At 38.8% G+C, this 144,179-nt stretch overlaps 2 protein-coding genes and 1 non-coding gene across 11 annotated transcripts; 2 read left to right on the forward strand and 1 right to left on the reverse strand.

Moving 5' to 3' along the window:
• Positions 1 to 15,273: 15,273 nt before the first annotated feature.
• Positions 15,274 to 15,376, forward strand: LOC132487330 (U6 spliceosomal RNA). The gene has a single exon (XR_009531612.1). It is a non-coding gene; the product is annotated as a U6 spliceosomal RNA (small nuclear RNA).
• Positions 15,377 to 36,774: 21,398 nt separating this feature from the next.
• Positions 36,775 to 96,796, forward strand: TCERG1 (transcription elongation regulator 1). Of its 9 annotated transcripts, XR_009531484.1 has the most exons (25): positions 36,775 to 36,854; positions 42,716 to 42,941; positions 45,341 to 45,493; positions 46,542 to 47,013; positions 47,324 to 47,443; positions 51,560 to 51,802; positions 56,029 to 56,091; positions 57,619 to 57,819; positions 58,549 to 58,661; positions 60,020 to 60,108; positions 69,685 to 69,845; positions 70,903 to 70,959; positions 71,347 to 71,413; positions 72,489 to 72,539; positions 73,918 to 74,053; positions 74,871 to 74,960; positions 81,240 to 81,358; positions 85,348 to 85,498; positions 89,611 to 89,775; positions 90,039 to 90,221; positions 92,176 to 92,355; positions 93,047 to 93,130; positions 94,447 to 94,547; positions 95,369 to 95,462; positions 95,736 to 95,813. XR_009531484.1 is itself a non-coding variant. In XM_060093584.1 (24 exons), exons 1-24 carry the CDS (start codon positions 36,796 to 36,798, stop codon positions 95,935 to 95,937), a joined length of 3,486 nt encoding a protein of 1,161 aa, XP_059949567.1. In that variant the 5' UTR covers positions 36,775 to 36,795; the 3' UTR covers positions 95,938 to 96,796. The 9 variants fall into 9 exon arrangements, 8 of the variants coding, with proteins under 8 accessions (XP_059949567.1, XP_059949568.1, XP_059949569.1 ...); XM_060093584.1 differs by lacking the exon at positions 95,369 to 95,462 and having other exon boundaries at positions 95,736 to 96,796; XM_060093585.1 differs by lacking the exons at positions 72,489 to 72,539; positions 95,369 to 95,462 and having other exon boundaries at positions 95,736 to 96,796.
• A 3,324-nt stretch (positions 96,797 to 100,120) lies between these two features.
• On the reverse strand, positions 100,121 to 101,395 carry GPR151 (G protein-coupled receptor 151). The gene has a single exon (XM_060094432.1). It carries the CDS (start codon positions 101,393 to 101,395, stop codon positions 100,121 to 100,123), a length of 1,275 nt encoding a protein of 424 aa, XP_059950415.1.
• Positions 101,396 to 144,179: the final 42,784 nt, after the last annotated feature.

Below are 144,179 nucleotides of genomic sequence, written 5' to 3' on the forward strand. Positions count from 1 at the left end.
CCTCTAAAGCCTCAGTTTCCCTAGCTGTAAAATGGAACGAGAGTATTTGCCTTGTAGAGGTGTTGTGAGCCTACTGTATAAAAAGTACCTAGCTCGGTGCCCAGTACATGATAAGCACTTAATGGTAGTTCTTGTCAGCATTACTTATAAAATGAACATGTGCTGAATTAGACCCACCCCTGAATTTGTGGACCTGGGCAAAAATATAAATGGAGAACCATATGTCTAAATATTTAAAGTTATAAACAAGCTAACAACTGTTAAATATAGTAAAATATGTCCTATCCTCCTACTGTTAAAACAAAATTGAAAATAGGTCCTTTTTGTCCTTAAACATTAAAAAAAATTTTTTTTGTGGTAAGAACATATAACATGAGACCTAGAGGACAAGTTTGCTTATTTATTTATTTGGCTGCATCGGGTCTTAGCTGAGGCATGTGGGATCTTTGTTGTGGCGCACAGGCTTCTCTCTAGTTGTGGCGTGTGGGCTCAGTAGTTGCGGCACACGGGCTTAGTTGCCCCACGGCATGTGGGATCGTAGTTCCCCAAACAGGGATCGAACCTGCATCCCCTGCATTGGAAGGTGGATTCTTAACCACTGGACCACCAGGGAAGTCCCTACAGAACAAGCTTTATATGACTGAATATCAGCAGGCTTTAAAGTTGACTTCTCTTCTTTTTCTTTTAATTTAATTTAATTTATTTATTTTTGTATACAGCAGGTTCCTATTAGTTCTCTATTTTATACATATTAGTGTATACATGTCAATCCCAATCTCCCAATTCATCCCACGCCCCCACCCCCACCCCCCGGCTTTCCCTCCTTGGTGTCCATACGTTTGTTCTCTACATCTGTGTCTCTATTTCTGCTTTGCAAAGCACTTCATCTGTACCATTTTTCTAGGTTCCACATATATGTGTTAATATACGATATTTGTTTTTCTCTTTTTGACTTCACTCTGTATGACAGTCTCCAGGTTCATCCACATCTCTACAAATGACCCAATTTCATTCCTTTTCACGGCTGAGTAATATTTAATTATATATAGGTACCACATCTTCTTTATCCATTCATCTGTCGATGGGCATTTAAGTGCTTCTGTGACCTGGCTATTGTAAATAGTGCTGAAATGAACATTGGGGTGCATGTGTCTTTTTGAATTATGGTTTTCTCAGGGTATATGCCCAGTAATGGGATTGCTGGGTCATATGGTAATTCTATTTTTACTTTTTTAAGGAACCTCCATACTCTTCTCCATAGTAGCTGTATCAATTTACATTCCCACGAATAGTGCAAGAGGGTTCCTTTTTCTCCAAACCCTCTCCATCATTTGTTGTTTGTAGATTTTCTGATGATGCCCATCCTAACCAGTGGGAGGTGATACCTCATTGGAGTTTTGATTTGCATTTCTCTAATAATTAGTGACGTTGAGCATCTTTTCATGTGCCTCTTGGCCATCTGTATATCTTCTTTGGAGAAATGTCTATTTAGGTCTTCTGCCCTTTTTTTTTTAATAAATGTATTTTATTTATTTGTTTGTTTGTTTGTTTGTTTTGGCTGCTTGGATCTTTGTTGCTGCATGCAGGCTTTCTCTAGTTGTGGCGAGCAGGGGCTACTCTTCATTGTGGTGCATGGGCTTCTCATTGTGATGGCTTCTCCTGTTGCAGAGCATGGGCTCTAGGTGCACAGGCTTCAGTAGTTGTGGCACACGGGCTCAGTAGTTGTGGCACACAGGCTTAGTTGCTACACGGCATGTGGGAGCTTCCCGCACCAGGGCTTGAACCCATGTCCCCTGCATTGGCAGGAGGATTCTTAACCACTGCGCCACCAGGGAAGTCCTTCTGCCCATTTTTTGATTGGGTTATGTTTTTAATATTGAGCTGCAAGGGCTGTTTATATATTTTGGAGATTAATCCCTTGTCCATCGATTCATTTGCAAATATTTTCTCCCATTCTGAGGGTTGTCTTTTTGTCTTATTTATAGTTTCCTTTGTTGTGCAAGCAAAAGCTTCATTAGGTCCCATTTGTTTATCTTTGTTTTTATTTACATTACTCGAGGAGGTGGGTCAAAAAAGATCTTGCTGTGATTTATGTAAAAATGAGTGTTCTGCCTGTGTTTTCCTCTAAGACTTTTATAGTATCCGGTCTTACATTTAGGTCTTTAATCCATTTTGAGTTTATTTTTGTGTATGGTGTTAGGGAGTGTTCTAATTTCATTCTTTTACATGTAGCTGTCCAGTTTTCCCAACACCACTTATTGAAGAGACTGTCTTTTCTCCATTGTATATCCTTGCCTCCTTTGTCATAGATTAGTTGATCATGGGTGCATGGGTTTATCTCTGGGCTTTCTATCCTGTTCCATTGATTTATGTTTCTGTTTTTGTGCCAGTACCATATTGTCTTGATTACTGTAGCTTTGTAGTATAGTCTGAAGTCAGGGAGTCTGATTCCTCCAGCTCAGTGTTTTCCCTTCAATAGCCAATAGCTTTGGCTATTTGGGGTCTTTTGTGTCTCCATACAGACTTTAAGATTTTTTTGTTCTAGTTACGTAAAAAATGCCATTGGTAATTTGATAGGGATTGCACTGGATCTGTAGATTGCTTTGGGTAGTATAGTCATTTTCACAATATTGGTTCTTCCAATCCAAGAACATGGTATATCTCTCCATCTGTTTGTGTCATCTTTGATTTCTTTCCTCAGTGTCTTATAGTTTTCTGAGTACAGGTCTTTTGTCTCCTTAGGTAGATTTATTCCTAGGTATTTTATTCTTTTTGTTGTGATGGTGAATGGGATTGTTTCCTTAATTTCTCTTTCTGATCTTTCATTGTTAGTGTATAGGAATGCAAGAGATTTCTATGCATTAATTTTGTATCCTGAAACTTTACCAAATTCATTGATTAGCTCTAGTAGTTTTCTGGTGGCATCTTTAGGATTTTCTATGTATAATATCATGTCATCTGCCAACAATGACAGTTTTACTTCTTCTTTTCCAATTTGTATTCCTTTTATTTCTTTTTCTTCTCTGATTGCTGTGGCTAGGACTTCCAAAACTATATTGAATAACAGTGGCAAGAGTGGACATCCTTGTCTTGTTCCTGATCTTAGAGGAAATGCTTTCAGTTTTTCACCATTGAGAATGATGTTTGCTGTGGGTTTGTCATATATGGCCTTTATTATGTTGAGGTAGGTTCCCTCTTTGCCCACTTTCTGGAGAGTTTTTATCATAAGTGGGTGTTGAATTTTGTCAAAAGCTTTTTCTGCATCTATTGAGATGATCATATGGTTTTTATTCTTCAATTTGTTAACATGGTGTATCACATTGATTGATTTGCATATATTGAAGAATCCTTGCATCCCTGGGATAAATCCCCTTGGTCATGGTGTATGATCCTTTTAATGTGTTATTGGATTCTGTTTGCTGGTATTTTGTTGAGGATTTTTGCATCTATATTCATCAGTGATATTGGTCTTTAATTCTCTTTTTCTGTAGTATCTTTGTCTGGTTTTGGTATCAGGGCGAAGGTAGCCTTGTAGAATGAGTGTGGGAATGTTCCTTCCTCTGCAATTTTTGGGAAGAGTTTGAGAAGGATGGGTGTTAACTCTTCTCTAAGTGTTGGATAGAATTCACCTGTGAAGCCATCTGGTCCTGGACTTTTGTTTGTTGGAAGATTTTTAGTCACAGTTTCAATTTCATTACTGTGATTGGTCTGTTCATGTTTTCTATTCCTTTCTAGTTAAGTCTTGGAAGGTTATACCTTTCCAAGAATTTGTCCATTTCTTCCAGGTTGTCCATTTTATTGGCACAGGGTTGCTCGTAGTAGTCTCTTATGATGCTTTGTATTTCTGCAGTGTCCATTGTAACTTCTTTTTCATTTGTAATTTTATTGATTTGAGTCCTCTCCCTCTTTTTCTTGATGAGTCTGGCTAAAGGTTTATCTTCTCAAAGAACCAGCTTTTAGTTTTCTTGATCTTTGCTGTTGTTTTCTTTGTTTCTATTTCATTTATTTTTGCTCTGATCTTTATAATTTCTTTCCTCCTACTAACTTTGGGTTTTGTTTGTTCTTATTTCTCTAGTTCCTTTAGGTGTAAGGTTAGATTATTTATTTGAGATTTTTCTCATTTCTTGAGATAGGATTGTATTGCTATAAACTTCCCTCTTAGAACTGATTTTGCTGCATCCCATAGGTTTTGGATCTTTTGTTTTTGTTGTCATTTGTCTGTAGGGATTTTTTAATTTCCTCTTTGATTTCTTCAGTGATCTCTTGGTTATTTAGTAAGGTATTGTTTACCCTCCATGTGTTTGTGTTTTTTACATTTTTTCCCCTGTAATTCATTTCTAATCTCATAGCATTGTGGTCAGAAAAGATACTTGACATGATTTCAATTTTCTTAAAATTAACAAAGCATGATTTGTGACCCAAGATGTGATCTATCGTGGAGAATGTTCTGTGTGCACTTGAGAAGAAAGTGTAATCTGCTGTTTTCGGATGGAATGTCCTATAAATATCAATTAAATCTATCTGGTCTATTGTGTCAAAAGCTTGTGTTTCCTTATTAATTTTCTGTCTGGATGATCTGTCCCTTGGTGTAAGTGAGGTGTTAAAGTCCCCCACTATTACTGTGTCACTGTCGATTTCCTCTTTTATAGCTGTTAGCATTTGCCTTATGTATTGAGGTGCTCCTATGTTGGGTGCATATATATTTATAATTGTTATATCTTCTTCTTGGATTTTGATCCCTTAATCATTATGTAGTGTCCTTCCTCATCTCTTGTAATATTCTTTATTTTAAAGTCTATTTTATCTGATATGAGTATTGCTACTCCAGCTTTCTTTTGATTTCCATTTGCAAGGAATACATTTTTCCATCCCCTCACTTTGTCTGTATGTGTCCCTAGGTCTAAAGTGTGTCTGTTGTAGACAGCATATATATGGGTCTTGTTTTTGTATCCATTTAGCCAGTCTTTGTCTTTTGGTTGGAGCATTTAATCCATTCACATTTAAGGTAATTATTGATATGTATGTTCCTATTACCATTTTGTTAATTGTTTTGGGTTTGTTTTTATAGGTCCTTTTCTTCTCTTGTGTTTCCTGCTTAGAGAATTTCCTTTAGCATTAGTAGTAGAGCTGGTTTGGTGGTGCTGAATTCTCTTAGCTGTTGCTTGTCTGTAAAGCTTTTGATTTCTGTCGAATCTGATGAGATCCTTGCCAGGTAGAATAATGTTGGTTGTAGGTTCTTCCCTTTCATCACTTTAAATATATTGTGCCACTCCCCTCTGGCTTGTAGACTTTCTGCTGAGAATCAGCTGTTAACTTTATGGGAGTTCCCTTATATGTAATTTGTCTTTTTTCCCTTGTTGCTTTTAATAATTTTTCTTTGTCTTTAATTTTTGTCAATTTGATTACTATGTGTCTCAGCGTGTTTCTCCTTGGGTTTATCCTGCCTGGGACTCTCTGCCCTTCCTGGACTTGGATGGCTATTTCCTTTCCCATGTTAGGGAAGTTTTTGACTATAATATCTTCAAATATTTTCTCAGGTACTTTCTCTCTCTCTTCTCCTTCTGGGACCCCTGTAATGTGAATGTTGGTGCATTTAATGTTGTCCCAGAGGTCTCTTAGGCTGTCTCCTTTTCTTTTCATTCTTTTTTCTTTATTCTGTTCCACAGCAGTGAATTCCACCATTCTGTCTTCCAGGTCACTTATCCATTCTTCTGCCTCAGTTATTCTGCTATTGATTCCTTCTAGTGTATTTTTCCTTTCAGTTATTGTATTGTTCATCCCCATTTGTTTGTTCTGTAATTCTTCTAGGTGTTTGTTCTTTAATTCTTCTAGGTCTTTGTTCAACATTTCTTGTCCTTTCAAACAGTTCTCGATCTTTGCCTCCATTCTTTTTCCAAGGTCCTGGATCATCTTTACTATCATTGTTCTGAATTCTTTTTCTGGAAGGTTGCCTATCTCCACTTCGTTTAGTTGTTTTTCTGGGGTTTTATCTTGTTCCTTCATCTGGCACCTAGTCTTCTGCCTTTTCATCTTGACTATCTTTCTGTGAATGTGGTTTTCGTTCCACAGGCTGCAGGACTGTAGTTCTTCTTGTTTCTGCTTCTGCCCTCTCGTGGATGAGGCTATCTAAGAGGTTTATGCAAGCTTTCTGATAGGAGGGACTGGTGGTGGGTAGAGCTGGGTGTTGCTCTTGTGGGCAGAGCTTAGTAAAACTTTAATCCTCTTGTCTGCTGATGAGTGGGGCTGAGTTCCCTCCCTGTTGGTTGTTTGGCCTGTAAGCTCCAGCACTAGAGTCTACAGGCCCTTTGGTGGGGCTAATGGTGGACTCCAGGAGGGCTTACGCCAAGGAATACTTCAGAGAACATCTGCTGCCAGTGTCCTTGTCCCTGTGGTGAGCCACAGCTGCCCCCTGCCTCTGCAGGAGACCCTCCAACACTAGCAGGTAGGTCTGGTTCAGTCTCCTATGGGGTCACTGCTTCTTCTCCCGGGTCCTGATGAGCACACTACTTTGTGTGTGCCCTCCAAGAGTGGAGTCTCTGTTTCCCCCAGACCTGTAGTCCTGCAATCAAATCCCACTCGCCTTCAAAGTCTGATTCTCTGGGAGTTCCTTCTCCCATTGCCAGACCCCCAGGTTGGGAAGCCTGACATGAGGCTCAGAACCTTTGCTCCAGTGGGTGGACTTCTGTGGTATAATTGTTCTCTAGTTTGTCTTGACTGATGTTTAATTTTTTGCACATATGTGAGAGTTTTGTTGTTTGGCTAACAAAGGCATATGTAGTTCATACATTATGATATATGTGTACTCAGCCATAAAAAGAAATGAAATTGAGTTATTTGCAGTGAGATGGATGGACCTAGAGACTGTCATACAGAGTGAAGTAAGTCAGAAAGAGAAAAGCAAATACTGTATGATAACACATATATATGGAATCTTAAAGAAAAAAAAGGTTCTGAAGAACCTAGGGGCAGGGCAGGAATAAAGACTCACATGTAGAGAATGGACTTGAGGACATGGGGAGGGGGAAGGTTAAGCTGGGATGAAGTGAGAGTGTGGCATGGACATATATCCACTACCAAATGTAAAATAGATAGCTAGTGGGAAGCAGCCACATGGCACAGGGAGATCAGCTTGGTGCTTTGTGTCCAGCTAGAGGGGTGGGTTAGGGAGGGTGGGAGGGAGACACAAGAGGGAGGAGAAATGGGAATATATGTATCTGTATAGCTGATTCACTTTGTTATACAGCAGAAACTAACACACCATTGTAAAGCAATTACACTCTAATAAAGATGTTAAAATTTTTTTTTCTTATTTTCACTTTAGCAGTATTGCTACTTATGTTGCTATAATTAGGATTTTTACATAATTTGTGTTCCAATGATAGTAATGCCAAATTATTCAACCTTGCTTAAGTCATTGTATTTTTATTTTTAAATTAATTTTCCTATGGAGAAAATTTGCTGTTTAGCCAATGGCAACTGAAATAGTCAATAAAATTATTGTAGTAACATTTGCATTCAGAAATCAACAGTGAATTTTACAGATAAAGTTCAAGTAGTGTGATGGAGTCTTATGTTAATTATTATCATAAAAATATTATAAAATATTCTAAGTTCATCATATAAATCATCACTTGTATTGCAATTTTCACCTTCTCTAAAAGCAATATCTAGATCCATATAATATTAAAGTCCTTTTTTAAAAATTTCAAGTCTGAAATATTGTAAGGAAGACCAAAAATTGGTAATATGTTCTACGATTTATTCAAATCTCTATTTAATTGACACTGTACCTTGATCCATAGTAACGCAAAAATAGTCTCATTAGAAGTTAGTTTGGAGATTATTTATATGTGAATACTCTTTTAGAGTGATGCAAATATTTTTATTTACTTGTTTTGATTTTCTTATATTTTATAAGAATGTCACATTTGTTACATACTTCACATACCGTTTATTTCAATTTAGGGAAAATAGTTTCTCTAAATTAAAAAGAATTCATCTTAAAAAGGCAAAATAGCCAAACTTGTATCAGTTTGAGTTTTTGGAGTTTCTGCAAGCTTTGGCTAATATTATTATAGCAAGCAGCAGTTCACAGATAAATGTGGGTAGTGCAAATTCAAAAATAATTTTTTGTCAAAGATCACCATTCTCTTTACTTAAGGATCATCTTTTCTCTCTTGTACAATTCTAGTGCATCTTGTCATCTTGTGTAAATTAACTTTTATTGGTTTAATGGTGTTTAGCCAGCATTCCCTTTCTGTGTCTGAAAGTGGTTGTAGTGGTAAATATGACATGTTTTTCTTATCAAGATATTTCATATTTGGGCAAATATAGAAAATATCTTATGTAATCATCAAATTGCTCCGAAGATGCCACACTTAGTACAGTTGAGAACATGTCTCTGAATAAGGAATTCAAATGATACATTGTCCATAGATCACGCAAAATGCTTGTTCCTTCCCAATGGCTATTATTGTTAGCTTGCCCTCACTAGTCTTTCAATCAATGCCTGAAATTCAAAGTTATTTTTGCAGTTCAACATTTTACAGTCAGCATGAAACCAATAAAATGTTCATTAATTTTGACTTCCTCGATTTTTATCTTTTGATAGTTTGACAGTACATGTGATGAATGTTATTTGTTCAGTATGATTTGTCCCAGTGTACACTAGTTAAATTAGTTATCATTAATGTTAAAAATTGTATGTGTAATTTCTTTTCTCACTTTTAATACTATTTTGAATTCTCTATTTTTATATGATTTTTTAAAAATTAGTTTTTAATCTATCTTATATTCTTGGCCATTCTGGCATCAAATTTGAAAGTAATTTTTTCTACCAAACTAGAAAATGTCCATTGTTTTCTATCAATGTTGTGCTGTTGCCACACAAAGCTTAGCTAAATATGGAACACCTATGATTATTCTTTTTTTTTTACTTGAAGTATAGTTGATTTACAACGTTATGTTAGTTTTAGGTGTACAGCACAGTGATTCAGTTACATATATATACGTATATACATATATACATACATATACATACACACACACATATATATTCTTTTTCAGATTCTCTTCCCTTATAGGTTATTACAAAATATTGAGTCCTATGACTATTCTTTTTTTTTTTTTTTTTTGCGGTATGCGGGCCTCTCACTGTTGTGGCCTCCCCCGTTGCGGAGCACAGGCTCCGGACGCGCAGGCTCCGGACGCGCAGGCCCGGCGGCCATGGCTCACGGGCCCAGCCGCTCCGCGACATATGGGATCCTCCCAGACCGGGGCACGAACCCGTATCCCCTGCATCGGCAGGCGGACTCTCAACCACTTGCGCCACCAGGGAGGCCCCCTATGACTATTCTTTAAGAATATCATAGCAATATTTTATATCAGTATTTACATGTTTACTGGTTTCTTGGTTGATTACTATTTGCTATTCTTTTAGGTTTTTTTTTTTCAGTTCTAGTATTTGCATATGCTGGGGTTTTTGTTTGTTTGTTTGTTTTTGGTACAGGTAACATCTTGTATTCTTTTAATTGAGAACCTCAGCATTTCCAGTCACAAATAGTTTCACTGGCCAAAGCTAATTGTGAAATATGTAACAATAGTAACAAAATACTTCGGTCTTTTTCAACTTAAAATATTAAAAAGTTTCTGTGGTTTCTTTCTCTATTTGAAAAACATTTTATTTTGATGTGAAATAATTAAAATAATTAAATTTTCTGCCATGTTTATTCAATGGAAAATTCATAGCCAATAATTTGAGTCATCTTACATTTTTCCTGAAGTAGTCTCATGATTTCAGAAGAGTATGACAGACTTTTTCCAGGATACTTTCCAACAAACAGTAAAGAGCCAAAGTTTTCATATTTCTCATCCAATTTGCCAATTTTCTTGCAAGTTCTTTATCTGTGTTTCTTCTGAGTTGTGAATTTTATAGGAAAAGTATGTTTTTCATTGTTTTCTTTTGATCAGGAAAAAAAATTTCATTAGTAAAGAACATAAAGTAACAGGTGTTTCATTCAATCTTTTCCAGTCGTGGATGCTAAGAATACTTTGGTTGCGTATTTTCCTTGTTTTGCTCAGTAACTAAAATACATTAAATAAAGAACTTGTCATGCCTGTTTGTGAATTGTGTGTGGGTCATGCTCAGCAAAAGTCTGTTTACTTTCAATGTCTGCAATTTAAAAAATTGAAGCAGACCACCTCTTTGAATGTATTTTACTTATATCTTTTTTTTTTTTTTTTTTTTTTTTTGCGGTATGCGGGCCTCTCACTGTTGTGGCCTCCCCCGTTGCGGAGCACAGGCTCCGGACGCGCAGGCTCAGCGGCCATGGCTCACGGGCCCAGCCGCTCCGCGGCATATGGGATCCTCCCAGACCGGGGCACGAACCCGTATCCCCTGCATCGGCAGGCGGACTCTCAACCACTTGCGCCACCAGGGAGGCCCTACTTATATCTTTTTAGTCCTTAGTATCCTTAGCCCCACTTTCATATTTTGTGGACCTACCCCAATCTCAACTTGTTCTCATTCTCAGTGATCTATAGAATTAAAAGATAAAATGTAATCATATTCAAAAGATTCCAAAATTGAATATGTGTCAGCAAAAATATAATTAAAGTAAATGTTAAAATATTGAAAAATTAGGGCCTCCCTGGTGGCGCAAGTGGTTGAGAGTCCGCCTGCCGATGCAGGGGATACGGGTTCGTGCCCCGGTCTGGGAGGATCCCATATGCCGCGGAGCGGCTGGGCCCGTGAGCCATGGCCGCTGAGCCTGCGCGTCCGGAGCCTGCGCGTCCGGAGCCTGTGCTCCGCAACGGGGGAGGCCACAACAGTGAGAGGCCCGCATACCGCAAAAAAAAAAAAAAAAAAAAAAAAAAAAATTGAAAAATTAAAATTATTTTTCTTATTTGTTGTGTCTCACAGAGTAGGGATCCCTGAGGAGGGGGACCTCCTCTCCTCAAAAAGTCACTTTTTTTCTAAAATATCCAAAATAATCTACTAAAATTAAAAAACAAAATAAAAATAATAATTAACGATCATTAAAATTTAAACAAAAATTATTCAAATAAAGCTTAGTTTTTACTTTAGTTTTAAAATGTAATTATATCTTATAAAATATTCTCATAAACAAAATTATTTTCAATTCTTGCATTCAATATCCATCAGTTGCTAATGCCAAAAACTGGTATTATGCTTCATGCCTCAAACATGTTATATCTAGAGCATGCATAAGAATGATTTAAGGATAATATTGTTTAATATTGCAAAATGTTCTCTGGCTGCCTCATGTAACTATTGCAAATACTGCAGTAATTCGCAAGTGCTTACAGGTCTAGAAACTGGAACTCGAAGTAAGGAAGAAAGTAGATGCTCAGCGCTCCTGGGAAATGACACTTTATTATGCAAGAATCTATAGCATTCATGATATCTGAAAGGAAGGATTTGACAAGTGAATTAATTTGTCTTTTCTCTTACCTAAATGCTTCCACAGCTCAAATTCTCCTTACACTCCTAAGCAGTGTCCTTCCACAATGCTGGCAGCAAGACAACCCATGATTCTTCTTGACATTTGAATCAAGTCACCTTTTGCTTTCAGGACAGAGGGCAAGAGATGTGGAGAAGCATTTCCTGTGACCTGAATGGTGTTGGTCATCAGTGTGGATGTTTAGGGTGATGGCTGCTCTGTGTCAGCAGTGGGTACCCAATCTCATAGGTTCTTTAATAAGCTTACCTTTTTGTTGTGTGTTTGCAATTTTCAGACATGAGGTCCAAGGTAGGAGCCCCTCTTGACCAGATCTGAGGGTCATCCTGAGCTCAGTAAAAGAATTCAGGGCTTCCCTGGTGGCGCAGTGGTTGAGAGTCCGCCTGCCGATGCAGGGGACACGAGTTCATGCCTCGGTCTGGGAAGATCCCACATGCCGCGAGCGGCTAGGCCCGTGAGCCATGGCTGCTAAGCCTGTGCGTCCGGAGCCTGTACTCCACAATGGGAGAGGCCACAACAGTGAGAGGCCCGCATACAGACAAAAAAAAAAAAATTCAACAGTACTTATCTGTGCAACCCATATGTATAAACTGGAAATAGCTAACCCCCACTAGTACCTGAATAAATTACCATATAAACAGTTGGATGTTTCTTTTTCTAGGCAACTTTTACACTAACGTACACACAAATATATTTTTAACGTTTTAAAAAATATATAAATGTTATCATACTATAAAAACTTTGTAAGCTTCTTCTCTGACTTAACATATTATATACTGCTTTCCATATTGTTATATAAAATTCAACATTGACTTCACCTTATTAAAAAACTACAATGATATGACTAAATTTTTAAGCCAGTTCCTTCTTGATTGACATTTGTTTTTTCAAATTTTTATTCTAGATGAACAAGATATTCTCATGAACCTCAAAATATGAGCAGGTGGAGGAAAACTACCAATAGCTCAAGAACCACATCGTATTAGTGTCTGCACGGGAGGGAGCCATGAGGTATCTGACAGACCTGAGAACAGAACTCTAAAACTGGCAATAGTACTCACTGAAAAGTGGGGTAGACCAATTTGAGAACAACTACTAAAACTGGGAGGGGGTTTTCTACACTTCAGTAAAGATGTGGGTGTGTGGGGTCCAAGATAAGGCCTAAAGGAGCTGGTGTGGTTTTTGGCTCTGTGAACTTCAAATTACAAAGCTCCTTTTCAGAAGAAAGTCTCACACCAAAAGAATACTTCTGAGAGTAGAATCCAAATGAAGAAGGATGGGGTAATAGAAGCAAAGGAAAAAGAAAGTCTAGATAAAAGAGCAGAGGAACTACATCTCAGAAAGTACAGGACATTAAAAAATTATTGGTAAGGATACCAGAAGAAGGAAATCTAAAGTAATGAAGCCAGAAAAGTTACCCTGATTCACCCTTCCTTCATAAAAGAAAAAGTAAATTCATATAAAAATGAACAATAGAATAAGATTGTGTTCAAATCCAACACTAAGTTAGATGTGTTAACTAACCATATTGTGGTGATCATTTTGCAATGTATAAGTGTATCATATTATTACGTTGTACACCTTAAACTTACACAATGTTATATATTAATTATATCTCAATAAAGCTGGAAAAAAATCCAACACTAAGTCATTATAAGTAAAAAAGAGGACTTCCCTGGTGGTGCAGTGGTTGAGAATCCATCTGCCAATGCAGGGGACATGGGTTCAAGCCCTGGTCCAGGAAGATCCCACATGCCGCAGAGCAACTAAGCCCGTTCACCACAACTACTGAGCCTGCGCTCTAGAGCCCGTGAGCCACAATTACTGAGCCTGCGTGCCACAACTACTGAAGCCCGTGTGCCTTGAGCCCATGTTCTGCAACAAGAGAAGCCACTGCAATGAGAAGTCCATGCACTGCAACTAAGAGTAGCCCCTGCTCGCCGCATCTACAGAAAGCCTGCGCGCAGCAATGAAGACCCAACACAGCCAAATATAAATAAATTAATTTAAAAAAATAAAAGAAAAAGTAAAAAGAAAGGGCAGAATAACATTCTAATAGTGAAAACATATCAGAAAGACATGCTTATAAAACAGATGAAAAATTTATTATTTCAAAATGAGATAAAAAACTAATAAAATAATATCAGAGAGGAAAGGACTATATAAATCAGAATTAGAGAAGCTCAGAAATGATGTAGGAGAACTCAGAATTAATATTAATCATTTGAGAGATGGAGACTAAAATAGAAAAAAAAACAGAAGAGTGAATAAATATATCAGATAACAGTAGGTGAAAAGGAGGGAATTCCAACAAATCAAAGAGATCTGTGAGAAAGTGGTAGATGTAGAAAGGTAAACAAATGAACAAACTATGTATAACAAAAGAACCACAAAAAAAAGCAGAGGAAATTTTAAAATAATTTAAATTTAAAAAGCAAACATTTAAGAAAAGTTTTCCTGAAGTAAAAAAAAAGATTTGACACTAGTACCTAGGAAAATCAATCCAGAATGACCAATGTCAAGGTATATTCTCAGAAAACTTCTGGACTTTACAAGAAAAGAAAAAAATCTTTTGGGCATCTAGTCAAAATATCAAGTCACCTAAATGGGAAAGAAATGATTGTCTTTGAACTTTATTCCAGAAGAAGTAGAGAAACGGACTTCCCTGGTGGTCCAGTGGTTAAGAATCCGCCTTCCAATGCAGGGGATGTGGGTTCAATCCCTGGTCGGGGAACTAAGATCCCACATTCCACGGGGCAACTAAGCCCGCGTGCTGCAACTACTGAGCCCACGTGCTCTAGAGCCCATGCATCACAACTAGAGAGCCTGAGTGCTCTGGAGCCTGCATGCCGCAACAAAAGATCCCACATGCTGCAACAAAAGATCCCGCACGCTGCAACAAAGATCCTACATGCCACAACTAAGACCCGAAGCAGCCAAATAAAGAAATAAATAGAGTAACATATTGAAGATATTCAAGGAAAGAAAACATGAGCCAACGATTTTATATCTAGTCAACATGCCACAAATGATGAACATGAAAGAACCAGAGACTACTGCTCCCGTGAATTTACTGAAGAAAGATTTTTTAGACAACCAAAATGGAAAGGCATTGGCATAAGGACTGATGGTAAGCATAAAATATGTATTTATCTATAAAACTATGATGGTTATAAGAAGAGTACATGACCAGGCAAAGTAGATATTATATAATAATTAAAAGGGAAGAATGGTAAGAGGGATGAAATATAGAATATACTTGTTGCTGATGAGGATAAAAGGATATTTACTCAAATGAGATACTGCTGGATAGGGATAAGAGAGGAAAGAAGAAATTATTAATTAATTTCAATATTGTTGAGGAACCAATAGAAAATAACAAAAATAAGATGGGGGGGATGGAGTTTATTTTAGTTTTAGTATAAAAGTAACCATTAAAATAAAAATAAAACCTTCCTAAATACCAAATACATTTGAGAGAGCAAATAAGGGAAACACCAGTGCTATAAAACACTTGCATTTGTATAACATAAAACAATATGAAGTGAAAACAATAATGTGCAAAAGAGTATATGTTGTATACTACTATTTGAATAAAAAAGGCAAAAATGAGGATATATGTCTATGCATGTACATATACATATATATTATTTGCTTATTTTTGCAATTAAGAAAGGATAAACCAGAAACTTATGCGCAGGGGTTGAAGAAAACTACTCTGAGTTACATTTTATATAGTTTTGACTTTTTAACTATGCTACTGTTTTACATATTCAAAAAATTAAATTAGCTCTTGCTTTGGCAGCATGTATACTAAAATTGAAATGATACAGAGAAGATTAGCATGGCCCCTGCACAAGGATGACATGCAAATTTGTGAAGCATTCCATATTTTTCTTATGGATGTTAACTAAACTTTGGTAATTGTATCAATATATACATATGCCAAATCATTATGTTGTATACCTTAAACTTACAAATCTTATATAGCAGTTATATCTCAATAAAACTGGAAAAAAATTAAGAAGCCCACTATCACAAAGAAAAAAATTAAGTCAACAAGGAAAGGAAAACTCTAACACTGAATATAAAGAGAAACAAATGAACCTATTTCGAGGTTAAAAGTTTTTTTAACAGATCTTTTTACCTTTAGTGGGCTATATTCTAGGGATTAAAAAAAAAGCACTGCAAACAATCTGGAACTTTTTTTTTTTTTTTTTTTTTTTTTAACGGTACGCGGGCCTCTCACTGTTGTGGCCTCTCCCGTTGCGGAGCACAGGCTCCGGACGTGCAGACTCAGCGGCCATGGCTCACGGGCCCAGCCGCTCCGCGGCATGTGGGATCTTCCCAGACCGGGGCACGAACCCGTGTCCCCTGCATCGGCAGGCGGACTCTCAACCACTGCGCCACCAGGGAAGCCCAATCTGGAACTTTATTAGTAGATTTGTTGTTGGTAGTGGTATTGATACAGTAATTCTGATACTATTGGGTGTATTGTAGGGAGGAGCAAATGAGTAAATATATTGATGTTGGATTGAAAACCAGGTTTTCACTGTGGGAGAAAAGAGATAAAAATATGGACTGAGAAGAAAAGAGGAAGAATCCTGAGGTGTTGGATTGGAGTTGGGGGATCAAGATAAATTTATGATTTAAAATCAAATAGGGGCTTCCCTGGTGGCACAGTGGTTGAGAGTCCGCCTGCTGATGCAGGGGACGTGGGTTCGTGCCCCGGTCCGGGAGGATCCCACGTGCTGCAGAGAGGCTGGGCCTGTGAGCCATGGCCGCTGGGCCTGTGCGTCCAGAGCCTGTGCTCTGCAGCGAGAGAGGCCACAGCAGTGAGAGGCCCGCATACTGTAAAAAAAAAAAAAAAAAAAAAAAAGACTAAAATCAAGCATACTTCCTGGCTCTGTCCACTGAAAGGACCTAGACACAATGACACCCCAACAGCAATGAGCACTCTTACCACCCAGTTTTTGCTTTCTATGAACTACTTCTCACTAAAAGTAATCAAGTTATCTTGGGGAAATGGCTGATTTTAGGTCTGAATCAAAGGAAAGTACAAAATGAGCTTGGGGTTTCCTCTGCTAGAGAGCAAAGAAGTGCTCAAACAATGATGGGGTTATGTCTGAAGGACAGAGACCAGATGGAAGGGGCTCCCACCTTGAAGGGGCCAAATTTGGGACAAATTGAAAATCGAAAAGAAAATGAGTGGTAATGAAAAACTGAGTTCATAATAATACTCAAGAAAATTTAAAAGTGAGTGTGAGGGAAGAGAAAGCTCTTTTCCTTAAGCAGTAGAATGCCAGCTAATAAATGTAGAGAGGAAATGATAAAATTCAAAAAAATGTGATCTTTGTAATCACATAGTTGATTCAGGCAAGGTTTACTAATGGCTGCTAAAACACTGGGTGAAAGTTGTTGGGGAACAAGATATTAGCAAAGTACTATCCCACAGATTACTTATTAATTGTAAAGACATCTTTTCAAACTCTTTATAATGGAGAATTCTAGCAGATAGCACCTTAATCAACTGATTAAACTTAGCCCGACCAATAATAGGACACAGTGGCTTCCTGTGCCTCTTGTGATGTGCTAAGAAGGACCCAACATCACCTCTGTAGAGTTTTTGCTAAAAATCTTTAACGAAATCTAATTCTGAAGAAACAACCAGATAAAAACAACTGGCCTGAAAGTGACAGGAAAGACCAAAAAAAAACAAAAAACAAAAAAACAGAAGAGGTGTTTTAGAATAAAGGAGACTGGACCAAACAAACCAAAAAAAAAAAAAGCTCCGAAGGACATTACTGAGAAAACTGAAGAATTTAGCAAGATTTTTATATTAGAGAATAATCAATATTAAATCTACTATAATGACTGGTTATATAGGAAAATGTTCTTGTTTATTAGGAGATAAATGCTGAAGTACTTTGGGGTGAAGCTTCATAAACTCTCTAACTTACTTTCAAATGGTTCAGTGAAAAAAATAACCTCATATATATGGAAATATTATACAATGAACATATACAGCATTTAGCTGCATATGTTAACAATCTAGGTGAGGGATATTTCAGTGTTCACTGTATTATTTCCTCAACTTTTCTGTAGGTGTAAAAATTTTCATAATAAAAGTTTGGGGCAGGGGAATAAACACATGGATTGGAGGTAGGTGTGTGACAGGATAGCCAGCTAGTGACCTGGAACCTGAGTGACCTGGCCTGAAAAGATGAGCTATACTGTATCGGTCAGGATCCTTTTGGCTTCATGTAACAGGATACTGGAGTCAAAGTAGCTTAAACTGTAAGGATACCTAATTATCTCATGTAACAGGAAGTTTAAAGGTACATGGCTCCGGGGTTGGTTAATTTGTCAGCTCAAGGCTTTGTAGCCCGATTCTGCCAGTTCCTCTCTAAGTCTCTTGGCTTTACTTCATGGTTGCAAAATGGCTGCCATGGCTTCATATATCATGTCCTCACATGACATATCCAAAGTAGGCAGGAAGGGGATGGACTAGCTCCTCCTTGGGCTTTGCCTTCTTGTATCAAGGATAAAATTCTTTCCATAAGCCTCCCAAGAAGATTCCTTTTACATCTCACTGCCCTTAACAAACCAATTCTGGTTCATCACCTTGGGTTGTTCACCTGAACAAAACTGATTTGGAGGGATGATTGTGGGATGGGCAGCCAATAGTGTTTTGCCACATGAGCCAATCAGACTCTCTTGCTCAGAAATCTGAGCCAAGAAACCCAGCCTGGGTTTGCTGTTAGTGAATGGACAGCAAACCAGAAGTTGAGTTGAGGCCGTGACACACCAAGCCATGTACAAGCTAAGGTTATGACAAGAAAAATTCTATAGAGAGGGTGAGGAAGCCATTTGGTAGAGAAAGGAGAATGGCGCACATCTGCAGAGGTGGGTGGAGCTGCCCTGAGGGTTAGAAACAGTTCCCTAAACTGCCTAGATCCCTGATGTTTTCTGGTTATGATTTCACTTCCAGGCTAGAGAGAATGTACCAGTTAGGACTCAGAAAAAAGCAAACAAGCAAAAACTGCCCTAGCACAAAAGAGGAATTAGTTATCAATGTCTTTCCTACCCAAGGCAGGAAGTTTACCCTGTCCTTAGGAAGTACTGGAACCAGAAAGAGCCAGAATGAGGTGACTTCTGTCTGCCTCTTCCTCTGTGTTTCTCCGTAGTTTATTGCATTTTTTTTGAAGTATAGTTGATTTACAATGTTGTGTTAGTTTCAGGTGTACAGCACAATGATTTAGTTATATATATATTCTTTTCCAGGTTCTTTTCCATTATAGGTTATTACAAAATATTGAGTATAGTTCCCTGTATACAGTAGGTCCTTGTTGGTTATCTATTTTATATATAGTAGTGTGTATATGTTAATCCCTACCTCCTAATTTATTCCCCATCCCCGTAGTTTATTTCATTCTTATCTCTGCAGTAGGATATCTCTGCTTCATGCTCCCCACATTATCATACATCTGCCCACATCTTCTAAATTTGCATTTAAGTTTTGTCCCCTTGAAGAACCCAGCTGGTACTCAGTCCCTGGGTCCTAGTTTCAAATTCCCAAAGGAAAGAAGCTGAGAGACCTAAGTTGGGTCAGATGTCCAATCTGCCCAGTCCATAGGCTTCAGGTCACAACACACAAGCATGGAATAGTGAGGAGCAGAACTAGGAGAAAAAGGGGTCATTGACTCAGGCTGGAAAGACACCCCCAAAAGATTTCCACCATGATCCTTAAAAGAATGGCTTTCAAGATTGGGGGGTAGGGACTTCCCTGGTGGTGCAGTGGTTAAGAATCCGCCTGCCAATGCAAGGGACATGGGTTCGAGCCTTGGTCCGGGAAGATCCCACATGCTGCAGAGCAACTAAGCCTATGCCCCACAACTACTGAACCTGAACTCTAGAGCCCGTGCGTCACAACTACTGAGCCTGCTGAGCCTGCATGCCACAACTACTGAAGCCCGTGCGCCACAATTACTGAGCCTGCGAGCCACAACTACTGAGCCCATGCGCCACAACTACTGAGCCCGTGCGCCACAACTACTGAAGCCCGCGAGCCTAGGGCCCGTGCTCCGCAACAAGAGAAGCCACCACAATGAGAAGCCCGCACACCTCAACGAAGAGTAGCCCCCGCTCACTGCAACGAGAGAAAAGCCCACATGCAGCAATGAAGACCCAATGCAGCCAAAATTAAATAAATAAATACAATTAAAGAAAACAAAAAAAGATTGGGGAGTGGGAATTTGCCCCTCAGGGACATTTTGCAATGTCTGAAAACATTTTTGGTCATCACAACTTAGGGGATGAGTACTACCTGTATCTAATGGGGAGAGGCCAGGGATGTTGCTAAAATCCTAGAGTGTTCTCACAACAAAGAATTATCTCATCCAAAGTGTCATTAGCACCAAGGTTGAGAAACTCTGCCTCCCTTTTGATTCTAGTAACTGTTCTTTCAATCAAATGGATCATCTGTACCCACAGAGCACACACCCAGGCCTGGTAAGTCACAGGGCTCAGTAAATATTTGTAGGGCAGAGATCAAATGAAAACACCATCCTGAGATTCTGTGGATGCTGATTCTACTGCTGATTACCTGGATTCAGGGTGCATTCTTGGTGAAGGAGCCCACAAAGGCAGGAGATGCCGAGGTTCCTGCCCTGGGTGGGGGATTGTTAAAAAAAAAAAAAAAAAAAAAGGGAAGATGGAATAAGCAGAAACAGATCCAAGCAGAAGACAGAACTAGAAACACACACACAACTTGCTCTTACAAATGCTCAAAACATAAACAGCAGCTGCCTAGCTGGTACCTGCTCCTCCCCAAACACCATAAGGGAGAGCCGTAAATCCTTATGTCCCAAACAGCTGTTGGTGATGACAGGAGCATCTTTTTTTCCACACTGACTTGTCTGGCAGGGAGGTACAGGCTCCAGGCCATTGGGTTTCTTTTTGGCTTAGTCAATACAACATCTGCTATCATCTCCTAAGGAGCGTTGTCCCTGGAATCTTAAAACAAACAAACAAAACAAAAAACCTGTAAATGACTCAGAGAGGAGAAGGCTTCAGGAATAAGGAGAAGAAAGAAATTTTAAGGCAAGACATTTCCCTGAAATTCCTGATAAACTCGACGCTGCCATTTGGCAAAGGGGAATAAGTTTTCAAAAGTTTCTGGAGGAAACCTCAGAAATTAGATAACTTAGGGTCTTTGCTGCCCTCTACTGATTATGATGAAGACTAGCAGGGGGTTCGAGATGGAGAGCGGTGTTTCAGTGGATTGCTTCATTCCTTCATTTAATTTTCAAACACATATTTACTGTGTATAAGTATACTTTGCCTATACCCCGTGCAGGTGCTGTGCTAAGCATTGGTGCAATGGTAAAAAATACATGTCCCTGTTCTCCTGGGATGTACATTCTAGCAAATGAGACGGACTATGTGTAAGTCAACAAATAAGAAACATTTAAAGTTTGTTCAGATGGCTCTGAAAGCACTTAACAGGCAATTTAAGACTGGGGGCTGGGAGGTGACACGTGAGCTGAGACTGGGAGGTTGAGACAAACTCAGCTGAGCTGAGAGCAGAGCCCAGGGCTCTGCGGGCAGATTGAGAAGTGGGTCCCTGAACCTGGTGTGGGAGCAGGGACCAGTGTGGAGGGAAGGCCAGAGGGGCGGGTAGGGGCCGGGTCATGCAGGGACCCTGCCGTCTGCGAAGGAACTTGGATTTTCTTCTGAATAAATCTTACCCAATAGAGGAAGCTGTTGAAAGGTCGCTATTTTTGTTTTTAAAAGATTATTCTGGGACTTCCCTGGTGGTCCAGCAGTTAAGACTCTGCACTCCCAGTGCAGGGGGCCCAGGTTCGATCCCTGGTCGGGGAACTAAGATCCCACATGCTGCGACTAAGCCCCTGCAACTACTGAGCCCGCATACAGCATCGAAGACCCAGCACGGCCAAAAAAATAAATAAAAATTTAAAGAGATTATTCTTTCAGTAGGACATTTTCGCTCTAGGATTTCCATAAAGATTTTTCCAGAAGTATCAGAAAGTTTACAGGTGTGTACATGAAAGAACTAAGTAAATATCTAGAGGATCACTCTGTCTCCTGTGTGGATCATGGAAGGTAGGGCAGGGGACAAGCCTAGGAGGCAGAACCAGGCAGGGGCTGTGTGGGAGGTAGGCTGGACCAGTGTGGTGCCGTGGACATGGGCAGAAATGGATGGACAGAAGATGCCTTTGGGAGCTGCACCTTCAGGACCCACTGATGAGTCAGACGTGGCAGAGGATGACTGACAGCTGCCAAGGCTACAAGGGCAAGCCGACCAGCCATGACACGCGATTGAAGAAATGTGGCACCTGCAAGGCTCCGAACTGGGCTCTTTGCGGGCCCGGGGGCGAGGACCATTACTCGCAAGCCCTTGCTCTCTCCTTCTGCTTGGCCTGGGTGACGATACCTGACAGGTCTCAGGGAGGCAGCCCTCATAAAAATGGCTGTAAAGCCTTTTGCTAATACGCAGCCTCCCATAAATGTCAGGGGATGAGAATTACAGCCCCGCAGGCTCATCAAAGAGAGAGGGGGCCGCAGCTCGAGGAAGCCACAGTGACTGTAAGGGCACTGAGCTGTCTTTCCAAGCTGTATTTTAGTGTCAGGGAAGATGTGACCAGAGGAAGTGGAGTGCTAGCTGAGGCCAAAGTGGCCCAGAGCCTTTCTTGTAAGTTTAGTTATCAAATCTGTCTGCAAAGCTCCTCTTCACTCAGCCCAGGGCTTCTTCAAGGTGAAGAGGAGCATAGTCTTCACTTGTACCAGTTGAGCCAGGAGGAGTGGCGACGTTAGGGAACCTGGCCTCGGGGCAGCCTCTCATTCTGGGAAGTAAACAACATACTGTTTCCCGCCTTTTCCAACCCTTGACCCACCTGTCAGCTAATTAGTACCTAGCACCTAGGAGTGTTCCCCTGCTCACCAGCTGTCTGGCAGTCCTTTGATGCACCGCATATGTCTAACAGCCCTGACCCCCAACTCCCTTTCTTTCTCCCCTTTCATTTCACTCTTTCTTTAATATGCACTCAACATACAGCTAAAAATCACTGGGATCATATGATAAGCATGGCATTGTGTTGGGGTCCTGGAAACTGGGCTGAGGAGGGTGGGTAAAGAAATAGGATATGAAGACCCTATTCAGAAGAAGTTATTCATCTAGCTGGCTGCCAGCTGTATGAGTAACTTCCGGGAGCACAGACACACTGAAAAAGTAGAACAATAACAAGTAATGGTGGCTAACATCTCTTCCAAGGGCAGACTGAAAGCCAGGTACCGGCCAGGGGCATTGTCTCAGGGGGTCCTCATGATAACCTTATGAGGTGAGTACTATTGCCATGCTTGCTTTCAGATGAGGAGGCGGAGGCTCGGGGAGGTGGTGACTTTTGCAGGGTGACAGCTAGTGAGTGATGGAACCCTTTTTTAACCCAAGTCTGACCAATCCTGAAGCCTTTGCACTACTCTGTCTCTGGCCCATCAATTAGATTAACAGATTACTAATAGCATGGGGGGTAATCTACATGCTGCTCCATTTCTGAGGCCATGCTGCCTTTTGTTTTTCCCTAACTTCTACACACTTGTGCACACAAACACACACACATACACCCCTCGATCCATACCGCCATCCTGACCCTAATTTTTTGGACCCTAATGGCATTTTTGACATTGAATCAAAATTATACCAACACTGTTACATGTTCATTGAGAAAGCATTTTCAGGATCAAAATCCAATAAATCATAAACCCCAATAAATAATCCTCCCCCAAAACACCAGTACTTTTCTGGATCTGTATTAGACAGTATTTTTTCATTTTTTGCTATTAGTTTTTTATTTACTAAAGTTTCTTTTTTAAACAAATTATTTATTGATTTTTGGCTGCATCGGGTCTTCATTGCTGCGCACGGGTTTTCTCTAGTTGCTGCGAGTGGGGGCTACTCTTCGTTGCAGTGTGCGGGCTTCTCACTGCGGTGGCTTCTCTTGTTGCGGACCACGGGCTCTAGGCGCGTGGGCTTCAGTAGTTATGGCTCGCAGGCTCTAGAGTGCAGGCTCAGTAGTTGTGGCACGCAGGCTCAGTAGTTGTGGTGTACGGGCTTAGTTGCTCCGCGGCATGTGGGATCTTCCTGGACAAGGGATTGAACCCGTGTCCCCTGCGTTGGCAGGCGGATTTTTAACCACTGTTCTACCAGGGAAGTCCCTAAAGTTATTTCTGGCAGAATTAGTTCTTCATTTAAATTTCAGAGTGAAAATTTGAGTCATCCAGCAGTTCTGTCTGCATCAAATTTTACCAATTGTTATATAGTTGTGTGAGGTTTCTTCAATGACTGTTATTTCTACCAGGCTCAACTTTGCTGGCTCAAATTTTGCATATTTGCACTTTAAGATTTGATCTTCAGTCAATTTTTAGTCAATATCACATTTTACTACATGCAATGATAGCTATTTTCAGTTTCAATTTGTATTGGTTATTTTTACCAGAAATATCCATTATGAATTGGACATCAGACTAACATTTTGTATTTATTACTTAGCTAACCTATGAGAAAATTGAGAGCAGTTTATGCAACAGAGAGAGCCAGGTAAAACAGAGAGAAAGATTCAGACATGAGAGATAAAGACAGCAAGAGGAGGTCAAATAATAAGAAAAAATATTATATTTATAGAAATGATAATAACTAATGTTTATTGAGCACTTACTATGAGCCCTGTTCTAAACACTTTAAATGGGCTTACATTCATTTAACCCCCACAGAAACTCTGCAGAGATACAATTATTATTCCCATTTTAAGATGGGGAAACTTTGGCACAAAGAGTGGAAATAAATTGTCCCAAATTATGCAGCAGGTTAAAGGCAGACCCAGGATTCAAACCCGGGCAACCTGTGACAGAGAAGCTGCAGCAGTCCTTGGATATTGCTTGCTTACTTCTTCGTATGGCAGCATTGAAACATCCCCTGGAACAAAATGGTGGGGTGAGTCAAAATGTCCTTCTTCCATCCCATGCTTTGCTGCTACCTGAAATGCCCACCACATTGTCTGTGCCTAATACAATCACATGCTTCCTACAGGGTAGGCGGCCTGACCTCAGGGAGGAGGGGCCACTGCCCACAGGGCTGGGTCTCCTTACCCTCTGCTGGGCTTCCCAGCATCTGAGCTAATCCCTGTTGGAAATTTTACCATCTGTGCTGCAGGTTTTGCTTCTTAGTCTTCCTAAACTAGACCATACGCTCTTTGAGGGCAGGAGCTGGGTCTCATTATACTGTTTCCATTTACAAGTGTAGAACTGTACAAGTTAGAAAGGCTATGAATGAATGTGTCATTTCACTAATAGTGAATTCCACTAAAAGTGATTTGCTTTATTATTTACTTTTTAGTATGATTACTTCGGCCTAACAAGCTCTTCTGCATAAAGGGACCTGTGACCTTTCATGTTAGTTCTGGAAACTTCCTAATTCAAGTCTCATGAAGTTTTGATGTTCTGATGCAAGTGACTGGGCTGTGGGTAAACCATTTAATTTCCACATTCCTCCGTTTCTGTTTTGTTCTAAAAATCCTACAGTATCTGATTAACAAGGAAATTTGAATATGATACAGAGAGTCCAAACGCAGCAAGTCTATTTAGAATTTACATCTGTGACTATAACTATATACTTGATCTTTAAGGTTGGAGAAGTTATCCCTGTGTAACCCAGGCTGCCCCAGTTAGAAATCTTAATGTGTCCTAAAATTCCCCACCTGTCCCACACTCAAATCCAATCACTCACCTAGTTTTGTTGATTCTACCTTTTAAGTAGCTCCTGCTCTGGGGCAGTGCGGGAACCAGCAATCTGTCAGGTGAGGTGCCCCGGAGGAGGTAGAGCACGTGTGCGTCTCGCGAGGTCACGCATGAAAGAGGGCTGGCGGAAAACAGCGCCGGCGAAGGGAGACTGCCGGCATGGCCTTTGACAGGGGTGAAGTAACAGATTAGGTATGAAAGCTAGTCATTTCCCTTCAACACGTGTCACTTTGCTGCCTTCCCTTCTCTTAAATTGTCTTCACTTAGCCATTAGCTTCAGCAACGCGGATCTTCGGGGGCTGAGGCTTGTATAACTGACCATTTTGCGTTTCAACAGTCATCATAATCTCATTGAGATTTAAGAACCCTCGGGAGTTCCCTGGTGGTCTAGTGGTTAGGATTTGGCACTTTCACTGCGGTGGCCAGGGTTCAATCTCTGGTCCGGGAACTGAGATCCCTCAAGATGCATGGGTGCAGCAAAAAAAAGAAAAGAAAAAGGAAAAAACAAAACAAAAAAACCCCTCACTTTGTTTCCACCTGAGTGGAAGAAAGAGAATAGACGTATGTTCCAAATGGAATATGCCAATATTTCAGGCAAGAGCTACCCACAAAAAAGTTTGCAGAAAAGTGGACAAATAGCTAAAAGATTCTAAAGTCTTCTTTTTTGATATTACACCTGCAGCCTCCTTGTTTAATTACAGGTGATTCCATCCTGCTTTACAAAATATATTTCTGAAAAGTTATATACATATATATACACACACTCTTACATGTAATAAAGACGAATCTATAAAAGATTACAAATTCACAGTTACACTTAACCGTTTGTTTAGAGCTTATCTTTGATGATGTATTTGCAACATTTCATATCTCTGGTCTTTGACCAACTCAAATCAAATAACTTCTAATCAGAAAAAAAAAACCAAAAAACTCCTGAACCTGTCCCCTCTTCTCCAGTCTTGCTGTCATTGTCTTAGCTCAAAGTCTCATTATGGTCAATCACAACAATTTCTACTGTCTCCCTGACTGCAAACTTACCCTTTTCTAACTCATCATACTGACGGTAGTCAGCAAATCTGATCCTGTCACTTCCCTACTTGAAACCCCTGAATAAAAACTTATTACCGGGCTTCCCTGGTGGCGCAGTGGTTGAGGGTCCGCCTGCCGATGCAGGGGACACGGGTTCGTGCTCCGGTCCGGGAGGATCCCACATGCCGCGGAGCGGCTGGGCCCGTGAGCCACGGCCGCTGAGCCTGCGCGTCTGGAGCCTGTGCTCCGCAACGGGAGAGGCCACAACAGTGAGAGGCCCACGTACCGCAAAAAAAAAACACAAAACTTATTACCTATGCAATAAATATAACCTCACCCACCTTTCTAGTTCATCTCCTGCCACTCCCCTGTACATCAGTGCTTTAGTTCCTAAAATTGCTTCCAAAATGCTATCCCTTAATGCATCCTTTCCTGGTCCTTGTTTGCTTCCTCAGTTTCCATCTTCACAGTGGACTTTCCCTCCAATCAGAGCCCCTGCTTCTGTGTTTCTGCCTGAATTACCAGCAGTATGGCATAAAGATTCAGGGCAAATGCAATAGTGTGGAATTGCCTGACTACACCACTTAAACTGTATGAGTTTGGGCATTTCGATGAACCTTTCTAATTCTCAGTTACCTCATCCATGAAGTGGGGATAAATTGTTGCCACATATGATTGTCATGAGGACTTAACTGGGAAGTTCCATGTAAAATGCTTGCATGTGGTAATCATTTAGTCAACACTAGTCATTTGCCATGGCTATGATTTGGTTTATCTACTTCCTCTTCTAGGCTGTGTACTCCATGGACAGCGACTCTTGTTTCTTTAGCAACTGTGATAGATAGTTCCTGGCTCACAGTAAGTGTTCATCAAATGTTTGCCAAATGGACAAATGAATGGATTTGCCAAATGGACAAATGAATTATCTTCTGAATTCAAAGTTAGAACACTTGGTCTGATATGTATTTGTAATGGAGAGGAGTTCATGTAACTTCTAAGATGGAGTTATTGCTACAGCAATAACAAATTATTACTTTACTTTGTCCTGAGACTGGTGTGGTGCTTAATGATACACTACAGATGTTGAGTTTTGTAAATTTTAAGAGACAGAGCTTTCAAATTGAACTGAGGAAGCACAATGTTGTCAAGACTTGGGTTCTAGGCCTGTTTTTGCCACTAACTGGATATGTGATGGTGAGAAAGTTAATAATCAAACTCTCAGGGTCTCTGCTTCCTCATCAAATTTGTGCAAAGAATGTTGGATTAGATGATCTCAAAGATTCTTTTTAGCTTTCCAATTAACTGCTTTTGTAACTTCTCAAGTTGGCAATTTGGGGAAATTGTGTATGACAGTATTTAAAACAATTGCATTATAATAGAGTCTTAAATATTACTTTTATGAAAAAAAAAGACTAAGAATGCTCTTTAGCCAACTTGAACCCTTTCCCTTGGGTACGAGGATTGCTTTAGGGAAACACCTCTTCCTTAGACAGTACACCCATTCATTTTACTATGTGTAGGGAAAGGATTTGTTGTTTTAGCTAGCTAATTCAAGTCTTTTAAAAATAATGTTATCTTTTAGAGCTGTCCTTTCACAGCTTTCAATCATAACGTCTCTTAAACAAAATCCTTAACTTCCTAATTAAAAAAATAACCGTTATGTGAGGATTCCTGAGATGATGTTGTTTTAATTTTGAAAAGCAGAAAAATTTTAATAGTATGATTTTAGAGCTGGAATGAACCCCAAAAGACATAATTGTTGTTGCTAAAAGAAGGAAAGAGAAATGCCTCACCAATTTAGTAAGATAAATAGCAGTTACTTTAAACAATGCATTTGATTAACAGTTTATATTAATGAACCAAGAGATTATATATGTGTCATTGAGTATTTTGGAACAAATCCAGAGTTTCTTGGAGTTAAACTAGTAAAATGCATATATAATACAATGGACTTATTAATAAACCAAGAGATTGCAAATGAGTGGTTGATTATTCTAGGACAAATCCAAATGAGGGTAATCCTAGGGAATGTGATTATCATTTAATAAGTGGAAGCCTAAATAATTATATGGTATTCTATTGGGAAAAAATTGTGGAAACGAAACATAGATGGTCATCCCAGAGTACTGTACTCTACCCTGTGGCGTGCAGATCCCAGGAGGTCCCTGAAATTATCTTAAAGGACTGCAAATTCATGAGCTCACTAATTATTTATTGTTTGTTGACTGAATCAGCCAATGATGTTAATAATAAAAATGACTTCCTTTCTGTTTGCTTCCTATAGAGTGGAACAGAAAAGAACACACCTCTTTTTAAATCTCCTATTAGCTAGAGAAGTAGGCTTAGCTATAGATGCAAGGAAGAGGTTCTTGGGTGGGACAGAGAGTTCCCCAATGCAAGAGTAGGCAAAGATGCTCTAAGTGGAAAGTATATCTCTATTTGGAATAGTGAACTTTCAGACTATCACGGCCCAATCCCATTAAAGATTCAAATCAAATAACTTACTGCCCTTGTTCTGCTTCCAATCACATTGAGCTGCTTTCTGATAATTTTGCTTGCTCTGTGAATCTGCCCACAGAGAGGATAGGAATGTTTCGCTCACCTGACAGGTGTAATTCTCTGTAAATAAATTGGCATTGTGGTTTATCGAAATGGATCTTTGGTTCTAGTCTAGTTGTGGTGAGCACGGGCTACTCTTTGTTGCGGAGTGCAGGCTTCTCATTGTGGTGGCTTCTCTTGTTGCGGAACACGGGCTCTAGGTGCGCAGGCTGCAGTAGTTGTGGCACTTGGGCTCAGTAGTTGTGGCTTGCGGCCTGTAGAGCGCAGGCTCAGTAGTTGTGGTGCACGGGCTTAGTTGCTCTGCAGCATGTGGGATCTTCCTGGATGAGGGATTGAACCCGTGTCCCCTGCATTGGCAGGTGGATTCTTAACCACTGTGCCACCAGGGAAGTCCCTGGTTCTAGTCTTATTTTGCCAAGAAAATATATTTGGAGAACTGTAAAGCTAGGAGTACAATCCTTAACCACACGTATTTCCCAAGGTCAAGGGTACCTTGGGTGCTCTCTTGGCACTCAGGTAACTGAGCCTTTTCCAGGGACATTTCTATGCACTGCTTGCCCTGATCATTGGATGAGCATCTTGTCCAACCTCTCATTTTATAGATGGATAATAAGGCATACATCACAAGATGGCTGTGGTTTCCACCCTCTGCATTTGGCATCATTGAGAGTTAGCTATCTGGAAGCTGAAAACATATTTTAAAAACTTTTTATTTTGAAATAATTTTGGATTTACAGAAGAGTTGCAAAGTTAATACCGAAATCCTCTGCACCCAGCTTTCCTTAGTGTCAACATAACCATGGTACATTTATCAAAACTAAGAGGTACAAGGGACTTCCCTGGTGGCACAGTGGTTAAGAATCTGGCTGCCAATGCAGGGGACACAGGTTTGAGCCCTGGTCTGCAAAGATCCCACAAGCTATGGAGCAGCTAAGCCCATGCGCCACAACTACTGAGCCTGTGCTCTAGAGCCCGCGAGCCACAACTACTGAGCCCACGTGCCACAACTACTGAGCCCGCATGCCACAACTACTGAAGCCCGTGTGCCTAGAGCCTGTGCTCTGCAACAAGAGAAGCCACCGCAATGAGAAGCCTGTGCACCGCAATGAAGAGTAGCCCCTGCTCGCAGCAACTAGAGAAAGCCCACACGCAGCAATGAAGACCCAAGGCAGCCAAAAATAAAACAAACAAACAAACAAACCTAAGAGGTACAATACTAACTAAACTACACACTGTATTAAGATTTCCATGGCTTTTCCCGCTAGTGTCCTTTTTTGGTTCCAGGATGCAAGCCAAGATCCCACATTGCAGTTAGCTGTCATGTTTCCTTTGTTGCCTTAAGCAGTTTCTCTGTCTTTACCTGTCTTTCATGACTTAGACACTTTTGAAGAGTAGTGATCAGGTGTTTTGTAAAATGTTCTTCAATTTGAGTTTGTTTAATGTTTCCTCGAGTTTAAATGAAGGTTACAGATTTTGCGGAAGAATAGCACAGAGGTGAAGAGCCCTTCTCATCATGTCATATTAGGGGTGCATGCTGTCACTGAAGATGTTAATCTCCATCACTTGGTTAAGATGATGTCTGTTGGGTTTCTCCACTGCAAATGTAAGCTGTATCTAGTGGTCACTAAGTCTAACTTACACTCAAGGAGAGGGGACTTAACTCCACCTTCTGAAGGGAGGACTATCAAAGAACTTGTGGACATATGTTAAAACCGCCACAGTGATTTATAAATTTGGGGTGGAGATACTTTGAGTAATGCAATATCCTGTTTCTCCTTAAAGTTTCACCCACTAATTTTAGCACTCATCAGTAGATCTTGCCTGCAGCAATGATTACTGTGGTGTTCTAATGGTAATTTTCTGTTTTCCTCATTCCTTTCATGTTTATTTAAAAACAAGGTTTTAAATGGATATCTCTTTGTACCCCAGTGTGTTTTGTGACCTGGTCTTTTTTTTTTTTTTTTTTTTGCGGTACGAGGGCCTCTCACTGCTGTGGCCTCTCCCGTTGCAGAGCACAGGCTCCGGACGCGCAGGCTCAGCGGCCATGGCTCACGGGCCCAGCTGCTCCACGGCATGTGGGATCTTCCCGGACCGGGGCACGAACCCGTGTCCCCTGCATCGGCAGGCGGACCCTCAACCACTGCGCCACCAGGGAAGCCCGACCTGGTGTCTTTTTATCTGGCTCCTCAGTTTGGTCAACTTGGATAAGTCATTCTCTTGAGGATATCTTTTCTCCTAGAAGACAGATTCACAAGTTTCTTTTCCCCTTCCTTTTGTAGTCATCAGATTTTCTACAAGTTTTGGCATTAAGAAAAAAAGCATACAGCATTGTTGGCTTTCCAACAAAAGGTCAAACGAGTTAATTATATCTCAATTTTTGAGAAGTCAAACATGAGATTTTTGTTACCTTAATCTCCCTTATGAAGATGTTTTTACTCTTTACGTGTGTTGGGGTACCTCATATCATCTCCTTTACTTTCTCATTGACTGTCCAACTAAAAACTAACAATGTAAGCAGACACATTTTGCTGTGTATCAGTTTAAATACTTTTAGGCAGCTTCCTATAGTTGAATGTTTCAAGGGCTTAGAATATTTTCTCTATGAATAGACGATTTCAATATTAAAAAAGTAGAGAGGATAGTATCATAAACCCTCATCTCCCCATCATCCAGCTTCAACAGTTATCAAGGTATAGTCAACCTTGTTTCATCTATAACCTGCTGCCCTCCCCTCACATTCTCTCCCTGACCTTGCTGCTCCCCATTCTTGTTTATTTTGAAGCTAATCCCAGATATTATTTTATCCAAAAGTCTTTAGTAGGTATTAGAATTTTTTTTTTGGTGTCAACTAGAAATGATAATCATTAACTAATTTGCGCATTGACTTATTTATTAACTGGCACTGAGCTATATTCAGGAGAACCTGATTAAAAAACATGAATGCATTCCTACTCTCTTGGAGTCTGTATTCAACTGCACATTGAAATTACTCTCTGAGCCACCTTAGTAAATTTCTTAGTTACCTAGCTTCTCTTTGTCTCAGTTTCTTGATATGTAAAAGAGACAGTGATGTTACCTTACTTAGATGATTGTTATGAAAAGAAAATGGATAATGTATGAAAATTCTAGCATCAAAAATGATTATTGATTGTAGCTAATTGAAATGGGTTGAATAACTGAAAACCCGTGTGTCCGTAATAATACTTAAAGAAGTCAGAAGAAAGAATCTGTTCCCAGTTGAGATGACTATCAAACCATCATTTTATTTGGAAAGTTGATAAATAAAGGGAAAGAACTAAGCATTTATCCACTTTTAGCATAGAAACTGTATTTGGGGGCAATAGCCCCTGTTGTTGAAGGAAATCTCTAATTTACAGAAGAATTGTTAGCTAGTAAATGTAGAAAGTAACATGTAATTATAAAATCATTATTTTGCTAGCCCTAAGGAAAGTATTGATTCAGGAAAAGATAAAATCATTAAACCATTAGGTCATGGTGGATAGGTAGGGTGACCATTTGTTCAGTTTTGCTGGAGATGGTCTTGGTTTATGACTGATCAGACAGATCCAAAAGGTGGAACTGGCCTGGGATCTTCAGCAAGTCAGTGTCATGAAAAAACGGACTGTTCTAGGTTAAAAGGGTCTTAAGTGACATAGCAACCAGATGCATTGCATGGTTCTGAATTGGATCCTGATTTGATCAGAACAAACCAGTTGAAAAGGACACTTTAGGGACAGTTGGGGAAATTTGAATATGGATTTGGTATTACTGCTAATTTTGTTAGAAGTGAAAATGTTATTTTATTTTTTATTTTTTATTTTTTTTGCGGTACGCGGGCCTCTCACCATTGCGGCCTCTCCCCTTGCGGAGCACAGGCTCCGGACGCACAGGCTCAGCAGCCATGGCTCACGGGCCCAGCCGCTCCGCGGCATGTGGGATCTTCCCAGACCGGGGCACGAACCCGTGTCCCCTGCATCGGCAGGCGGACTCTCAACCACTGCGCCACCAGGGAAGCCCGAAAATGTTATTTTTGATATGTAGAAAACTGTGGGATTTTTTAAAAAGAGATAAATACTGATGTATTGAGGGATGGAATGTCATGATGTTTATAATTTACTTTAAAATACTTCGGAATTAAAAACAATAAAGTGAGTTGACAGGAAAAGAAATAAGGTAAAATATGTAAAACACATTATACACATAATGCTCAACGTTACAATAGGTAGTAACAAGTGCTTGGAATGTTACAAAGGCATCTTGTGTGCTATAGGAGAATATGATAGTGGAAATTACCTAGATGGGGGTGGCTAGCGGTCAGAGTTTCTCTCTGAAGAATGCTTCCTGGAGGAAGTAATTGTGTAAGTTGAGACCTGAAAGGAAGTGTGGTAGGTGAGATGGCCCCCAGTGATCCCACCTCCTGGTATTCAGCTCTTGTGCAATCCGCTCCCCTTGAGTGTGGGCTGGATGTATTGACTTGCTTTAATGAATAGAGCATGGGCAGAGGTGACGGACTTTCACTGCTAATATTAGGTTACAAAATGTCTGTGGCTCCCATCTTGGGTATCCTCTCTCTGTCTCTCTCTCTTCCTCTCTTTCTTAGATTGCTCATGCTGGGAGGAGCAAGCTGCCATGTTGTCATCGGCCCCATGAAGAGACCCATGTGCTATGTCCTCAGTCTAACAACCCACAAGGAAGTGACACATGCCAACAATCATGTGAGTGAACTCAGAAGCAGATTCTATCAATACAACTTGGGTGAGTCTTACCCCTGAGCCTCAGTGTCCCCATATGTAAAATGGGGACAGTATGCCTGCCCTGCAGGGGATTAAAAATAGTGTATGCAAAGTACCTACCATGGGCTTAAGATAAGTGTTCAAAAATGGTAGTTATTAAGAAAAAAAAAAAACTGACTCAGCATTGGAAACACTTCTCAAGAGTCACTTCTGAAGAGTGACTTCATAACAAAGACTTAGAGCCCTGATGATATTAATCAGTTTTGAGCCAACACTGCCTCTTCAGTTCACTTTGATATACTAAATGTTCGGATCTATAACTCAGTTGCTGCCAGTTGGGCAAAGATGGTATTTGTTTTTCTGTTGTGTACAGCTATGCCCATCTGTAGTATCTTAAGAGTTATCAAGCTTTGACTACAGGAAGTCTATCTGGTTTCTTAAAAGATTCACTGAATTTCTTTAATTCTTTTCTTACATTGATTTAATAAAATGGTTCACTGAAGACACAGCTCATATTTGCATTGTTTTTAATAACTATTGAGTGCAAAATACCTGAATTTCAAGGACATGTTTATGTGAGTAAACTATAGTAGTGAAGCAATGAAATGATTTTATATCTATCTATATCTATTGAATTATATCTATCGAATTATATCTATCTATCTCTGTATCTATATCTAATATGTGTGATACGTCTACATATGTATATATGTCTGCCCCACAAGGCATTCTTCCATCTATTCAAACTGACAGTTTGTTGTCATCTTTTATAATATGCCAGTGACTATCTTTCTGTAAGGTATCCATTTTGAGGTGGGGTTTTTTTTGTTTTTTGTTTTGTTTTGTTTTCCAGCACTGGGGATTAGTCTGTCTTGAGCCATCTATATAAGTATTATTTTTGTAATAGTTTGCCAGGACTTGGAGATGCATGCTGATGTTGAAAAAGGGATCTAACCATTCACTCTCATTCAAGCTCCAGTTTGTTCAAATGTTACGTATTTAGTGAAATTTTAACCATACTTTCCTTTTTCCAAATGGTCATGGTCAGAACTGTGTTCAGCCTTTATCACATTTTATCATACTTAGTTGATTTTGAATATTTAACTGGCATTCAGTATAGCATGGTACTTATTGAAATACTGTAATTCACATACAATAAAATTCACTCTTTAAAGTGTACAATTCAACAGGTTTTAGTATATTCACCAAATTGTGCAATCATCACCACTATCTAATTTTAGAATATTTTTATCATCCAAAAAGAAATCCCATACCCATTAGCAGTCACTCCCCACCCCCATCCTGGAAATCTACTTTCCATCTCTATGGATTTGCCTATTCTGGGTACTTCATTAAATGGAATCATATTGAGGCAGGAGGTAGATGGGGCTCCCCAAGGTTAGCAATTGGAGTTCATTCCCTGTGAACAGAAACTCCAAAATATCAACAGCAGGACAATTGAGAGAGGAGGCTGGGCCCTGCCCAGCCTTAAAAGATAAGAGACCACATATTTCTCATTCTTGAAGTCAAGGAGACCTTCTCGACTAGAAAGCTCCTTGGAGGTCAAAAGGGGAATGATGTCAAGTATACCCATAGGCCTCTTCGCTGGGATCCATCTTGACTGAGAGATGCACGCACACACATGGGAAGATCCTGAGATATACCAAATACGGACTCTGAACCAGGCAAATCAAAATGATTGGCCAAAGAAAACCCGGAAGAAATACCCCACATAAGTGATTGTAAACTACCACGAGGGCACGACTCTATCAGCCAAGATTGAGGCAGGACATAGTTGGCCACCCACCCTGCCCAGGGTAAGCAACTGGAACTCATTCCCTGTGGACAGAAACTCCAATTGCTTACCCTGCGGGGCGGGGGGGGGGGGCACCTATCTCCTGCCTCAATATGATATGTAGCCTTTGGTGTCTGGCTTCTTTCACCTAGCATAACGTTTTCAAGGTTCATCATGTTGTAGCATGTATCAGTACTTAATTATTTTTTATGGCTGAATAATATCCCTTTGTATAAATATACCATGTTTTTAAATTGATTCACCAATTGCTTGGACATTTTGGCTATTATGAATAATGCTGCTATGAATATTTTTGTACAAGTTTTTGTGCACATGTATGTTTTCAGTTTTTCTTGGATCACGGTGTTTAGCAATGGGGTTTGCTGACATACTGTCTCAGGTTTAAGGCCAGGCTCTGCCATTTATTAGCTGTGTAAACTTGGCCAAGTTACTTAACTTCTCTCTGCCTCAGTCTCATCTATAAACTGTGGCTATTCATAGTACTCACCTCTTATAAGGCCTTTTTATGAGGCCTAAAACAGATAATACATGGAAAGTAATTAGGACAGTGCTTGGTATATATGCTTAGGTCTGAGTAAAATATATCTATTATTATTTTTTTTAATAAAAAGATAAATGAATATTCAGAATTCCCTCTGGGTATCAGGGTATGCTAATTTCAGACAAGTGTATTTTGAAATTGAAGAACAGATGGTTTAAACGGTAAATTGCCTGAGGCTTGCCTCCTGCAACTTACTTAATACAGCAACTTACAACACTTCTTAGCCTGCGACTAATTATTTAATACAATTTGAGGTATCCTTGTAGTTAGTAATATATTATTTAATAACACGGGAATAATCCAGTGGTGCCTTAAGACTCCTGATTTTGAAAAGCTGGAAAATGGCTCATTTCCACAGCAACTCTGTGATTGGCTTGCCGGCGACCCAGGTCGATTTTTGATTGGCTCACGTAATGGACATGGTCTCGACCCGAGCCAATATGTCCAGTATGAGGCCAATATGGCTCCACAACTGACTTTTCTGGAAGCCGGCAGACACGTGGCTACCGCAGGCCGAGCAGTACGTGGGAGGACCCAGTTTCACTTACCGCGAGAGGGCGCCGGCAGTTCCCCGTTGCTGAAGTCTCGTTTCCCATAAAGCCTCCGAGGGACCAATCAACTGGCTGTCTCCATACCGCTTTCAAAGTCGGCGGGCCCTTTCACCAATAATAAGGCAGATACCATCCTCAGCTCGAGGATTGATGGAAAGTCTGACCAGTCATTTCACAGATCTCTGCTTTCTCCGCCTCTCTCGCGCGAGATTGACGATCCGCCCGGCCAATAGGGGACGCTGAGTCGGCGGGTGGAAGAACGCGGCCCTCTGTAATGGCGGAGCGTGGCGGGGACGGGGGGGACAGTGAGCGATTCAACCCGGGGGAGCTCAGGTAAGGACGCTGCTCTACCTTACATCTTGGCGCTCCGGCGTCCCAGGGGCTCGGCCCGCCGCGCGGAGGGCCGCGGTGGAGTGTGGGCCGAAGACGTGCGGCGGCTGGGGGCCAGGACCACATGGGACTGGAGAAGGGGGAAGGGAAGGCGACTTGAATGAGGGAGCCGGGCCGGGGCTGGGTCGCGGCCTCTTGCACGTTCTCGGGGCGCTTCCTGCGGTTTTCGCGGGGCCCCGGCGCCCTTCGCGGCCTGCGGCCCTTGGGCTGGACCCGGCGTTCCCACTTTGGGGCTCCGCCTCAGGCGCGGGCCGTCTCAGGCTTACTCCCGGTGCGACGCCGGCGCGGGCCCAGTTTTCCTCCCGGAAGCCTTCCACGCCTTAGGCAACTCCCCGGCTCGGCCTTCTCCACGCCCTCCGCCGCCCTTTGGGGTCCCCACGTCTGCCCTGTTCCTTCTTCCCCATGTTGCTTGCTTTTCATTAACTTCGTGCGGCCTTCCTTTCTCTTATCCTTTGGTTTCTTATCCCGTATTTGTGAGTAGTAACAATAGCAGCAGCCGTTTGTTAGGTGCTTCCAGGGGCCAGAGGACCCTTTCCTTAGACTTGTCTCTTGTGATCCTCACACCCATCCTTTGGAGTAGTTGCTGTTCTTATTTTGCAGGCCCCAGTGCAAGAGCCATCTTCAGTTAAGTGACTTGCCCATCTACAGGTGAGGAAACTGAGCCTCGTAGAGGTTGGGGAAGTAGAACCGGCTCGGTTTGGTGGAATCGTGGCTCCAGGAAGTGGCTTGAACCCAGGCAGCCAGGCTCGGTGCATTCTTCCATTCCTCTCCCTTCTGTTTGTCTGCTCACGCCATCGCCCTAAGGATGGCAGTGACCTTCCTTGCCCTGGTTTTTCCCTGTCTCTGGAATTTGTAATTAAGTGTCTTGGAGAGAAAACTCTTTAGTCAGTGGTTTTTAAGGAAAACGAGGTACTGAGCTTTACGTGTATTTGATACTTTTCTTTTTTTTTTTAATGTTTCTGGGTGGGAAAAATGTCATGTCAGATGTTCAGCTCCCATTCTGAATTGTGCCACTGTCAGTCTTTGAGAATGAAAAAGCGCAGAATAAGTTATGAGGACTCTAGAATTGTCTAGAGCACCAGATGAAATTGTATAAGGAAAACGGGTATTGTTACTCAAGTTTTCAGGGAAAAAGAAAAAGTCATGTCTTTTAGATTCTGAATGGTCACAAAAATTCTTACTTTGGCAGGAATAAAGTCTTATTTCAGGGATGTATCTCAAATCCTTTAAACCCCACGTGTACACTTCAGTAATGAGTGATCAAAGTGCATTGCCAGGGTCGTTCAGTTTTAGTGATGAAAGGTTCATTCCTGATTCTGACCTTAAGAGAAGGTTACTAGTCTTACAGGTTTATTTGGGAACATTACTTTGCATTTTAGAGAGTATTTTTCTTCAGTGTTACAGCGAGTAGCCTTTTAGACTTTAATAGTAGTCTAGACATTGTTGCAAAACTGATTTGAATAGGGCTTTAAATTAGGTGTTCTGTTGGAAATGTTTTATACCTTAGCCTGTTGGGTTGGAAGTTCCTTCCAGAGCATATTGTAGACTTTTATTTTAACATTTGTCATGGTTTAAGAGAAATTAGTTGTTTTTGTGGGCTCTGATGGCAGAAATTGGGGCTTAATTTTTGTATTTGTATTCTGAATGCATGTCATGGTGTGTCACTACCATAGTGCCTGAAGAATAAGGTGTTCAGTGTATATATATTGTAAATAAATGAATAGAGGAGATTTAGAGATGGTCCGTTTAGTGGACCCACATTTATTAAGTGTGTGCAGTGTGAGAGTCACTGACCTAGGTGCTGGCAGTAGAGTCTTGAACCAGACTAAAAACCTTTTTCCTCAGGGACCTTCCATGCTAATTAAGATTGATCTAAATGCCAAACTAACCACATCAAATGAGGAAATCAGCCTGCAAGTGTGAAGAGACTTACACAGGGTCACCGAGGTATTGGCAGGGTCTGGATTAAAACCTAGGTCTCCTCACTTAGTCTTCCTTTTAATTTGCTTGCCATATATCAGCATTTAAAAAATTTTTGCTCTTCCTGTTATATTAAAGTATTTGCAGACTTGTCTTTACCATTGGGAAGATTGCATATGTGGATTTAGTACTTCTAGGGAGACACATTTGTTCTTGTAAAAAAATTTTTTTGTGTTTCTGTTCATGCAAGTAGGCTTCTGTTTTCCTAAAGATTGAAAGTGGTAGGAATGCAAATAACCTACAATAGACAGAATTTATTTGGAGTTCCAAATGCCTTTCTGTTCCTTTATGGTTGAGGGCCATTAAGATTTAGAGTTATATTTGTGTAGATCCTTTACCCAAGGCCTTTATTTACTTATTAATGCTTTATGACTTATGATAAGGGACTTGCAGTCTAAATTTCCTTAGCTGTATAAGGGGAATAAGAATATGTTGGTGTTACCACTGACTACCATAAACAAGTTCTTTTTCTGTGCCATAGTTTCCTCTGTAAAAATGGTGCCAAACTTATCTCATTGGGTTGTTGTTAGGATTGAAAGACCTAGTACAAATAATGTCCCTATAACCGTACCAGGTATATAGGAAGTACCCAGGGTTCACTATCATTATTAAAACAATAATTGAACACTACCATCCTGGACACTGGGATGCATCACTATAATAAGGAGAAACTATGTACTAGTGGGTAGAGATAATACAAAAGTAAACAAATAAGTGAGATTTTTTTCATAGCATTTATCATAATTGTAAACTCAAATTGGGCAATGAAATAGAGGGGCTGGGAGAGACTAGGGTGAGAAAGGAGTTTAAGGTGAACTTTGAGCTGAGACTGAAGAATGAGTCAGTTATATAAAGATCTGGGGAAAAGCATGCCAGGCAGAGGGAACAACTGCAGAGGCTTCAGGGTAATCAAGTAGTTGATCAGAAAGACTAGAGTCTGTAGAGAGGTCAGCAAGGGCCAGGTTATATAGAGCCTGCTAATAATAATTATAGTAATAGTTAACACTACTAATATTAATACCGTTTAACAGTAATTTTAGTATTTTACTAAATTATTAGTATTTTACTAATACTCTTACTATACTGATGTTACAGCAACAGCAATAATAGCTAATACTTAACGTGCTGGGTGCTGTTCCAAGTTCTGTATTAGCTCATTTAATCCTCAGTGCAGGTCTGGTGAGGTGGTTGTGATGAAGCAGTGTATATAAAGAGCTCAGCACATGTGCTATACATATCTGACATCAGAAAATGGCAACTTGAGGCTGTCGATAGAGGAAATTATGTGAACTTTGCCACCATTTTCATGGCAGGCTTTGAAAGCCATCTAGTCAAATTGGCCACCAAGGGCTTTTCAGGTAGAGCACTATGCTAGGCTTTGTGGGGAATGAAAGTAATGATAGTTAAAATAGTTTACTGTGTACCAGGTACTATCCTAAATGTTTCATTGAACAGAGAGAGGTTTTATTTCTATTCCCCCCCCACCCCGCTCATTTACATGTGAGTATATTCAGGCTCAGAAAACATGTGAGCAGCCTGACAACAAAAGGCAGAGCCCTGATTTGACTCTTCATGGTTTTAGAACCTAAAATGCTTAACTTCAAGTTATAACTAGGAAGTGTGAAATTCTAAAGAGAGAAATAGTGTAGATTTTTTTAAAAGAACGAGGCAGATTCAGGAAATCTAAGATTAAGATACATTGTTAACTGAAGGCTGAAATGGAATATCTTTTCTTGGTGGTTAAGTTTTTTCCTGCCCTAAAGGTTAAGACATTGCTTCAATAACAGTGACCATCTGTCTTTTGGGAGTGCATATAATTTGAAAAAGACTGATTATTCTTTTTGCAATCACTTTTAAACTCATACTTTCTAACGTTGAGTGTAGGATCATTTGCAGGTTTGGTGAAATATATTTGGTATAGTAGTTGTGGATGTGTTTACAATCCTAGTGCTCTCCTAGAAGGCAAATTGGTTCTTTATTAGGATTTCTTGTGTCAGAATTGAATTACGATGTGGAAAATTTAGAGAACGTTGAAAGGGGAGTAGTCTTAAGCACAGGATTGAAAAATGTAGGAAAGTTGGAAGACCCTGGTGAGGAGAGAGTATAAGAATGATTACCATCAAATGTACTTGAGGAATATAATTGTTAATCTTCTCTTGAGCACTGAAATGTAAATTTCATGTATAATGGAGAGATTTATCGTAGCTACTGGGAAGACTGTGATAGGTGCTCAGTAAATTGACTGGCAAATTATAGTAAATATTTTTTTTAAGATTCTATATACCCTATTTGTAAGATACAGTATTAGACCTAGGTGTTCAATGGTACATTCAGCAAATACTTATTGAGCTTACTATGGGCAGGCATAACTATGTGCTGGGGATATAAAGGTGAACAGGACAGACAATTCTTGCTCAAAAGGGGCTTAGATAGAAAGCATGGTATAGCGTTTAAGAGCCATTCACCTGTGTTTGAATTCTGGCCTTACCACTGAAACAGCTGTGTGGCCTTGGGCAAGTTATTTTACTTTTGTGCACCTTAATCTGTAAAATGAGGTTGATAAAATCTACCTCAGGGTTGCTGTGATGATTAAATAGCTTAAAAAGAGTTTATGATTACTGCCTGGCACATAGTAAGCACTTGTTAGAGTTAATAATTTTTTTTAAAAAGCACTTATGAGAGGAGATAGATAATGCCATCTTATGTGATATTGTTTATCTGCTTGAATGCCATGGAGAAAATAGGGTGTTTAGCTAGAGATTGAAGGGTGGGGTGGGGTGCAGTGTACAGAGGGCTTTCCCTTTAGTTAGAGAATACTAATGATCTCTTAACCTGCTACCCTCCCCTGCTATAAAAACCTTGTATTTGGAAGTAATTTCAAACTTCCAAAAAGTTGCAAAAACAAAAATAGTACGCTTAGTGTTAATATTTTACCTGTTCTGCTTTATTACTTGTCACATACATGCTTTTTGTTTCTCTGAGCCATTTGAGGGTAAGAGAGAGACACACACACACACACACACACACACACACACACACACACACACACACACACACACACACACACACACACACACACACACACACACACACACACACACACACACACACACACACACACACACACACACCTTTACCCCTAGTATTTTCTAAGGATAGAGATCTTCTCTTACTTAACTATAGCACAGGTATCAATGTAAATTTGCGTTGATAAAATACTTTAATCTGTTGTCCCTATTCCAGTGTTGTCTGTTAATCCAGTATGTCCTTTATAGCATTTCTTCTCTCTAGTTTAGGATCCTGTCTAGAGTTGGTATTGTGTTGTCATGTCTCTTTGGCCTCTTTAATCTAGAACATTTCCACAGCCTTCCTTTGTCTTTTTTGTATAACATCAACATTTCTGAAGAATATACTCCCTGCTGCCCCCTTTCCAGTAGAACATTCTTCATTCTGTGTTTGTCGAATAGCTCCTTATTTGATTGAGGTTATGCGTTCTTGCCTGGAATAGGTGATGTTGTGTCCCTCTCAGTCACATTAGGTCAGTTTCTCTATTGCATAGGTGTTTTGTTCATGCTTCTTTGCAACTGTAAGAAACATGTGGGAAGATACTTTTAAGACCATCCAAATAACCTCCCTCATCTAAATTTCCTCCTAGATTTGGTGTGCATTGATCATTCTTACTGATGCACTCTATTGCAGTGGTGCAGTATGACTTTCCAACTCTACTTGCTTAAGGGCTTTTAAAATTTGATGTAATTAGAGATTACTAGCTACATTTTTGTTACGTTGAGAAAGAAAAATTTATTCATGGCTTTGCCACACAGGATGGCTCAACAGCAGGCCTTGAGGTTCCGAGGCCCAGCTCCCCCACCAAATGCAGTGATGCGAGGCCCACCACCTCTCATGCGACCTCCTCCACCTTTTGGTATGATGCGAGGCCCTCCTCCACCACCTCGGCCCCCATTTGGACGTCCTCCTTTTGATCCTAATATGCCACCAATGCCTCCTCCAGGAGGGATTCCTCCACCTATGGGCCCTCCACACCTCCAGGTAAAGAATATAGAGGTAGCTGTTTCTTTGTTGGCATTAGTGTCAATATTATGTATGAGTTTTGCCTTTAAAACCTGTGTTCTTGGTTTTATAGGAAAATGGGAACTAAAGAGAACATCCTTATATTAATGTGTTGCTCTAAAAGCACTGGTAACAATAATTAGTATGGAAATTCAGATTGGAAATGTATATGGTGATAGAAAAATGTATGTGTTAAGTTAGGATTGAATAGGGTAGTTCTAACCTGCCTTCGTCTCTGAGAATTGTCTTTAGTAATCCATCTTCTTTATGGGAAATGAAGTTTGAAATCTTATGTATAGAGTAGGGGAAATTTGTTTTCAGTGATACATATTGCAAGTAAATTTAAATATATATGTATGTATATTCCTGAGCACTTCTCCCCAGAAATGATGCCTAGCATAGAATCTAGAAGGTGACAACGAACACATTTTGTAAGCACAATATTTGGATTTTTTTCCTTCCCCAGAAAAAAAATACGGTTATCTTACAATTTTAGAAATAGAATTGTTGTGGGATTTCTTTAAATAAAAACTTTTCTGGTGTTTTAACCTGAGGCATATATCCCTCTTTAGTGTAAATAGACCCAGTTATTGTCTGAAATGAGGTTATGAAGGTATCAACTCTCAAAAATATCTACTTTTGAGATTATATTCTTCTTGACTGAATATGTTTCTATGTTTTCTTAGTTTATTCAGCCTGTACCATTCTGAAACGAAATAAATACAGTAGTATCTCCCTTCTGTTAGCTTGGATAATCAAGAATGAACTTACTAAAAATAGACAAGAGATAATGAGCTACTGTTTAAGTGATGTGAACTCTGTTTCAATAGGGTTATATTTATGGAAGAAACACCAGGTTTTAATACTTTGCTTAGTAATTTTGTTGCCTTACTAGTAATGAGCAGCCCCCCCTTCCCCCCCCTTAAACAAATTGTTAAATGGTTTTATGTTTTCTTCAGGATTAGAATAGGAAGTAACTTTTTGACCTACTGACTGGTATAACTTGTTACATGTGAATTTATTCTGCTTTGTGCCTTTAGTAGTTAAAGTCCTTGCAGAATATTATAAAATGTAATGGATTAATGTAACCCTCTAATGGAAGTATATCAGATGTTATAATGGGATACTTTCTAATGTTGTGATGCTTTTCTTGGTCTTGATGGATGATTGTATGGTTTTGCAGTAAATCAAAGTGATTCCAGCTCCTGGTGCATGAGATATATTTGGGGTGGATACTTTATAGAACATGGGCCAGTGTGCTGATTCTTGAAAGACAGTGAGCTGAATCCAGAAAGACTGGAGTATGGAAAAAAAAACATTTTTAGGAAAGTGAAATACAGTTGCACATTATTAGCATAATGTCAATTCCATTATCCAGATTAAGATGCTTTGGATAATTGAATTCTAATGTTACTTCTAGATTATAGAGGAAATCTTTTAATCCCTGTTCAAAATCTGTTTTCAAAATGGCAGACCTTTTCTGCTTTAGTGAGTAAGATATAGCAGTTACAGTTAAATTGTTTGGTTCAGGATCTTGGCTTGGATCAACAGTCGTTGAAGGAATTATCAGAGATAGTGTTGAATCAGTAATGAATGGTTCCAGAAGTTGTTTTTTTTTTTTAACTATAATATATACCATTTAGATTCTCATTTTCCTGAAAAGTAAAGGGATAATTTTTTTATTGTATCTTTTAAACTTACTGATGTTAACATCTTCGGTGAGCTACATTATTATTATTTGAAAAATAGGAAATGATGAATATTTTCCTAGCTAATATTCTTTTTTTTTTGTAGGTAAAGAGAACAAAGGGTTAGGTATATCTGGTTTTTCCTTTTTAGTTATTGCTATGTTATTTGTAAATAAGAATCAGTTTTTTTCTTTTGGAAGTAATCTAGTGCCCAATGTATGAAATAGGCAGTTAGGGTATAAAGAACAAAGCAAAACTCACCCATAATGCTATAACCCAGAGATGACTATTGTTAGTATTTTTTTTTTTTTTTTTTTTTTTTGCGGTACGCGGGCCTCTCCGTTGCGGAGCGCAGGCTCAGCGGCCATGGCTCACGGGCCCAACCACTCAGCGGCATGTGGGATCTTCCCGGACCAGGGCCCAAACCCGCGTCTCCTGCATCAGCAGGTGTACTCTCAACCACTGCGCCACCAGGAAGCCCTATTGTTAGTATTTTGATGTACTTCTTTCTAGTCTATTTAGTAATCATTTTTATTACAGAGAAACTTCTCTTACACAACCTAGATAAATGTATCTGAATTGACTATAAAACTAGTTTCTCTTACAGTGCTTTACTTTTGGGTAGAATTTAGTAATAATTTGAAGGAAAAAAGATAAACACAAGTGACATTACTTCTTGTGAATTAACAGAGACCACCTTTCATGCCTCCACCCATGGGAACCATGCCTCCTCCACCGGGTATGATGTTTCCACCAGGAATGCCTCCTGTGACTGCTCCTGGTACTCCAGCACTGCCTCCTACTGAGGAGATATGGGTTGAAAATAAAACTCCAGATGGGAAGGTAAATTATAAAATGTATTTAGGTTGTTAGCTTCTTAGTAACAGAAGAGTAAAACAGGAGTTCTGGCAAATTGAGATCAGTGACTGTATCTTTGCCAATTAGGAATGAGCCTTGGGTAAGCCAGGGTGGGGCAGAACTCCTGGAAAGGCTCACTGGATAGGACTTATGCACAGACATAAGGTGGCCTGGAGCACTTACATAGGTTTGCCTATGATGCTGGAAGCCTGTATTTTAAATATGTGCCTTGGGTCCCCAAAACAGCCCTCAGGTTTAGTGTTTGCTAGGAGAACTCACAGGACTCAGCATGTAGTTGTATTTGCAGCTAAGACTAATTACAGAGAAAAGATAAAACGCAAAACCAGCAAAGAGAAAGAGGTGCATGGGCTGCAGTCTGGAGCAACCAAGCACAAGCCTTCCGGGGTCCTTTCAGTGGAATCATATAGAATGTGTTTAATTCCTGCGACATGGCATTGTGAACACACGGGTGAAGTGTTGTCTGCTGGGAAAGCTCTCCTGAGCTGAGGAGTCAAGGGTTTTCATTGGGGACTGGTCCCATATCTGGCACCATCTGCCCAGCACATACCACATTCCAGACTCCCAGAAGGAAGGCATGCATTCAGCATAAACTGCATTGTTTGCATTAACAGTTTAAACATGATGAGCCATTCTTATCAGTTAGGGAATGATGGGAACCCTCCTGAAATCTAAGTTTCCAGATGCCAGCCAAGGACCAACATTGTGGGCAGGGCTTTCTAAGGATAGCAGTCTCAGGCCCGCTGTGTTAACTTTCTGCACAAAATACAACCTTGGTTCTCCTTTTTTGGTGTGTGTTAAAAATATAGTGTGCTCATTATAGGAAACTGGGGGGAAAGAAAAAAGGAGTGAAAAAGTGCCTTTAGTCTCATCATATACAAACAGCTAATTTTGATGTACTTTCTGTTTTGTAAGGTTTTTTTTAATACTGTTTAAGATAAAATATAGTTGTATTATTGTTTATAAATGATAGTTGACAGATTCGTTGATACTGATGATTTCGCTTTCTCTGCAGGTTTATTATTACAATGCTCGGACACGTGAATCTGCATGGACCAAGCCAGATGGAGTTAAGGTTATTCAGCAGTCAGAACTGACACCTATGCTTGCAGCCCAGGCCCAGGTTCAGGCCCAAGCCCAGGCGCAGGCACAGGCACAAGCTCAAGCTCAAGCTCAAGCTCAAGCGCAGGCCCAGGCACAAGCACAGGCACAGGCACAGGCGCAGGCGCAGGCTCAGGCTCAGGCCCAGGCCCAGGCCCAGGCCCAGGCCCAGGCCCAGGCTCAGGCCCAGGCCCAGGCCCAGGCCCAGGCCCAAGCCCAGGCCCAGGCCCAGGTGCAGGCACAAGTGCAAGCACAAGCAGTGGGAGCTTCCACCCCTACGACCAGTAGCCCAGCATCTGCGGTATCCACTTCAACGTCATCATCAACCCCATCCTCTACCACTTCTACCACAACAACTGCCTCTTCAGTTTCGCAGACAGTATCAAGTGAGTACTAGTCAGCATGTGTTTTTATTTAGGGGCTAGAGAAATGGACAAGAGGGAACGCATTCCAAAATGATCCTAGTGTTTTAGGTATTATCCTTGATGTTATTTAAAATACATTTTTAACATTAAGACTTTTGGCTAAAAAGAACAGAAATTTACATTAGTAGAAGAAATTATTTGCCCAGTTGAAATTCATGAAGCTAAACTGGGGAAGTGTAGAGTTAGCTATTCAACTTGTCCAACAGTAATGCTGGGTGATGTGGGGTTTGCAGAATAAGTGTAAGTTTTGGCCCCTGCCCCTATCTTGCAGAGTTTCCAGTTTTTCTAATTGAGGAGGCAAGAATAATGCATGTGAAACAATTAGAGAATAGCGTGCAAAGTTATGCAGCGAAAATAGAAGATATAAGAATTCAAGAAAACGGAGAGACAAGTGAGTGGACTACATGGGTATTGAGGTTTATCATAAAGGATGTGTGATAGGATTTGAATAGGTTCAAAGTTTCGGAGAGGTGTTTCAGGTAGTGGGAAACGTAGGTCAGGAAATGAGGATAAATATAGTTTATGAATTGTTAGGTGGGAGGATTTATATTGGTTAATATATTAAATAAGAGACCAGGTTATGAAGAGTTTTAAGAACCAGGCAAATGGGTGAGGCAGGCAGGCACTAGACAGTCTGTATGAATGCAGTATTCTGGAAGAATTTTATGGCACTCGTTTTTTGGGTAGTGTTGAAATCAGGGAAACTTAGGAACTTTTCAGTAATCTTGTTTAGAGGTAGATGGGTCCCAGAATGGGATGCAGGCAGATGAAATGTGGAGTTGTGTTAGGAGCAGTTCGAAAGGTAAGAGAATTTTCAGGTATGAAGACACAGAGGCCCAAAGTTTACATCTTTTTTATAAAGATGAGAGACAATTAATTTCAGGGATGAGGAGAGAAGAATATATATATATATTTTTTAAATTTTGCGGTACGTGGGCCTCTCACTGCTGTGGCCTCTCCCGTTGCGGAGCACAGGCTCCAGGCGCGAAGGCTCAGCGGCCATGGTTCACGGGCCCAGCCGCTCCGCGGCATGTGGGATATTCCCAGACCGGGGCACACACCCATGTCCCCTGCATCGACAGGCGGACTCTCAACCACTGCGCCACCAGGGAAGCCCGAGAGAAGAATATTAATTTGCTTGAAAGATTGTTATTAATATTTATGCTACTAGTTCTGGGTTTTATTTTGTTCTTTTTTTTTTGATATAAGTATGCTGCTACTTTTTCTACAGGCTGAGATTGAGCCCCCAAATATTTACATAATTTTATTGATTTGATTATTTATTATGATACTGGCATGAAGATACATAATTATCCCTACAAGGCGATTATAATTTAGATTATTTTGCTACCTGGATAATGGGTAAGAATAAAAAATTTAAAAAGCTGTCTCTTCCCTCCCCCAGTAGCTTCAGGGACTAGGGAATTATTAGTGTATGTTACCTTGTAAGAAATATGTACATGAGAGAAATTTAGTCATCCTACTAAATTTAAATTCAAATTTGATTTTATTTTATTGATGTGCGTAGTAACTGAAGAAGTAAGGTACATGGGATATGGAGACAGTTTTTTTAAAGGCCCTATTTGATATTTTTTAGAGGGCTTGGGAGAAAATGTACTTAATAGGAAGATGTAAATAATGCTTTACATGTCTCTTGTAGCTAAGTTGAATTCTGAAAATACAGATTAACAGTGATACTAGCTAGTTGGTTGAGGGTCTTTGCCTTTTTATAGGCACATGCTTCTAAAACCTGTGGGGCAAGGCAGAAAACAGTCAGTTTTTATGGGGTACTTGTGGTGGTGATGGGAGAAGGAGATTAATTAAAAGCGGTGTGGTTCTATGTGGAGGCTCTGTGTTGCTTCTGTTTTATTCCCTGCCTCTTTGGAAGGAAAAATAGTAGTACTTTGTTTTAAGGGAGGTGGGCAGCCAAAAACTTAACTGTTCTCTTTGTATTACATTTCCATATCGGAGTGGTCTATCAGTAGGCCCATAGGTATCTTGTCCATTAACCGACCATTCTATTCAGAATTCCTCCTGTTTTTCATTTTTTGTACTACCCTTCAGTGATAGGGAGGCCTTTATTCTAAGAACAGAATAGCAAAATCTTGTTCTTTTTACTGCCTTTAAACATCAATTTTGATGTTGTCTTTCTGAGTATTCCTGATAGCTGTTTTTATTTCGCTTGATTCAGTGTCAAGAAGTGTTATCAGTCTTAATATTTCTCCATCTGTTAGAGATAGTCACTTGTCTTTTTTAGTTAAGATCTGAGGCTGGATTAGTAGTATATTTTGAAGTCTAGTGTTACACTAGTCATTTTAGCAAATGGAGTTAGTAGGAATTTACCTACTATAAAGTCCTAGCTACCATTCTCCCAGCCTCCCAGTTAATTCTTTTGTTGCCTTTGTCCCTTTTCTCTCATGACGCATGGCAACTAATCAAATTCAGAAAATCCTGTGTCAGCAAGAGGAATAGGTTGAGTGAATACTTTTTGCCATCTCCATTTGGTGTTCCTTTCCCCCTGAAATTTGATGCCTTTGTAATTCATTTTATTTTCCTGACTCAGTACTTTGTATTGTGACTTTAGCAAATATTACTAAATACTATTACCATGATTTTTTTAAAAAATGTAATTCTATGAACTGCAGTATAAACCTGTGGGTAAATTGACCTAAAAATTAAGGAATTTATATTTTAACCTCAGTTGAGCATAAACTCATTTTATCCTATGCAAGTTTGTGAAAAATGCTGATGAAATCCTCCTCCTCAGGGAAGTTGGGAAGAATAACTTGATATATTTTCAGCCATTGCAGTAGATTACAAATGCTAAATGGTATATGTATGGGACTGGGCAAATGTTGCATGTAATTTGTATTTTTCATACTGTTATAAAATTATATTAATATGATACTGTACCCTAAGGCTAGGTCTATGCTAGACCACCAATTCATTCCTGGGCCCCTGAAGATACTTGTTTGGCCCTGCTGTCTATTTAGCCAAGGTGAGTCCCTCATTAACAAGTATGAAATTGCTGACATCTTCCCGGCCTAAGTGAGTTTTTCATTGTTAGGAGCTGAAGGAAAGACAGTGAGAAATTTTTTCAGTTGTATTATTGGGTGGTTTGTGTTAAACAGTGTGCTTTCCCTTAGAATAAAATTGGCATAAAGATTGGGAAAGCACTGTTTTATTTAATTTGATAAATTCATTCTTATTCCAGTATAGGTAAAGTTTGGCATTTTTCTTTATATCAAGATAAAGATGAAGTATTAGTTACCAATGAATTATGAAAATGAATTTTGTTTTGGAACTAGATGGGTTGTGAATAAATAACAAAAAATGTTTTGTAATATTTGAGAACTGAAACTAAAAAAAAAGGAAATACGAATTTTATATATTTTTGGGGTCACAAAGTGTGATTACTAGGGATGAAATGTTTTATTTTTGATATTTAAAAATAACGTATTAACAGAACCAAATTATCCTGAATTTCACATTTTGCTGGTCTCTCACACTGGAAACCTGAGGGTTTTTCTTTTTTTTTTTACCTTTTTATTTTGAAATAATTATAGAGAAACCCAAGTCGTTTGTGACTCCATTTGTTCATATCCAGTCAGTCATTAGTTATTGCATACCTTTTTCTCTCTGTTCTTCCTTGCTTGGACAACTCCAGATACGTTGAAATTGATTTTCCCACCTCTGTTCTTCCTTTTCTTCCGATGCATCCGCCAGGTTAATTCATCAAATGAACAGTGATTGTTACTCTTCCATACAGAAACCTTCATTCTACCTCCCCCACATACCTTTTACATTCATGAAGTCACATAAATAACACATGAATGCATTCTTATAAAAAAAATCAAACTCTAATGAAGCATGTGTAGTAAAAAGTAAAAGGTGTACACAGATACGTTTTGGTGTTCATTCTTTTAGATCATTTCTCTGCGTTTACATAAGTTCTTCCCTTTCCCTGCCCAGTCAAGTGCGGACTCCTTAGTCGTCTGTTCAAGGCCTCCCACTTTATGCCTCTGGCCTGCCTTTCCAGCTGTAACTCACTGGTTCTGTTGGTATGCCTAGTGTTTTACTAGTTGACTGCTTGTCTTCTGTTTTCTAAACAATACCTTGTTGTCCCCTACTCTTTGCTTTTACTCACTTTTCTCACCACTTGCTTATTTTCTCCTTTCACTTTGTCATTTTCCGTGTTGAAATCCTAATCTTTCAAGGCCTATCACCACAGTATAAAATTTTCTGTACTGTCTCACAATAAGAAATGGTCTTTGTGTCTTGAGTTACACTCCTATACATTTATCCCATTTCACTTTGTGTTTTAGTTATTGTTTATGTTTCATTTAACTATTTTCAAGCTTCTTGAAGACAGAGACCTTGTTATAAATTCCTTGCGGTGCATGGAATGGGCCCTAAATACTTACATACTGAATGAGTGAATGATGAATGAATATAGTAAAATGGTTTATGAAGGAGTGATACATATTTCTGTTTTATCTTTTATCAGCACCCACAACACAAGATCAGACCCCAAGTTCTGCTGTTTCAGTTGCCACGCCTACAGTTAGTGTTTCAACTCCTGCTCCTACAGCCACACCTGTGCAAACCGTTCCTCAGCCACACCCCCAGGCGTTACCTCCTGCCGTTCCTCATTCAGTACCTCAGCCAGCAGCAGCAATACCTGCTTTTCCACCAGTAATGGTACCTCCATTTCGTGTTCCCCTTCCTGGCATGCCAATTCCACTTCCAGGTAAACCAATAGATAATAATAGTTTTTCCAGCTATGTTTTCATATTGTCAGTTAGTTTGTTCTCATGTGTCTGTTGCATTTGAAATTTGCCTTGAATCTCACTTGTTTGAAACATTTTTGAAAGATTCATGGCTAACTGCAGTATTTTTCTCTTCAGTTTTGGTAAATGTCCTTTTCTGTTGTTGTTGTTGTTTACATGTCTTAAAATTAGAGCCACATTTAAAGCTACACTCATTTTGGATAATGGCCCCAATGAATTAAAAATGATCATCTTTTTGTGTAAATATGTTCTAAATGCAATACTTAAAGGGATTGAGTGTATGAAGTTAAGAAATCACAGGTCACAATAGGTAACACAAGTTAAGTGATTTCTGTATCATGCATTGGTCTAAGCACTTTACATGGAACAATTCGTTTAGTTTTCACAACCATCTTATGAGGTAGGTACACACACAGGTTAAGTTACTTGCCCGTGGTCACATAGCTAATAAGTGGTGGTGTTGGGGTTTGAGTCTGGGCATTCCAGATCCAAAAATCATGCTCGTAATAATTACATTATCCTGAGAAGAAAATGTGAGTCACTTAACTTTAAAAAATTCATCTAAAACAGAAAGCGTAAGTTTCCCTTGTAACAATTGTGAAGTATAACAGGCACCATTTTAACATTTAAATAATTATGGTGAGTTCATGTGTTTTATTTTTTTAGGGGAAATCATTTCAACTAGAGAAGGAATTAAAAGATTGTGGAGTAGAATTTTTCCCATAGGGATTAAACAGTGGTTGTGTTTGACATCGTAATTTGAGTGTGTTTGCTGTTGTCAAACATATTTACTCCTTAATCCATGGTCTGTTTTCCTAGAATTATAGTTGAAAATGTTGACGCCTTAGAGAGGTCAAACTCACAAGGCTAGTTTGTAGCAAAGATGAATAGAACCTAGGCCTCTTGTTTCCTAATTTCACACTCCTTTCACTATGGTTGCTGCTTTATTGTACTAGTTTTTGTGTAAGAATAGGGTTGTGATACAGCTGTTTCTTAGATTTGCACACATTTTAATTATCACGCTATTTCCTTGTAACTACTTCGAAAAGAACACTTTCATATATTACACTTAGCAAGAAAGAAACCAAAAATTTAAGAATTAGTGGGTTTTTTGGAAAACCTTTTTACATGTTGTCGATGTAGTGTTAGATAATTAAATGACCAATATGTGACGTTTAAGAAACTGAAATCACTTGAAAATAAGAAGAAAATAAAAAATGTTGTTTCTAATACTAGGGATTAACCTTTTTCAAAATTAAATTTAAGATTAAGCAGCTGATACTTTCCTCTTTGGATATACTCTTTGTAGAAAATTAAGTGATGAATGGATAAAAGCTTGACATTCGTCATAACCTCTTGCAATCTTGGTCTGCTTTAGGGTCAGGGACAGTATTAAGACCAGATCCTGGATTCTGAGTGATTGTAAGGAGCTGAGATTGTTAATTCTGTAGAGAGAAGATTGAGAGGTAGCATAATAACATACATGAGGTATTGGAAAGGCTGTTGTCTAAAAGGACTTTGGTTTTGCTTTAGAGGTTCTTAATAGGACCAGTGGGTGAAAGAGTAGCAAAATTTATTTCTGTAGAAAGTGGAATTTTGTCACAGTAAAATCCCTTGAGTTATAGCTGTCTTCGGATGTCTTGGTCTTCTCTGGTCCTCATCCCACCGTTAAATTTTAGAACAGGTTGGTAACCGTTTGTGTTACCAGATGAGATAGTACCTATGAAGTTTGGCAGTAAAAGGCATTTAATAAATGGCAGCCACTAATGATATTTTGTAGGTCAGTTGGAAGAGAACCTGAGTTAGATAATCTGTAAAATTTTATGCAAGATACCAGAGATTCTTTGGAGAGGGAACTAATGTTTTATAGAAAGTAATATTTGTTTTATATAGTAAGGCATCTTAGATATTAGAATTCGTTCATTTTCTCATTTCCCCTTTTAATTCAGTCATCTAAGGTACTTTAGTAAAAAAAAAAGAATGGAAAAGAAGACTTGTTTTTCTCCTCCCCAAATCTTTGGTTTTGTGTATAATGCCATCTCTCTCTGTTTTTCCTTTTTTATATCAATTCAACAGTAAGGTAAACAGGAGGAATTTGGATGTAATTTATCTTGGAGCCTTATATTTTATTTGAAATAGCAATGTATGGTGCTAATGAGGAGGATTAAAGAAGGAATAGTCAAGATGAAGAAAAGGAGTGGAAGAGTTAGGTAAAATGTAGGAGTAAGAGGTGGAGTTGGGGATAGTGAATTGGATTAGGATTACAGGATTTCTACTTCTTAGTCTGTAAAATCTTATTTGGAATTTTAAGAAGCTTATGGTCACTGACATCAGGATTATCCAGAATACTAAATGGAATTTTCTAATTTCCTGGTAGAATATAATTTGAGGGTAGAGTTGTAGGAAAATTGAACAAATGCTCCTTTTTAAAAGAAGGTTAAAAATTTAGATGTTTGGTTATTTTGTGAGTCTTCATGATATGCATATAGTCACCCTTAGAAAACCTTAAGTTGGTCTTTTTAACATGAGAAGAAACAAACATGTCCTTTTATTATGGCCTATAATGTTGATAGTCAAATACAAGAGTTCTGTGTTGGCCCAACTGATATTTAACAATGGCAGTTAGGCCTAAATATGAGTGTATTTGACTTTCTTCTGTTTAAGTTGTATAGTTGAAATTACTTATTAGAGGATAGTTTTGGAGAACAGTCTTTGAGAGTAAAGTTCATAGAGTCTAAGAATTGAATTTCTAGTGCTGACTTAGTAGGCTCAGTGATCCTGCAGATAGCAGTATTTATACTAATTTAAACCTAATATATGCTGTAACTTCCTTAATCAAATGAATTTTTCCATTGCTTTCTTTAACCATATGGAAAATAAAACTATACATAAACTTTACTCAGCATACTTTTTTGATCCAGTGCGTTTGTTTTAGTTTCATTGTTAATAGAAAGTTTAGCTTTAATATTTTTATTTAAAATAGTAATTAAGAAATTAAGGCACTTTTCAAAAACTGGCAGTATTTTGTGTGTGTGTGCGCGTGAACATAGATATGTTATTTACAAATGCAGGGGTTTAATTTAATTTTTGTCTCTGAATTAGGAAAAATTTATTTTTATGTACTTCAGTGGGGAAAAGAATTTATTACTTTTAATTTTTATCGGTACCAAAATAGGTTTAGTTTTTTTTTTAGCCAAAACAAATAGAAAATAAAATTTAACTTCCCAACCCTTTGCCTTCAGCCTTTTCCTTTAAAAGTTTTTAAAAATTCACTCTTAATTTTGATTTTCCTCAATTAATCAGTCTTAGTTTTCCAGCTTTTCCTTTCATTCCCTTTTTATCACCATTGTAATGCATCATGATGAGTCTTCATTCTTCTAAGAACTGTACGTAATTTCCATTCTTTAATACAAGTGCTACTCCTTTAGCTGGCTTAAATGATTGAGGTTTCTAAAATAATCAGCCCATGTAGTCATTAATGATACTAGAGGGGCTGTCTTCTTCTTAATTTGTTAGCCTGCCCTCACAGTGTTCCAAGCCCGTGGCATTCCATACAGCAGGCACTACACATGGATATTTTGTCATTAGTTGAATGCTACCCTCCTCTTCATCTTTGCCCTTTTATTTAAAGTATTATTTGCAGTGGTATATTTGGATCTGTCTCATACTTTATTTTCTTCCTTTTCTTCCCACCCCTCTTTATCCTATCTTACTCTTTTTCTACTTCTGCATGGTTATGCTCCATACCTCTGCTTTTGCATGTAGTTCCCACTTAGCAGCAGCACAGAGAAAGTGTCTTGTTAGTGTCATGCTGCGTCTGCCTTTCACTGGTGTCTTAAGCAGCATGGGTTTGATGTCCTGTGGGAAAATGTCCCACATGAAAACATGTTATGCATACGTAATGAAGGGGCTTTTCTTTGTTGAATTTAAACTCCTGAGACTCCTTCAAATATTATCAGCTGGTTTGATAAAAAGGTAATTGATGCTATAATTTAGAATTAGTTATCATTGGATTTGGCACCACTTCCCACAAAATGTCAAACAAAAAGAAATTCTACTCCATCCTTGGTCTTTTTCATTGGAAATAACATTCTAAATTGTAGTGGTAAATTATTTCCCTGAATCCCAGTGGTAGCCGACATACAATGGCAGCTTTCCAACGTATGCTTGCTTATCCATTTTACAGGTGTAGCAATGATGCAAATAGTCAGCTGCCCGTATGTAAAGACAGTCGCTACCACCAAGACCGGTAATTTTTAAAACCATCTTAGTTTGTTTTGTCTGTAAGTTGGCATGGTAGTGAATGTTGTTGTTTATCCTTTTATTTATTTATTTTGCCCAAGTGAGTGGATTTTTTTATATTTTTCTTTTTAATGAGCAGTATAAATGCAGTTGTCATATTTGGCCAACACTTAATTTTCCCAATTGCCTGTAGTATTAGCTTCGTTGGTTCACAAAAGCAAATAAGGTCAAATCACTTTTATCTTAATTTTTGTAATAAGTGTAAACAACTTCATTCTCATATTCATAACATTTAAGTTTATTTTTTGACGTGTGTTTTTAAGTTAAATATAAAAAAATCATTTCCATGTGTAAAGTGATGTGATTATGCTTGCATGCTAGTGAGTATATGTGTGTGAATATTTGTGTGTATAGTATAAATTTGCATTTTAAAATTACTGAAGTTAACTACCTGAAACTTAAATTCTAGTATAGGATTTGAGGGGTTTATTTTCAATTTTGATTCATGTTTTTGATTATTTATAATACCAGCTTGTTTAGCTGCCTGGTGAAAAATATAGATCTTGGCTTATCTTTAAAAAAAAAAAAAAGAAAGAAACATTGCTCTCTTTCCAGAAAAGAATAAACTGTCAAAGAGTTTATAGGGATATCTCACTTAATCAGTTAGTATATTAAAGTTGATTTGATAGTAAACTCAGTCATTTATTTTTACTTATTTATTTTTTCAGTCATTTACCTTAAAATAGAATTTTATTCATATCCTTTTTAGGTACCTTAGAACAAGAAAACAATTTTGCCTCAGGAAATATGCTTAGTAAATGTGCTTGTTGCCTTAATTTCGTTAGAATTTGAGGAAATTCTTTTTTTTTTTTTAATACATTTTATTTATTTATTTTTGGCTGCACTGGGTCTTTTTTGCCGTGCACAGGCTTTCTCTAGTTGCACGAGCGGGGGCCCCTCTTTGGCTGCTGTGCGCGGGCTTCTCACCGTGGCGGGCCCTCCCCTTGCAGAGCATGGGCTCCAGGCACACGGGCCTCAGCAGTTGTGGCACGCGGGCTCAGTAGTTGCGGCACATGGGCCCAGCTGCTCCGCGGCATGTGGGATCCTCCCAGACCAGGGATCGAACCCGTGTCCCCTGCATTGGCAGGCGGATTCCTAACCACTGCGCCATCAGGGAAGCCCAGGAAATTCTTTATAAAAATATATTTCTATTAATAAGTAGAGAATGTACCATTATTTTTATAATTTATTATGTTATATTTTATTAAGATTTCACTTATAGGTGTGACCCAAATTTCTGACTGTTCTTAAGGTACTTCTTGGGTTCAATTTCTGAATCTAATTGAATTTAGGCATTAGAAGTAAACCAGGGATATAGACTTAGGTAATTAAATCATAATTTATATGATTTTTTTGTTTCAACTGGCTCATTCATTATTAATGTTTAGTAGAAACATTTAGCTCATATTTTAAAGTTTTATTTTGTATCACAATTTGATACTTGGATCTAATTTTTTAATTCTTCTTCTTCTAGGTGTATTGCCAGGAATGGCCCCTCCTATTGTACCCATGATACACCCCCAGGTTGCTATTGCAGCTTCACCTGCTACCTTAGCTGGAGCAACAGCAGTTTCTGAGTGGACTGAATATAAAACAGCAGATGGGAAGACATATTATTATAATAATAGAACATTAGAATCAACCTGGGAAAAACCCCAAGAGCTAAAGGAAAAAGGTATAGTTTTAATGACTTGGTGGGACATAGTATAAATAGAAATGCTATTTGAAATTCTGAGTTAATTCCTTTTTTAAAACGTTTGAGGGATTTTCTAGTTACATAGTGTTGGATTATTTATTTCCTCTGAATTGATAAATATGTATTTATTTAAAAAGCCAGTTCTTCTACTTACATGCTTGTCTATCACTTTACCATCTGGAGAAGTTAAATTATATGTACACGCTAATATATATATATATTTTTACTCTTGTCAGGAATTGCATAATTATTCTACTGAATAATTATCGTTATCCTTATTGAGATTGATAGTAATGATCAGGAAGGAATGTGTTTATTGTATGTGTTCTGAAGAAAAACTTTAGGCTGTTGGAGTCTTGGAGGAAGAGGACTCATAATTTTCTATTTCACAAGTCCCTGTTTCTGTTTTTTAGTATGTTATCCCTTTCAGCAAAATGAATGATTGCTACAAATGATATATGAATGACCTGAAAGACTTTATGTCCCTCTGAAATCAGTAGTTCTTTTCTACTGACAGTTTCCTGATTGGTATAGCAAGGTATTTGAAGTTGAACATTACATTAGATTAAAATCAATGCTATTACAAGGAAGTACATTTTAGTTTTGTGGTTAATAACTAGAAATGGAATATCTTAACTGCCTAGTTTCTGAAAGTTCATCAGAAGTTACATCAGAACCACTGTGTGATGTTATCTCAATTTTTAATAGAAAAATTAGAGGAGAAGATTAAAGAGCCAATTAAAGAACCTTCTGAAGAACCTCTGCCAATGGAAACGGAGGAGGAGGATCCTAAAGAAGAGCCAATAAAGGAGATAAAAGAGGTAAAGAGCCATTACCTGTTTACCCGGGAGCCAGAATTGATTGTTGGGTACAGTTTACTTGTAACTGAAAATCCATTCGCTGTAGTTTTATTTTTATTTTTTATAAATTTATTTTATTTTTGGCTGCATTGGGTCTTCATTGCTGTGCACAGGCTTTCTCTAGTTGAGGCGAGCGGCGGTTTACTCTTCGTTGCAGTGCGCGGGCTTCTCATTGCGGTGGCTTCTGTTGTTGCAGAGCACGGGCCCTAGGTGCATGGGCTTCAGTAGTTGCAGCATGCGTGATCAGTAGTTGTGGCTCGCGGGCTCTAGAGCACAGGCTCAGTAGTTGTGCACAGGCTTAGTTGCTCCGCAGCATGTGAGATCTTCCTGGACCAGGGCTCGAACCCGAGTCCCCTGCAGTGGCAGGCAGATTCTTAACCACTGTGCCACCCGGGAAACCCATTAGCTATAGTTGTAGATAATTGCTGTAAATCTGACCTCTGCAATTTTAGGGTTCTTTGAAATTTCTAATTCAGTTTTTCCTTTGAAAGTTTCATTAAATTACTTCTTATACCAAACCAAGACCCCCTTAGAAAGAAAGGACCTTGGACCAGAGCTGATGTCCCCTTCTGACTTACAGACTGGCATACGTTATAATTAGAAGTACAACTTCATATTGGGGAATGATCGTTGTATTTTATTTGTCTTCTCGTGGCATAGAATAATCTCTGTACAGCCCTAAAAGAGCTCTGCTTTTTGGAAGCTTTTTTTTATTCAGTGAGGGACCCAATGGTAGTCTTGTCTTATCAGTAAGGAATTTAGCAGAAAAAAGAAACAACCTTAAATGAAGAGGTCTCCTCTAATCTTCTATACCCTTCTCCTTATTTCTACTCTTTTTTTTTTTTTTTTTTTTTTTTTTTGCGGTATGTGGGCCTCTCACTGTTGTGGCCTCCCCCGTTGCGGAGCACAGGCTCCGGACGCGCAGGCCCAGCGGCCATGGCTCACGGGCCCAGCCGCTCCGCGGCATATGGGATCCTCCCAGACCGGGGCATGAACCCGTATCCCCTGCATCGGCAGGCGGACTCTCAACCACTGCGCCACCAGGGAGGCCCTTATTTCTACTCTTAAACAGGTGGTTAGTGAGTCTGTAAGATAGGACCTGCTGTTGATGGGGTTTACTGTTGTGCAATTCGGCTCTGTCTAGGGGGCAAGGATTTAGAACTTATTTAGAAATTCTGACTCAGTCTCTCTTCTGTATGCTAGCAACAGACCTTATGTTGGTTGTACTTTAACGTATTTGAAGTCTTTCTTGTATTTGTGGGATATTCAGGTATAGTTTTGTAATATAAATTTAATGGGAGTAATATCATTTCCCATAGGAGCCCAAAGAAGAGGAGATGACCGAAGAAGAAAAGGCTGCCCAGAAGGCAAAACCAGTGGCTACTACTCCTATTCCTGGTACTCCATGGTATGTACTTGACTTAAGCTGTTTGATTGATTGATTGCCATGCTTGATTATTACATTATTATCCAATAGGAAGAAAAAGTACTTTAAAAAAGCATGTGTCAAATACCTGTTTGCTTATTTAATTTTTTATTTTGGCTGCATTGGGTCTTCTTTGCTGTGCATGGGCTTTCTCTCTAGTTGTGGTGAGCAGGGGCCACTCTTCGCTGCGGTGCACGGGCCTCTCATTGCGGTGGCTTCTTTTGTTGCTGAGCACAGTCTCTAGGCATGCGGGCTTCAGTAGTTGTGGCACGTGGGCTCAGCGGTTGTGGCTTGCGGGCTCTAGAGCGCAGGCTCAGTAGTTGTGACGCATGGGCTTAGTTGCTCCGCGGCATGTGGGATCTTCCCGGACCAGGGCTTGAACCCGTGTCCCCTGCATTGGCAGGTGGATTCTTAACCATTGTGCCACCAGGGAAGTCCTCAAATACCTGTTTTTATCCACTGAATATTTTTTGGTTCTTGTTCGTTGTATTTTGGGTGCTCAAAATTCAACTGCTCCAGTGTCTTCCTCCCTTCATGGAACTCTCCATTAATATTTATTGTTTAAAATTATAGATTTGAACCACTAAGATCCTGAATCTACTTTTTTATTGTTTAAAATGTTTTAAAATTGCTTTTGTGTATATATCCTCATATGTGATTATGTTTATAGAACTTTGTAAAATTATGTCTTTTTATCTTAGCATTGAATAGTCTATTTTTTCTTTCCTTCTTATGTTTGGTTTTCCCTTTTCTTCCTCTCCCCACATCAGGGCTTTCTCTCCTGTTCCTATTCTAACTTATTTAATCCGTGTACAGTCTACACATGGCAATGAGTTGGCTTGTTTCTTAAGTCTTATAATCTACAGATTCCCCTCTAACTTGTTTTCCTTGCTTTTTCCTCGTTTTTATATTAAAAAAATAAATGTGTTTGTTCTATAGAGTCCCACAGTCTGGATTTTATTATTGCATTCTCATGGTACTCTTTAATAGAATCCTCCATTCCTGAATTTCCTGCAAGTTAGCAGGCAGTTACAGAGATGTGATTGGATTCATGTTTGATCTTTATCTCATATATTTTCTATTTCAGGCCTAGATTCAGCCATTTTCCAAGGATCCCTGGTTTCTTTTTGTGAGAAGTGGCATTTTTAGGCCATGTGGGATCTAGGGATAGTTGTTACTACTGAATTAGTCATTATTTTTAGACCTCTTTGGTAGACAGAGGTGGAAGATACATACATTTAAAGATACATCTTAAGTTCACACCATTACTTGCAGTTCAAGTCTACTACAAGATTTTTACTGACTCTTAATCATCTATCTTAATTCATTATCTCCTTTTCTTCTGAAATCCATCTTTGAGTGATAGCAACATAAACTCATTTGCTTTTCTCACAGACAAGACCAGTACTATCACCAACAGTGTGATTACTGAAGACAGTTTAAGCTTTTTTTTTCCAGTTATTTTTATTTTTAGGGTATATTACTCTAGGTATGTATACTCAAATCATTGTGTTTTAAAAGCATTTTGGCATAGTTGTTTTTTATGTAGTTATTCTGCCACCTTGGTACACAGGCTCCCTTTCAAAAATAATTGTGCAAAATATTTACCCAGTTCTAGAATCAAAGTTATGAAAACAGTTTGTTTAAAAGAATGTATTTCTAGATTGTGGTTTCTCTGAGTATTGTACATGAAAAGCCAGTAACCAACTCCAAACCCTACCAGTCTGGAGTTTTGTGGACGTTATTAGTTTTCAGACTTGGGTCTTTTCTCAGATTATTAAAATTTTCTTCTGGAATTTGTTTAATTAATGCTTTTCTTCATCTGTTTCTTTTCCCCTTTCTGGAACATTTGTAACTTGCTTGTTGAGTATCTTGTATTTATGCTAAATCTCTTACTTTTTCTTTTATGCTTTATATCTATAATTCCTGTACTTTGTTATTTTCTCATTGATCTGATATGATATTAGATGAATGCATACAAAAAAAGCATACAATATAAAGGAATTATATGAAGTAAAAAATTACAGAATTCCACTGTCACCAAGCCCTTCCTCGTTAGTAAAAGTTTGGTACATATGCTTTCTGCACCTTTTGCTATATTGTGTTTTATGCACATGTGTGTAGAGATGTGTGTGTGTTATACATGCACATTACAGTGTCTTTAGAAAGTATATTATTTCTGAATTTTTTAGTAAATATGTCGTAGACATTTTGCAATTTTAGTACATGTAAATCTATTTGTGATAGCTTAGTTTTCTGTTGTATGAAATTAGGTAATTTGCCTACAAATGGGTGATTAGGTGGTCTTCTGTTTTTGTATTGTTTGTGTTTTTTGTTTGTTTGTTTGTTTGTTTTGCCCTGGCATTACGAAAGTTGCTGTTTAGGGCATCCTTTATACATACATATTTCTTTGTGAACACATGCAAGTATTTCTGATGGATTTATTTCTAGAAGTGAAATTGTTGAATCAAGTGATAAAGCTATTTAAAATTTTGGTGAATATTGCTAAATAGACCTCAGAAAGAGGTTTTTTTTGTGGGAAGAAGAGGGTGTACCAGTTAATATTCCCAGCAACAGCCTGAGCGTACCAGTTTTCTCTCACTCTCACCAGTGTAGGGATATTCCTTTTAAATCTTTAGTATCCTGATAAGAAAAGAAATCTTATATGTTTCCAGAATGTTGGTATAATTGAACCTATTTTATGTCTCTTGGCTGTGCATTGCCTCTTTACAGTTTTTGCCCATCTTTTTATGGACTTGTTTTTTTCTTATTGGTATGTGGGAGCTTTTTATGTATACTGCTTTTAACTCTGACATAAAGAACTCGCACACCTCAATAATATGGAAAACAATCCAACAAAAAAGTAGTCAGGAGACATGAACATGTACTTTACAAGCAGCACATGTGAAGGAAGCTCCTTGTCATTAGTACTCAGAGAAATGTAAATTAAAACCACACCTATTAGAATGGCTAAAAGTTTTGAAAACTGGGCATGCCAAATGTTTTAGAGGATGGTGAGCAGCTGAAACTCTCGTACACTGCTGATGGGAATTTCAAAATGGTAGGACCACTTTGCAAAGCAGTTGGGCAGTTTCCTAGGAAGAATATATAATAAATAATTCAGCCGTTCCACTTTTCTTTATTTGAGAGAAACAAAAACATATGTCTATACTTTTACAAGAATGTTCATAACAGTTTTATTTGTAATTTATTTGGGCTGTTTCCAGTTTTTGGCTATTATAAATAAGCAGGTATCTAGGAGTGGAAAAATAGAAAACTAGAAACACCCAAAATGTGCATCAACAGGTGTATGGATAAACAAATTGTGGCATGTTACTCAGCAATAAAAAGGAACAAACTATAGATACACTCAACAACATAGATGAATCTTGAAGTCATTATTGCTAGGTGAAATCTTTTGTGGAAATCATTTTTGTCATTGAATCCAACCAAAAACTAGGGCTTACTGATCCTAGGGAATACAAAATACTTCTAGTTTTGATCTCTCTATAATTAATTTGAAGGCAGGAGTTGGGAGGGGTGAATGTAATACATTTTCATCCAATTATTCAGTGCAGAGTCCTCTTCAAGAATTTCCATTAGAACCATCCTGAGACACTTAAGCGATCTTGTTAGATGTTAAACTTTATTGGGAAAGAACTAAGCCTAAATTTTCGATACCAATTTCTGAAACACTGTTTGATCCATATTAATAGCAATAACTACTTTGAGATGGAGGTGCTATTCTACTAACTCATGTTGGCTTCAAGATACCTAGGTGTGCTAATACAGCTCCAATGGTATTAGCGGTAAATGTGGAGTGAGAAGCTGTCAGGACATTTCAGCATTAATAGAAAAACTATGGCCAAAGAATTCTTGGGTCGCAAAACTACCCTGTGTTAATAATATGCATGATAAAGTGATTAGGGGTGAAGTGTACTGATAATCTGCATTTTTTTATGTATCAAGAAAAATAAGACTGGCAGATGTGTTGATGGAAGGATAGATAAGTGATAAAGCATATATGATAAAATGTTAAATGTAAAATCTAGGTGGTCAGTATATAGTGTTCATTGTTCTAGAAACATTCTTTCGATATTTCTGTATGTTTCAATTTTCTCATAATATTGGGGGTAAAAAACTATGGAAACAAAAGAAACCCTAGAAAAGCAGCAGTCGATTGATATAAATATATATATATAAATAAAAATAAAGTCCCTGTGCCACTATAGGTAAATACAAAAGTTTAAATACTATAAGTTCAAAGATAAATTTTTCATAAGTTAAAACCCAACACAGATTACAGACAAATAAAACATGGCAAATACAGGTAGCCCTCAATTTGCACTTTGTATGGGACTGTAAAAAATTTATGGCAGGCTAAATCTTTGTGATGCAATCTTAGTAAGCAATGGAAAAAGTTACAGTTCTCAGTGACCTTAAAAATTTTTGTCAAAACATTAAGAACTCTCTTAGAACCAGAAACTGAAGCTTGCTGATCTAGGAAATATAAAATGCTTCTAATTTTGACCTCTCTTTATTCTTAAAACAACAACAAAAAGTCAGATTGATGCTCTGAAATACCAGGAAAAGAATTCTAGTATAGTTAAGGAAAACATGGAACTTCATGTTTTACATTTAGCTTCTTATCTCTAAAGAAATAATAATTTGAAGAGCAACATCTAAAAATATCAAAAAAATAAACTCATAAAATGTGATTATCCAAATGAAGTAGCATACTTGCTTAGCTGAACAATTTGTTTAACTTAGAGTTAGCACTTACTCATCTTATAAGAAATAGAAAATAAATTAGGGAATTAAGGTTACACTGATAGTACATTCCCTCATCGACAGAACTTGGAAGATAATTTGGACAAGTGGTTATCTTTCGTGTATTCAGATGGACTGTAAAAACACTAGGACCATATAGTTGCATTTTTGGAGAAGGAATGGGGTGCTTCCTAAGAAAGACACAAAACCTAGAAACTGTAAATAAAAAGATAAATTTGACCCCATAAAAATATAAAATTTATATGTGATAAGGTTTCATATATTTATTTTGTAGACTAGACTCTTGCTAAATGCATTTATTACTGTTTTGTAGATCCTCTGGGATTTTCTACGTAAATAATCGTATCACCTGCAGATGGGAATGCATTTATTTCTTATTCTCTGATCTTTAATGCCACTTATTTTTCTCTTCTTATTGCTAGGACTATCATATCAGAGCAATGCTAAATAGAAGAGGTGAACATCCCTGCCTTATTCGCCATGTAGAATAAGAAAATTCAATCTTTTTAAAAATTTTATTTTAATATAAATTTATTTATTTTTGGCTGTGTTGGGTCTTCGTTGTTGCGTGTGAGCTTTCTCTAGTTGCGGTGAGCAGGGGCTACTCTTCGTTGTGGTGCACGTGCTTCTCATTGCGGTGGCTTCTCTTGCTGCAGAGTATGGGCTCTAGGCTCGCGGGCTTCGGTAGTTGTGGCACACGGGCTCAGTAGTTGTGGCTCGCGGACTCCAGAGCACAGGCTCAGTAGTTGCGGCACATGGGCTTAGTTGCTCCGTGGCATGTGGGATCTTCCTGGACCAGGGTTCAAACCCGTGTCCCCTGCATATTGTCAGGCAGATTCTTAACCACTGCACCACCAGGGAATTCCGAAAATTCAGTCTTTTACATCAGATATAATACTAGCTATAGGTTTTTTTTTTAATTTGCTAGTGTTTTTATCAAATCTGCATCTTTAGAAATGAGTTTTTCTCCTTCATTTTTTTAATATGGTGAATTACACTGAGTTTTGAATGTTAAACTAGCTTTGCATTTCTGGAATAAACCTTGTCATGGTAGATTAATCTTTTTAATATATTGTTGGATTTGATTTGCTAATGTTTGATTAAGTATTTTTGCATCTATACTCCTGTGGGATATGGATCTGTAAGTTTCTTTTGTAATGTTTTTGTTAGGTTTTGGTATTAGGCTTATGCTGGTTTCATAAAAATGAGTTGGGTGGTGATTGGTGATTTCCATTCCTCTGTTTACTGAAAGTTTGTAAGATGATAGTACTTTTGCCTTAAGGTTTTACAGAATTAACAAGCAAACCATCTGGGATCAGAGTTTTCTTTTTGGGAAGGTTTTTGATAACAAGTTAAACTTCTTTAATAGTTATAAGACTATTCAGTTATTTTTGTTGTTTCTGTCAGCTTTGGTAAGTTTTGCTTATTTTATCTAGGTTGAATTTGTTCTAATTCTCTTAATATCTTTTATTTTTTATATTTTTATTTTAAAAAATATTTTCTTTATTTTTTCTTTTGGCTGCGTTGGGTCTTCCTTGCGGCGCATGGGCTTCTCTCTAGTTGTGGGTAGCAGGTTTTCTCTCTCTGGTTGCACCATGCGGACTCAGTTGCCCCACGGCATGTGGGATCTTAGTTCCCCGACCAGGGATCCGACTTGTGTCCCCTGCATTGGAAGGCAGATTCTTTACCACTGGACCATCAGGGAAGTCCCCTCTTAATATCCTTTAAATGTCTTTGTTCTTAATTATTCTCTTAATATCCTTTAATGTCTGATCTGTGGTGATAATCCCTTTTTCTTTCCACATAGTGGTGATGTGTTCTTTTTTTTTGGATCAGTCAAACCAGAGGTTTGCCAATTTTGTGGTCTTTCGTAAAGACCACCAGCTTTGGGGTGGTTGGACCCCTCCCCCCTTTTACCTCTCTTATTTCCTCTTTTCTAATTACTTTCGGTTTACTTTATGCTTTTTCTAGCTTCTTATAATGTCCTCTTAGGTCATTAGTATTAGTTCTTTTCTAATATAATAATTTAAAGCTTAACATAGTTTCCTTTTAAGCACTACTTTAGCACCAGCCTACAGATTTTGATATGTTGTATTTTCATTACCATTCAGTTCTTACTATTATGAAATTTTTTGATTTTGTCTTTGACTCATGTATTATTTAGAAGTCTGTCATTTCACTTCCTTAATTTGGGGTTTTTCTAGGTATTTCACTGTTACTGATTTAATTGTGGTCAAAGAATGCACTTTCTTTGGTTTTGATACTTTAAAATTCAGTCTTTTTTTTTTATTGTTCAGATGGCCTTTAGTACTGTTAGTTTTGGGGTTTGGTTGGTCTGTCAGTTGTTGAGAGAGAGTTCTATTAATCTTTTATAATAGTGGGATTGCGTATTCCTCTCTAATTGGTCCATTCTTCATCTATTTTTAAGCTCTGTAAATAGGCTTATATACATTTTACAGTTGTTATGTGTTCCAGATTGTCTTTTTTTTATCATTATGAAATGACCCTATTTATCTCATAATACCCTTTGTCTTCATCTGTTATTAAAATAGCCATGCCTGCCTTAATGTTGTGTGCATGGTATATCTTTTTCCATCCATTTACTTTCACCCTTTCTATGACTTAATGTTTAAAGTTTGTCTCTTAAGACAGCTTATAGTAGTGTCTTGTGTTTTTATTCACTGTCAATTCTGATGTAATTCATGAAATAAATGGAAGAGAAATATGAAATCAGAAATAACAATATAATAACAGAAATTAAAGCCACATTGGAAATAGTAAAAAGGTGAACAGGCTCTGCTTGGTACATAGTCAAGAACAAGAAAAAACATTTGAGAAGGCTGAGAAAAATAAACAGAAAGAACAACCACATGAATGTAACTTTTAGTTGGATTTAGATCTATTATTTTTTCTGTCTTCTCTATTTTTGTTCCTCTGTTCCCCCTTTACTACTTGCATTTGAATTATTTGAACATTTTCTAACATTCCATTTAATAATTTTATCTGTTGGCTTTCTGGTGATATCTTTGCATTAATTTTTGTTGTTCTAGGGATTACAGTATACATACCTAACCATTATAGCCTACTTAGAGTTATTATTGTACCACTTCACATAAAATATGGAAACCTTGCTACCATATAGGCTCGTTTTGAATAATTTTTCATACATACTTTGAAGAACTTAAGAGGAAAAAATATTTTTGATATTTACCATTTCTGTTGTTTTCCCTTCATTACTAAAGATCCAGGGTTTTTTTTTTTTTTTTTTTTTTGAAGAATCATTTCCTTTCAGAAAAACTTTCTTATAGGGCAGTTCTGATGGAGATGAAATCTCTTAGTTTCCCTTCATTGGGGAATGTCTTCTTTTCCCTTGTTCCTGAAGGATATTTTTGCTATATATATGGAGTTCTAGGTTTGCATTTCCTTTTTCCAGAACTTTAAGGATGTTGTTTTACGGTATTTTTGCCTCTGATTTCTGGTAATTAATCCACGATCATTGGACTTGTTTCCCTGTTTGTTTTGTTCCATATTTTTCTTAGCTGCTTTCAAGGATTTTTCCTTTATATTTGATTTTCACCTGTTTGATTATGTGTGTCTAAAAATGATTTTCTGGAAGTTTATCCTGTTTGGGGTTCACTGAGCTTCCTTAGTATTTATGTCTTTTACCAAGTTTAGAGATTTTGGGGAGCCATTTTGTCTTCAAATTTTTTCTGCCCCAATATTCTCTTCTGGGATCCCAATGACGTGTCTGTTAGGCATTTTGATATAGTCCCATAGGTTTCTCAGACACTCTTCATTCTTTTTTTTCACAGTTTCTCTGCTGAGAACTTCTATCTTCATTCATTTCAAGTTTTTGCTTATCTTTGTTTTTGTTTTTCTTATCTCATGAGACGTAATTATAACTGCTGCTGTAAAGTCTTTGATTATTTCAACAATAGAGGCTTTGTTTGATAATTTCAACATCTAGGTCACCTTGATGGCAGCTGTGGATTAACTTTTGATTATCTGGTCATAAAGACCTGGTTTCTCTTAGAGTTTTAGCTGCTTGTGCTACTATCACTGTGCAGCTAGGGGCCACCTCAAGGCAGAGGTTTGAGGGAGGAGGGGAAATTTATACCCTTGCTTCTCTAAATTTTGACTCCATACGTCTGTTTATTTTTTTAAAAAACCTTACAGAGTTCTCATGTACTTGTTTTTTTCTATATTGTTGCTGAGTTTCTAGTTGTAATTAATAGGAACAGTGGGCTGTAGTGGGCTACAGTGCCATAGCACGATAGGGACTTCTCTTTATTTTTTAATATTTGATATAGTCAAATATTAAAGCCTTCATAAATGATTGCATTTGAGTTTGTAATCTGGTTTGGTAAGAAACATTAAGAAGTATTATGTAATACGTAGGGTGCCATGGTCTGTTCTTTAGCTTCAGGACTGCTTAATAGCATTATTTTTTGCTAGTAAATTCATCTTTTGTGATAGGTTAAAATTGAGTGTGCCAGACTTAAGTTCCTGAGCACTCTAAATTCTGATCACAAATTGCCTTGCTTTTCCTGGTTTTCTCCATAAGTATGTTGAGCTGCTATTTTACCCTTAGCCAGTCAGCTCTGTTCTGTTCTAAAAATCATATTTTGCTCTCTGTAAGTAACTAATAATAATACGAGTGTGTCCTTCCCCACCACCACCTCCCCTTTTGGTTGGATGGTAGTAAAAGACCTAACTATAAAATAATGTTCCATAACATAAGAAAATAATGTTTGAATCAATTCACAGGTGTGTTGTTTGGACTGGTGATGAGAGGGTCTTCTTTTATAATCCTACCACCCGTCTTTCTATGTGGGACCGACCTGATGATCTGATTGGAAGGGCGGATGTTGACAAAATTATTCAGGAGCCCCCTCATAAAAAAGGAATGGAAGAAGTGAAGAAACTAAGTAAGTTTTAAATTAGGAGTTACCCTCTAATTTTAATATTCTTTTAATATTTTTATGGAAAATGTGAGGCAATTTAGAAATCCTCTATTTTCAAGGAATATAAGAAAAGGAATATTTGAGAAATGGAAAATAGACTGCTCTTCTAGGTTGAGTTCAGTAATTTAAAAAATAGAGAATTTGGGTAAAATTATGTTTTGTAAAATATTATATATATATTTTTAACTTCTTGTCCTTTTCAGGGTTGTCAGTCCAAGATATGTAGGTACTGCTCATGCTTGCTCCATGCTTATTAAAATGCTCCTCAGTGAACCTTTTAGCACCTTTTGTGATTAGTAATATATATTTTGAAATAATCAAACTGTACAGAGTATTTTTTAAATAAAGTTTACTAAAGTTTTGTAAAATAAAAATGCAAAGGTCTTTTAAACTTGATGAAATTTAGGGAAGGTAAGCCTTATTCCTGAGACTAGGGAGACTCCTGCACCTTATTAAGAGATAATCTTTTAATCTACTTCATGCTCAGTTAGCATTTCAGTATATATGATATATAATAAATAGAAATATTTGTACATATTTTTATTGCATGTGTTTTATTGGTAATTTTCCATTGTATTGATGTAGTTGTGTTTTTAAAGAACCCCCTTGTGTAGTATAGAAGCATGATAAATGAATCATTTAATAATTCAATTGAAACAAATCCTGGTACATCATTTATAATAATTGAGAAATCTTTGTAGATTATGTATACATGGTACTAACATTTTCTGCTTACTAGTGATTTCCAAATTAGTGAAACTTCATCTACCCGGTGCAGAAGATATAAGGATTTGATTCATTTATTTGATAAATACATGTGTTAATAAACATTTCCAAATGAATCAAAGATTTAATGTAAAGGGAAGATGAATACAGGAGGTTTAGAATTATCATGCTTTGTTTAATGTTTTATAAAGAAGTGTTATGAGATAGATATATAAACAGTAATTTTTTAAAAGAAAAGATTGTGTACCATGTGCATGTAACTATTTATAATATTTGAAATGTTTTTTTTTGCCAGGGCACCCAACCCCGACAATGCTGTCCATCCAAAAGTGGCAGTTCTCTATGAGCGCAAGTGAGTGAACTATAAGTTGCAGCTTTTAAAAAATGCTGCTAACCCCAGTGTTCCAGTAGTGGTTAGTGGAAGGATTCATACCTAAATATTTAAATTTTTGCTTGCTTATTTTATTTATTTATTTATTTTCTTTGCGGTACGCAGGCCTCTCACTGTTGTGGCCTCTTCCGTTGTGGCCTCTTCCGTTGCGGAGCACAGGCTCCGGACGTGCAGGCTCAGCGGCCATGGCTCACGGGCCTAGCCGCTCCGTGGCATGTGGGATCTTCCTGGACTGGGGCACAAACCCGTGTCCCCTGCATCGGCAGGCGGACTCTCAACCACTGCGCCACCACGGAAGCCCCTGCTTGCTTATTTTTATTCTGATAGTTTAATTAAATTTTCTTATAGTTAAAGAAGAACAAGAATTAATGGAAGAAATGAATGAAGATGAACCTGTTAAAGCCAAAAAACGGAAGTAAGTAATACTTACAGTTTATGTAATTTAGGTAGATTTTTACCTTTTAAAAGCTGTGATTAGGTGCAGTCAGTTCATGATTGGGACAGGTAATGTGTGTGTTAGGAGACAGAAGTCATGATTGCTCTCTTTAGGCCTGTTATTAAAAAGCTTTGCTTCAGGATGTAGAAATGGTGTCCCTTCTGTTGCTAAATGTGCAAAAGATTTGGTTATTTAAATATGTATTATGAAGTCAAATGACATTTTAAGGAGTTAGTTGATAAATTATTTTCAGACATTCATTATGCCTGAATTTTATAAAAATGTTACCTCCTTAATGTAGACCTCAACAGACACCATTCCAAAAATCTGATAAATGTAGACCCAGATTTCTCTCTTTTTATATACTGGTCACTTCACTAGTCCTTGTGTCCGTGGTCATTACTTGGAGGGAACCCATCAGCTTATTAGAAAGTGCTCTGAAAGAGAGTGGTATAAGTGGAAGTATTAGCTTGACCAGTGCTTGGTAAAATATGAATGTTACTAACTATGGGGGGTGAAAGGGTCGGGTAGAGGGTGTTTGTGTATGGGCCGGGGAGGCATGGGACCATTATTTAGCAGCAAAAAGGAAAGTTTGAAGATGTTACTATGGACTGGTTTATCATAGTCCTTATCTGAAAAGGACAGATTGAATGCAGCCAAATTATGGCAAAGAAATCAGTAAGACCACCCCTGTCAAGGGTGGTTCTTTTTTTAAAATTTTTCTTTATTGGCAACAGTGTTAAAGAAAGTAAGATATTAAAGAGTCACTCATAATTGACCACAGTAACAACAGCTGTTCGAATTTTTACAGTTGACTTTTTTAGTTCTTGACCAAATGTATACATATTTTTATTGGTTGTAATCAACTGAATTTGTGTTCTTTTTTTTAAAAATGTAGAATAAGACATTTGTTTTCTTAATTATTATAAATGACTGTATTCATTCTGTTTATGTACCATAATTTTGGATGTTCCTACAATGTTAAACTTTTAGGTTGTTTTTAATTGTTTGTTCTTATAGACAACTCTGTAAGGTTTTTAACTGCTTTTATCAGGAGAATGTCAAAGAAGTCCTTTATGTGGATTGCCCGAGCTTCTCTATTTAGGTACAAAGCTAAAAGCCTATTTTTCCTGGCTTAGTTTTCCTTTATTTCTTTTATTGAGATAGATAGTGATAGTTTGTATTGTGACATTTTCATTTAGTATAATTCTATAAAGGTATTTGTTTTCATTAGTTGTATTTCTTGGATGTCTTTTAACTATTTAAATAGTTCTTAAATGAATTATTATAAGAGGGTATATTGTTTGGCAAATTGCTTTTACCTGTTTGTTTTGTGCATATCTTAGGTCACAGACTATCTCGCTAAGTTCCTGCAGGTCACGGACTATATCTTCTATTTTTGATTCATTCGCTAAATTGCCAATTACCTCTCACTATATTTGTGGGCTGGCCTTATTAGTTCCATTCATCTCCTGGGCTACCTTCATTTTCCTATATAGCATGCTTTTGAATTTCCTGATGTTCTGTTTTCCTAATTCTCTTAAGTTTATGCAGGAAATATGAACCAATTTTATTTTTATACTTAGCAGATCGAATTTAAGAAGGAAAATCTGCTTAAACACACCTGAATGTTACTGAATTACTTCTTTTGATTATTCACATGAATGGTCCTTCTTCATAGGGCAGAGGTTTGAGAGGTGACTTAATTTCATGTTTACAATCTCACTTGAGTACCGTACAGCAGCAGGGTTGCCCTTAGCCCTGAGGTGCATTTTTGGAGAAACAAGAAGTAGTTTAGTCATTGATGAACAGTTCTAATTCCACCTAACTACTCCGGGGCCTATGTTGCTCTCTGGGACCTGTCCTTCAACTTAAATCTCAACTTATCACCCAGAAAGTGAGTAAAAAAAATGTCAGGTAGGTAAGGTATATATCTCACATATCCACTTGGCCAGGTTTGCAGATATTTTTATTTTATTTTCAAAATAAATATTTGAGATTACTAAGACCTTATACCAATTTTTATTGGATTAAAAATTGTATGCATTTATAATGTAAAACATTTTGGAAAATATTGTTTTTCCTATATCATTTCAAGAACTAAAAATTATATTCTGTGCTGTTTGATTCTAACGCATAGAGTTTTAGTGCAATATTAGATAAGTTTTTTGTTTTTGTTTTTAAGTAAGGTAGTTCATTTTGTGTATCAGCTAGTGTCAGGGAGAGACAGCACATTAAAGGTATTTTTCATTCCTAACAATGCAGCCACTGTAACATCATTAGAAGCTCATTGTAACTTTATTATTATTATTATAGTGAAAGTTGCTTATCCCTTAGAGTTTATTTGAAACCCTCAATATAATTCTTTTTTGCCAAAAATATGCTGCTCAGTAGTGAGTCTTGAATATTCCAATGATTTTAAGATTTAATAAGATTCCTTATTAATATTTTGTTAGTTGATGCTTATATTTTCTTTTTTATAGGAGAGACGATAATAAAGACATTGATTCAGAGAAAGAAGCTGCCATGGAAGCTGAAATTAAAGCTGCCCGAGAAAGGGCCATTGTCCCTCTGGAGGCCCGAATGAAGCAGTTCAAGGACATGCTGCTAGAGAGAGGGGTCAGAAAACAATCTTTGGGGGAGATATTTCTGTTTTGTATAAGTAATATAAATATGTCTTGCTAAAAGGTCAAATCTAAGGTTAGTGCTCATGTTGTGGGGGGCGGATAAGGGAAGCCTATCAAATCACTGTACTCTTTCAAACAGCCTTTTTCCTGGCTAATGATATCATGTTGAACTAGATGCCATTTTACTGTCCTTTTAAGTACAAATAACATTTAACATTTATTGGGTCATTAAATTTTGGTGAGTAATATAAGACGAATATTAACATTACAGAATGGCGGACTACACGGAATAGGTAAGGTATATGTGATTCTTTTAATATCTACAGAATGGCTTTTGGTTAAAGGAGAACTGGTACTTTATGATATTACTGTTAATGAAGCTTAATTGAGAAGGGATTTCAACCTTTTGATTATATTCACAGATTCATTTGAGTAAGTAAAATTGTTCAACTTTAAATCCCAACATTGTTCACAAGGTTGGAGCAAGCTTGGGAAATCAAAATGCAAATCTTCAAGGCTTTTTCTGATGTACTGATTTTTTAAATGTCACACAGTAGTGGTTATTTTAATGAGTAATTAAGTGTGTGTTATTTCTATATAATATAGAAATGTTCAGAGCCAATTAGTGTGCAAGTGTGCTATTGCTAGCCTCCTACTGCTTGTCATTTATTAGTGATGGAAATGGCAGTATGGTTTTTATTATGTGTCCTTTTTAAGCAAATGTCCTGTAGATTTCAAGCAAAATTATATGACCTTTCTGTTTTTAGAGCCAACTTAATTATGAGGCAATACATTTTTTTATTTTAAAGGTGTCTGCTTTTTCAACATGGGAGAAGGAGTTACACAAGATAGTTTTTGATCCTCGGTACTTACTGCTTAATCCAAAAGAGAGAAAACAGGTAAAAGGAAAATAACAGTATATAAGTAATGTATATCCCTTGCCAGCACAATTTTTAAAATTAATTAATTAATATAAATTTATTTATTTATGGCTGTTTTGGGTCTTTGCTGCGGTGCGCTGGCTTCTCATTGTGGTGGCTTCTCTTGTTGCAGAGCACGGGCTCTAGGCACACAGGCTTCAATAGTTGTGGCACGCGGGCTCTAGAGCACAGGCTCAGTAGTTGTGGTGCATGGGCCTCGTTGCTCCGTGGCATGTGAGATCTTCCTGGACCAGGGCTCAAACCCGTGTCTCCTGCATTGGCAGGCGGATTCTTAACCACTGCGCCACCAGGGAAGTCCCCAGTATTATTTTTAAATTGTAAGGAATAAAGTACGATCCTTTTTTTTTTCTAACATAGTACTTTAAGAACAGTTTCATACCTTAGAACATAGTGATCCTTTGTGTGGACATTTCTGCCTCAAATACTTGGATTTTTTTGCCATTGTGGACATGGCTTTGCCTCATGCACATTTTTTTTTTTTTACATCTTTATTGGAGTATAATTGCTTTACAATGGTGTGTTAGTTTCTGCTTTATAACAAAGTGAATCAGTTATACATATACATATGTTCCCATATCTCTTCCCTCTTGCATCTCCCTCCCTCCCACCCTCCCTATCCCACCCCTCTAGGTGGTCACAAAGCACCAAGCTGATCTCCCTGTGCTATGCGGCTGCTTCCCACTAGCTATCTGTTTTACATTTGGTAGTGTGTATATGTCCATGCCACCCTCTCACTTCATCCCAGCTTACCCTTCCCCCTCCCCATATCCTCAAGTCCATTCTCTAGTAGGTCTGTGTCTTTATTCCTGTCTTACCCCTAGGTTATTCATGACATTTTTTTTCTTAAATTCCATATATATGTGTTAGCATACGGTATTTGTCTTTCTCTTTCTGACTTACTTCACTCTGTATGACAGACTCTAGCCTCATGCACATTTTGTCCTTATGCTTCATACATACTGATGTTATACCAAGGTTTCAGGGTCATTTCACATGCATTTATTAACTTCGTTTTTACTGGTCAAATGATGCAAATTTAGAGTAGAAAAATAGTAAAATACAGTTGAGTAAAAAGGAATAAAACCTACCTCCAGTCCTTCCCAACTGATAGGCCCATTGTTGAACACTTGACCTTTCCCAACTGTTATGTGCTAATACACATATACATATATATGTGTCTGTATTGTAGATAGACAAGACTCAGCATGTTTTTTGTTTTTTTTTGTTTGTTTGTTTTTTGTTTTTTGCGGTACGTGGGCCTCTCACTATTGCGGCCTCTCCCGTTGTGGAGCATAGGCTCCGGACGCGCAGGCTCAGTGGCCATGGCTCACGGGCCCAGCCGCTCCGCGGCACGTGGGATCTTCCCAGACCGGGGCACGAACCCGTGTCCCCTGCATCGGCAGGTGGACTCTCAACCACTGCGCCACCAGGGAAGCCCTAGACTCAGCATGTTTTTATCTCACACATGCTACCCACACAAAGTCCACATCTATTAAGTGGCAACTGTTAAAATGTCTTTTCATCGTAAACTTAGAGTAATAATGGACACTTCAAGGTCTCTACTGAACTAATAAGAATTATAAGAACTAGAGTTAACTTGTTACTGAGCTGCCATTTATTTCCACGATGATTCAGTGACACATACCATCTCATAGTGATTGCTGCTTCCTCTAAAGCATTGCACACTTCCAACTTACATAATTCCTGAATTACCTGGACCACCCTGACACTCATTTCTGTAAAATAGTGAGTTTGTCGAACCACTTGCTATAGTGCTGTTGAGCTACACGATTTCATTTGGTAGAAGTAGTGTCCATCTTCCATATTTATAATTTAATGGTTATAATAATTCTCTGCACAGTTTGTACCATTATACATGTAGGTCTAATCATATACATTTTATGAAGAGATGAAATTTACAGTGTGCCAGACATGTATTTTAGACTCATAATAGGAAGACATGACTTTCCATATGTATTTGCATCTGTGTTTCATGCACTGTAGTCTTTTTTATTTTAAACTATTTGTGTGTGATGGTCTCATTTTCACTTCAGTTGATGGCCTTATCAAAACCTATAAATTAGCTTGATTCTTTACTTTTCCCCACTGTACATTTCAAGTCTTACCAGCAAAATCTACCTCCAAAACCTTTTCTAAATTATTTACCATTTCCCTTGCTATACCCTAATTCAAGGTACCATGGTCATCTGTTTGGCCCCTAATTGATCTCCTTGCCTCCTTCCAGTCTTGCTCTCCTCTGTAGTCAAGTTCTTTTTCCACACAGCAGCCAGACTAATTTTAAAGTTTGACTGACAAATTAAGGCACTGTTCCCTTGCTTTAAAAATGTGCATTGCGTACTATTTCATTTAGGATAAAATTGAAACTCTTTTTCATGACCTGTAAGATTCTACATACACTCATGTCTACATATTTCTCAAGCCTCTTTTCTTATGTTCATTTATTCTAGCCACGCTGGCCTTGATATGCCTTGGCCAATACAGGCATATTCTGGTACTTATTAGTCCCTTTTCCTGGAATGTTCTTCCCCTAGGTGTTTGCATAGCTGACTAAATCATTACATTCAGATACTTGACCAGGTGTCTTCTGATTAACCTCTTTGCCTTCTTTACTTTCTTTGTAGCACTCAGAATTCTATCTAAAATTATCTTAACCATCTGTCTTTTCCTACCACAGAGGGCAGGAACTTTGTTCATTGCTCTGTATGTGGTGCCTGGAACAGTGCTTTAACCTGAGTATTCCTGAAGACTTAACTTTAAAACTTTTATGACTTTTACTCTTCATGACACTGAGTGTTGCAGTTTCTGAGTTAAATTACAAGTGCATATTGAGAACTAAAATTCTTTTTTAATTTTGAAGGCATTTTATAAGCTGGTGGTATTATTAACTCCTTAATAGAGTTACAGTTAAAAAGAGAAAAAGTATCAAGTATTATTCTGTTATAAATAAAAACTCAAAGGTTCTCATACTTTTTGAGTAGAAGTCTTTTTTTAAAACTGGAGTGTAAGGAATGAGGGAACGTAAAGCCAATTGTATTGGGAGGCATGGCACAAATAATTAGGAGAAACTTGGAAGCATACCACAATTTCTAATTTTCTATGAGATGTTCATCTCAGAGAGTGAATCCTAACCTTGGTGTGGGATATCCTAGAGGAGAGGATACGAAGTTTTTTCCAGCTTCTGAAAGGAAACAACATAAATTCACTTGACTTTTATTTATAATTTAGTACTTTTACAAGTAAGAAAGTATATACTGAGATAGGAGAGGGGTTGGAAACAACACTCTTCCCCACTTCTGTTAGCCTGCAGATACTTTCATGAGCTACTACAGTGCTGTATTTAGAAGGTTTTGAAAATGACCTACATGCCTAGCAGGGGACTGGTGAGATAATTGTATATATTTCTATATAGCTTTTAAAGATTTGTGGATATATATGAACTTACCTGGAAAGAGGTCTTAAGTATTTAAGTATTTATTTATTTATTTATTTGGTTGCGCTGGGTCTTTGTTGTGGCAGGGAGGCTCCTTAGTTGTGGCATACGTGTGGGATCTAGTTCGAACCCGAGGTCTTAGGTATTAAAAAATAAAACCTTTTTCTGTTTTACCTTTTTCCAAGATGTGCATGCACATTTTTAAGGAGCCACAGAATTCTTTAAGATATGTTTGGAAAAATATTAGAGTGTTTTATCTTCCAGAAGACATTTCTTTCAGAGCTTTGTGACTTTCTTCAGTCTGGACTGGTTGCCGTCTACACCTGATGTACAGCTGTCATTTTTGAGGATGACAGCTCTTGATCATCATCCTGGGGATTTCCTTCATCTCTCATTTTTGGGGAGGGGGGAGTTTACCTGTCTCCTGCATTGTATGTCGTTTCTTTCTTGGTTTACTCTCTTTTAATATGCATTCCATCTCTGTAGTAGCTTCCTGAGAGAACATGCATGGGAAATAAATTTTTGAGGCCTTATATATTTGAAAACACTTTTATTGTACCCTGATTTGGAATTGTTTGGCTTGCTAAGGAATTTGAAGTTGGAAATCTTGTTCCTTCAGGATTTTGAAGGCATTGCTCTGCATATAGTTTTCAGTGTTACTTTTGAAACTTCTGTTTATTACCTGTTCCCTTGTATGTGGACCTTCTTATTTTTTCTGTAACATGTAGGATCTTCTCTTAGTCTTCAGTGTTCTGAAATTTCATGGTGATTATGTATGGCTGGTGGAAGGGCCCTTTGTGCTAGGCACTTGGTGGCCCTTCCAATGTAGAAACTTTTATCTTTCAATTCTGTTAGGTTTTCTTGCATTGCTTTTTTGATTTCCTTCCAGCTGCTTTATTTTTCCATTCTGGGCCAGAGCATTTGTGCTCTGGGCTGGTCCTCAGAGTTTCTTATCTTTTCTCTCTTGTTTTCTATCTCTGTCTTTTTAAAAAACTTTCTGGATGATTTTCTCAACTTTATTGTCTAATAACCCTTCAGTTAGATTTTTTATTTTCTTTGTCACGCTTTAGGAGTTCTTTTTTTGTTCTTTGAGTTTTCTTGTTTCATGGTTGCAATGTCTTAGCTTTATGAATTAGTTTAGGATTTTTTTCTTATTTTTCATTTTCCTGTATAGTCTCTCTTTCCCCTAAGTTTTTTCTGTCTTGGTCTCTTTTTTTTCACGTTGGAGAGTATCCTTAGATGTCTTTGTGGACCTTAACTGCTGATGATTAAGAACAAAGCACTAAGATGCTATTTGGGCACTCTTAGCATCTAGGTGGGCTCTCATGATTGTTGGCTGTACTGTAGAACAGTGGTTCTCAACCAGGGCATTTTTGCCCTAGGGGACATTTTTGTTTGTCACAACCGAGGGAGTGCTGCTGGCATCTTTTGGCCAGCGATGCTGCTGAACATGATCTGGTCCAAAATGTCAAAAGTGCTGAGGTTGAACCCCCACCCCCCCGCTGTAAGGTGATTTAGGCTGGTTTGTTCCGATCCTGCAGAGCAAGTAATTTTTAGGCTGGTTAGATCCTAGATAAGGACTTTTAGTCTCCTTGCTCTTGCTGCATTGGTTCTGAAAGAACTGTGTCTTGATATGTGGTATGTAACTGCTTAATTCCCTGTTTTCTCAATCTGGTATGCCTCATTCTTAATTTCTGTTCCCCCAGACCAGAGACAGTGTTTTGCCTTTTAGAGCAAGGGTCAGTAAATTTTTAACATAAAGGGTTAGATAATAAATATTTTAGGTTTTGTGGGCCACGTGGTCTCCGTCATGATTGTGTAACTCTACTGTTGTAGTGTGAGAAGACCCACAGATTTATGTAAAGGAATGAGCATGACTGTGTTCAAATAAAGCTTTATGGACACTGAAATTTAAATTTCATTTAATTTTCGTGTATCATGAAGTTTTCTGTTGCTCTCCCCAACCATATAAAAATATCAAAACTATTCTTGTGCTGTAAAGAAAGAGGCAACAGGCCAGATTTGGCCAGCAGATTGCGATTTGCTAACCCTTGCTCTAGAGAATAACCCCTTGCCTTACTGAGTTTCAGGAGTGGCAGTGCCCTAGATACATAAAGTTGGCAAGGAGGATCCAGTGATTAAACTGCTTCTTAAAAAGCTTTATTGTAGCATTACCCTATCCTCACTTCATGGGTATCTGGTGCTATCAATTCTGGAGCTGTTTGAGGATTCTCTAATTTAAAAAATTGGTTACTTTGTTTTCTTGGCTGCTGGTTTAGGGTCAGCTTTCTTGTGTCTGCCAAATCCTTTATCACATCTCCATGTGCTTTTCAGCTTCCAGAGTTGCTGTTTCTTTTTTCCACATTTCTCTGTCCTTACTGGTTTGTGACTTAAAAAGTTAATCTTGACTATACATTATTAAGTGGGAAAAAATATATAGAATATGTGTAAAGTAAGGTTACATTTTGGGTGAAAATAATTATGTCTTAAAGAGAAGCAGGGGCTTCCCTGGTGGCGCAGTGGTTGGGAGTCCGCCTGCTGATGCAGGGGGCGCAGATTTGTGCCCCGGTCCAGGAGGATCCCACATGCCGCGGGGCGGCTGGGCCCGTGGGCCGTGGCCGCTGAGCCTGCGCGTCTGGAGCCTGTGCTCCGCAGCGGGAGGGGCCACAGCGGTGAGAGGCCTGCATACCACACACAAAAAAAAGAGAAGCAAAGATCCTACACTTTGGTATTTAGATTACCTATATGAAAGACTAACTTGTCAAATTGGTTTATTTTTGTAATAGGTATTTGATCAGTATGTAAAGACCAGGGCAGAGGAAGAACGCAGGGAAAAGAAAAACAAAATAATGCAAGCCAAGGAAGATTTCAAAAAAATGATGGAAGAAGCAAAATTTAATCCAAGGTATATGGTTTATTACTATCAAATATCAAAGTATATATATATTTTCTCCTAGATCAGTTGAATATATATGTGTGTATACACACACACACACAGAGACACACACATATCTTTTGGACTTCTGGACATGAAAAACTTCTTGTTTCATTATTGGTTTCTGCCTTTCTAAGAATCTTCGTTCTTTGGAGGGAATCCCTGGTGCTCTGTGAGGCATTGGTTTTCAAGAAAGGATACCTTTGTTTTAAAAGCTTCCCTCTGAGAATAAGTTTCCTTCTCTGGAAACTGGTAAATGATTAAAAATCTGTCCCTGTCTTCTTAAAGTTTTACACATAATGAATTGCAGAGTGGGAACATTATTTTGATTAAATTGAAGTGGTGAAGGACCTTTCATTTCAAAAACTTCTAAGTGTCTAGATTATTGTCTTGTCTGACACTTTCATTTAATTGTTAATATATATTGAATATATGTAAAGGGCTAAAGAAAAGGAGACATTTTAAACTTATGTGCTTAGCATTATAATAACAATAGCATCAGTTATTGGATATTTTAGATGTATGAACTTACACATATATGCAGTTAAAGTACATGCATATGTGTATGTATATTATCACATTCAGTCTTCAAAACAACCAATGTGATTTAGGTGCTCATATCCTACCTATTTTACAGATAAGGAAAGTAAGATATATGCAAATTAGGTAACTTCCCTGAGTGAATGTGGGATTTCAACTAGGTTCCAGTATTACACAGAATAGTCAAGACAGGGAGAATCACTTTCTTGTAGAGATACTAAGTTGCTTTGAATATACCAGAACATGGAAAATCTCTAAAACTATGGGGTAGAATCATGGAGTCTCTGGGTTAAATGGCACTTTTTATAAAAGTTTATCTTGTTTAAACAGTTATTTTTGTCAGTGGAGACAGGGAAGAGTATTGTTGTTTGGAAAAGTGTATTTGGTACACGTTTTCAAAAGTGTATATTTGAAAAATGAAGAGAAACTTAACGGCGTTATTAATACAGATTTCATAAAAGCAAGCTGAGTATTTGTGACCATAAAGAATGTAATATTCTTCCGAGGTTAACAGAGTTTCAGACTTCCCAGGGGGTCTTGGGCTTTTTCTTAATCAAAAGGGTAAGTACATGGGTCAATGTAATTGCGACTGGGTTATAAAAGACGTTTTGGAAGGCAGTTGAGGAAATTGGAACATGAATTGGTATTATATAATATTAGAGATCAGTAATTTTCTTGGATATTGTGGCTATGGAAGAAAAAGGATTTAGTCTCAGGAGATGTATGCTGAAATGTTTATAGATGGAGTCTCATGATGTCTACAGGTTATTTTCAAATGATTCAGCAAAATATATCTATAAAAACCCTTTATGGGTCTGGGAATAATTGAGACTCCAATGAGATTTCTCTTTTGTGGATTTGACAAATTAAATCTTGCTGTATCACAGTACCCTACTGATACTCTTTTGGGGCAGATAGAATTGTTGAAGTGAGCTTTACTATGCAGGTTACTTCAGAAAGTAAAACCATCAGGCACATAACTGGGAGTCTTAGCACTTGGGGCATTGTGCTGTATTGCTAAATTGATGCATTTTAATACTAGCATAGAGATTAGGACCGATTTTAGTAAGTAGTAGAAAACAGAGGAAAAACTTAAAGTTGAGAAAATACTGTCCATAGACCTACTTTGAATTGGGAAAAGACCACTAGCACAAAGTTCTTCAGTACAGTTCATAGATATAAAGCACTGGAGTTTATTCCAAGGGAAAGAATGGCTGGGGAGAATTACCTAACTTTAGTGCCTGTTTCTTCTATGTCTTTTTTCTTTTTTAATGGAGATTTCAGGTATACCTCCTATGGTCAACTCCGAGTCACTATACTCTTTCCCATCCCCTACCACCAACCAACTATCCACCTCACTTTTTTCCTGCAAAGGATTCTCTACTTTTTCTGTTATAAAATAGCATTTTTGGAGTTAAAAGATGAGTCATATGAAAACATCTCTACGGGAATCTAATGCTTAAACTTCATTATAGTCTCTCTTCTGGTAAAATATAGATATATTTTACATATTTTTTAACCTATTCTAAAATAAATATAAAATAATTGAATTCTCACTTTTATGCATTGATTTTACATTTTAAAAAGTTTAATCATAGTAGTAATTGTGTTTTTTTTTGGTCTTAAAATTATAAAGCAAGGTATACTTAATTTATCATGAAAAGAAAATAGATTTAATGGACTACATATTATCCCTTTTCTGGGGTATTCATTTTTATTTTACCATATAATTTTATTATGGTTACATATCCAATGTATGTATATGTATGGTTACATACCCAGTTTTGCAATGTATCCTTTTGTTAAAAATGTTGAATTAATGAAGTTAGATATTTTGAGTAATACCAGTTGCATATAAAAAGATTGTTAGAATCTGGCTTTGGTTAGCAAAGCTTAAAAATAGCAAATGTTAGCAGTGAGTAGTACACCTATTCTTCAGTTGATGTTTTAAACTCTAAATTCTAAAGTTAACCAGCCGTTTTTTTCTTGATAATTAAAGTAGTAATTTAATCTTTGTGTTAATACCTAAGAGGAGGTGTTTTATTTTTGAATTGAGATAAGTAGTTTTATAGGGGAAAGTAAGCTTTATTTTTCACCTCTAAAAACGTGCTAAATATGGGAATGTTTATTATAAGTGTGAATTCTTACTATGTAAGGTGAAATATATTCAAATATATGAAAGCATTATAAATGCCTTTTATTCATGAAGAAATTTTTAATACTTAGATTCATTAGCCCTCATAGACCTTAATTTTCCATATCTCTGCTGGAACTCCCTAATTGTTCATCCATTAAAATCATGTTTTAAATTCTTTGAACATATTTTTTAATTCTTCCAATATAATTGTAATAGTTTTAAAGGATTTGTCTATATCTAAAACAACATCTGGGCATCCTGGGATAATTTCTACTGGCTTAAAAATTTTTTTTCGTATGGATCCCATGTTTCTTTGTATGTTTAGTGATTTTTAATTGAATATTGGAAATTGTGGATAATAGGTAAAGACTCGAATCTGTTATCTTTCTCTCAAGAGTGTGTATTCTTATTTTAGCAGGCCAATTACAGGCCAGTCACTTTAATTTTAGGTTTGATTTTATGCTTTGTTAGTATGGATCTCAGAAAGTGGAAGGTGTTTTTGTCAAACTTCCGACTTTGTCTCCCTTGTGGATCTTTTGTGGGCTTTGTTGTCTTAATATTGTTCTTTTTCCAGCACTACTCAGTGTCTGGTATCTCTTTTTTGCTCTTAAGCATGTAGCAGTTTGGTACCAGGAGTGGTCTTTCTGCTGTTTTATAGCTTGGATTTGTTTATCTACTTATTCATGAGGGATTTCGAAATGGTATTCTTCTGGGGTAGTACCCTCTTTCTATAGCTTATTCCTCTGCCACTTTAGCACCGAAACTCTGATCTCTGCTGCTTCTAGCTCATCGGGACCACTGTACTCTGCTTGGACTCTACCTCTTTGCATTTTGGGAAATTGTCCTGATGGACAGTGCCAAGGGGCTTCTTACCTCAGTCTTACTCTACCTGTTGTCCACTGCTTGAAATCAATTGCCTCATATATTTTGTCCGGATTTATAGTTGCTTATGGAAGGAGAGCTAATTCAATAAGAGTTACTCCATCATGGCTGGAAGCAAGAATTCAGCCTCATTTTAGGGTGGAAATAGACTCTTTAAGTCTCTTGAAGCACACAAATTCTTTGCTGTCAGATGTCTGTCCCCTTAACATCATGCTGATAGTGTACAGATCTCTCACCACATTTTCACTCTTTAGCCCTTTCACTCCTTCCTGTAGGCAGATGTTGGGACTCATTGTCTTGTTGGCACATATTCTTACTGGGAAGATGGTATCGTCTGCTGTACCTTTCTACAAGTAGAAATAGCTCTACCAAAGTTAGCACACTTGCCATTTTGTTACAGAGCTACTTTTAGTGAATTTGCAGCCAAGCATGCTAAAGATTCAAGATTCAAAGCAATTGAAAAGATGAAAGATCGAGAAGCCTTGTTTAATGAATTTGTGGCAGCTGCAAGGAAGAAAGAGAAAGAAGATTCGAAGACCAGAGGTGAGAAGGTAAGAAGGTTTTAGTTCCAGTGGTGTGATTGATGGGAGTGTGAATGGGAAGGGACTGAACTGGTGCTGCATTTCTAGTCTCATTCATGGGCATAAATAACAGGACCCACATTTATCGTTTAGCTTTTTAAGTTAACTTTTACAGTTGTTTATATTATCACTTTACTTCCATAATGCATACAGTTTAGTAGTGTCGCTAAGCTGCATAGATTTTCTTTAAATTTTATTAATACTAGGATGCCCAGTAAACCCAGAACTGGTTATTAGGCCTATCTATTCACTGGTGCCTGCCTGCTAAGATTGCAAGGTTCTTTATAAGTAGTAACATTTAAGTTTTTCAAAAAGCTTCTTTATATTTTTTGCCCTCTAAAAGATAGCATTTTAGTGACTTTCTAATCTCCTAGTAAACATAGCTTACATATGAATTATTGCTTATCGGAATTAAAGGTCAGCTATTAACGATTAATGAATTCCAAATGTCATTTGACAGTGGTGTCAGGGGTGGAGAGGAGCTCACCCCTGAGGAGGCGGACTGGTAGGGAGGCGGCACCAGTGGTGCGTAAACCATCAGAACATGCAGCCGCTCTCCTTAGTGACCCTGTGCGCTTTGTGAATAGAGAAGAGGGGCCTCTGAAGCTTTATCATTGCTGACATTTTAAATTGCCTCTTATCCTAGAAAGTTAAAATATTACACATTCTATTAAGAAATGTTGTTATGGAAGGAACGCCACTCTTATTGGGAGGAAGCCTCTTTCATTGAAAAGAGCAACAGCATTAGGTGAAATAACTTTTGTCAGAAATAACTGAAATTTCCTGATTATCTGATTTATTAGGCTTCAAGGTAGATTTTTCCAGAATTATTTCACTGTTGACTGTCTTTGGTAAATGATTATGCTTCTCAGAGGAAATGTGCAAGGTTAAGTTCTGCATAAACATTTTGACTGTTGAATTAGAATCATGTCAATGAATTGTTTGCTACTTTTGACTTTTAGTAAGAACCTATTTTTTTAAAAGAAAACTAAGTAAATAAATGTTTGATACCGTATGATTGCTTTTAAACAAATTGAATGTTTTTCTCTTTGCATTTGTAACTAATGTTCTTTTTCTAAACACTTTTTTGGTAATTATTTTATGTATTCTGTTTTATAACAAGTGGATAGACTTGACAGTTTTGTGCTGTGTGGCCTGTCAATCAGTTTGGTCTGACAGCTGTCAATCACTGCTATGCAAAGTATTATGGGATTCTCTAGTGAGGAAAGAATTGATATCTCTCTGTGTAGTCACTTTAGCCTCCCACAGTTCCAGTACATTACATTTTTTTTTTAGTCTTTTTCCTTATGAAGTAATGAGAGTTGTGCCCAGGATGTGTTAATTAAAATAAGAAATTAAATAGACATTACATCTAAATGAACTTAATATATTCAGCTTTACTTTCTTTTGATTGTAAAATTTGAATTCTCTAAATTAAAGGTTTATCTTTGTACTATTACATTGAAAAAAAAGGAAATTACCGAAGTAAAACTTTCTCAGCCAATTTAAAGAATGCAAAATCAATTACTAACTAGGTTATGAAAGCAGAAATCTTTATAAAGGTTTAAATGTACTTTTTATACTCACATTTTGAGAAGTATCTGGTTAATGAAGTTTTATCACTTCATGACTTTCACTGTGTATTTATTCTTGTGAAGTATATTGGCAGTACGTTTTTTAAAAATGGCATTTTAGCTATGTGTAATTGAACAGTAAACTGGTATACTGGAGTTTCTTGGTTCTTAAGATTCCTAACTGGTCTTTGTAACATTTAGACAATTGAATCAATAGCTGAACAGTAAAAATTTAAAGGTAATTACTTGCTGAGTCAAAAACCTGTGAAGGGCATTGACTTTTGGTGAAATCCTTTTTTCTCTTTAGTAGGCATTTTCAAGCTACAGGGTGCAATCATCATTTTCATGTAGCTTTTCACTGGTAGTTTTATAAAAAATGCTCCCAAAGCTGTTTTACTGGACCGTTTTGTTTACCAAAGTAGCTACCCTCTAGTTTTTGTTTATTTTATTATAATTTATTATTATTATTACAACCAATTTTTATTAAATTGTGTTTCAAATAATTTATTTTTTGGAACAACAGATTTGAAGTTGCATATAATGGAGTTAATCCTCTTATGAAGTTGGCATTTTTCTCTCTTCCCTCTGTTTTGAATTAGCTGCTGAGCAGTTTTTGTTTCAGTACATTTCTCCCTTTTTAACTAAACAGCTTAGTTGGTAAGGTACTTCCATTTTTGGAGAGAAGAAAATAGGGACAGTAGGACCTTGAATTGTTGCTAATGGAAATTGACATTTATGCAGTTGTTAAATAATTCTTCTCATATAAAAAGCAGCTTCAGTAAGCCATTTGTAGCCTGTCATGGTAATATCCACAGTGAAAGAAGTTAAATTTTATTTAAAGTTCACTTTGTTTATACATCATATGTTTTTTAAACTATATGATAATTCTTTATAGGCTTCATGTCTAATGTTTGAAACATTTTTAAGTTAATGTAAATTCTTATGGCTTAGAAAGATTCCTATTTGATGCAGCTTACATGTTTTATTTAACGTAAATTTTGCCTTCTAGCTCTCCCATGCATCTGGAAATTTGGTGTTCCTTGTATCAGATACAAAGTTAAACAGATGAACAGAAAAGTTATGTTACATCGCTACCTCAAGTAGTTTCTTTATTGCCATCTAGAAATATTGGCCTTATGAGTTATTTCTCATTAATCCTAACAGTCAAGAGCCAAGTTAGGTGAGTGGAGAAATCCACAGCTGAATAGCTCATCTTTTAAAAAGTTCTCTAATGCAGAAGCTCTGTTTTTTATAACCTTACAAGTGTTTTCTAGAAAGGACATCTACCTCCCTTTTAATCCTCTAGTAGGAGAAGTGAGGTTACAGCGAGAAGTGAGAGGGTTGGAATAGGCAGAAGGAATGATTCATTTATTTTGTGCCTACACAAAAATTCTGATTCCATTTCTAATTTCTCATTCCCTTGGTCAGGTAGGAAGGCAGCATGTTTAATTCCTACGGGGAGGAGAGGTTCTTGACCTGGTCAGAATCCTCTGTTGAAATGACTTTAGCTACCTCGGATGTCTTCTCTGGTAGCAGTACATAATAATTTAAATGAGACTGAATTTCAGAAGAGGTCCTCAAAGTGCATAAAAACAAATGCCTTGTTTATTTTTTTCTTCTCTTATTAAAAAGGTAAAATTTTTAACAATTCTAACAAATTTTTCCAGTTTTAACAATTTGGAAGAGATGTTCTAAGTATTGTATACGTTGACACTAAAAGGTTAATATTATTTAATACCTTTAGTATAATGTTACTAACTTGGTACTTGATTTGTTAAGAACGTTAATTTCATTGGCACTTATATTCTGGTGAAGGCATACATGTTTAATGGCTAAAGAGCACAGGAAATCTGAATGTAGTGTTTTTTTTTAGAAATGACTAATTATGACCATAGAAATTCTATAAATTTCTTTCATATAAAGGTAAAAACATTGCTCTTTTTTAAAACCAAAATATAAAAGTTTACTCTATTTTTGTTTGTTTTTACACATTTGACAGTATAGTTTCAGATTTGTAATGAATAAGACTTGCTCTTTGTGCTCAACTGTTTCTAAATTCCCCTATTAGTTTTAACAAACAGTTTTATTCATCTGCTTTTTAAAATATTCTTGCTATCTTGATGTTAAAGTATTTTTGCCATTAGTTCATAAGCCTGAATCTAATGGCAAATTCATATTCTTCATAAAAACATGGCAGTTCTGAGATCAAAAGTTATAAACAACCTAAAAAAGTTGTTTCTATATTTGAATAATTTCATTGAAGAATATGATTTATTTTGAATTTGGTAGATTTTAAATGAGAGCCTATATGTGTATTGATTTTTATATTTCTCGTAAAAGAGCGATTCTGATTTTCTTTTTTACTAAAATTCTGCTCTAACTGCATTAAAAAAGTTATTCTCATCTTTAAGGTAAGTGAACTTTTTTTCTAGTTGCAAACATTTATATATGAGGAATTTCTTATGGCATATTGTTTTCTTCCCACCTCACACCTGTTTTGAAATACAGATAAAATCAGATTTCTTTGAACTATTATCTAATCATCACTTGGACAGTCAGTCTCGATGGAGCAAAGTAAAAGACAAAGTAGAAAGTGATCCACGTTACAAAGCAGTGGATAGTTCATCAATGAGAGAAGACCTTTTCAAACAGTACATTGAAAAAATAGCCAAGGTAAGCATTGTGTTTATTCATATAGTAACCATGGAATAGTAAAATTCTTAATTGCAGTATAAAGGCATTTGCTACTGTTTTGGGTTTAGAATTTTTCTTGTTGGTATTCCTAATAGACTCTCTAGTAGTTGACTTTGAAATGAGTGTTTAGGTATATTGGTTAAAAACTAGGTTTGAAATTTTGTATTTGGCAAACTAGTTATTCTGTGGAGCCATATTTTGATGGAGTTAGTAAGAAGGTTAATGTAATTTCACTTTTACAGAATTTAGACTCAGAAAAAGAAAAGGAGCTTGAAAGGCAAGCCCGCATTGAGGCAAGCCTTCGAGAACGAGAAAGAGAGGTGCAGAAGGCTCGTTCAGAACAAACAAAAGAAATAGATCGAGAGAGAGAACAGCACAAACGAGAAGAAGCTATCCAGAATTTCAAGGCTCTTCTGTCTGATATGGTATTACTCTTTTGCTTTTTTCTCTGGAGTACTGGATATTAGAAATCTATTACATTACCTCATTAGTGGACATTTTAATATTCTTTAAATTGACTCAGATATAATTTCGTAAGTTACCTATAAAGTATTTTAAAATTGAGTACTTGGTATTAACATCATTAGAATAGGAAAACCCTAGTTATTTAAAATTTTCAGAGGTTTGATGTTTTGTATAAAAATTCATGATCTTTTAGTCTCAAAGCTTTTTAAAAAATTACCCTTGATGAAGTCATCTTAAATCATCACACACTTGCATGTCATAGTAATAAAGTGTGCTGAACATAAGTTCATCTTTTGATGATTTGGGTCATCATTGTGATGATCAGTTATTGTACATGTAGACGGTATGGAATGAAGGACTGGAGGTGTCCTGACCCCTGGGATTTTTTTTGAAAATCCTCCTGTATTATCCAGGGTTGTTGAGGTAGGTAGGGTTTTTTTTCCCTACACCGAATGCCCCCAGACCACTCTGCTGTTCTGTTTGTTTTTTCCTCTTCTCTTTGTCACTGTCTCTCCTACTGTTTCTTTTCTTTCTTTCAACAAGGCTCTTCTCATCACTCCTGTTGCTTCTTCTGATTTCTTCCCTTGCTTCTGCTGATCTGTTTTCAGTGACTTTTTTCCGTTCTCTGGACGATTACAGTTTCTTGTTTTCTCTCTCTGCCTCTGCTTCCCCCAAATTCATCCTCTGTATTGCAATCACAGAAGTCTTTGTAAAAAGCAAATCTGATGCTTTTGTCACTCTCCCTGTTACTTGAAGAAGGTAAAGGTCCTCCCTACTTCTGGAAGTTAGCTACATTTCAAATTCAGTCTCCTTAGCATAATATAAAAAACTGTTCATTCCTTGACTCCCTACCTTCATATTACCTTATCCTCTTTGGTTTCCTCTCTTGCCCCCTAAGCTGTAGCTTTGCTGAACTTATCTTTAATGAACCATACTTAGTTTAATGAATGCTACCATTACACATGCCAATCCCTTCACCTATAATGCTTTTAAATTTCCCACCACAGTGGCAAACTTTGTCATTCTTGAGGAGCACACTCTCTGTAAGGCTGATCCTGACCCATCTGGGCAGATTTGATCTCACTGTTGCCATTTACCAAACTTGTGCTCAGCATATACCTTTGCAGCACTTATTACATGTTAGTGCAGTTCTTTGCTTATATGCCTATCTTCCCTACAAAAAGTAAGCCCTTTGAAGGAAGACATAACTGTGTTATTTATTTAGTATTCCCAGTGCCAAGTTCAGTGTTCACCTGACATGTTCTTAGGTGCTTGATAAATGTTGGTTAAATAAATGTTTCTATATTTTTCTTCTTTCTTACTTTTCTGTCTTTTCAGCATCCCATATTTCGTAGCATTGGCAGCATTGTGACTTAACTTGTAATGCCATTACCATCCATGCAGCATACCTTTCTGCTGGTTGCTGAACCAGCCAGACCTGTTATCTTGTTAATGAAGTTAATTCCTGCTTGTGTGTGAAAGTGTCACTTCCAATATGTAGTTAAGTCCCAAATTGAGCTCAAGAAAAAAATTTTTTATCTGGTGAGCTGCTTGTGCTGTGAGATGGTATATTTCCTCTTTTATTTATATCCATTTCTACTACTACCAGAAGTTGGTAAGATGTTCAGTAGAGTACCTAGGTACTTAAAGTTCTTAGGGACCATGGTTGATGGGAGATAGCTTCTCTTCATCCTTGCCACCTCTAAACCCATACTACATAACTTAGGTGAGCTCTGGGAGGTGAGATTTCTGGCTTAAAGAAGTAGATTTTCAGTGACTGCTTGACTAAGATGGAGTCATCAGAAACTTCTTTTATTAAGTGTATTGTTCCTAAACCAAATAAATGAGTCTTTTATTGATGAAATAATGAAAAGGTAAGTCTGTTTGGTGATAGATACCATTCTCTGTTTTTAGGTACGTTCTTCAGATGTGTCCTGGTCTGATACTCGGAGGACTCTTCGGAAAGATCACCGCTGGGAATCTGGATCCTTGTTGGAAAGAGAGGAGAAAGAGAAGCTTTTTAATGAACACATTGAAGCACTTACCAAAAAGAAGAGGGAGCACTTTAGGCAACTTTTGGATGAAACTTCTGCAGTAAGCGGCTCTTACTTTTCTACTTTAATCTAGATGAATCTTTGTTAATAATTCCCAAAGTAAAACATTGATATGACTTTTAATGTCATTCTCTTTAGACCCATTACTGGAGTTCATGGGTTTTATGACACTTTCTTCTCTGATTTTTTTGTTCGTTTACTTAAGTAATATGTTGATGGTACTTCCATTGTTTAGAAGTTACTTCCTTTTGCAGTTATTAGGTTCGTATCTGCTCCCTTAGTAATTCCATATGTCCTTAGCTGTGTGTGATCATTGATGCTTCCTGATGATAGAGTTAATAGATTCCTTCTTTTGCTCCATTTTCAATTTGGTACCGTGGCCCTCTTGTTTGGCAGTTTGTACCCTCTGTTCAGGTTTTGCTCCTATTTATCTGATCTCTCTTTGGTGATGGTTTCTTCAGAAGTTACGATGTTGCCCATGGAGATACAGGGTTTGCAGGTGATTGTCTTAGGTCACCTTGAAAGTATGGCCATGAACATAACTCTTTTGGCAAGCCAACAAAAAGAAATTGCATTAAAGCTGCTTCCCTGTCCCTAACTTAGTCCAGTTATGCCTGGGCATTACAAGAGATTGCAGGTCAGTGTAATATTATGTACTATATGTGCTGCAGTTTGATCCCCTCAATAAGTGTGAGTTCTATTTATGTTTTTTATTCACTTTTCTTTCAAAGATTACCTTAACATCCACGTGGAAAGAAGTAAAAAAAATCATTAAGGAAGATCCTCGGTGCATTAAGTTCTCCTCCAGTGACAGGGTAAGAAAATTTTGTCTGAGATTTACTTTCAGTTTATAAATATTAATTGGGTGCTTAATCAGCAGCACTAGTATCTTGACTGAAATGAAGTTTATGGTTTTAAGTGAATAACTTTTAAGTGTATGAGACATAAATCTGAATTTCAAGTTTATATTTTCTTTCTTATACAGTATATTAACAAGATAGCACAAGAGGAACTTTAAAAATTTAATCCTTGGGGTTAAACCTGTGTTTTGGGATCTTCTAAGAGACTAATGAAGCTATAGTTTTTATTTATTGTGTAGTCAGGTCCCACTAGGTAGATATTATTCAGCCTGGCAATTGGTACCAGGCTATCAAAGTGCTTGACTCTTACAGCCACGCTAGCAGAAAAACATAACATGATCTCTAGTTCTTGTATGCTCCAGAAACTTTGGAGTAGGGGAACCTCAGATGTGTGAGGTTTGTAGAAGCTGAGCTCTCTTCTGGTGCACTTTGGCTCCTGTGTAGGAGAAGAACTCACCAAGGGTCTGAAATAGTGAATGATGTCAAAGAAAGTGTAGCTTATTCCAGTCCATTTTGTCCCTCAGCCTTCATATGTTCCTTCTTCCCATCATTCTGTCCTGGTTGGTTTCTCTAGGTCTAGAGTCCAAAAAGCCCATGATCTAATAGTCTTCCCCCTCCTACTCCATTAGGTGGAATTTTAGATGTGTCGACCGCAAAATATACGTGGTTGGAAAAGAGTGGTAGACGGATAGCTGAGAGATCCAGTCTCAGTCTCTAACTTTTCTGATTTTTAGAATTGATAATAAGGTCTTTTTTTTTTTTTTTTTTTTAAAGCTCAGAGTTTATACTTATCTTTGCTATTCCCTTACCAAGCTCTGTTACTGAGCTAAACGCTCAGTTGAACTTTAAAGTTCTGAGCATTATCTTATAAACTATGCCACATTATTTTTGTGCTTAAAGATATAAATACAGTCTGTAGGAATGCACATTTAACCCTTAATTTCCTTATTTTTATGAGTGTGTACCCCTTGAGGTTGTTATGAAGGGTAAAGGAGATATCTTATAAAACCCTCAGCACAGTGTAGCACATAGCAAGCCCTGAAGTTTTAGCTACTACTAATACATGGTTTGTCATTCTTGCTTTTTCCCTTAAAAATGTACACTGCAGATTTTCCTTTTTAATGAATGTTACATGGATAAAATGTACCTTATTGCCTTTTTCTTTTGAATTATTTTATGTCGTGACTTACAGGTTGCTTGTTTAATAAATAATTGATACTAATTTTGCAATTAGTAGAATTTTCCCCCCTAATCTTACTGTCTTTTTGCAGAAAAAACAAAGAGAGTTTGAAGAATACATCAGAGACAAATACATCACAGCCAAAGCTGACTTCAGGACGCTTTTGAAAGAGACCAAATTTATAACATATAGGTGTGTGCAATGAAATGTTTCATATCAGCAGTCATTGTCTTTACTAGTCCTTACTCTGATGGCCAAAGCATACTTTGCATTCACACACATGTTGACATTATTAATTTTTAGGAATAAGAAGAAGGCAACTTTATCAAAGATTGAATACAGCCCATATCTACCCTTACCTTTTTTCTTTCTTTTTCTCTTTTTTTTCAAAGAAAGGGCCCAGATGTTAATTCTTATTTTGTGTTACCCACCCATCCAGTTTTTAAACATACTTTTGTTTTCACTTCACTGCTTTTTTAGAAGTATTTCCAAATATATAAGAATTGTATTTCATGAAGAGACTAAAAAAAAAAATCTTTCACTATCAATTATCTTTGCTTCCTCTGAAGACTATTCAGTGTTCATTCTAAAGCTTGAAATCATCTTATATGAGCTCAGTAAAAACATTTTTTTCCTCAGAGGAAAGCAGTTTGCTGGATACTTTTAAATTAAAATTTTAAATTACAAAATCAGAGCTTTAAAACAAATTTTCTCTGTAACATACCCAGTAGTTCCCCACCCCCAGCAAGTTGTCATCGGGAGAACAATTTTACATTGCTTAGCAATCAGTATGCAGGAAACCATTTTTGTTTCATGCTCCAGCTTTTCTTCTTTTAAGAGAAAAATTTGAAACATCTTAATGAAGGGTATGTGCACGGGAGGATAGATAGTGCTGAGGGTGTGGTTTTTAGGTATTTTGTGATTGGATTTTTTGGTCAGGATCCTTAATGTTTTGCATCAGCTTGGGCTTTTAAATTAGATGTGAAGTAAGACTTCTTTCTACATTTTTATAGTTAATTTAGTGAAAGATGTGAAAGTGAAAGCTTGTGAAAGATGCTGGGATTGGCAGCCCCGCAGACTGAAGTCCTCTGTTCATCCACAGAACAGGTACAGCACGGGCAAGATTTACCCACCCACCCTCAGCCCTGATCTGGAGGGACCACCAGTAGGGGTGGGAGGGTAATTCAGCTTCTGAGGCCCTTTCACTCCTTGGAGTCTTTGCTGAGGCGACTTACAAAGGTGACCACTGCAGTGAATTTTTCTTAAAAAAAAAAAAAAAAAATGGAAACACAATTAGGAACTAGATGGACATTTCCAGCTCATTTCTGAAAGACCTATGAACAGCAGTCAGTAATTCTTGGACTTCTTTTCTTATTTCAGATCCAAAAAGCTAATCCAGGAATCTGATCAGCACCTGAAAGATGTAGAAAAAATTTTGCAGAATGACAAACGGTATCTAGTACTAGACTGTGTGCCAGAGGAGAGGCGCAAACTGATTGTGGCATATGTGGATGACCTGGATCGCCGGGGTCCACCCCCACCTCCCACAGCATCAGAGCCCACAAGACGATCAACAAAATAATTCTGAATACTCTTCCACAGGGGTGTCTGTTAATTCAAAACGCTTGCATGAGCCAATTTTCAGGTTTTTACATGTATGTGCATTAGTCAAACTATTGCAAAACCATCTGATGAACAGAAGGAGAAGCATCCGTGAACAGTTTCTGAACAGAGAACACTTTGGAAATATTTATGCTTTTCTTTGTGTGGCATGACTGACTTGCATACTCAAATATAGGCTGTCTCTAGTAAATCTAAAATCTTGAAGCTAAAAAATTATCCTTTTATGAGGTGTGGAAGTCAGTGACTTTTGGTGACGTTCTTTCTAGCAGTGTTACAATACATGCAAGACGTAAGAGCATTTGTGGTTTGAACTTGCAAGATGCAGATACCACAGACTCCAGAAAAACCTAAGTTGGGGTTTGTTTTGTTTTGATTTTGTTTTTTAAAGCGGGTAAAAGACAAAACACTGAAAATTGAATTCTTATCTTCCAGAGGCTAAGATTATTATAATGGACATACTTTTACCTTTGTCTCTAAAGAACACTTTAGTTTTATTTGTTCACTTATGTGCTTTGATTATCCCCTTTGAATTATAGGCCAAGTCTTGTTGTTTAGCCTAAGAGAAGATTTATTTAGTAATTTCTTCTCAGGTATGGAACCACGGTCGTAACTAACATGTTGACCAGACTAGGACTGCTGGTTAAAAACATTTTATTCACCATTAAGTGATCTTTATCAATATTCTGGATTAGACAACAAATTACCTTTCTTGGGTGTTCCCTGTAAACTGTACTCCTATTTGAATGTTAAATTTTTGTTTCTAAAGTTTAATTTTAAGATGTTTGAATGTTCAGTTTATGTATTTGAACTACAATAAACCAACCCTTTTTATATACGTGGATTGTATATGATTATTGTTATATAATTTATAAATACTTCTTTTAAGCCTGTTCTTAATTTGGCACAAAGAAAGTTTAAATTTTGAATATTGCATCATTTTAAAAGGCTTGAATATAATAAATTACCTGCATCATAAAAGGGAAGGAATTTGTGAAGAACCATTTTGGTGCTCAGTCTCTTAGCAGTATCTTATTGCTTCATAGCAAGAAGATGCTGGTTTTTGTCTGTTTTCTTGTTTTTGTCTTTTATATTAACATATTGATGATGAATGCCTTTTTGGACTCCTTTCAATGTGTCATGCACATTATACCGTGAAACTTACCTTTGATTCCCCATCGCTCTTTCTAGCTTTACTTCCCCAGTTTAAAAAGATCCCTCTATTTCATTTCTTCATAGATTTCTAGTTTGAGTTACCACATAAACAAAATGTTTAAGAAAAATATATGTTAACAGGATAAATTGTTTTCCCTGTTACCTCACACCTGCTATGATTGCAGCAAAACCTAAAAAAAGGGACAACGGTATTTGTATATGTTGTATGCATACAGACCCAGACATGCATCACACACATACAAAAGTACAGTCACATCTCTGTGACTTAGTGCTTAGCTTAAATATATGAAGCGCCACAGAAATGATGTGAGTTCTATATGTAGAAACCTGGAGTGGGTTATCTGACTAAAGTCTAACCTATAAAATTGGTAATTAGCAGGATTTTTTAAAAATCCATTGAGTGATTTTGAAGCTTGTCAGAAGTGAAACAAAATGTGTGCCCAAAGGAACACAACTATTATAGAATAGGACTGTCCTACAAAGGTGGAAGTTTCTAGAATGCTTTATTTTGTTATTCTGAATTCCACATAATATTATTTGCCTACTCACTATGTTCCATTTCTCACCATAGAAAAGTGTGAAGAAAATGGTTTGGTGATACCTATTTTAATTTCCTACTTTTGCTGTAAAGTATTTGGGATTAATGTTTCACGTAAGGTGTAAATCAAACTTTTCTATGCAGATTTCTTAAAGGGAGTGAGGACTTTGTATATTAGGTTTTTTTTTTTTAATTGAAGTATAGTTGATTTACTGTGTCATGTTAGTTTCAGGTTACAGCAGAGTGATTCAGTTATACATATGTATATACTTTTTCAGGTTCTTTTCCCTTATAGGTTATTACAAGATAGTATAGTTTCCTGTGCTATACAGTAGGCCCTTGTTCATCTGTTTTATATACAGTAGTGTGTGTATATTAATCCCAAGCTCCTGCCCCCCATTTATCCCCCTGCCCCCTGCCCCCCATTAGGTTCTTAATGACAGGGTCATTGTAATTACATTGTGTTTCAGTATCTTCATTTTGATGTGGAGCTTATCAGCAAGCTCTAAAAATACATGGTTTGTTGCGCTCTGATACCTGTGCAAGTGTTAAGGTCTGACCTCCCTGTAAAGCCCCCTTGTGCAATGATGATTTCGAAAGCAGCATTCAAGACAAAGACAGCTTTAAGTCTCCAGAACTATCTGAAGTAAAACATAATTGTTTTTATTTGTTTACAAGTTAAAATGTCACACAGTGAAAGCTTACATCCTACATTTACTAAAGATAATGAACATAAAAATATTTAATTCAAATAGTTCATCCAGTTTTAAAGGTAATCCAATTATATAACTATTGTCTAACAAGACAGTATTTTAGGTACTTGGGTTAACTGTGCTCTTGTGAGCCTTAAAATGAAATATGTTATGAACCAAGGCAAAAAGCCTTACCTTCTGTGTTAAAATAGCAAATCATGACCATTTATAAAGAACAAACCAAAAACCCCACAGACTGTACATTAAAAAAAATTTCATTCACAGCATATTTTTATATTTTCTCCACTGCTTGCCCTAAGTGCAGTTTTTTTGTTTTTGTTTTTTTTCAGAGAGAACCACTCAGTGAAAATATCCCAGAATTCCATTAGAGTAACCAAGAATCATGGATAAATGTCTTTATTTAATAGGGGAAGAAATGTTATCCTCATCGTTTTATTGGGTATGCTTTACCATGCTGTAAATTGAACAGTTACTGCTTGTTATTCAAATTATACTGGTAATACATTTTGGAATACAAAATTTTATCACTTTTTCTGTTAGCCAGATTCTCTGTCTTGTGTCCACTGAATTTTCTCTTTTCCATGCTAACTCTCTTTCTCTCTTACTCCTTCCCTTTCTTCCTCTCTCTCTTTTTCCCCACTCCCCCCCCCCCACCCCCCTTGGGTTACTCTTGATAGTCTTTGTAACTTAAAAACCCTGAGGTATTTTAAAAGTTGGGCAAGGTTCATGTTCAATGTTAGAGCTATGTTTAATGCTCATTTAACAAAAAAATCACCATCTTTATATTTGAGGCTTACATTCACCAATTAATACCTTCATCATTAACCATAATGGTATGGTTAACAATAACATAGCTTATAGTTTATCTTGAGAGAAAGAAGATTTGGGGAGAAACATTGATTTCAGCTTGTAGAAGATTGTCTCCTGCTACTCTTTGGAAGAGGAGTTAATTGGGAGGAGAATTAAGGGTGGTTTTTAAGTTCTTTCTCAAAATCAGAATATAGAATATCATGATAGGCTGCTAAAATCCCCAGACTTAGAAACTGAAGACTCACAAAGGTGCTTTAAAAAGATCAATGAAGCAGATTTTAGTATAAGGCAAAGTCTGAATTTACTTAAACTTAGCCAAAATAAAAACCATGGTTTGAAATTAGCCCAGAATTGGAATAAGGTGATGTTCCTTATTCTTCAACCTTCAGTCATGGAAATTCTGTATGGATTTTCATCAAGTAAATGAACATTTCTTAAGCAAATGAAGATAACATTAAAATTTATGTGTTAAAAATCTCAAGTAGAAGTAGATTTTGAGCTCTGGTTATGTGCAATAAGGTTTGATAGGTGAAGTTAGAGTTAGCAGGTTCAGGAAGAAACTAAACGTAAAGAGATTGAACCTTTGACAGATAAGCTCCACTCCAGCCAGTACACGGCTGGTACTAAGGACTACCCAGTAAAACAGCCATTGTGGACAAGTGACAAAACAGCTGGCCTTTCTAATCACTTGTGACAGAAGCATCTTCAAACAACACAGTTAATTCTTTGGATAACCAGGTTATAACATAGTTATTCTAAAACGGTGTCCTACTTACCAAATTGCACATTTTGGAAATGCAGACTGTGAAGCCTTTTTGTAATTCCTAATGGTAATTTTATTATGTTTCATATGGCAAAGTCAACAATACTGATAAGCAGCATTACAAATAAATAACAGTAATCGCAATTTATTTTGCTTTGAAACTATCACCATCTCCTGTCTCTTCGTGTTCCCAGGGGATAGGGTCATTGTCCTGTACACAAGGGACTGTGTCTCTCTCATGCCAAAACTGCTCTACATCAGGGAGGATGGGAATCTCTGCCTTCTCAGCTTTCTCTTTGCTGGATGAGGGAGAGCCAGTTTTCTCTTTCTCTGGTATGGATGATGGGGATTCTGGAGATGGAACATTGTCAGGAAGGACCTGTGAGTTACCAGCGGGTGTTTCCTGAGACTCTGAAGCAGTTGGATGTTTTTTGGTTATCCATTTCCATGAGCCTTTTAAGCCTTCCTTGGACTCCTCTGACATCACTAGAAAAATGAGAGGATTTGCTGAAGAGATGGAAAACATTAGGACTTGAGACAGGGCTATAAAACCTTGCGGTGGGGCCGGGCCTCCGGCCTTCAGATGCCACATCCACAGCCACGCTATCCATTCAGGGAGCCACAGAATAGTGGAGGTGATGGCAATGCTCAGCAACATCACTGTGAGTTGCTTTGAGTGCATCTGGCTTCTAAGATTTTGAGTCTTAGTTCCTCGTTTCTGACATTGGCCATAAGCTCTCCAGAAATAAAAGCTGGCAAAGAGTAACGGAAGGCAAAATACCAGGAGAGGGTAGAGCTTACCAAACATTGACATGAACTCTTCGGCCATAGCGGGTACATCCATGAGGCACATTTCCACGCCTGCGTGATGCCTGGTGGTGCTAAAGAACCATTCTGGCAGGGGTAGCAGGCTAGCCACGGCCCAGATGGCTGCCAGCACTGACCAGGTGGTGCAGTTGTGGATATTTTCTTGCTTGGCTGGGTCACATGCATACATGAAGCATACTTTGGCCACTGCAACGATGGTCAGGCTCTTGGCTGCCATGCACGTGTGGATGAACCAGTCAGAGGACTTGCAGACAAACCAGCCTAGATCCCAAACCCCTTTGGAGTATGCTGTAGCTCGGACAGGTGCAGAAAACATCAGGAGAGAGAGATCAGCCAGGCTGAGATTCAGAATCAGGGAGTGGATCATGGATGGCTTTCCCTTCCGAGCACTGTGGAGGAGGATGCCAATCACGCACAGATTCCCCACGAAGCCCACCAGGCAGACAGCCACCAAGAGAGCTGGGACTATGGTCCTCCAGTCCTTGGAGTCAGAGGGCAGGTACCCACCGGCAAAGTGGAGGTGAGCAAAGGACCCGTTCATGGTGCTGGAGTTGGAGTCTGCCAAGGCAGCTGTCAGCATCCCCCTTTCCATCCAGCTTCTACTTGCAGAAGTTAGCTTCTATTTGTCTTTCTGCCTTGGCTCTTTTGTGTAGGAAGTAAATACGTCATCGTCAGTGTCAACTGACACCTCTGGACCCTCCTCTTGCTTATTTCCTGAGAGCAGACTGTGGAAGAAGTTTGACTGCTAAGCTCGTCTCTGCTGCATGTGCTATTTCTTGCCTGCACTGAGTGACAAGCCGCAGGAGAGCATGGCTGCTGCTCATTAGCAAGTCTAATATCAGACTGTCAGCTCTTTGGAGTAAAAAACTCCCCAATATACCCATCAATGATAAATGAGGAGAACATACATGTAAGTGAGTTATGTTCCTGGGGGGTCACTAGAGCCAGTCAAGGCATTTATTTTCAACTAGCTGTTTCTAAAGTTAGACCTCCGTCTGTAATACAGTAAACACCACATCTGAATAACCGAGTCTTTTACACTTAGGCACGTATTCGAATCACCTGCATGGCTTGAACCAGCAGGCCTGGAGTAGGGCCCTAAAATTTGCATTTCTAACAAGTTCCCAGGGGATGATGATGATGCGGGTTGGGGGAACCACACTTTTAAAGGAAGAACCAACACTGCTTTCCCCCTCCCCTCTGCAGGGTGAGCTTCCTCTTCTTTTACCAAACCCTCACCACCACTTCAGCCCCATCAACGGCTGGCTGAGGTCAAACACACGGAGCTAGATAATGAAAAAAAGCTGCTGGTAAGAAGTCCTATTAAAAAAAATCTAATTATGGATTGCTCTAAGTTTAGTCTATTGCGAATTTTTTAGAGGTATTTTGGAGCACTGCATTAGAACGAGTTTACATACTAATAAGACTTTTAAACAAGTGATGGTGATTAAAGCAACCAAATGATGAATTAGGCTTCTTTTCAGAGAGAATTCCTAAAGGATTTACTGGCAAGTGAAATAAAAGGAAAATAATTTCTATGCAGAAGACATTTACGAGATTTTAAAGAAAATGACATTTTAAAGTTGGGAAAAGAAAAACTTCTTGGATAAAATGATTCTAGAATCAGTCTTGAAATTTTATAATGGGCAGTGGAAGGATACTCTGGAGGAGGTCAGAGGAGCTGGAATTGTTCAGGAAAAAGGGTTTGTGGAATTGAAAGGATTTTGTGTCCTACTCTGTGCTGAATCAGAAATGCTTAGTGTCATATAATGGAAAGTGTGCTGAGCTCAGAGTCTGACGACTGAGCTCTGGTTCTAACTGCTTTCACCAGTTTTTCTCTGGAATCTAAGGATTACATTTAAAATCTCCCCAAAGACTCAGAACTCAACAGATAAGTATTGACTCAATAAAAACGTAGTGAATATTAGGAAAGCTGTCCGTGGTGCTGGGTTACCTTTTCTGTTTTCTTTCCCTTTCCCTGTAAGAAGTAGCTGTATCTATGAAACAGTAAACGGGGGTAATTGTCTTGTCCCAGCAATTCGCAGTAACCCCCACTTAGTGCTGTGGACAATGAAATATCCTTAAGCCTCAATAGAACCACTTTTGAGGGTGAAGAGGCCCACACCATCTTCTAGGAAGGCAAACGGTGTGGGGGGGCAGTATGCAGAGAAACACGTTGAGTACTGCTTAGAGCAAATGAATGTTTTGTGAATTATAGGCTACAGCAGAGCCAGTCCTACCTGATGTACGTGGAAGAGATGAGTTCAGGACCAGAAAACAAATACTACTTTACATTAGGGCTTATAAACTTGGCATGCTCAAGGCTCCTAAAGATACAGAAGACAAAAAGCTAAATGATTCAAGGAGGTTTTAACAGCATGAAAGTTTGATTCTAAATTTTTGTTTTGAAATAATTGCAAACTTATAAGGGAAAAAAAAAGCAAGAATAGTACAAAGAATTATCCTGTACACTTCATTCTGATTTTCTAATAACAGTTTGTGCGCACACTCTACACACACACACACACACTTACTTGCATATATATACACACATAAACATACGTATTGTTTTCTGAACCATTTGAGAATTGGAAATGAATTTTTGAGTTTTCTTCCTGGATTATCATTAGATATAAAAATCAAAATGAGACTATGTGCTTCTAGCAAAAAGGAATTCTCTCCTTTGGCAACCCTCATTACCCAATCCAAGTTTCTGTTTGTCTTTTGATATATCAGCACTTGTGCATCTAGGTATTTGACAAATATGTAGATTGTATCTGCTCTTTGTTTTAACATCATTTCCATTTAAAGGATAAGTGTAACTTAGCCAACCTAAAAGAAGAATTACATCATATGAATTTTTCTTATTTACATTATGAATTCAAGTTATTTTGATCTTTCTTGATAGCATATTCATTTAAAATACAGGATTAAATTATATGCGTGGTGGACATTTGTTAGGTTTCCTTATTTTTATTTATTTTGGGGAGTTGCCCCTTTCTTATTTGATAGAAGGGATCCTGGGGAAAAATGATACAGGTGAGGGGGATGGAGAAGTACAATACAGAAAAAAGACTGAGAGTGTTTGGGATGAAAACTGGAAACAACCCCTTACCCTCAGCCCAAAATGCTGGAAAGAACTCAACTATCCACCAGTTGGTGAATGGATAAAGAAACGGATGTATTCATACAACGGACTACTATTTAGCAATATAAAGGAATAAATACTACAATATGGAAGAACCTCACAAATACTATGCCAGTTGACAGAAGCCAGACACAAAGATGACGTATTGTGAGATTCCATTTATATGAAATGTCCAGAAAAGGCAAATCTATAGAGATGGAAAGTAGAATAGTGGTTCCCTGGAGCTAGGGGTGGGAAATGAGAGTGAGTGCAAATGGGCACAAAGGACCTTTTTTGGGGTGAGGAAAATGTTCTCAATTGGGATCATGGGGATGGTTATAGAACTCTGTAAATGTACTGAAAACCTTGAATTGTACACTGAAAACGAGTGATTTTTATGGTACATAAATCATACCTCAATAAAACTGTTGTTGTTTTTTTATTTTTAAGAGTTATTTGGGATGGAGAAAAGATAAAGAGCAGATGTTTTTGCTCTTAGAATGCTGAGTAGCATCCAGTATGAGGGGATATTCCATTCTGAAGCTGTGATTAAAATATATATATGGAGCCAGGGAGAGACTGTGACCTAGAAGGACCAAGCCAAAGGACAGTACTAGGTGGGAAAGGGCAGTGGGGAGAAGGGAGACCCAGAATGCTGGGATTCAGAACTTGCTGCCCCTGTTGCCTGGCTTCCCCAGCTTGGACATGGGCTTTCATCATAGCCTTCCCCCTCTGCTTCCACACTCCTGCTAAGACACTAGCAACAGGGCAGCCATCACACCCAAATACCTCAGCTGGGTTCCAGGTTACTTTTCCTTTCCCTGACAGGGACGCCACCCACAGTGATGATGCCAAGAGGTAACCCTTGGAAACTGAGAAACAGTAACAAAACAATGGAAAATCTGAGCCATAGACCTCTTTTTTTTTTTTTTTTTTTTTTAAATTTTAAGTTACAAGGGACCTCAGACAACTTAATCCTCAAAAGAACCCAGGCAAAGCAAATTAGTGGCCAAGATTGTTAAGTGGCTTCTGATAAAAGCAGAACTAGGTGTGAGCTCTTAAACTAGAGTAAACGAGTTTACTTAAACTAGAGTAAAGTAGGTAAAGTTTATCCCATAGCTCAGTTCCAGGGAAGGGAAGATAATGAAAACAATCATTTATTGAGTGAGTCCTCGGTGCCAACTTCTGTGCTAAGCTTTCTATGCCCTGAGTCTTCACGATAGCTCCTGGAGATACTATTACTATCCCCTTCTTACAGATGATGACCCTGGGGCATAAAGAGGTGAATAACTCACCCGTGGGAATGTAGATCACACAGCTAGTAGATGAGAGAGCTGGTATAGAGACCCCCATGGGTCTGAGCCCCAAGTCAGGGTTCCAGAGCTGGTGTTCGTAAGCTGTGTGCTGTCCTGCCCCAGTAAGGATGTTGTGGGATACTCACTGTTCTCTAAGCATTGCGATTATGAAATTGGTCACTTCAACAAGCATGTATTGAGCCCTTTGGCACTGGGAATGTAAAGTCCGCGTATTTTTCTTTTCTTCTTTTCTGGGGACCTGGCATTGTGAGTCTAGGACAGGAGCTGGGGACCTGATATACCTTGGTCTAGGCGGTAAGTTGGGAACCTGGAACACCATGGGTCTAAGAGGAGCTGGGTGCTTCTGACACCTGGGTCCAAGAGAGGATCCCAGCTACATAGGTATATGGGATTCCTGGGTCTAGAGTGGGAGCTGGCTGTCTGGGATCCCTCGGTCCTGGAGGGGGAATGGGTACCTTGGGTCCCCCAGTCCTGAATGGAAATTGGAAACCTGGATGATGCCTGGGTCCAGGAGAGAAGCTGAGGGCCTAGGATCAGAGTTTGGACCTTATGTGAAGCAGGTGTGGGGTGTGGAATTAGAGTCTGGGATCCCTTGGTCCTAGGAGGGAACCAAAGGGCCTAGACCCTTGAGTTCTGGAGGGGAGATGTTCCATGACTCCTGGAAGAGAAGTAGGGGCTCTAAATCCATCAGTAGAGAGAGAAGAAGGGGATCCCTGGGTTTCCCCTCTCTCTCGGGCCACCCCACCCCTGGAAGGACCTGTCTCCAACGCCTCAAGGAGGCATGTGCCTGGCTCACCCACCCAGGCTCCTGGGGCACTAACCCAGATCTCGTGTATTTTTCTTTCAGTGAATATTTGCTGAGTCACTTCCCCTGGGCCAAACACAATGCCAACCCCTGGGAACCCACTGTGGTAGAAGGTTCCCTTTTCTAGAGGAGTTACCATGTAGTTGGAGAGGTGAACAAGCAAGAAGTTGCAATGATTGCACTGCAAAATACCAGCTGATGATGCTTACACGAGGGGCGCCTGGAGCGAACACACCAGTAAATAGCTGCTTCTCATCGAGAAGTTAGCATGGCTGGCTTTCGGGTTCTGAGAGTAAACTCCTTCCACCTGTGGGTTTTCAGGTTCTGAAGGTTGCAGGCAAAGCTCAGGGAGGAGCAGAGTGGGTCAGGTGTGGCTTTTTAACCAGCTGTACTTTGTTGGCTTGTAGAGCATGCTCAGTTCCGTCTCTGTGGGCAGTAGAAAACTGAGCTCTCGGATGTGCACGCACTTTACCACCCTGCGCTCCCGCTCCCAAGGTCAGTAAAACACAGTTGGTGGTTCCTTCTTTGACAACAGTCTTGCTTTGCTGAAGCTTCCTTTCTCCAGTCCTCTGACGGTGCTCCTTTTTCGACCACAGCTCCTTGTTTTTGTGGAGGACCTTTTGCTGTGCGGCCTTCCTGAGTGACCTGTCTCAGTATTTCGTGTCCGGTGTCTTGGAGTGTCGTTCCAGGCTGAGGGTGCAAAGCTGAGTGACGCTCCATCTCTAAGGAAAGTGTTGGGTAAGTCTGGCTGGGTCTGAGTGGCCGCTCGTACAGGACAGCCCCTTCCCTCTCCCTCCTGCTTCTGCTGTTGGTTAGGTAGCTTTTTTTTTTTTTTTTTTTTTGCGGTACGCGGGCCTCTCACTGTTGTGGCCTCTCCCGTTGCGGAGCACAGGCTCCGGACGCGCAGGCTCAGCAGCCATGGCTCAGGGGCCTAGCTGCTCCACGGCATGTGGGATCTTCCCAGACCGGGGCACGAACCCATGTCCCCTGCATCAGCAGGCGGACTCTCAACCACTGCGCCACCAGGGAAGCCCGGTTAGGTAGCTGTTAAGTCCACTGTCAGGAAGATGATGGAAGTAGATGGATTGTGCCGTTAGTTACAAAGCGGGCATCAAGTCTGGAAACATAGATCATTATCTTGTCATGTTATTTAACATCAATAACCATTTATTATGTGTTAGCACACATTTCCACACTGGATGGCCATCCAGTCTATTTCACATTCCACAGACTGGGAGTCAGGAGATCTGAACCCTTCCTTACAAAATGAGACTGTTAGATCTGCAAGGGACCCTTTTGGATTGTCTGTGTCACAACTTCATTTTCCAGATTGGGAGACAGATGCTCAGAAAGTGTAAGTGACCTGTTCTAGGTCACTTGGTTCCTTGGTAGCTGGGCACCAGCTGGGATCCAGGAATCTCAGCTGCTAGGTGGATGCTTTTTGTTCTTCATACTGTTTTGGACTTTTTCCTGCTGGGTTTTTTGCCTTTGTTAATAACTTGTGTTTTGACTTTATGGAAGATAAAATTTGGATGTAGATGTGAAGCCTCTTTGGAAAGCAAGAAGATGGTGAGAACATAAGGTAGTTGCATTGCACCAGCTTATGTAGAACTTAAACTTTCTTTTCTTGAAAAAAACAAATTTCTCGTCCTATCAAAACACAGCTCTGGTTAATATGATGATGTCTTTTCTTTTTTTTTTTTTTTTTTTGTGGTACGCGGGCCTCTCACCATTGTGGCCTCTCCCATTGCGGAGCACAGGCTCCAGACGCGCGAGCTCAGCGGCCATGGCTCACGGGCCCAGCCACTCCGCGGCACGTGGGATCCTCCCGGACTGGGGCACGAACCCGTGTCCCCTGCATCGGCAGGTGGACTCTCAACCACTGCGCCACCAGGGAAGCCCTGATGTCTTTTCTTTTATGTTTTTTTTTCGGTGCAAGAGTTTGTTTGCTTTTTACATTGCTAGAATGCAAATTGTAATTGAAGCTCTGATTTTTGTTGTAATGTAATGAGAGGTGCTGATTGTCCAAAATGACCCTAGAGAGAACTGTCTCAGGGTTGATTTCACCACAGTGAAGACGACAGTCTGCTTTTTGTAGAGGCCATAGTCCTAGGAGAACAGCAAGTAAAGGACTAACATATATATATGGGCCCAGAATGGTTAAAATCATGCTTTGGATGCATGTTTTTTCAGGGTACAGTTTGCTGTGTGTTCTTACTGAATGACATGGCCCGTCATTTAGAGGAAAATCTAGTTGTTAAAAAAGAAATCAAAAATTTATTGCTATATCCACCTTGTACAGTGAATTTTTTTCACACTTTTTTTTAAAAAAAGAGCTTTATTGAGATATAATTCACATACCATACGCTTCACCCATTGAATGTACAATTCAGTGGTTTTTGGTATTTTACTCTTTTCACATTTTTGCCCATCCTAAGTGGCTAGTGTAGATGTGATGCTCTCTTCAGCACTGCCTAGAGTTGTTTCCATGACTACTGAATCCAGCAGGTGGTGTGGCATCGTTGCACATGTCTCAGACATCCCAGGACTAGATGGGCTGGGGAGAAAATGGGCTGTGTTCAGAGATCTCACGCTAACGCAGTTTCTCGGGGGCCTATTAGAAAGGAGAGTACACCACCATCCCCAAGTCCCCGACTTTGCCCTCCTTTTTAAAATGGGAGAGGCAGCTCTTGTGTCTGTAGGTCTTGCCCTTCATGTTTACTCTTGGGAGGAAAAAAAGTTAAAAAAATGTTTTAAAAAATCTTCAATAATATCATATTCCAAATCCTGGAAAGAAAAAATGTTTGGATGGAAAGGAAGGAGGGGTTGAATTTGATTTCAAATGTTTCAACCTGGGTACAAAACACTGTCAATCAGCTTTTCTGCTGAGTGCATTAAAACAAAACCTTTTCACACTTTTTGGTCCCTCACAAATCCTTGTTGAAAGTTCAGGAAATTCTTCTAAAAGTTTAAAACTTTCCACTGTATGCATTATTTTACCCTTATTCAGTAGTTGTAATTGAGAAGTTGAAATATGGAAGTTTGATTTATTCTTGTAATGTCTATAATGTTTACCTTCATAAAAATTTTTAATATTAGGTAAAAGGTGATAATGTTATCATTGTGTAGAAGAAACTGAAGCACCCCAGAGGTTTTGACTTTCTGGTAGTTACAAAACTTGTTAGTTACTGAACTGAGAGAGACCCTGGATTCCTGATTCTGGTTCCATTTCTTCCTACCAGATCAGGCTCCCAACGGGACATCAGTATATTGAAAGATGTTTTCAGGTGTTCTGTTTTAGTTTCTTGTTGCTGCTATTGAAATTACCATGCATTTACCAGCTTGAAACAACACATGCAATAGTCCTGGAGATTGAGAGTCCTAAAATAAAGGTCACAGCTGGCCTGCATTCTTTCTGGAGGCTTTAGGGGAGACTCCATTTCCTTGTCTTTTCCAGCTTCTAGAGGTCACCCACAGTTCTTGGCTCCTGGCCCTTTCCTTCATCTGCAAAGCCAGCAGCATATCATCTTCATCTTTCTCTCTCTCTTTCTCTAACTTCTGTTTTCATGGCATATCCTTCTCTGACTCTGGCTTCTAACCCTACCACTTCCTCCTTATATAAAGGACCTTTGTGATTACACTGGGCCCACTGCATAATCCAGGATAATTTCTCCATCTCCAAATCCTTACCTTAATCATATCTGCAAAGTTCCTTTGGTTAGGTAAGGTAAATATTCACAGGTTCCTGGGATTAGGAACAGACGTCTTTGGGGAAGTTATTATTCTCTCCTCCATGTATTCTAAAAAAGTTTGGTGGTAGTAAATTTGGTATATGCTGTGTTAAATAGGACTTCTTGCACTTTAAAAAATATATAACCAAATAAAAACTAATAACCAAAGCTTACATTTGTTGAGACTTTACTGTTTGTGAAGCACTTTGCTAAATTTTACATGTATTATATCATTTCATTCTCATGACAATACTAAGGCGTTCTGTTCCCATTTATCAAATGAAGAAACTAGGGTGGGACGAATTGGGAGATTAGGATTGATACATATACAGTACCCTGTGCAGAATAGATAGCTAGTGGGAACCTGCTGTATAGCACAGGGAGCTCAGCTGGGAGCTCTGTGATGACCTAGATGGGTGGGATGGGGGGTTGGGAGGGAGGTCCAAGAGGGAGGAGATATATGTATACATATAGCTGATTCACTTCATTGTATAGCAGATATTAACACAGCATTTTAAAGCAGATATACTCCAATAAAACAAACAAACAAGCAAACAAAGAAAGTGAAGGAACTTGCTCAAGTTCACATTGCTAAATCAGTGGCACAGCTGGGATTCAAACTCAGATCTATTTCATGCTAGAGCATGAGTCTTGGAGTTTTTTTTTTTTAACATCTTTATTGGAGTATAATTGCTTTACAATGGTGTGTTAGTTTCTGCTTTATAACAAAGTGAATCAGCTATACATATACATATATCACCATATCCCCTCCCTCTTGCGTCTCCCTCCCACTCTCCCTATCCCACCCCTCTAGGTAGTCACAAAACAGGGAGCTGATCTCCCTGTGCTATGCGGCTGCTTCCCACTAGCTATCTATTTTACATTTGGTAGTGGATATATGTCCATGCCACTCTCTCACTTTGTCCCAGCTTACATTTCCCCCTCCCCGTGTCCTCAAGTCCATTCTCTACATCTGCGTCTTTATTCTTGTCCCACCCCTAGGATCTTCAGAACCTTTTTTTTCCTTTAGATTCCATATATATGTGTTAGCATATGGTATTTGTCTTTCTCTTTCTGACTTACTTCACTCTGTATGACAGACTCTAGGCCTATCCACCTCATTACAAATAATTCAATTTCCTTTCTTTTTATGGCTGAGTAATATTCCATTGTATATATGTGCCACATCTTCTTTATCCATTCATCTATCAATGGACACTTAGGTTGGGTCCATGTCCTGGCTACTGTAAATAGTGCTGCAATGAACACTGTGGTACATGACTCCTTTTGAATTACGGTTTTCTCAGGGTATATGCCCAGTAGTGGGATTGCCGGGTCGTATGGTAGTTCTATTTTTAGTTTTTTAAGGAACCTCCATACTGTTCTCCATAGTGGCTGTATCAATTTACATTCCCACCAACAGTGCAAGAGGGTTCCCTTTTCACCACACACTTTCCAGCATTTATTGTTTCTAGCTTTTTTATTTTTTAACATCTTTATTGCAATATAATTTCTTTACAGTGGTGTGTTAGTTTCTGCTTTACAACAAAGTGAATCAGCTATACATATACATATAGCCCCATATACCTTCCCTCTTGTGTCTCCCTCCCACCCTCCCTATCCCATCCCTCTCGGTGGTCACAAAGCAACGAGCTGATCACCCTGTGCTATGCGGCTGCTTCCCACTAGCTATCTGTTTTACATTTGGTAGTGTATATATGTCCATGCCACTCTCTCACTTCATCGCAGCTTAACCTTCCCCCTCCCCGTGTCCTCAAGTCCATTCTCTGTGTCTGCATCTTTATTCCTGTCCTGCCCGTAGGTTCTTCAGAACTTTTTTTTTTTTTTAGATTCCATATATATGTGTTAGCATACGGTATTTGTTTTTCTCTTTCTGACTTGCTTCACTCTGTATGACAGACTCTAGGTCCATCCACCTCACTACAAATAACTCAATTTCGTTCCTTTTTATGGCTGAATAATATTCCATTGTATGTATGTGCCACATCTTCTTTAACCATTCATCTGTCGATGGACACTTAGGTTGCTTCCATGTACATTGTGGTACGTGACTTTTTGAATTATGGATTTCTCAGGGTATATGCCCAGTAATGGGGTTACCGGGTCATATGGTCGTTTTATTTTTAGTTTTTTAAGGAACCTCCATACTGTTCTCCATAGTGGCTGTATCAACTTACATTCCCACCAACAGTGCAAGAGGGTTCCCTGTTCTCCACACCCTCTCCAGCATTTATTGTTTGTAGATTTCTTGATGATGGCCATTCTGACTGGTGTGAAGTGATTCCCCATTGTAGTTGTGATTTACATTTCTCTAATGATTAGTGATATGAATCATCCTTTCATGTGTTTGTTGTTAATCTGCATATATTCTCTGGAGAAATGACAGTTTAGGTCTTCTGCCCATTTTTTGGATTGCGTTTGTTCTTTTGATGTTGATCTGCATGAGCTGCTTGTATATTTTGGAGATTAATGCTTTGTCAGTTGCTTCATTTGCAAATATTTTCTCTCATTCTGAAGGTTGTCTTTTCTTCTTGTTTATGTTTTCCTTTGCTGTGCAAAAGTTTAAGTCTCATTTGGTCCAATTTGTTTATTTTTGTTTTTATTTCCATTTCTCTAGGAGGTGGGTCAAAAAAGATCTTGCTATGATTTATGTCATAGAGTGTCATGCCTATGTTTTCCTTTAAGAGTTTTATAGTGCCTGGCCTTATGTTTAGGTCTTTAATCCATTTTTAGTTTGTTTTTGTGTATGGTGTTAGGGAGTGTTCTAATTTCATTCTTTTACATGTAGCTGTCCAGTTTTCCCAGCACCACTTATTGAAGGGGCTATCTGTTCTCCACTGTATATTCTTGCCTCCTTTATCAAAGATAAGGTGACCACATGTGTGTGGGCTTATCTCTGGGCTTTCTATCCTGTTCCATTGATCTATATTTCTGTTTTTTGTGCCAGTACCATACTGTCTTGCTTACTGTAGCTTTGTAGTATAGTCTGAAGTCACAGGGCCAGATTCCTCCAGTTCCATTTTTCTTTCTCAAGATTGCTTTAGCTGTTCAGGGTCTGTTGTGTTTCCACACAAACTGTGAAATTTTTTGTTCTAGTTCTGTGAAAAATGCCAGTGGTAGTTTGATAGGGATTGCACTGAATCTGTAGAGATAGCTTTGGGCAGTTTAGTCATTTTCACAGTGTTGATTCTTCCGATCAAAGAACATGGTATATCTCTCCATCTATTTGTATCATATTTAATTTCTTTTATCAGTGTCTTACAGTTTTCTGCATATAGGTCTATTGTCTCCTTGGGTAGGTTTATTCCTAGGTATTTTATTCTTTTTGTTACAATGATAAATGGGAGTGTTTCCTTAATTTCACTTTCAGATTTTTCATCATTAGTGTATAGCAATGCAACAGATTTCTGTGTATTAGTTTTGTATCCTGCCACTTTACCAAATTCATTGATTAGCTCTAGTAGTTTTCTGGTAGCATCTTTACGCTTCCCTATGTATAGTATCATGTCATCTGCAAACAGTGACAGCTTTACTTCTTTGTTTCCGATTTGGATTCCTTTTATTTCTTTTTCATCTCTGATTGCTGTGACTAAAACTTAAAAAACTATGTTGAATAATAGTGGTGAGAGTGGGCAACCTTGTCTTGTTCCTGATCTTAGTGGAAATGGTTTCAGTTTTTCACCATTGAGAACGATGTTGGCTGTGGCTTTGTCATATATGACCTTTATTATGTTGAGGTAAATTCCCTGTATGCCTACTTTCTGGAGGGTTTTTATCATAAATGGGTGATGAATTTTGTTGAAAGATTTTTCTGCATCTATTGAGATGATCATATGGTTTTTCTCCTTCAACTTGTTAATATGGTGTATCACATTGATTGATTTGCGTATATTGAAGAATCCTTGCATTCCTGGGATAAACCCCACTTGATCATGGTGTATGATCCCGTTCATGTGCCGTTGGATTCTGTTTGCTATATTTTGTTGAGGATTTTTGCATCTATGTTCATCAGTGATATTGGCCTGTAGTTTTCTTTGTGACACCTTTGTCTGGTTTTGGTATCAGGGTGATGGTGGCCTCGTAGAATGAGTTTGGGAGTGTTCCTCCCTCTGCTATATTTTGGAAGAGTTTGAGAAGGGTAGGTGTTAGCTCTTCTCTAAATGTTTGATAGAATTCGCCTGTGAAGCCATCTAGTCCTGGGCTTTTGTTTGTTGGAAGATTTTTAATCACAGTTTCAATTTCAGTGCTTGTGATTGGTCTGTTCATATTTTCTACTTCTTCCTGGTTCAGTCTTGGCAGGTTGTGCATTTCTAAGAATTTGTCCATTTCTTCCAGGTTGTCCATTTTATTGGTATAGTGTTGCTTGTAGTAATCTCTCATGATCCTTTGTATTTCTGCAGTGTCAGTTGTTACTTCTCCCTTTTCATTTCTAATTCTATTGATTTGAGTCTTCTCCCTTTTTTTCTTGATGAGTCTGGCTAATGGTTTATCAATTTTGTTTATCTTCTCAAAGAACCAGCTTTTAGATTTATTGATCTTTGCTATCATTTCCTTCATTTCTTTTTCATTTATTTCTGATTTGATCTTTATGATTTCTTTCCTTCTGCTAACTTTGAGGGTTTTTTTATTCTTCTTTCTCTAATTGCTTTAGGTGTAAGGTTAGGTTGTTTATTTGAGGTGTTTCTTGTTGCTTAAGGTAGGATTGTATTGCTATAAACTTCCCTCTTAGAACTGCTTTTTCTACATCCCATAGGTTTTGGGTCATCGTGTTTTCATTGTCATTTGTTTCTAGGTATGTTTTGATTTCCTCTTTGATTTCTTCTGTGATCTCTTGGTTATTAAGTAATGTGTTGTTTAGCCTCCATTTGTGTGTATTTTTTACAGGTTTTTTCCTGTAATTGATATCTAGTCTCATAACGTTGTGGTCATAAAAGATACTTGATATGATTTCAATTTTCTTAAATGTACCAAGGCTTGCTTTGTGACCCAAGATATGATCTATCCTGGAGAATGTTCCATGAGAACTTGAGAAGAAAGTGTATTCTGTTGTTTTTGGTTGGAATGTCCTATAAATATAAATTAAATCCATCTTGTTTAATATGTCATTTAAAGCTTGTGTTTCCGTATTTATTTTCATTTGGATGATCTGTCCATTGGTGAAAGTGGGGTGTTAAAGTCCCCTACTATGATTGTGTTACCGTCTATTTCCCCTTTTTTGGCTGTTAGTATTTGCCTTATGTTTATAAATATAAACATTTACAATTGTTATATCTTCTTCTTGGATTGATCCCTGGATCATTATGTAGTGTCCTTCTTTGTCTCTTTTAATAGTCTTTATTTTATTTTATTTATTATTATTTTTTTTGCGGTACATGGACCTCTCACTCTTGTGGCCTCTCCTGTTGCGGAGCACGGGCTCCGGACGTGCAGGCTCAGTGGCCATGGCTCACAGGCCCAGCCGCTCCGCGGCATGTGGGGTCCTCCCAGACTGGGGCAGAAACCCGTGTCCCCTGCGTTGGCAGGTGGACTCTCAACCACTGCGCCACCAGGGAAGCCTGGTCTGGTGGGTTTTTACTTTGCTCCTTCATCTGCTGCATATTTCTTTATCTTCTCATTTTGCTTAATTTACTGTTTTGGGGGTCTCCTTTTCACAGGCTGCAGGTTTGTAGTTCCCGTTATTTTTGGTGTCTGCCCCCAGTGGGTAAGGTTGGTTCAGTGTGTTGTGTAGGCTTCCTGGTGGAGTGGACTGGTGCCTGTGTTCTGGTGGATGAGGCTGGATCTTGTGTTTCTGGTGGTAGGACTGTGTCTGGTGGTGTGTTTTGGTTTGTCTGTGAACTTATTATGATCTTAGGCAGCCTCTCTGCTAATGGGTGGAGTTGTGTTCCTGTCTTGCTAGTTGTTTGGCATGGGGTGTCCAGCACTGGAACTTGCTGGTCATTGAGTGGAGCTGGGTCTTAGCACTGAGACAGAGGTCTCTGGGAGAGCTCTCTGGGAGAGCTCTCACCAATTGATATTATGTGGGGCTGGGAAGTCTCTGGCGGTCCAGTGTCCTGAACTCAGCTCTCCCACCTCAGAGGCTCAGACCTGACACCCAGACAGAGCATCAAGACCCTGTCAGCCACATGGCTTACATGTAAATGGGTTAAATTCTCCAATCCAAAGGCACAGGGTGGCCAGCCTTCTGTGCTCTGCGCAGTCCTCCAGCTGGACGTTGTCCTCTGGGCCTGGTCAATATGGAGAGCCTGTTTTGGATCCAGGTCCAGCTGCCTTCCCTAGCGTCTAGAAGAAGCAGCCGATGCCCCCATCATCCCTTATCCCCGCTGTAACTCATCACGATCCTGGAGCGCCCCAGTGTTGGAGTTTTATAATATTAATATTGTAATATGGAAAGCAGGGTGTTTAGGACACAGAAATTTCCAGATTAATTTACCCAGAGTCATGGCATCTTACCAGGCTAGTGTTCTTCAGAACACTTTATGAAACGTTAAACTTGTTGGCCTTTATATCAATGTTATCCTATAGAACTTTGTGTGATGATGGAAATGTTCTGTATCTGTGTTGTCCAATATGGGAGCCACTAGCCACATGTGGCTATTCAACACTTGAAATGTGGTTAGGACAACTGAGGGACTGAATTTTAAATTTTATTTGATTTAAATTATTTAAGTAGAAATAATCACATGTGGCTAATGGTTTCCAAATTAGACAGCCCAGTTCTCTATTCTTCTGTATATGATGTTTAAGTTTAGCCCAGGCCCATGTAGTTACTTTACTTTTGAGCATAATATTGTATTTGGTAATTCCTTGGTATCAAATGTCATTTGAAGAATGGTTGTTGATAGCTTCATGAAATGCTTCTGAGAAGGAGGTGCCTTTGGGGTGGGAGATAATAGTGAGACAGGATTTCAGGTGTCATGGGCAGAGCCAATGGAGATTTGTAGACCACTCAGTCCTGGTCTTTGGTGGAACTTTGTGGGGTTTTGGTTAGTTGACAGTCTCCCCTAAAGATGGATGTCCTAGTGAAAGAACTCTTCAATCATTCAACAAAAAGTATGAAGATAGTCTAGAAATTGTGGGAGAATCAAGGAAGTAGGAAGGGCCTGTCAGGTCTTTGAAGAAACTCTGGGGAAACAGCATGCACTTTGGTGAAAAGATCATCTGTAATGTTATATAAGACTATATCATTGGAAACGTTGTAAAGAAAGTACCACGTTAATGTTACGGCCAATGATGTTCGCACTTACTTTAGCTGTGGAAAACATTTTTTCAGATGAAATCGTAGGTAGAAGTCCAGTAACTGTGACAGATAAAAGGGGAGTTGTCCTGTGTGAAGCAAGTGTTGGGTGGAATCTTGGTCCTATTTTCTGAGGCCCCCTCTTTTACTGCTGTGGCCGTTGAGGTACCTCCCTGAAACCCTAGGGGGTATAAGTCACAAAGTCCAGAAAAGGGTTTAAAAGCTCAGAGGCAGGAGTGTTCCTGGGCTTCTGAGGGAAGGCTGCATGGAAAGGAGAGACATGATACTTCCCAGATATCTCTATATGCATACTTTCAAATACATTTTTTTTTTTTTTCCTTTTTGCGTTATGTGGGCCTCTCACTGTTGTGGCCTCTCCCGTTGCGGAGCACAGGCTCCGGATGTGCAGGCCCAGCGGCCATGGCTCACGGGCCCAGCCTCTCCGCGGCATATGGGATCCTCCCAGACCGGGGCACGAACCCGTATCCCCTGCATCGGCAGGCGGACTCTCAACCACTGCGCCACCAGGGAGGCCCTTCAAATACATTTTATACACATATATAATTTTGAAAGGATACTGCTAGATGCCATTGTAAATTTTCTTTTTCTTTTTCTATTATGTCATAAGTAGTTCTCTGTGTTATCACCTGATCTGCATCTTTAAAATGGTGCTTCAGTGTTCTCTTTTATTCTTGTATGGGACAGGGCATAGGTTAGGGAGAAAGGGGCATCCTTAGGATCTCATGTCACTGATCTAAGCCAGGCCCTTCCCAACATCCTTGGGTATATTCTTTACTCAGAACCAGCCAATTATTTTTTAGAAAGAGCTATTCCTGTGCATAAATGCCAAATGACGCTGGAGATCAGTGAATTGGCTTTAAATCTTGCTACCGTCGTTTGCATTTCCTGTGTTATGTGGACTCAGGAATTACATGGATAATTGAATCAGGTTGAGGCTTTGAGTTCTTCATGTCATCTATTTCAAGATCTTGTCCCACCCAATCTTGAACATTCCACTGCATGAAGTAATGGCTTCAAGTTTACATGGCTAGTGAGTGGTAGGCCTAAAATTTGAACCCAGGTAGTCTGCCTTCGGCATTTGAACTCCAACTCATTAACCTGTCTCCAAAATAGGCTTTCTTTCCAATAATGGTAACAGTAGGTAATGAGTTATCAAAGGGAGGCCCCTGGTGAATAGGGCAAATGTAATAAACACTGTCTCTCTTTCTCATATGAAGTGGTTATTTCTCCCATCATATTGACCAGGACCTAGATATCTCCTCCTTGGGGTCCCCTCTCAACAGCAGCCCTGCTTTACTGTAAAAATAACTCAGTGGTTTGGTGAACACCCTTCCATATATGTCTTTATCCAAATTTACAAGTAAACTATATACATGTATGTGATTTAAAATGGCATCCTACTAAATTCCATCATACAGGAATTCATTCTTTCTTACTGTGTGCTATGTGCAATACCATTGCTTAAGAGATTTTTTTGCCAGAGGTGTGTGTGGAGGTGACCTACGATGAGACAGAGCTCTGTTCAAGGTGCAATTAATAAATATTATAAATTACCCAATAATAACTTGGCTTTAGAATTAATATTCAATCTGTTTCTTGGAATCAGACAAGGTCTTAATTTTCTTGTTTTTCATAAACAAACACAGCTGATTGTCATGAAGCCTCTACTAAGGCCAAAGAGTTTTCATTTTGGCCTACTTAATCATGGTTATTGCTGTATCACTTGTGCTCTGTTTGAGACTTATGCTTCTGGTCACCACCTGCAATTTAATTTTTCCAATTCCCATCCATTTTTAATAATATGTTCATGTAATCATGCAGTTCCACAACTCTACCAATGCTGCTGCCTAACCTGAACTACTGATGGACAGGCAGTGCCCCTTGTGGGCAGCTCAAAACACTAGTTCAGCTGATGGAGAAAAGAATGATTGTGGTGTTTGTTCTAAAGGTAGTTTTTTTGTTTTGTTTTTTCCCATTTGCAGCAAAATGGATAGACCTAGAGATTATCATACTAACTGAAGTAGGCCAAAGACAAATATCATATGATATCGCTTATATGTGGAATCTAAAAAAAAAAAAGATACAAATGAACTTATTTACAAAACAGAAATAGACCCACAGACATAGAATACAAACATGATTACCGAAGGGGAAAGGAGGGGAGGGATAAATGAGGAGTTTGGGATTAACATATACATACTTCTATATAGAATACAGATAACCAACAAGGACCTACTGTATAGCACAGGGAACTCTACTCAATATTTTGTAATAACCTATAAGGGAAAAGAATCTGAAAAAGAATAGATATATATCTGAATCACTTTGCTGAAACTAACACAACATTGTAAATCAACTATACTTCAACAACAACAAAAAAGGTAGTTTGTGGGCATCAGTGACTAACATACAAAATAAAAGTTGAATGAAGGTCAGGGACGTTTGTTGAATGGGATGTGGATGAAAAACACTTTTAGGTTAAGCATGTTTGAGTATAGACAGAAGAAAATGAACACAGAAATAAGAAATGGTTAAAGATGCCCATGAAAGGAGGTGTACAATGTTCTTCTAAACTGTGGAAGGAGGGCCAGCAGCGTGGGTACTGTTTGGGAGCTTGTTAGAAATGCAGAATCCCAGGTCCCACTCCAGACCCTTGTATCGGAATCTGCATTTAACAAGGACTGCAGATGATTCATCTGCATGGTAAAGTGTGAGAAACGCTTGTGTACAGCACGGCAGAAGTGTTTGGCCCGTGGACTTAAGACTTAGGTAGAATTGGATTGGAATGCCAATTCTGCCACTTACTACCTTGGTGAACTTGAGCAGGTAACATTTGTGTGCCTCAGTTTCCTCACCTGTAAATGAGGAATAATACCAGTACATCCCTCACAGGATTATTGTTAGGCAACTCTCACCACCAACATCACCACCATCACCACCATCATCGCTAATGTTTAGTGAGGGCTCACCACACTCCAGGCACTGTCCTAAGCACTTTTTAAGAATTCATGAATGGGATGGGGAAGGCTACATGCCGGGCAAATGGTAAGCCTCATCAAATCTTAAAAAATGATGGGCTGTGATTATTATAATCACTCTAAAACACGGCCTTTAGCAAGTGGGATGGAATGGAATTCCTCAGCTGAAGAAGTGAAGACTGTAGGTTTGGTGAGTGGACGTGGATCCTGGGACGGCTGGAGCCTTGTAGCACTGAACTCTGAACACCTGACCCCCACTTTTCATCGATGATGCAAAAAGGATTGTTTAAGGTAAAACCAGTTTTCTGAGAGTTTGCTTAATCTAGGAAGCAGCAGGAAAACTGTTTAAAAGAGTGGTTCTCAAACTTTTTGGTCTGAGAGGACCCCTTTACCATTATTGAGGACCCCACAGAGCTTTTTGTTTATGTGATTATATCTATCGAAATTGACCTTATTCGAAACTAAAGCTGAGAACATTTTAAAATATTAATTAATTTAAAAGAAATAATAACCCACTACATGTTAATGTTAAGCAATACTTTTATAAGAAATAACTATACTTTCTAAAATAAAAAAAAATTTAGTTCCCTGATGGCCTAGTTGTTAGGATTCTGGGCTTTCACTGCCTGGGCCTGGGTTCAACGGGAACTGAGATCCTGCAAGCTGCGTGGCGTGGCCAAAAAGAGAAAAAAAAAAAAATTAGTGAGAAGAGTGGTATTTTTCCACATTTTTGCAAATCTCCTTAAAGCCTGGCTTCATAGAATAGAGCTGGATTCTCTTGGTCTGCTTCTGCATTCAGTCTGTGGACGTATCACTCATCATGTGGCCTCTAGAAAAGTCCACTGTATACTCAGGAGCAAATGAGAGTGAAAAAGGCACATAATATTTTAGTATTACTAAGAATTGGGTTTGATCTTGTAGACCCCCTGAAAATGTCTCAGGGACTCCCAGGAAACTGGGGATTTAAAAGATGAAAGTACATTCATTGCAAGCAAATATATATAGTTGAAGTATTTATTTTCTACATTAATTAATTGCTTAATAGGGCAAAGCTCTGCTGGGATCCCACGCTGTACTTGAAATTCATGAAACAGAATTTCTGTAAGAATGATAATTCTCCATTTTTGCTAATTCGGATTGGTCATACACACCTGTGGGTTTTATCATATTTCCATGGGAGTCTTTGATTGGGTGCACTTGGCAATTACTCCTAGACTTCCAATTCAGCTGCAAAAATTGTAACTTTTTGTATTCTTTGGCTGTTCCTGCTGCTAGTTGGGAATTGGTGATTAACTTACAGGGTATGATCAAAGCATTGCTTTCTTGTCATATTTTGTCTTTTAGAGAGAAGAGAATGGTGGTAAAAAGTAGAGTAGGAATCTCTTTAATTGAATATATGACTTTCCAAATAGAGCTGTTGAAGTACATCAAGTTGCAGTGGGCTATAAAATCTCTGCACGCAGATTGGGGATGCCCTGTGAGGCGGTGATTTCCCCTGCTTGGAGGGTTGCATTTGGCAGCAGCTCAGTGACAAAGAGCCTCTTGTTTTGTTTTGACCCCTGTGATGGCTACTGTGAGCACTGAGTTGTGACATTAGTTTAGCATCACAATCTTTGGGATGATTAAGTGCAGTGTAGCTCACGGAAACTTCGGGATGAAATTAATGTGCCTTAATCATATTCAGGAATATGGTGGGAAATGATTGCATACGCTATTTTTGGAAAAAATTAAAGCTTTGTTATGTAAATGAACTAATTCTGAATTCTCTTCACAAATAAATCTAAACCGAAATAAGCGATTCGTATTTGATGAATGCACAGGCATTCCTGTGCACCTTTCAAATGGTGCTCTGTGAAAACCAAATTCAGTTTGCGTTTTTTGAATACATATCATCTGATGTTGGGAGAAGGTCAGGAATTTTTGTTTTTGTTTTGGTAAAGAATTTTGTTTTTTGAGTGGCTGACCTACCGAATTATTCCAATCAACAGGCTGGAATAATTTGGTAGTTTTGTGCAGTTGCATGGAATCGTCAGCAGAGGGCGAGAGACTAACATACCTTGCCGATGCTAACACCAAGGAGGTGTAGCGTGTATGCATTCAGACGCCTAGATGGTACGGGTGGTGGAAACTTCAGTGAGCTGGAGAGGGCTTCCAGGTCTGAAAGCACAGATTTGCACTCAGTTCTCTGATGGTTGTCTTGTGAAAGAAAGCCCTCGTGTCGTGTTGCCAGGTCTGATTTTCAGGAGAGAAAACATTCCAGATTTCTCTCTGAAATTTTCTGATTTAAAAAGATTGCTTAATTTCTTTTAAAGCATCATTCAGGGCAAAAAAAAAAAAAAAAAAAAATCTGTAGGACCCCAGAATTATAAATGGCCCAGTCTTATTTGTCTCTTTTTCTAAAAGGACATTTCCATAGTATTTCTTTAAAAGAGGGGAGAGTGAAGCCTAGACAACAAAGGTAGAGTGGCTTTAATATTTCAGGGGGAAGTTGTGCAGTCTCCACTGGATTAAAATTTCAAGACGACAAGAAGCTTTTCTTTTGGAATCCTGATAGGAGTTGACCTGCTTGTTAGACAAGAACTCTCCTTCAAGTAATAAATTACTCTGAGTATCTATAATAAAAATACTTTTAATGAGTATTTACAGTAAGCCTACTGCTGTAGGAATGACCACACACTCCAGGTTTTGTGGGATTTTTGGACTTCTAAATATTCTGCCTTGTTTCCCTATAACTATTTCCACACTTGTGAGGATGGTGTCTTACTTTTAATTTGGGAGATGGAGTGACCCTCTGGCTGGTGACCCACAGCCCGCCCTCAAGTTCTGCTATGAGAGAGAGCCTCCTAAGAGGTCTGTCTGCATTCTCCTGGTCTTCATCCATGTTCTTCTCGTAATTTTTCTTGGCACAGCAACCAGAGTCATCTTTTGAAAACTCCAATTTGATTAAGTTTTTCCTGCTTCTGCATTCTTCCTTGTACTCTTTTTTTTTTAACATCTTTATTGGAGTATAATTGCTTTACAATGGTGTGTTAGTTTCTGCTGTATAACAGGGTGAATCCGTTATACATATACATATGTCCCCATATCTCTTCCCTCTTGCGTCTCCCTCCCTCCCTCCCTCCCTCCCTATCCCACCCCTCTAGGTGGTCACAGAGCACCACGCTGATCTCCCTGAGCTATGTGGCTGCTTCCCACTAGCTATCTATTTTACATCTGGTGGTGTATATATGTCCATGCCACTCTCTCACTTTGTCCCAGCTTACCCTTCCCCGTCCCCATATCCTCAAGTCCATTCCCTAGTACATCTGTGTCTTTATTCCCATCTTGCCCCTAGGTTCTTCAGAACCTTTTTTTTTATATTCCATATATATGTGTTAGCATACGGTATTTGTCTTTCTCTTTCTGACTTACTTCACTCTGTATGACAGACTCTAGTTGCATCCACCTCACTACAAATAACTGTTTTGTTTCTTTTTATGGCTGAGTAATATTCCATTGTATATACGTGCCACATCTTCTTTATCCATTCATCTGTTGATGGACACTTAGGTGGCTTCCGTGTCTTGGCTATTGTAAGTAGAGCTGCAATGAACATTTTGGTACATGACTCTTTTTGAATTATGGTTTTCTCAGGGTATATGCCAGTAGTGGGATTGCCGGGTTGTATGATAGTTCTATTTTTAGTTTTTTAAGGAATCTCCATACCGTTCTCCATAGTGGCTGTATCAATTTACATTCCCACCAACCGTGCAAGAGGGTTCCCTTTTCTCCACACCCTCTCCAGCATTTATTGTTTGTAGATATTTTGATGATGGCCATTTTGACTGGTATGAGGTGATACCTCACTGTAGTTTTGATTTGCATTTCCCTAATGATTAGTGATGTTGAGCATCCTTTCATGTGTGTGTTGGCAATCTGTATATCTTCTTTGAAGAAATGTCTATGTAGGTCTTCTGCCCATTTTTGGATTGGATTTTTTTTTTTTTTGATATTGAGCTGCATGTGCTGCTTGTACATTTTGGAGATTAATGCTTTGTCAGTTCCTTCATTTGCAGATATTTTCTCCCATTCTGAGGGTTGTCTTTTGGTCTCGTTTATGGTTTCCTTTGCTGTGCAAAAGCTTTTAAGTTTCATTAGGTCCCATTTGTTTATTTTTGGTTTTATTTCCATTTCTCTAGGAGGTCTTCCTTGTACTCTTATAATCCTCCAGGGGCCTCTTAGTGTTCCTTAGGTTAAAGATAGACCTCTCCATGCCTGTTTCTCCCAATTTATCTCAACCATCTCCTCCTCTTTGCACTCCAGCCACCTTGGCCTTGCAGTTACCATGTTCCTTCACCTCACAGCTTTGGAACAATACTATTTTAAACCTCCCAAGAGAGCTTTGCTTAAAGTTATAGTTGAAACCACAGGCAACAAGTTCCGTGGAACCGGATGAGAAGCACTGAGTAAAGGTGCTTTAGACATAAGCATTTCGAGTTAGGGTTATTCTTTATCTTTTATTTAGAGACATAAAGGAAAAAGATAGGGAATATTGACAACATGGGAACCACAAAATTTGAGTTAAATATGTACTGATTATCTTATCAGTAGAAAGTTGCATTTCTAAGTGTTTACTTAAAAAGGGCAAAGAAAATTCCGGTAATATTCAGTGGTTGGATTGAATGGTTATCTTCCAAGGATTGTAGACCTGTAACTTTGAAGCTGCTTATAAGTAAAACAGCATTTATTAACATGTTTGTTGAAGAATATTGTTCACCAAATTTGTAATATTAACCACAGATCATTAGTTTACTGATCTTCTATAATTAATCCAAAATATGTATTTACAAATAAAATCAAACAGAACCCCAAACTCCTATTCACCTCCCTGCTTCCAGTGGTTTAGATCAGCAAGGTCCACTAGCCCTTTGTATGGTGATGGAAATGTTCTCTCTTTGTACTGTCCAATAAGAAATGTGGCTGGTGCAACTGAGAAACTGGATAGTTCATTTTATTTAATTTTAGTTAAAATTGCCACATGTGGATATTTGCTACTGCTATGGTCTGAGTGTTGGTGTCCCTCCAAAATTCATATGTTGAAATCTTAATCCCCGAGGTGACGGTGTTAGGAGGTGGAGCATTTGGGGGGTGATTAGGTCATGAGGGCAGAGCCCTCAATCATGGAATTAGCACCCTTCTCAAGGAGACCCCACGGAACTCCCTAGCCCCATCTGCCGTGTGGGGGTCGAATGAGAAGTTTGTGACCAGGAAGAGGGCTCTCACCTGACAATGCTGGCACCCTGATCTTGGACTTCTAGCCTCCAGAACTGTGAGAAGCACATTTCTGTTTTTTATAAGCCACCCAGTCTGTGGGATTTTGTTATAGCAGCCCGAATGGATCAAGATAGCTAACAGATATAGATTACTTGGTTGTTATGTATCTGGAAGACTATCCTTCTTCAGAATTTATTTTTGCAAATAAAAATACCTGGGTGATTCTAACAGTTGAATTTCAAAGTACCATGTGAACTCTTTGTTTTTTCATAGGATCTATGAACAAGCAGGGTCCCACTGCCTGGGGTATTATTTTTTCCCTTTTTTCTCAGTTAACTCCTTCTCATTCTTCAGATCTTGTTCAACAACTCCTTCCTCTGGGAAACCTTCCTGATATTTCTTATGTCTCCTTTTAACAGCACTGGTCCCTTTTCTTCACTAGAGCCAACGTGTGTATTGGAGAGAATGATGCAGAGGTGAAAGAGAGACTGATCACTCCAGACACACTGAAACAGCCTAAGGAGTGGCAACTGCTTTGGGAAGTCGGGAGGCAGGGGATCCAGATCCCATGTTGGGGACTGGCCTTAAATAGGAGGAGGGCAGTTAGTTCTCTGCTGTGGAAGAGGGCAGGTGGCAGATGGGTGCAGACACAGGGAGCATTTGCAGTTTGGAGGTGGCCACTCCTGTTTTCTTGATAGCAGCCAGTAAGTAGCAGGGGACAGAGTGTGGAAGGTTTGAGAATTAGGACAAATTAAGACCTGTTACTCTGAAACAGCAGAATTGGTGGGTCTGGCTGAAGGCTTATTTGAAATTAAGGATGCTGATTTATAATGATACCCACCTGCCCAGGCCAGGCTTCACACGTGTGGGCATAGAGGAAGCTGATGGTTGGGCTATTCAGGGTTGTGCTTTGGCCAAATCTGCAGGTAAATGAGGACAGATCTGTCGAAATCAGGAAGGGTCGCTCTCCATTTGTGCCCCATTGTGATACATCTGGGAGTTCTTGCTGATCTTGCTAAAAATGTGAAGCTGGTGAATGTGAGTTGAATATGGACTTAAAATCTTAGTGACGTGCCTCATGTCCTCCTACACCTGGCTAATTAGCTTCCCATCTCTCTGTTATTTGGGGACCAGCAGAATTTGTAAGTCAGGCTTTTATCCTGGGCTCTTTGCTGACACAGGATGGAGTTGTATGGCGTCACTCTTATCACATGGGAGAATGCCGAAACAGCATCATCTCTGTCACTTCCGTACAGCTCCCTCCCAACTTATAAATACTGATCTCGAAAGAAAAAACAATTCTCCGACAGGGAAAGTGAGTGAACCTAACTCTTGCCTCTGGAGTCTGATGATTCAATGACTACAGAGCCCCACAAATATCTCATCTGATATTTGTTTTTATTGGGAGGGAACCAGGCTTATTGCCTGCTCTATGGCTTTTGGTGGTCATTCCACAGGTGAAATGTCTCTGATGGGAGTACCCAGGTAAGAGTCCTCTGGAGGGGTGGTTGCTATGATGACCCAGCCCTTCTGGGGCTGCAGCAGGCTAGCCTGGTAAAAAGCAGCTCTGGAGCAGCTGAGGCCCTGGGCTCTGCCAGCTGCTGCTTCCTCAGACTCTTTCTCTTTTTAATTTAACATGGATGTTTTCCCTTTATTTAAAAATCAGTTTTTAGGTGTACAAACACATGAATGAATTCTAAAGAATCAAGTATGAAAGAGCCCTGTTTTCCTTGGACTTCTCTCTGTAACTGCACTCCTTTCCTCCTCTCCCCAGAGATGATAACTGAAATTAGTTTAGTGCATATCTTTGCAGACAGTTGGATTTGCCTACTCTCTTACTTAGGATTAGATTTGGCTGTGTATGATAGGGAAACCTCAAATAAGAATAGCTTAAAATAAAACAGAAGTTTCTTTTTCACATGCCAGGGTTGGCATGGTGGCTCCAGGATGTTGTCAGGGATCCAGGTGCCAGTCTGCCATCCTCTTTCCATTGTCTCCATCCTCAAGGTCACCTCCTGGTCCATGATGGTGGCAAAGCACTAACCATTCTATCCACATCCCAGGCCAGACATAGAAGGAAGGAGGTCTTTCACTTCTGAGTACATCTCATTGACCAGAACTTAGTCATAATGCTATGCTTAGATGCAAGAGATCCTGGGAACTGTAGTCTTTTGGCTGAATTAATTGCTACAAACCAATAAAATCATGGTTCTATTATTAAATAGCAAGTAGACTGGGCAACTAGCAATCTCTGTTGTGCAAACGTGTATATAAAATTACACAGCATTATTTTTACATCTTCCCCACATGTAATATTTCAACTTGTTTTTTTTCCCAGTATAATATGTTTTAGAGATCTTATCATGTTAGTACATATCTACTGCATTTCACTTACTGCTGCATAGTATTCCATATTGTGAAAATATTGTAATTTGTTCAGCTACTTCTCCACGGGTAATCATTTAAGTTATTTCCAGCTTTTCACTTACAAACAGTACCGTGATGGATACCCTTGGACAGTGTTTCTTGTGCACACTTGGCTGCTATCATAGTCTGTTCAGGCTACTGTAATAAAATATCACAGGCTGGGTGGCTTATAAACAACAGAAATGTATCTCTCACAGTTCTGGAGTCTGGAAGTCCAAGATCTGGGTGCCAGCATGGCCATGTGAGGGCTCTCTTCCAGGTTTGCAGACGGATAACTTCTTGCTGTGTCCTCACAGGCTGGAAGGGGGCTAGGGAGCTCCATGGGTCTATATTATAAGACCACTAATCCCATTCGTGAGGACTCCATCCTCATGACCTAATCACCCCCAAAGGCCCCACCACTTAGTACCATCACATTGAATGTTAGGATTCCAACATGAATTTTTTGGGGGAGTACTTAAACCTTCAGACCATAGCAGGTGTCATATTCCAGAAGAGATATTCGAGAAGTGAAACTGGTGGGTTGAAGTTTATGCTCATTCAAAATGTATCAGATACGGCCAAATTTGCCTCTAAACTGGCTCTATGATTTTATACCCTTTCCATCTGTGGATGAGGGTTCTGTCTCATCTAACTTTGCCTATATTGACGTTCTATTACTGTAAAGTTTTGAGCACCTTATATTGGATCCAGAGATGCCTGCTGAGACTAGTGAGTTTGCCACTAATTTGATTCATAAATTAGTTTTTATCTAAAACTTCAAATGTCCTGTCTATTAAGTAATTTTACCACCAACTTTGTTTCTCATTTTGAATGGAACTATTTTACAGCCGTATGTTGGCCATCAGCAGAACAGGATTTGTGTCAATCAGAGAGAAGACCTTTGTGTACTAGGGGCCTATTACTAAGAACTGACATTGACTGAGCACTGACTGACTATACGCTTGACACACTTATATCCAAAGATCTTCCCATTATTGATCTTCTCCTGACACATGAAGAAGGTTAAGTAAATTGTCCAGGATTGTACACACAGAAGGTGATAGAGTTGGGATTCAGACCAGGCTAAGATCTCTTAATCATTCTGAAATATTGCACATGCCCGTGGTAGATTAATATTTTAAACACATGATTGTTATTGAGTCCCCCCACATGCAAAGCACTCTGATAACGAGCAGTGTGGATGTTGGGTGTAGGGAGAGGGACAGGAGAGTGAATGGAGAAAGCTTAGGAAGATCTTATGTACAGCCCCGTCATCCCCTTCAAGGCCCAGCTCCAAGCCAGAGGGAGGGCGTGTAGGATTCCACTAGTTGTTGCTGTAACCCTTCTGTCAGTCATGACCTTGTATTTTGTGATGAACACGATGTGCTATGTGAGTTTCTGGGGTGGGGAGGGTGCCTTTGCATAGGAAGAGGTAGGTTGGGCAATCTATGGCAAACCCTAGTTGAAGCCACTGTCTTCCAGACCTTTCTTCTCATCTCCCTCCTTCTGCCTTTGTCCCACATGGCACGCAGAGTGATCTTTTAGAAATGAAAATCAGATAGTATCACTGTGCTCTAACCACACTGATCTTCTTGCTGGAATATGCCAGAACGCTTTCCCACTTTAACATCTTGACACTTGCTTTTTTCTCTGGAATGCTCTTGCTGGAGATCTTCTCCCGGCAGGCTTCAGTTCTCCTGCAGGTGTTGGCTTATTTGTCCTCTCAGGGAAGCGCTCCCTCACTTGCTCTGTGATCCCGGCGGGAGCCACCCAGTCCCTCCCCCCGCTGTCCTCTAGTCTCTAAGGGCACTCCCTGGGAAGTTCTCGTGCCTCACGAGGAGCCCGGGTGGGACCTCCACCAGGCAGAACCCTTGTCACACTGCATCCTCGCCTGGAACAGCATCTGGCACACTAGATGGCCATTTTGTGAACGATGAAAGCTGGGGCTCCGGCAGATCAATGTTTAGTTTACCTGTAAGTTGGTTCCAACCTGTAAGTTGGAATCTGCCTTTTCCTTTACCATGTAGAGGGAAATGAATATGTAATAAGCAAATGTTATGTGGCACACATCATGTTAACTACTTGACTTACATGATCTAGATCTGTCCCTCTAAAGCTCCTGCCCTTCTCACTGCCCAAGAACTCAATGTTGCTAGCAGTTTGGTTTTTTTTTCCCCCTGGGACATAACACAGTTGGGTTCTTTAAAAATCCATAAGCAATTAAGTCTGTCAGCTATTTTTACCTTTTAAAGTCAAAGCAATCAAAGCAGTCACATGTTTTCTTGGTATTGTCAGACTGCGCGGCACAGCATCTGCCCTGCTCAGCTCCGAGTCTGTCCCATTTCACCACTAAATAAATTTTCCTAGGCTGGCTTGGCGGGAGATCACACACGTGATGTCGTTGTATTTAAAGAGTGGGTAATTCATTTGTTAAATGAATACAGCAATTATTAATTTCAATTTATCCTGTTTATTGGGAACAGCTGTTCATTAACATTTATTTAACTGCTAATTTTAGAGCCGAGCTAATTACCTCAAACACACAGCGCTGTGGTATCCTGTATGGAGACGTGCTCTAACTGCCCTGTGTGCCAGAACATAAAAATAGCGAGCTCTCCAGGGTGTTGTTTTTCAGGTGGCCAGGTGAGGGCTCTCCTCAACTGGAGTTCAGACCTTATGCCGCAGTGCTGTCCTCAGGGCCTAAATGCTACCACCTGCTCTAAGGCCAGAGAAGCAAATTGTTTGTGGGGTTGGGAGGGGCGGTGGTGAGGTTGGCCATAAAAAGGATAAATGGGAAGGTCTAAAGACCTCACACAGCCTCACTGGTCTATATCTGTTGCTGTGCTTTTGATCAGCGTAGAGTTACTGGAAAACTTTCTTTTTTCTTTTCTGTCTATCTAGATCTATTCTTCTTCCTATTCTTTTCCATTATGGTTTATCCCAGGACACTGAATATAGTTCCCCGTGCTTTAGAGCAGGACCTTTTTGTCCATCCATTCTCTATGTGATAGTTTGCATCTGCTGACCCCAAACTCCCAGTCCATCCCTCACCCAGCTCCCTCCCCCTTGGCAACCACAAGTCTGTTCTCTATGTCTGTGAGTCTGTTTCTGCTCAAGACATCTTTATTTATGGTAAGAAAGACTATTTCAAGCATGGTGATAAGGGCCATTGACCCTCAGCCTGAAATTGCAGGAGACAGTAAGGAAGGGTGGAGATTGTAGTAAAGTAGAGGGGTTGGCATCTGCTTCCCAGAGAAGCCAGCTGTCAGTTGGAGATGTGGTCTCCAAATGGTTAGTTCTTCTACTTTTTCAAAAGAAACCAGATATATAGATTTTTACATGAAGTCTCCCCAATTTTAGATGTTAGCTCAAATGTTAAAAGAATACACAGTGTATAATATCAATAAAAGAATACAGCTGTGGCTTGAGGGCTACCCATTTGTAACTTCTGCATTAAGGGTTTCCTGGGATCTGTGGGTAATACTCAGGTGGCTGGTGAATAGACTTGCCTTCTGAGGTTAAATCTAATTTATTTGGTTTTCAATCATTTCTTTGGTCCACAAAATTCTCTCTCACTAAAAGTATTTTAAGGAAAATTCTTAAACTGTCTGTGCTTTATTTTCCTAGTTTTTAAAATGAAGGTGTTGGGTTTTATTTTCTGTGAAGTCTAAATCTAACTTTTATGATTTGCAACTTTAATGTGATTTAAACTATGCAAGAAACACGAGCCTTATAGGGGGCATTAAAATATTAAAACAGTTTCCACATAGGAGCCATTTTGCTTTGAATCTTTTTCTTCCCACCTCTCCCATCACTTTTATAGGTAAATTCCTTTTGCTATAATCCAGAGGATCTCAATTTTTAGTGTGTGTTGAAGGATTCTTGAGGCCCTTGTTAAAATGAAGATGCCCAGAGATTCTGAGTGTATATGTTTGCCATCTGGTGGTAGGCACCCCCAACAGTTCTGAGGCAGAGGCTCCCTGGAGCACACTTTGAGAATTTGTGATAGATATTGTGTCTTGGCACTCAGCATCTGTTTCCATCACCTTCTGTGTCCCCATACCCCTCATCACAGGGGCTAGAAGGCTAAGAACCACATTCTTCTAGGGCTTCCCTGGTGGCGCAGTGGTTGAGAGTCTGCCTGCCGATGCAGAGGACGCAGGTTCGTGCCCCGGTCCGGGAGGATCCCACATGCCACGGAGCAGCTGGGCCAGTGAGCTATGGCCGCTGAGCCTACGGGTCCGGAGCCTGTACTCCGCAAAGGGAGAGGCCACAACAGTGAGAGGCCTGCATACCGCAACAACAACATATTCTCCTGACTCTTTGGCCACTAGGATTCTGGATGCAGTTTAGATTTTGGTAAGCAGATGCCCTTGAGATCTTGAAGGTAGAAGAGAGTCAAAGACCATCCTTTTTTTTTTTTCTTTCCCCTTGAGATGTTGTGCTGCTGATATATGTGAATGTTGGCAGTAGCTGGACTTCACAGTCACTGTTTACTTAGCTTCACCATCTGGAGAAGCTGTGGCTTCAGCAATGGTGATAGCTGTGGAAACAGCAATAGCCTGACACCTCACTGGCAGTAATAGTCCCTGCCCTCTGGATCATGGCTATGGGAGTTATAACTTTGAAGTCAGAACCCGTTTCAGTCAGCGTAGGCGTGGTGCTGTTGTGGTAACAAACAACCTTGAAATCTTAAGTGTTTTTTTTTCTTACAATCAAGCTTTATTTCTTGTTTCTGCTATGTGTTGGCTGTGGATTGCTGAGCGGCTCTGCTTCGTGTCTCCTCATGCTAGGATCCACACTGATGCAGCAGCCATCAGCTCTATCTTTGCTGGGTACTGTGGCAGAGGTGTGGTAAGGTGTAGGGATATTGTGCTGGCAATTAAATGCTCTGACCTAAAAGCAGTACATGTCACTTACTCTCAAAATCCAATGGTCATAACTAGTCACAAGTCCCACCTAACCACAGAGGGGCTAGGAAGTGTTCCCAGAAGGTGGAAAGCTGGAAAGACTTGGTGAACAGTTCTTATACTCCTACAGGAACCTAGAGGCAACCTTTTGAATTCCATTCAGCTAACACTTCTGCCGATTTTGCAAGCATCTAATCCCTGATTTAAATCTCATTCTTCTCAAGATATCTAGAGTGGTTTTTGCTTCCTGCACTAAACTCTGACCAGTAAATAAATATTAGCTTAGATGATCTCCCTCCTTCCCCACCCCGTGTGTACGTATGTATGTGGGATATATATATAGTCAATCACACAATCTTGAATTTGTATTTAATACACTATATTAAATTATGTTCTTTGGAAATGTCTATTCGTATGGTGTTCTTACCCATGGAGGCCCTACCTTAACTTTCTCTATTAGTTAAATGCTATTCTCTGTATTCTTACAACTGTGGGGTATATGTAATCCATCAAAACTCTGCCTTTCCAGAGACCCTCTTCTCTGTCCCTGACACCTTCAGCAACCTGTGAAGTCAACCTTCCCACATCACTCTACAGAGATGCTTCAGTCTGTGGCCAGCCAGCATAGTATTCTAGTTAGAGGATGGCCTCTGGAGCTAGGCTGACTGGGTTTGAATCCCAGCTGAACCATTTCCTGGTAGTATGACCCAGGGAAATTTCTTAACCTCACATCCCATTTTTTTTCTCATATATAAACGGAGTTGTTTGGAATATAAAGCTTTTAATATGGTGACTGGTCCAGGTTCAGTAAAACTTAGCCAATTATGCATTGTCCCATGTTTCAAAGATTTGAGACTTACACGGTCTGATAGATGGGTTTTGGGTGGCACACAGGCCTAACACAGGTAACATTTAACTCACACAGGTATACGTTCTTTCAATTCTTTTTTAAAGACTTTTTTGATGTGGACCATTTTTAAAGTCTTTTGTGAATTTGTCACAATACTGCTCCTGTTTTATGTTTTGGTTTTTTAGCCTTGGGGCCTGTGGTATCTTAGCTGCCCAACCAGGGATTGAACCCGCACCCCCTGCATTGGAAGGCAACATCTCAACCACTGGACCACCAGGGAAGTCCCTCTATTTCAATTCTTCTTTCATCTTTCAAGGACAACTTCTTGGTTAGTTGCTAGTATGTCTATTACCACCTCTTTTACACTCACTAACAGGAATGATATGAATGAATGAAGTTTGAAAAACTTGATCCAGTCCATTAGCAGACTTCTGCATTCACTCATTTCGCTATATGGTTTCCATGATTTTGTAGCCTCTTAAATGAAGAGCTTATTCATACCTATCCAAAGTAGCCTGACTTTGTGGTTTTCTCTAAGCAAAGAGGGCTCAAGAGAGTGAATATTGATCAAGAAGCATCTTTCTGAGGCTGATTCCCAGGTTAATAGGTCTTGCTGAATTTTACTAGTTTGCTCCTAGACACAACCTTACCAACAAATTAAATTAGCCCTTTGCATTTCCCTCCAAGCTCAGCTCTTTCCTCTCTTCCCTGTTTCTGTTAATGGTGCCACAATTTTGCTGGAAAAGTTTCATATTTCAACTTATCAGGAGTGGCTGCCTGGAAAGAAAGATTCCTGAAATCTAAGAAGAGTGGAAGGGACATCAGTTATTATTTTCTGCCTTGGGTACAGAGTGGGCAGAGTTGGCCAACTTGATCAACTACTCAGCTACAACTAAACTGGGCATTTTGTCCCTTTTCTCTGACTTTATTTCCTCCATTACATCTCCCTGGGCTATATTTCTTTCTTTCTTCTTCTTTTTTTTTTAACATCTTTATTGGTGTATAACTGCTTTACAAGGGTGTGTTAGTTTCTGCTGTATAACAAAGTGAATCAGCTATACATATACATACATCCCCATATCCCCTCCCTCTTGCGTCTCCCTCCCACCCTCCCTATCCCACCCCTCTAAGTGGTCACAAGCACCAAGCTGATCTCCCTGTGCTACACGGCTGCTTCCCACTAGCTATCTATTTTACATTTGGTAGTGTATATATGTCCATGCCACTCTCTCACTTCGTCCCAGCTTACCCCTCCCCCTCCCCATGTCCTCAAGTCCATTCTCTATGTCTGCATCTTTACTCCTGTCCTGCCCTTAGGTTCTTCAGAACCTTTTTTTTTTTTTTTAAGATTCCATATATATGTGTTAGCATATGGTATTTGTTTTTCTCTTTCTGACTTACTTCACTCTGTATGACAGTCTCTAGGTCCATCCACATCACTACAAATAACTCAATTTCATTTCTTTTTATGGCTGAGTAATATTCCATTGTATATATGTGCCACATCTTCTTTATCCATTCATCTGTTGATGGACACTTAGGTTGCTCCCATGCCCTGGCTATTGTAAATAGTGCTGCAATGAACATTGTGGTACGTGACTCTTTTTGAATTATGGTTTTCTCAGGGTCTATGCCCAGGAGTGGGATTGCTGGGTCGTATGGTAGTTCTATTTTTAGTTTCTTAAAGGAACCTCCACACTGTTCTCCATAGTGGCTGTATCAATTTACATTCCCACCAACAGTGCAAGAGGGTTCTCCCTGCGCTATATTTCTTCATTTTCCCACCAATCCAATTTGTCCTCTCTTTGAAGATGCAGTGAAAACCCTATTGTCTTTCTTCCATAAAGACTGTTTTTTAGAGCTGTTTTAGGTTTACAAATGTACAAATGAATAATGCCGTGTATCTGTCATTATATCATACAGAGTATTTGCACTGCGCTAAACATCCTCTGTGCTCTGCCTATTCACACACCCCACCTTCCCCACAACCACTGTTATTTTTATTGTCTCCATAGTTTTGCTTTTTTTCAGAGCTTTGCCTTTTTTATGTAGTTAGAATTATATAGTCTGATTTTCAAAGAAGTAACCTTTTCACATTGGCTTCTTTCATTTAGCAATATGCATTTAAGATTTCTCCACATCTTTTCATGGGCTGGTGACTCATCCCTTTTAGTGCCAAATAATATTTCATTGTCTGGATAACCCACAGTTTATTTATCCATTCACCTACTGAAGGATATCTTGGTTGCTTCCAAGTGTTGGCAATTATGAATAAAGCTGCTGTAAATATCCATGTGCAGATTTTGTGTGGATATAAGTTTTCAACTTCTTTGGGTAAATACCAAGGTGCATGCTAACTGGGTCATATGGTAAGAGTATGTTTAGTTTTGTAAGAAACTGTTTTCTTTGGAAACTGTCTTCCACAGTAGCTGTACCATTCTGCATTCTCTCCAACAATGTATGAGAGTTCCTGTTGCTCCATATCTTCATCAGCATTTGGTGTTGTCAGTGTTCTGGGTTTTGGCTATTTTGATAGGTATGTGGTGAACCCTATCTTTCTTGACCCAGATAATGAGTCTCAGTCATTTTTGTTTTCTACACAATGTTGAGTCCATAATAGTTGCTGAATAAATACTTGCTGAAGGAATAAAAGACTACACCTTCTGTTGTTGTATTGAACAACCTACACGTTTTTTCTTAACTATTTATGAATTTCTATTGGCTTCAAAACTAGAATGGGTACTATGGAGGGCAGGGATGAACCAGACCTTATTTTAATTTGTGTAATTTTCATTGACCTGTTCATAGAGACTTAAACAATAGTGTTTGATTTGAGAATTTTGTCCTTCAGGTTGTTGCCATTCCACAGCTGGGTCTAGGGGCATATACTTTCCAGCCCGTAAATGATGATGTTCAGGGACCTTTGAATTTCCGAGGGAGGGGTGAGGATAAGGCCAGGTGGATGACTGCCTGACCAAATATCCTCCTCTCCACCTACCCCCATCCACTCTTTACCCTGGTACCAGCTCATATCCTTTGGGTATCAACTTATTGGCCACACTTCCTCAGAGAAGTCCTTGTCTTATCTGAGTAGCTTATCCCTCTGATAGTACTGGCAACTTTTACTACTTTGTGTTTCTTTATACAATCACTAGCTTTTTTTTTTTTAACATCTTTATTGGATGTTATAATTGCTTTACAATGGTGTGTTAGTTTCTGCTGTATAACAAAGTGAGTCAGCTATACGTATAAATATATCTCCATATCCCCTCCCTCTTGCGTCTCCCTCCCACCCTCCCTATCCCACCCCTCTAGGTGGTCACAAAGCACCGAGTTGATCTCTCTGTGCTATGCAGCTGCTTCCCACTAGCTATCTATTTTACGTTTGGCAGTGTATATACATCCATGCCACTCTCACTTTGTCCCACCTTACCCTTCCCCCTCCCCATGTCCTCAAGTCCATTCTCTGCATCTGCATCTTTATACAATCACTAGCTTTTTTGTCCACTAGCCTGGGAACTCCCTGAGGTCCCTGACTACCTTTGTTCTTCATTGTGGCCCCAAACTCTGTATGATTCCTGGAAGATAGCAGACGTTGTGTCGAGATTGTTTGGATGAAGGAATGACTACCCAGTACATTAACTTTTAATTGAATTTTGACTAATTACCATCATTTAGCATTATCACTATCACAACTTGAATTACAACTTTAATATATTAGGACGGGTGAAAGATTTGGCATGGTGGGAGGTGGAGTATGGTTTCTCTACATAATTACATATTCTAGATTACACTAACCTTACACCCAATACTAAATTTTCTTTTAACTTCACTAAATTTTACCCGATAATGAACATGGTTTCTTGCTTTTTCTCTTCCTTTTTTTTTTTAATTCTTATTGGAGTATAGTTGATTTACAGTGTTGTGTTAGTTTCAAGTGTACAGCAAAGTGAATCAGTTATACATATACATATTCTTTTTTCTTCTTTTTAAAAACTGTGATGGCCCTTCTGAGCCTTTTAAGGCCTCAGATTCATCATGTACATACCATCATATACCTTGGCTGTAAGGAAGGACCAAGCAATACAGGGTCAGCTTAAGACTGTCAGAGGCAACTCAAACCACACATATTTAAGAGGACAATTCTCTTCTTCTGCAATATCAGAATGACTTCAGGACCATGGTTTCCAAGGTAGCATTTCACTTTGAATTTTAGCTGTAAGCCACTGACAAATAGGACTTGAATCTATGGTGAGAACTCTGCCCTTAGAAAAAAAAATCCCCATTGTAGACAGCAGAGGGATGCAAAGAATTAATTGCCACGTCAGGCTTCATTTTCTGCATAGTTACACTGGGCTAATCTTTAGACTTAAGCCAAGTGTGCAAGCATACCCGTGTCCTTTTTTTTTTTTTTTTTTTTATTTTTGGCTGTGTTGGGTCTTCGTTTCTATGCGAGGGCTTTCTCTAGTTGTGGCAAGCGGGGGCCACTCTTCATCGCAGTGCGTGGGCCTCCCACTGTCTCAGCCTCTCTTGTTGCGGAGCACAGGCTCCAGATGCGCAGGCTCAGTAGCTGTGGCACACGGGCCCAGTTGCTCCGCGACATGTGGGATCCTCCCAGATCAGGGCTCGAACCCGTATCCCCTGCATTGGCAGGCAGATTCTCAACCACTGCGCCACCAGGGAAGCCCCCCGTGTCCTTTTTAAATGGCAAGGTTGGAGCCTACTCGTGAGCCCCACGAGGACCTCAGATTTCTCTTTCCCACACATGGGACTTGAGGCAAGTCATTAAAATGGAAGAACCCTCATGTGCCGAGCTGAGGAGCCCACCTGTGGCACAGTGGAATCTGGAAAATGCAGGGGAGGTCCTGGCATCACAGCGCCAGTTTAGCTGCAGAGCAGACGATGGTCCCTGGGTGGCCAGGCTGACAGTGATGTCAAGGGTGGTACACAAGTGGCCTTGATATTCTCAGGTGTCAGAGGCACTGGCCCATCTATATGTTGAATGTCTATAGTTCTACCCTTTCCCCATGACTCTCATCATGAATTCATCTAAAATGAGTCTATTTCTATCATCTGCCAGGATCACCCCCCAGTGGCCAGAGCAGTAGTTGCTGAAAATAATGCTAATTATAGCACTAATAATAATAGCTGCTGGGCTTCCCTGGTGGCGCAGTGGTTGAGAGTCCGCCTGCCGATGCAGGGGACACGGGTTCGTGCCCCGGTCCGAGAGGATCCCACATGCCGCGGAGCGGCTGGGCCCATGAGCCATGGCCGCTGGGCCTGCGCGTCCGGGGCCTGTGCTCCGCAACAGGAGAGGCCCCAACAGTGAGAGGCCCATGTACTGCAAAAAATAAAAATAAAATAAATAAAATAAATAATAATAATAGCTGCCATTTATTGGCCATCTGCTAGGCTCTAGTAAGTTGCTAAAGGCTTTCCGTGCATTATCTTGATTATTCCCCACAGCCATCCTATTGTCGTAGGCATTTCTTCTGAGGGAGAGCTGCCCTTGTGCATGTCTTTATGTGACTCTCCCTTGTGTGGGGGAATCCAGGCAGGGCTCTACCTCCATGGATGCCTCCTCATCTTCCCTCTACCTGCCGCCAGCCGACAGGTCAGCCAGCAGACACTCATGTTGGATTCTTTGAATGTGAGCCTGAGTCAAGAGGCGTGAGGGCAGAGACAGGATGGCAGAATCTGTGCTGCTGTAGCGGCGTTCTAGACGATGCGCTGCCCAGTGGCCAGAGCGTTCAGGGCTGCTTCTGCTCGTGTGCACATCTTTACTTCTGTGGATTCTAATACATTCTTCTTGCTTGCAACCAAGTACCCTGTCACATCTACGAATCGGGTGCTGTTATTCTTCCTACTTTATGGGAGAGGAGACTGAAACTCATATAAGATAAATAACTTGACCAAGGTCGTGTGTGAGCATGTTGCAGGGCTGGGACTCAATCTCACAGACATCAGATACTAGAATCGTTCCTTCCATTGGCCGATTAAAGGCACCCTTGCCTCTGCTGGCCTGGTCTGTTAGATGGGGTTGCAGCATCTGAGAAAAACAACAGAATGGCCTATTCTTCAGAAAAGACACATGACTAGGTATTTCCTCCCTTTAACGAGATAAGAGCCTCCTTGATTTTCGTTACCCAGTTGATGTCTTCAATTCCCAAACCCCTCCAACCAATTGTTCACCCCTCTTTTCTCCCTTTTAATGCACCATAGGATTGCAAACCCATGAGTGATTTAAATTAAACACTATTTTTTTGTTTCCTGAAATCTAAAGCTCCAATTAAAAGAAAAAAAAAAACCCACAACTGCATAAAACTTTATCACTTGAGCCGCAAGACAGGAAGCAGCCATAAAACAGTGACAGGCTGCAAACAAATTACATGCATTTATCAGTAAATGGGGCTGTGTATGCTAATGGACTTCAGCTTGGGAACAGGAGGCCTGGCTTCATCAGGCTGGTTAAAAGCACAATTCATTACCAGGAGCCAGTGAAGGATAAGACTTGCAGTGGTTAGTGCCTGCTGCCTGTCCCACAAGAGCAGCTGGGCGTGTGCATTTACCTTTGGCATGAATTCTGCAGAGCTGTAGTTGTGAAGGGGCTGGGATTGAGTGGAGACTTCCAGGAAAACACAACCACGCTGAGCCAGCCAAGGCAGGGGAACCTCAGACCAGCACTTGTCAAGCTCCTGGGATGTGTCAATTACTATACTAGGAGCTTTAATTATTTATTTATTTTCGTCATTTAATCCTCAAGGTAACTTAGGGGTACAGGCAGTATTAACCCCATTTAAAAGGGGAAGAAATTGGGGATTCAGAGAGCTCAATTGCTGAAGGTCACATAGGGGGGAATAAGTAGGACTTGAACATAATTTTTACTCCAGAGCTCTATCTTATGACCTTGGCAGTTGGTTTATCTCACAGGACCTGTTTCTGAGGTAGAGGATCTCCAGTAGTCAAAAGATGGACTTTGATATTGGGCCGACCTGGTTTCAAGCCTCTTTCTCTAACTACCTGTATGACATCTGACAAATAACCTCTCTGAGCGTCCATTTCTCTATTTGTTACATGGAGTTTTAGTTAGTTATCAAAAGACATAAGATCACACCAATATATGACATGGTTAGTGTAGGACACGTTTGACAATCGATGGTCGTTGATATTGCTCTTCTTATTTTTTAACTTATTTTGCCTCTGAGGGCTGTACATTCTTTGTATTTATTTCCCTGTGGGCTTCCTTTTCCTGGCTCTAGATTCTTATGTCATCCCAATGCATGGGCATTGACATAGAGCTGTCATGTTAATGCTGTGAGGCTGGGTGCTGCCAGGAATGCAGGTGAGAATGGAACTGTATCCCATCCTCCTTCTCCTCTTCTTTTTCTACAAGGGGCCATCAGTCTTTTACATTAAAAAAATGTCTGAGCTCTTTCTCTTCCTCATATGTGAGCTTGGTGGAGGCAAAGTAAAATAGAGTTGAGATTTCAAGGAGACCAGCATTTAAGACTATGCACTAGAACTGCTTTGCAACGTTTTTCCTTTTCTGGTAAAGTTTGAAAAAATCAAGGTACTATCTTGAGTTATTCATAAAGCTGAATTTATTGTTTTAAAGGATTTTTTAAAAATCCTGAGACTGTGTTCTTCCTACCTTTTATCTTTCTTTCATATACTATAGTAAAGGTAGGGAATAATCCTTTCTTTTTTTAAGGCAAAAAGGCAAAAAACCAAAACCCCCAAAACGTGTGTCTCCATTTTGGGGATAGGTGGGTAAATTTCACAAAATTTGAAGGTCTAAAATAGGAGAGGGGGCTCTGCATTTTTTAGGTTATATATCTCTTTTTATACAAAATTTTGAGCAGGAAATCTTAGCTTATATATATTTATTTATAAATTATGTCTGTTATTGATTCAACATAGGTTAAATATTAGTAAAGTATAAATGCTTATTTTTTTATTAAAACAATAATATTTCTATACTTCAGTGGACCAATTTGCATTTTACAGGCCTTTGGTTTGGTTTAGAAAATAAAAAACCTCTGAGCTTTGAACAAAGAGTCTCGAAAACATCTCTCCAGGGCTACCTACCCTGGCTTCTATGGATGGTCTTCAGATCATTTTCATCCCCATGGAATACTGTGCAAAATGGTGTATTTATAGTCATTTTTCTGGAGTTTTGGTTCATTGCTTGAATCAGATTCTCAAAGATTAAAATCTAAAGACAAACCCACTAATCTAGTCCAGCTGCTCCACAAGACTGAAAAGAGAGCAAATTACCAGGGTGAAGGCAGTAAATTCAGGACTGAGATGGGATTTGCATTTACTGAGTTCCTATTCATTGCTTTTAGGATTGCAGAGATTTCTGTTTCAGTCTCATTTTTGGGAATTATGTATTCACAAACAAAACTGTATAACACATACCCTCAAATGTAGGGTAGATTTTTCACATTTTTAAATGCTAACAATACTTTATTAAGGAATAGTTTACATAGAGTAAAATGCACAGATTTTAAACACGCAACTTGATGAGTTTTGACAAACAGATACATGTGTGTAGCCATTACCCAGATTAAGAAACGGAAGTTTTCCACCACCTCTGAATCTTCCTTTGCTCCCTGTTGCAGTCAACCCTTCCTTGCCACCAGAGGCAATCACTATTACAATTTCTACCACTGACGGTTGTTTGGGCTAGTTTTGAATTTCATGTAAATGGAATCATTTGGTGTTCATTCTTTTTTTTTGGTGACTGATTTCTTTCATTCAGCATAATGTTTTTGACATTCATTCAAGTTGTTGCTTGTAGTAGTCCATTCTAACTGCTGAGAAATATTTAATGGTATGGATATACCACAGTTCATCTATTCTCCTGATAATGAATATTTAGGTCATTTCTGTCTTATGTTAGTATAAGTAATGATGCTATGGACATTGATGTAGATGCATTTTTGTGGACATATGCACTCACTTCTCTTAGGAATATAGGAGTGAAATTTATGGGTCATATGGTAGAAAAGTGCCAAACTGTTTTTGAAAGTGATTGTACCCTTTTTCATTTCTATCAGAAGTATGTGACTGTTCCAAGTGCTCTGTATCCTTGTCCACACTTAGTATTGTCTTTTAAAATTTAGCCATGCTAGTGGATGTGCTCTTCTCCTCCCTGCTCTTAATTTTAACATTAAAAAATTTTTGTTTTTTTAACACTTTTGAAGTTAAGATGTTTTTTGAGTTAATATCAAAAGAAATTTACCAGGCAGAGAAATAAGAAGTGACAGGTCAGCGGTTGTCTTTGACTGTTCAAATTCAAATTTAGAGTTCATAGAAGGACTCTGTCCACTGATTATCACCTTGCCTGAGAGATTATTTTGGTAGCACCTTTCAAAGTAAATCTAAAATTAAATGTGGATATCTCATTGCTGGTTAAAGTGTCTTCAAAAAGATCATACTGTCATGCAACACAGAAACAAAATTATTGTAAATATACATTGCCACAGTTGCAACTAAATGCAGTAATGTTTTCTAAATGTCTTAGAATAGTTGATAGAGTTTTCTAAGCTCTAAGAGGCTGGTATGACAATTCATGTGCTTGAACTTCCTATGATCGACTTTAGAAAGAAGCTATTTAACTTTCAGTTGCATATATTTCAGTTAAGGAAAACAGAAATGATGAGTTTAACCAAACAGGAAATGAAGGTGAAGCCTTGTTATACTTTGAGTTGTCTTGAAAGTAGTTAAAAAATTATACCTTTACATGATTGCAAATTCAAGAGTTATAAAAGTAAACAGTTAAGTGTCTCTCTCTTACCCTGTTCTCCCTGGAAGCAGCCAGTGTTAGTTTCTTGTGTGAAATTTATATGAAAATAAGCAAATATGATTATCTTCTCTTGCTGCTACCTCATCCTCTTCCTCTTTTTAAAAAACCAAATTAAACAAAAAACTCCCAAAGCAAAACAAACAAAACAAAGAGATGCATACAAAGCATGCTGTTCAATACTCAGCTTTTTTCATTTAACAATATGTTTTGATTTACTTTGATATTTTACTCATACTCCTGAAGTAGTGTCATAAAGGTCAAGATCACAAATGTGAGTTAGGGAAAGCTAAGCATTGCTACAATGCCAACAAGACTGCCCAAGGCCAAAAGCAATTCAGAAGAATCTTTGCATTCTGAAGGCTGTCTCAGATACTGCTTGAAAAGACTCAGGAAGAAAGAGTTATGCTGTTATATGCGTCAGGGTATACAGTTATTAGTAAAGTTAAAAATCATGTATCTTTAATAGAATTTATTTTTTAATTCCTTGAAATGTTGGTATTTTGTTGGTTGGCACCTCCATCATTTCGAGGAAGATGAAATTTCTAGGAATTTTTCTCTTGGTGCAGTATCTAAATACTGTCTGTCTCTAGTGTAGTGGTCCTGTAGCCCTTTGAAAAACTGGTCAAAGCTGCGAAATTTCATCCCAGAAAAATCCATGTAGATACAGATAAATTTAACTTTAACTTAGGGGGTTTACAAATTACCTGAAGACACTGGTGGCAAATACCTTTAAGCGAAAGTCAGTTCTGATCTGCCTGGGGAATAGGTACATAAACAAATGTAGTTTGTGTTCTCTTGGTTGATGGTCTCTTGGGATTATTAGCATGGAACCTATAATTTTTATGATTTCAGGAACTGTAGTAAATAAAAAAGATGATTGCAACTTTTTGAGGGGCCCATGTGTAAGCTT

The sequence above is a fragment of the Mesoplodon densirostris genome, chromosome 3, assembly GCF_025265405.1.
Source record: "Mesoplodon densirostris isolate mMesDen1 chromosome 3, mMesDen1 primary haplotype, whole genome shotgun sequence".
Classification (NCBI taxonomy): domain Eukaryota; kingdom Metazoa; phylum Chordata; class Mammalia; order Artiodactyla; family Ziphiidae; genus Mesoplodon; species Mesoplodon densirostris.

Bases quoted from the DNA above. Each gene is read 5' to 3' on its own strand.
- TCERG1 (XM_060093584.1), top strand. From the start codon at position 36,796: ATGGCGGAGCGTGGCGGGGACGGGGGGGACAGTGAGCGATTCAACCCG. The intron at 47,014-47,323 runs GTGAGTACTAGT...CCTATCTTGCAG, and splicing joins AGTTTCGCAGACAGTATCAA to AGTTTCCAGTTTTTCTAATT. The intron at 92,356-93,046 runs GTAAGCGGCTCT...TTTCTTTCAAAG, and splicing joins TTTTGGATGAAACTTCTGCA to ATTACCTTAACATCCACGTG.
- GPR151 (XM_060094432.1), bottom strand. From the start codon at position 101,395: ATGGAAAGGGGGATGCTGACAGCTGCCTTGGCAGACTCCAACTCCAGC.